General features: G+C 39.5%; 1 protein-coding gene across 1 annotated transcript; it reads right to left on the bottom strand.

Moving 5' to 3' along the window:
• Nucleotides 1-25775: 25775 nt before the first annotated feature.
• On the bottom strand, nucleotides 25776-96063 carry clmpb (CXADR like membrane protein b; the record flags this gene model as incomplete). The annotated part of the gene is given in 9 exon segments (XM_079245776.1): nucleotides 25776-26112; nucleotides 28542-28683; nucleotides 29171-29293; nucleotides 31022-31189; nucleotides 33424-33628; nucleotides 45005-45156; nucleotides 95968-96019; nucleotides 96022-96042; nucleotides 96046-96063. Coding segments are annotated over 9 exon segments (1218 nt in total).
• Nucleotides 96064-144179: the final 48116 nt, after the last annotated feature.

The raw sequence follows: 144179 nt of genomic DNA, 5'->3' as shown, positions 1-144179 counted from the left end.
GGTTCTCCAACTGTGCTGAATTTTATCCATGTCGTTCCATGTAGTGGGCGGGGCTGATTGATTGAAATTTTGTAGGGGGCGCTATGGAGACATGCTCCATTTATTCCATTATGTTTCAATGGGGCTTAGTTCAGGGCCTTACTGTCATCAGTCATGGTAAGTTTGGTGGCAGTCCAAGGTTCCATGGCTTGGTCACAGGTACTTCCTGTTTCATGGCGTTGGACCGCCATTCGCCATGTACCGTTTAGCGTAGCAACTTGAGGCTTTTATTGTGGCATCATGAAAGGGTTTGACATGTTTTGGAGGAGTCTCAAGTGTTTGGGACCATTTCCTTAGAAGCATGACCCTCAAATGTGGAAAAAACCACTTCCTGTTGTAAGTGGGCGGGGCTTAGGTCTAGACCAGCAATGGTCACATTAATCTGTTCAGGACTGATCCCTTATTAATCCCTATAAGTTTTAGGGTGATCAGATCAAAATTGAGAATTTTATAGTGATTTATGATGTCACGCCGCCGCATGGAACTTCGCCATGGCGTCACGGGCACGCCGTGCAGTGTAGAGCAACGTCCTTTATCAGATCTCTTCACCAACATGTTTTGTGATGCCTGAGTGAATTTGGGCCATGTGGTGTCCACCAAGCCAGAGTTATGGGTGTGTGAGCAAAAAACAACACTTTTGACCTCCAGGGGGCGTGGCTATTTCATAATCAAAATATTGACATATAGAACTCTGTAGGAGGGGACTGCCATCATATCTAGCAAATGTGGTGCAGAAATGTTGCTTTATGTGGGAGTTATATCCGTTTAATTTTTCATGGCGAGACATCAAACTTTGAGGCCCCGCCCCTCGTAAACTAAGTCTCCTATTAGAAGAAATAACACAACATTGAATCACACATGCCTCCTGAACATCCTGAGCAATTTGTGGCTCAGTGGGATAAAAGCCCTAGGACGAGTTTGTTAAAATGCGAGGTGCTAAAACGCCAAAATATTGACTTTGACCTAAAATGGCCGCCTTCCTGTCGACATTTCACCATGACATTAAGAGGATTTTTTGTTTGTCCTGTCATGTAGATCATGTGTATGAATTTTCATAAAGATTAACGACATGCAGTGGCGGGGCACCTAAAATAGGTGGCGCTCTCCTTCAGTTTCGCCCAAACATTCTGGAGCACCTCAAAATATCAAATTTTTCGTATTCCCTTGGGGGGGTACGCAAAATTTGGTAAGTTTTCGAGCACGTTCAGGCCTCCAAAAAAGCACGCGAAGTGTCCGAATAAAAATAATAAACACTGCAAATACAATAGGCCTTCGCACCGCCAAGGTGCTCGGGCCTAATGAGTTTTTCTTCTATGTTTTAACTCTCTTTCATGAGATTGAAAAAACCTGTTATAGTAAGCTAGTTGTTAGGTCAGGCTGACCGGTATTTCCTCATGCAGGGTTATAAGTACAAGCTTTCAGTATTTTCTCTCTTTTACACAGACATACTGTTTTTTCAGAAGGGGACCCTGAAATATTTTTCTTCTGGGCCCATTTTAGCTGGAAAACCATGCTACAATACCATGGCAACATAATCATAACACAAATGTCAGTTTGACTCCAGAACCACCGAAATTGAATGCACGTGAAAACGATTGTCTTAAAGCCTAAAAAGACTTTCCTGATGAGGAGCTTTGTAATTGGAGTCTTTTATCAGCCGTTCTACTAGTTTAACAAGTCTTCTTGTCTTTGTTTCTTTTTTAAAAAAGAATATCTTAGAACAAACTGTTTTCTTTCTGCTTCAATTCTGTACAATCTTGATGCTGCACTGTTATCTTTTTGTGTTCTCACCATTATCAGTTGATGTTCATTATCATTCTTTAACAAAACATATCTATTATTTCAGTATCATGCTTCCACATGCACACAAATCATAACATACAAGAAGCACATGGACCTGTTACTATGAGATAAGTTATATGTGTACTTTGTGATTTTGTTTTATTGTTTTACTTTCCTTCAGGTTTTTATTGTCTCAGCTCTATCTAGTTTCTATTCTTACTTTGTAGATATTCCCCATGTGTATATTCTGTTTTTCTTCCTGTTTACTAGCTCATCTGGTTTAGTTAGCTAACTAGCATAGATTGTTTCTCGTTACTGTTCTCAATGCATTTCCACCACTTGTTCCAGTTTCTCTTGACTACATCGTCGCATTTCCTCTGTTCAATCTGTGTCTGTTCTCTGGTTCTCACCATTAGATCCTTATTCCTGCACCACTCTGCCTTTTCCCTCCCAGACCTGCATTTGGCTCCACTTAGACCACAATAGGAAGAAGATAGAATGTAGAGGAAAATGGAGAATTTTAAATTTATGATTAATGTTTTCTCGTATTGAATGTTCAATGTCCCCATTTTCAGTCCAGTAACTAATTTAATAGCTTTTGTTCCCAACCAACTGTCTGAAATAGATTGAAAACATCTCTATATATCATGCATTCAACATGAAATAAGTTTTTGAGTCTTACCACTAAGTGTTTAGCTCTATTTTATTTAAGGTTTCCTTCTTAAACACTAACAGTGTAAATGAAAGTCTGCTAAGTTCTATCAGTATGTCTTTTCTGTTTGCCACATAATTTTGTATTTGAAAATGTTTTCTAATTGTTGTTTGCCAAATCTTTGACAGAAGTCACAGCCAGTCGAAGCTGCTGGCCTCTATTATTGTTGTTTCTACCACATTTCCAATTCTTTTTCTTCAAATTTAATTGGAGTTTGATTTTTGTTTTAATCTGGCTGATTCAGATCAGGACCAGTTTAAGACAGACCTTTCTTTCTATCTTTTGTCATGATTTGTGCCTGGGATAAAAGTGAGTTCTTTTTAAATTTGACATCATGATTTTCAGTCTGAACAGAGTAGGGTGCTTGGTCCAGGCTGGGAGTTGCTCTTAGCCTCAAGCAGAAATTTGGGCCATTGCTGCTCCTTCCTTTTAAAAACTCATTTGAGGTTTGGGAATCTGAAGAGGATGCTTCCTAATAGATACGTCATGTTGCTTATTAATGCATCAGCAAGCTCAACATTCTGATAAAAGATTAGAAAAAACATTAATCAGGATGATTGTACCTATCAAAAGCCACCCTCAGTGCAGATATCCTACTGACAGTTGATTAGAGTATCAGTCAGCTGCTTAAGATAGAAGTATCATGCTAAAAGCAGCATACTTTGGTATCTATGTAAAATGAAAATATTCACAATTTGTAATTGCAAAAGGTGAAAAGTAAAAAAATACAAAAACTGTGAGCTATCTGAGTTGAAATCATTAATTTGAATCATACTCGATTGCATATTACAGACTTTAATATATAAATGTGCCATTATCTGTCTTCATAATTTAGAAGTGAGTGACCTCTCTCCCTGTTTAATCTGTCTGAATGTCAACAGCAGAACTGAAAGGCTCAAGCACTGCAGAGAGTACTCAACATAACCTCTCTTTACAAAGCAATGAAGAGTATAATTACAGAATAGAGTGGAGGGAGATAAAAGTCGTAGTGCAGTGGAGGAAGATACTGTTACAGCTGCACTCTTTCAGCTCTGTCTGCATGAGGATACAAAAACTGTATAATAGGTTTCAGAATAATTAGTGAAGCTGGTGTCATTTCATTGCACATTAAACTGGTACTGGGAATAAATGATATGCTTGATTTGAACACAGTAGCTGAGTGGAAGAGTTGCACCATCTGACGCAACACATACTGATCACAGAGGGACCAGCGGAAGTACCTGGATTACATGTTTGGTTTTAAAGGAGAGAAGACAAAGTCTGAGATACAAAGAACAAATGGAACTTTTTCATTGTTGGATGTAAATAATTTAACTGATAACTGGATTATATAGATGCGGAAATGATGTACAATTATGCATACATACAATTGATTAAATGGGCCATGTCATAACCTGTTTTGGATAATGGCGATGCAGCTGTGTCCTTTAATTCAGTTATTTAAGGTTCAGTCGGTCAGTAATCTGAGAAATGGCACTGCAAGCTGTAAATGGACTTCAGGACTCTAACTTGAAAAGAGCAGTTTGATTGGACTGAGAAATACAAGGCCATATGAAATCAATACTTTTAAAAATAAGACAGCACCTGGTTAGCTTTAGCCTGGAACACAGAGACAAGGGGAAAACAACCAGCCAGACTCAAGACACCACAGCCTCTAACTCACATCTGTTGTCAAGCTAGTGTCACAGTCATCATTTCCTGTATTGGGGTGAACGTGTAATAAGCAAACTTTAATTTCTCACATTGATGCCTTGCATATGCAAATTTCTCTTTTGAGGTATAATAGCCACACATCTGGAAGAACAAGACAGAGTTCATCAATATTTCACATGCTCCTGGGGTGTGTTGTTGTCTTGATTTAGAAGATTGCAAATGCGAGAATGACTTCACACTGTGTGGCTTGTGACATTCTCAATAGCTTGTGCCGAAATTATGGGCTCATTAAATGAGAAGATTATTTAGTGCAATCTGCTGCACACATAGCAGCTGAAAATAGGCGGAAGCTTTGCAAATGTAATGTTTGGAGGGGGCACTAAATAGGATTTGCTTCCTTTAAATAGACATCTTTCAAATCTTGCTGTTTATTTCCATTAATAATATATAACAATGTAGGAGCATGCTCAGAGCGGTTTTTCCTTTATGGCATGTTTGTCCCCCTGTGAGTGCTGTTAAAATGCAACTTTCAAGCTCATTGCACACATTGTAGTTGACCTTGGGAGCTGGTCCATAAAATGTGTGTGTGTGCACGTGTATATGTGTGCATGACATGATCGATGTCAAAGATTTGTCTGGATCTACCCAATGAGGTGAACATTACACCTTCTGGCTGTAACATCAATTTAAGTTAAGACAGGAAAGACCCAGTCCCGATGATAACCCCAGGACATCACAGTGTTAACAAATAACTTAAACCTTTTCATTAAGATTTGAACTTTCCAAGGCTGCTCGCCATAAATATTTCCCAAGCATTTCTTTACTGCCAAGAGCAAAGTTATTGTGCCACCGTGTGGACAGTGATCTACACCACATGATGGACAATATGAAGGAATAAGGCGAGGAAAAAAATGTTTCTGCAACTAATTAACATTTGAATCTCTCAGTCCAGTCATGCGTCCTACATTGGTGATGATAATTGGATCTACAGAAGGTTTGTGTTTTCCTCACAATTAATGAAAGCAGGGAAACTCTCTAGCTCCCCATGACCCTAAAGAGGATGAAGCAGTACAGAAAACAAAAAGATCGATGAAGGAGTTGCTACCCAATTACATCTCAAGGAGATGTGAAACTTGTCATGGAGAATAGTGCATTACCAAATTAGATTCTATGGCACCTTTTAAAATGGGCTTACACTTTATTATCTTTTTAGAAGTGTCCATGAGAATTATCGCTGCTTAAAGAAGATGGTTGGAGTTCACCTGCAGAACATTGGTGCACAATATCTTACAACAGCGCAAGATTGCATCTTTTCAATATGCTCACTAATTAAACCCGATCAGAGTTTTTATTGGTCTGTAATGAGTCTAGTTCTTCATTCACTTGAGAGGAAATGGCTTTTGAGGGCTTTACTGAGCCATGACCCTGGAGACTTTCCTTGTTTTATCTTTGGCCTGCACAGGATGGAGATAGGAAGGTGGAGACTAAATCAATTTTGCTGCATTGTCTCATTAACTGAAGCCCTTGGGTGAGCAAGACTCTATGGTGATGCCCTTGGAGAAACAATGCAGTGTCATTTGCAGCAGGCAGGATGTGTCATGGTGGAAATGTACCCTGTGTCTCAAACATAGTGTTTCAAACTATGCTTAGTTTGGTATGAAATTATAGCAATGGTATTAATACACAAAACCAAGTGGTGACGCAATGTGCACCCTAATTTTCAGCTAGTCTTTCCATACATTTCATAGGAAAGCTGTTTGAAAGATGTTTGAAATGTTTTTAAAATTTTCCCAGCACTGGCATTTGGATTTAAAACTACACTTTAAAAACATTGTTTAAGCCAGGTCACCTGCAGGATTATAATGATTAGGTCTAATTCAAACTCGCAGGGGAAGTTTCTGTTTTAGGTCTGGCTCAGACCCTAGAAGTGTGTCAAGGAAAGGCAGCAGACTGTTTTTAAGTGCTTGGCCCTTCCTGAGAGATTTCTATCCATCTCATAAATTGTTTTAGGAATAGTGATGCCATTTTTCATGGGAAGTGACTGGTTAGTATATAGATGTTTTATAAGTAATAATCAATAATCTGAAAAGACATCCTGCTCCGGAGCAGGTGATTTTCATCACAAATTAACCTCATTAATCTTCCATTTGTCTTTGTAATATCAGCCCCAGGGTCTTGTTTCTAATGGAAAAATCTGAGTCAGCCTTTGCATGAGCACCTTGAAAATTGCCTTGAGAACTCCTAACGGTGGTTATGTCATTCACATTAGATCAATGAACTGCCCTATGTTTGCATTAAATACGGATAACATGGAAACTTTAGATATAACACAATTAGAGTGGATTTCAATTCAAATTTCAGAAGCTATGAAATTTTAGTTGCTTATTCTCATTTGAATAATTTTGATCAGTGATTCATTTGCTGTTCTCTGTTCATCTTTTTGTCCCTATTATGGTATCGGTCTCGCAATTGTTATAATATCTAAAAAGCACCTGTTTTTGAGTGCATGCTGCACCATTCATCTTCAATGAATATGTGGAGGCAATCTTTGGCAGTTGAAAGTCTGAAAAGCCAACAAAAGCAAACTCATTCAGACTGTGTGTCCGGACAATCAAAGAAAAATACTGTCACAAATCCGCTTCAAATTCCCCCCTTTATGCAATGTTCTGAACATATGAGGATGTTCATCCAGATACTAATCGAATAAAAAAGAAATGCTGAGCTGGATTTCACAAGAGGGTATCCATTCCATTGGCTTTCCAGTCATATTAATTTATCTACATTTTAATTTGACAAATTTAATTATGTTCAGCATGTTTTTAGCTGTAATGCTGAGCAGTCATTGTTAAACAGCTTCCCAGTCAAAATGTTTCCAGCAGTATTTTTCCAGTTCTCATTCTAACATATGACTTGACATTATTGCTGGTGAACTGGTGTCTTGTGATCCAATAAACAGCTCAGTTCTCTAATCTCTCAGGCTGCAGTTTGTAAACAGATCTGTCAGTTTGACAAGAGCAGAATGCCATGAATTTTAGCAGGATTACAGCTTTTGTTGTTTGGATTATCTAAATCTAATTACCTTGCAGAGGAACTTAATAGATTCTGTAGCACGGCCTGATTGCTCAGTTCCCACTGAATGCTGCAGGAACTGATAATTAATGCAGAAGAACTTTGTATCACCTGACAGAAACAAACTGAATGAATAATCAAAGTGTTTGTTTTGTTTTTGTATTTTACAAGGTAATGCTGTTGGCTGAGTTAGGGTAATTACTTGAGGTTAAACCTTTGTTTAAATCTACATGTCCTGAAATACCTCTGTGACAAGACAGAGTTTGATGATTCAGGGGGAAGACAAGCTCAGATCTCGTCTTTATAAGCTAAAAAGCCTCCTGGTGGCACCTGTAAGAAAAGGGACTCACCCCAAGAAGAGATTTTGGATGATGTGAATCTGTCTTAGCTAACACCCCTCTTCAGTTATGCACACATGGAGAGTTCTTAAAGAAACCTTGGCTCAGCACCTAAATAAACACCAATTAGTGAACTTTTCTAGCGTGTTTGCTCTAATGTACTTACAGAGACAAAAATAAACTATTGATGAAGAGAAATGCAGTGCGTCCTCATATAATTGTCCAAGTAAATACACTCCGGTGTCCCAGTCTTTCTACTGTTAATAGTCACCAGTTTAATAAGTTTGCTGGCCAAATTGTAAGGAATACAGAGAACTTTTTCTCCCAAACTCAAATCAAAAACTCACTATTTACCTTATATGATCTTAGCTGTGTTTGGATTATCACAGGGAACTGCTGTGTACAATTTTGTAGGGACAAAGAAAAATGATCATTTAATAGACTGAATCTTTAGCTCCTTTGGCAGCCAGTTTGCCCACAGCTTGGTGTCATCCTCATTAAAAGCCGTAGACACTCCAGCATCCATGTAGAGGGTTACAAAAAAAAGTATGAAACTGGAATCAGTTGAGGCTCACATTATTGCACCTCAGTCCAGGAATCACACAGTGGAACTAGAACTGTATGTTCTCACATCTTTCTAAGAGAATTAAGTATTTGACCATAACAAGTCAAAAATTTGGACACAGCTACCGATTAATTTAATTTGTAAGTGTGTCCAAACATTTTACTGGAAATATATATATTTGCATTAGAAAATAGCAGTGGACAAGTGGCATCAATGGATACCTGGAGAAAGGTCAGACATCTCAGTCGAAATGAGCACAATCCTGAAAAAACGCTATGAAACTGTGCAGGGTCCGTATGTGCAACAAAGCTTGTTTCATTCCAGATGCATGATTTCATGTGGACTGTAACAACCCTCTCACCACTGAATTCATTTATTTATTCATTTTTTTTATACCACTTAGTCCAATTCAGGGCTGCGGGTAAGACGGAGCACTTCCGAGCAATTAAGAAGGTACATCCTGAACAGGTCACCAGTCCATCGCTGTAACTACTAACATCCAATATAATGTGTTGCCTCCACTGTGATGCTCTACAGTTTATGACTGATGCAACCTGTGGATCACCTCATTAACTTCATCATCACAAGCCCAGTACATATAACACATATGTGTAGGTAGATGCATCCTGTTCTTAGAGTGGACTGAAGCTGCATTCAGGCAAACTTTGATAACATGACTCTTCTAGGTTGTACTTTATCATATGTTCTGTGAATTTCATCTTTTAGTTAGTGATAAAAAAAAACCTAAGCAGGCCAAAGAAAAATATTATTCACTAATAATTCAAATCTCCAGTCCTAGAAAAAAAACAGCCTTCTTCCACAGTGACATTTTTATCTTGTTATACTTCCACTGAGACAGCTGGAGGGGTTGGCACCACAATTATATGAATCTAAAATGATGGTTTCCTGAGACAGGCTTGGCCACCTGACAGGTGACAAGTGAGCTCCATTCAGTGGTATTCACATTGTCCTTCAGTTAATAATTTCACAGTTATTCATTATTCTCCATCTTCCAACTTAAAGTAAGTCAAACCTCACGATGGTGATGACCTTTTATATTTTTATCTACAATTTTTAAGAGTAAATTCTCTATCCTGCCTTAATATCAAAAGATACAAGTGCATCAATAAATCACAGGTAAAGAAATAAGAAAAGAAAGAGGAAATGTAAAAAGATATTAAACAAAAACTGAACAACATATGGCTATATATGTATACACACACACACACACACACACACACACACACACACATATATATATGTATATATATACATACATATGTATATGTATATGTGAGTGTGTGTGTGTGCACTCCTAATAACTCATATATCATACTGTTGCATCATGTTTACTTATTTAATTTTACTATTCTGTGACCGAGGTCAGGCGCATGAATTCTGCCCGAAGTGGTGGAGTCTAAGTATATTGGAGTGTTTTTTTCAGATTTGTGGGTGGAATGGAATAGGGGAGCTCGCATTACTGCAGATTGGTGCGGCATCTGCAGTAATGTGGGCCCTGCATTAATCTGTCAAGGTGAAAAAGGAGCTGAGCCATATTGTGAAGCTAAGTTCCTAAGTTTCACCATGACTACTCACAGAGAGAATGAAATCATAGCCACAAACGGCTGAAATGAGTTGCCTCCACACACTGTCTGAAGTCGCCCTTAGAGTTTAGAGTGAGAAGATGGAGCTCTTGGGATGGACTTCGAGAAAAGCAACTCCCTCTCTGGATAGTGACGAACCAGATGAGGTGACTCGAACATCTGGTTGGGATGGCACCAGAACACCTTCCTGGTGAAGTTTTCTCGGCATGTCCTACAGGGAAGAGACCCCAGGGTCGACCCAGGACTCTTAGTTTGCTTGGAATTGCCCGCAGATCATCCTGGATGACCTTGAAGAAGTGGCCAGGATGAGGAAAGTCAGGGTTATTTTGTTCATACTGCCTCCCGGACAACCTGCCCTCATATAAATGGCAGAAGATAAATAGATACACCAAGGTTTAGCAAGAGAATAAAAAATGTAAATATAAATTTATAAATATAAAAATAAACAAAAGACTGCTGGGATAGGCTCCAGCTTTCCTGTGACCCTTCATCAGACTAAGTGGTTAGGATAATGAATGAATGAATGAATGAATTTAAAATGTATTCTGAGACATCTTGTAGTGAGGCGAAACCAGTCTTGCATTAGCTCCACAGGCATAAGTGAGGATTTTCAGGTTTGAGACCCTCTCCCCTCTTTAACAAACCTTTTATTATTTTGTTGCGCTCTAGTGATTCCTCGGCCGACAACAACCAATAAAGCAAATCTCATCAGCATCTCTTGGAGCACAAACAATATTGATGAATGAACATTTTAAACCAGAAAATATAAAACTGTCTGACTGCTACAACAAGCAAGTAATACGGACATTTTTTGACACAAAACACAATAACTTTCCTCCCATGTGAACATGGTTACCTTGTGATAAAAGCTGGATTCAAGCAGTACCTCAAGTCAGACATTACCCTTGTGAATTACAGCTCAAGGTGGGAGTATGTCATAAGAATTCTGGTATATTTCTCACTTTTGATTCAATCCTGTCACAGGGAAGAACAAAGTTTTCTTTTCTTGTGTTTCTTGTTACCGCAGAGGCTCTCTTTAGATCATGCAGCATCATTAGACAGATGCCCTTAGTGCTCCAGCTCTCACTGAACTGTATAATTTGGCTCTGACACAATTGGCACACTTCTCTTCAACCCAGAGAAAGACAGATTTTCTTTTTTTTTTTTTTACTTTGGATGGGCTGATTACTGTTCAACAGACATGGATGCCAAATCATTGCACCACTGTGACAGACAAACACCAGGTTACATATTAGAAAAGACAATTAGATCCTAGTTGTCCTGGGTGACAGAAACCTTAGCAACAGGCAAAGATATCCTGCGTTTCACAGCAATCTCTCATAATCATGCATCTTTCTCTTGTAATATGTGAAAATATTCAATTTTAATGACAACTCAGGGTTTACAAAACGTCCGGTTATCTGCACTTAGAACCACTCAAATGAACTTAAAAAGCACTTGTACACTGAAAACATATTAATTAATGGCAAGTTTAACATTTATATTAACAAATCTATTTATTTAATATATATATACTTTATTATGTTGAGGGTTTGTAGTGTTGGCCATCATTTTGAGCCACTTTCGCAACATAATTTGCTCCAATAGCTTTAAAACTTCCCCTTTGCATATAGAGGCAGCTTTATTTATTAGTTTGTTCAGTTTCTCTGCCATCTTTTGGTTTTCTTTGACAAGCAAGAAAACACAAAATGTTTGAAGCTTAATTTCTTCAATCTTAGGGACAATTGGTGCATTTGCAACAAAATACCCCATTATTTTTTGGTGCAGGTAAACTGTCACTGTTCATTTCTTTTAAACAGCACATTGACTATTACCTGAGATTGCCGAATGTGTTGTGCAATAGGAAAAAAAAAATGTACAAAGAATGAAAACAATCAGCACAATAAAATCCCACCATTTTCTTCACCGCTTAGCCCAATTTAGGGTTGCAGGTAGCTGGAGCCTATCCCAGCAATCAGTGGGTGGGACAAGCACTATAAAACTATAACAAAATAGGACATGATAAAAAATAGAAACAAAGCTAAAATTATTGCTGAGCTCAACTGTTTTTAAAAGCCAGTGCGAACAAATAAATCTTGCGGGACTTTAAACTAGAAAGTGTGTTAGCAACTCTATTATTGAGGAGAAATGGTTCCACAATTTAGCAATAAAATATGATTTTTCCATAGCTTTATTCATTCATTCATTATCCTGACCGCTTGATCCAATTAAGGGTCGCGGGGAGGCTGGAGCCTATCCCAGCTGTCTTTGGGTGAAAGGCAGGGTACACCCTGGACAGCTTGCCAGTCCATCGTAGGGCCAACAGACACAAAGACCACTCATGCTCACACTCATTCCTAAGGGCAATTTAGAGTAACCAGTTAACCTAACGTGAATGTTTTTGGACGGTGGCCTTTCTGTGTGGAGTTTGCATGTTCTCCCTGTGTATGCGTGGGTTCTCTCCGAGTACTCCGGCTTCCTCCCACTGTCCAAAGCTTTATTCTCTCACAAAAAACTTTCAATAAATATTCCATGAATATACAGAGTAAATGAGCAAAAACTAATGACCGAAAATTATCTTTTCTTTTACAAGTTATTGGAAACACATTCATGTAGCTATCAAGCTAAAAAAAAGTACCAGCTGCCTTTCTTCTTTCTAAGGTGGTTCATTTCCTTCTCTGCATAATAATATTAAATTTACTGTCTACTTTCTAAAAGAATACAAGAAAGCCTAAATTTACCCTGTGTAAGTATTTTTGCTTGAAACCTGAATCAATTTGACCTCCAACACTGATGGCGTCCATGCTGGAGGGAACATACATAAATATCTCTCAATAGCTTGTCCTTGGCTTGCTCCTACAGTCTCGGTTGCGGAATAAGATGCCTGTAGACATGATCTGCAGGACTTGTGTTGGCTGTGTTAATGCTTTTTGGTTGGTTATTTGAAGAAGGAATACGAAGCAAGGTGAGGTGAAACTTCCTTTTCTAAACAATGCACGCAGAAACCAACATACTTCATAGCTAACTCAGTTTATATGCTGTAATTATTAAATCATGTTTTAGGCCAAAAAAGTGCTGTTTGTAAGATTGTGAAGCCAATCCTCATTTGGAATAGTTTTCCACATTTTTTTTTTTTTTTTTTTTTTTTTTTTTTTAGCTTATCTGTTGAGTCGAAACAATAAATGATCTCCTTAAACATCACAAGCTCACTAACACAAATCTGAAACAACTGGCTACCCTGAAATAACAAGCAGCTTGAAAGATTGGTCAGTAGTTTGTGTTTAGGGGTGTAGTAGTCCCTGAAGAAGTGGGTAAGCTCTCAATTTTTTGTCATTTTTTTAAAAACCAAAAAAATAGTCGCTCAGATAAATGCTGTTTCAGAAAAATCCATTCTTACATATGCTAATTGTCATATAATTTCTGCTCTTTGGTTTCTGGGTGGAAGAGTTATGAAATAACTAAACTAATACTGGCGCACAGTTCAGGCTAAAGTTTATGCAGCTGATGGCTAACTGCACCAGTGTAGCATTGGTAAAGCCAAAGACTTTTTATATTGTTTGCAAAGAAGAGTCATCGACAAATTAACATCAGGTAAAAAAAAAAAAAAAAAAAAAAAAAAGGTAAGCAGCATGATGCAAGACATTTGTTTTTGTCTCAGTGGGAATCTTATCACACCTGCCATATCTGAACTTGTTTGGAACTTGCAAAAAACATATATAATGCAATAAGGAACTTAATAATGTTACACAACTGGGACACTGGACCATTTTTTTTTTTTTTTAAAATTTGTAAGGCCTCTTAACATTATTATCTAAATTATTTAAGACAGATGAAAATTGAATGACTGAATGACTTTAAAAGGGGAAAACTACATAACTAACCATATAAATCAACATTGTATCTTAACTTGGAATAAAAAGAATTTTAAATCTATTTTTAGTCATCTTTTTCAATATTACAGAGAATAATAGTCATTCCTATTTATTTGGGCAGATCAAATGTCAAAGTCAGACTTTGATCAGCTTAAATATAATTTTGCCAGTTTGGTGATATGTTTTCAGTATGGTGTACAGGGTACACCGTTGCAATCATTCATCCCTTGAAAGACGTGAGTATTTTTAAGTTGGTGACATTTGCTTGATCAAACAAATATAAGGATTTAAAAATAATTTGGTACAGTACAAAAAACCTGGGCTTGTGTGAAAAATAAAAAAGTTTGGTGACATATTCACATTTTGTTTTGTGACTTTTTGCCTTATGTTGTCATCTTTATTATTAACACTGAACAATGAAAGGTCTTTTTCCCAAAGACTGCTGGAATATACTACAGTTTCCCCGCAACCCTTCATCGGATTAAGCGGTTAGGATAATGAATAAATGAAGGAATGAAAGTAAATCTGTAAAAGTAATCGCACTATAGGATCACTAAAAGACAAATATTAAAGTAAAATATCTGTAAATTTTATTGCTTAAGTCTCTTCTAAACACTCTCTCGGTCATGAGTGTGAAAAGATTTCAAACAAAGAGGGTTCCATGTGTAAGTATGCAGGGAGCACTACATTTGTTTGCAAGGGACAGTTTCATACTATATGTTAGTGTGAAACCACAAACTAATGAACCTTCACTGCTGTGTTATTGAGAAATCTGCCACTTAGTGGTTCTTCAGTACAATGTCTGTTATGCCTGCAGCTCATTTTACTTGCTTGCTCCTATAAAGTATAATTTATTACTGCTTGCTTTTTGAATTTATTAGACAAATAGCTTTCAGAATTCATATTCTGCATTAGTGAATTAATACACAATATTCTTTCCTCATATTTTAAAGATAAAGAACCTAGTACGTTAATTAAACAATAATGTGCTCTGTGAGTTATGGTTGGACATTTTACTAATAAACAACACATCACAGTCGTATAGCTGAAGCAGGCATTTTTTCCTCCTGCAAAACCAGAGATACATTCATCAGGAAAAGAGACGATAATCAAGGTTGGTCTGTCAGTATTTTCAGTGTTTAATTAAAATGCAGTTTAACGCCCACGAATGGATTATAACTCTAGAGTTCATCTACATGCCAAGACTACTGAGGTTTTTTTTTTTTTGTACGTACAATGTGAGTCACATAAAGCATGCTAATAATGCCTCTAACTGAATTCATGGCAGCACTGTAATTAGTGTCTGTGAGTGAAATAAATTTTCGATATGGAGTACAGTGTAATTTTTATTTCCTGGTGATTATCAGTGGAAAGGCTAACAAAGCCCTGCTGTAAGCCCCTATTGACTGACAACAGTGAAGACTAGTTATTGAAGTACTGATATGCTCAAATGTCATGTTTTTAACCATGTATATTTCACATTTTCAGGCGTTTTTAGATTTTATTCAACTTATTTTGCCTTTATTATATGAATATCACATTAACAGAAGTTTAATATATGTTCAACAGAATAAAGTACCATACTGCAGGTCCAGTACTATTGAAAAACAAACCCCACAAGTCCTCGCTCCAAATCTATATTTATTTCTCACATGTACGCCTGCGCTCCTTTTAATACAAATACCTGCTTCCACCAGAGGGAGCTTTAAGCAAAGCTACACAACACCAGCCACCATTGAGAAACAAAGCCATTCTGCTTTTTCATTGACATATTTTGGACAACTAAACATAGTTATCTACATACACAAATAACTTATTATTCCATTTTTATTTTTTGCTAATGATTCAATAGAGTGACAGGTACATAGTGTGTGTGTAAGATCAAGAGGAAATATACACGCTCCACAATAATAGGTGTGTTTTTTTTTGTTGAAAAAGTGGGATGTCAAACTCAACACATATGTTTTAAAAAAAAATTACATATGTTTCAACTGAGATTTCTGATAACTAAACCTAACTGATGATGCATTTATGATATGTGATTAAGACTTTCGCTCATCTCATTTAGATTTTATCAGCATGACAGATAAAACGAGAGCTATCTCCAATCAACACCAGGGGGTGCAATTATTAAAGTGAATTCAATTATGAAGGTCTTGTATGGAAGTCTAGCTATTTATTAAGCAGATTGCAGAGGGGAGAGCAGAATATGAGTTGGCGTTAATTAGACTTCAAAGCCTGTTTGGAGACAAAAACTTTCTTATCTGCAGTAACACATTGGTAATTTTTATTTTTGGACTAATTAGAGCTGAGTGTCCAAGTTAGTCCACTCTGTGGACACCAAAACATAATTTAGTTATTTTCATAACCCCTGCTGTGAACCTCAGAATCTACCAATCTAGCAGCCTATGTATTTAGATGCAGAGGTGTTGTCAGAGAGAAAAAAGATCTTTACAGAGTTTGACAGTCATTTTGAACTAGTACAAGAAAACTGCTGCTTTGCTTATGCAGCTTTACCTGGTGAGCAGAACTTTGCAGGGTGTTGCTGTTTGTTCTGGGATTAATGTTTCTGGTTGTTGGATGATCGCTTGTTGGCTCTGGTGTGGGCATAAACATTTGTCTCCACTGGCGCTGGAGTGTTATCAGTGTGTAATTGTCCTGATGGCTGCAGAAGTGTTGCCATCTTCAGTAAAAGAAGATAAACGTTATATTTGTTTTTCCTAGTAATCTTTCATTCTGCACACACAAATATCTCCTGTTAGCCACAGCTAATAATACTTTAGATCTACAGTTATGCTTTCCTGTAAGTGAGTAAAGCAAACTCTGTTCCATCATAATTCCTTTGATTATAAGCTTGAATTATTGTGCAACTGGAAATACTGATTTTAGTATCAAATTTAATCTGCTCAGCAGTTATAGGTTGTTGTTTTTCCTCCTTCTAGTCTTTGTTTTATTCTCCTTTGTGAACACACACACACACATACACACACACACACACACACACACATACACATAAATAAATCGATGTTATATGGGATTTTGTTTTTCTCTATCCAAAATTCCAATATATGCCTTATTATTACCATTATTATTACCATATCATTCTTCCATATTGGATACTGATGCACACAGTGCTTGCACAGTGCTGTGCCCCCCCCCCCCCCCCCCCCCCCCCCCACACACACACACACACACACCCACCCCCACTCCTTTTTTTAACTGATTCCTCTTTGTGTAACACAATTTCAAGTGAAATGTTTTGATGCGGCTCTGGACGATGCTGAATGAAACAGGCGAGCCCACGTTGTTAGACTGCAAATCCTGAAAAAGCTTTCATGTCTTCCTCTACCTCATTTCAAAAAATTTTAATGCAATGCTGGAATTAAGTTGTGTATGTACACTTTTTTTTTTTTTTTTTTTACAATAAAGTTGCTCACTGCAAATAATTTCCTCTGTACTTGTGTCTGTAAAGTACAAGTTTAAAAGAATGAATAAATTACAATTCTTTCTTGCATTTAATGAAATAAATAAATTAAAATAGTACATTTATGAAATTGGGTGTGTAAATGAAAATAACATCAATACTGTACAAAACATTTCTTCGCGTGGTTTGCTGTCTAAACTTTTACATTTAGGTAGCTTACATATTAAATGCCGTATGCCACATTTTCTCATCACGTTTCCAGCTGTGTAGCGACTGCATTTATCCAGTCAATGTCTGTGGAGTATAGTTTTATAAGGTGTAACAGAAATGGAGTTTTTGGATTGTCCAGTCTGTGACCAAAATGGCATCAGCGTAGCACGCCCATGTAATCTGAGTGTGTGTGGGTATGGCAGCGAGATGGGTTTATGACAGTGTCATCACACATGGCTAATCATGTGGAACAATGGGAACAGAAGAACGGAACAGGATGTGGAGAAATGTGAGCTGGCCTTGAAAACTTGATCCTGCTTAATATGGATGCTGTGTTTTGAAAAGATGTAAATTTAGCAGGCAGTCAGCAGCCAAGTCCTTACCGAACAGATGTCAGAGAACGCACCGTTAATTGTATTATCTCTCTCGGCTTGATTGTGAGCCTTTACTTAGTGTGTTAGTCACACTTTTCGGACTTTATGTTACCTTTTGTGTTTGTCCTTGAAACAGAGATAAAGTCACCAGTAACCAGAAGTGACAAAGATTCTCCATCTTGGCAATTCAATAGATTGTCAACACAAGAGGGACTTTTCAGAAGAACGAGATGAATGTCAGTCAATAAGTGGCTGACAGGTCAATAGATATCCCTGACCTTGTTGCCACAAGCTTCAGTATCACAGTGAGAGGCTGAGGAACTAGATGGAAGGGAAATACATGAGCCCTCTGTCCCATGCTGCAGTTAGCTGATGTGAAGCTTTGGCTCTCGATAACATTAGTTACTTATACCTGTATTGTTATACCTGTATTACACCTATATGTTTATAAACGACAACAGATATGTAACTATGTCTTAGCAATGTATCTACAGATCTGAAGATGTAATAGTACAGTGACCCAGTCATTGTGGAGTGAGTTAGTGTGCAAAACTTCCTAAAGTCACTGCAGAGTTTTTATGTTCAGATCTTCTCTAAGTGGGCTGGTTGATGTTCAATATAAAAGCACAACAAATCCCTGCTGGCTAGTTTTCAGATCATATTGTGATCTGTCAGAGAAACGTCATGAAACAGCATGGTCGATCAATTTCTACTCAGTCTCACTGGAAAACATGATATACATATGTTGGTCTTTGTATGCAAAACAAATCAGTGACATGGTTATAAATTGTTATGGGCTGCTGATTTAGCATCTTTAGTCTCTAATTAAAATAATTTCTATAATGAGCCTGTGAATCCATGTATACAATTTATTCCAACGTCCACCTGACATGGTTACAGGATTAAGACATTAGTAAAAAATATGTGTACCTCTTTCTATGTGTATATATTCTGATCTATCCCAAGCATTTTATAATGTGTAAACTTAAACACATTTTAATTTAAACTTCAGCCATGTAACTTTTAGATCTCAACTTATCATATACTTGTACTTAGGATGTGACACCATTACTAGGGGCTTTAAAGTCGTTAAGAAAAGATTCCACAAAACAATGAGAAATAAAGTTAGTTTTTATTTGATTGTATGCAGAAAACACAATTCTAAACAAAATTGTTTGTACTTGCAACAATAAGAGTAATGCTGTCCTGGGCTTTGACAGAATGCAGCTTTTAGAATTACATTTGCTAATGTTTCCAATTTTGTCTCATACTTTCAGACATGATGCTCTAATCAATTTTCATATCAAGTTTATGGGTCATCTGTACCCAGAAGCAGATACAGTAAGACTGAGGGTCCTTTCAAACAGTAGGTGGTTGGTCTCATCTTGCTCTGCTTTGGCTCCTATCCAAGAACTGCAGCCATCGTTGAATGGGTTATTTTTCATTTTCATTGTCTTTCAAAGGAACTGATAAGAATCTATGTCATATACTGTGTAAAAGAAACATTTGTGCGCTGCTGCTTCTTTATAATCTGAAGACTGAGATGGCTGTGTGTGTACATAATCAGCAATATTCCCCTTCATCTAAGTGAAATAAAGACATACAATTTTGTAGATATTCTGTTCATATTTGTAGTTACCAGGACTTATGCTTACTTTACATCTCCCTACACAAATTCATAAGCACATCCATATTACTTGTAGACCATTTGGATTTTCCCCTCAACCCAAAAATATGGCTTCTATTTTAGCACAAACATTACAACCTGCACTGGTGCCGGTGTTGCCACATCCTTTAAGAGCGAAATTTTCTCTTATAATAAGAAGAGTTGGCTACTCTGGTGCCTGGGGAAACTTAGTAAGGCAGCAGGATGCTGTAAAAACTGGGATGATCTCAGTTAAGATTTTTGCAATATATCATGCAAATAAACCTGGCACGCTTCACATGTCTTATCTTAATTATTGTTTTTTCTGAATATCATCTTATTCTGTTTACAATCTCTCAAAGACAAGTCTTGACTAAGTTAAGCAGGCTATTTCTTTATAAATACTATGACCTTCACCTGCATGTTGGTAAAGGCAGTTTTGGAGTGAGGAAAATATTTAATATCAAACACCAAAACAAAGGGAGGAGAATCTAAATAAATGAGTTTAACATTTAAAAGCCACTTGCCTCATAATCCAAATCAATATACCAATAGACCAGTTAAGTTGTCATTGAATATTTTATTTGCAAATGAAAGAGTAATAACTCAGAGGTCGTAAAAATATACATTTTTTTTTACTCGTGATATTTACATGGATTGTTTTCATCAAATGAAAGAACCAAAAAATTCTTCATTGTTTGTATAAAACCAAACAGAAGCCACATAAAAAAACAGATGAATAAAGTAAAAAAAAAAAAAAAAACACCAAAGAAAAAAAAAGGTGTGTTACAATTCCCTTTAGTAAAGCCGTGCTGAGCCTGTCCTCTCTTGACATTGAAACAACTCAGTCAGGAGAAACAGCCAACCACATAGATTCCGCACAGGCTGACAATGAGCATAGCAGAAGAAGTGCAAAGTACATGGATGAAAAATTTGAAAACAAAAAGAAGACAAAAATAAAGCTTCATAAAATTTTTGTGTGGATATATTTACAATTTTCGACTTTCCCTTTTTTTTTTTTTTTTGTTTTTTTTGTTTTCATTTTTAGCCGGTTACATTATTTTACATCAAAGCAAAGCATTCCTGTTCATCTGCTCAATCTTCTATGACATGCAAGTACCTTTTCCCCTCTTTCTTTGTCTTCCCTACCTTTCTGAGGTTGAATTAAGCCCCATTCGTTTCTCATCTTAAAGGTAATAGTACATCACATTCTCCTATACTGACAGACAAGGCCAAACCACATATCGCCCTACTTAACAGCTTTAATCAGAAATAAAACCACCTAATAGAACATAAAACACGGCTACATGAGATTCATACTCCTATCTTGTAACGCAGGATAACCATTAATGATTTTACTGCACTGCTGAGTGTTGGTAACAAGACAATATATAGTGCTGATGGTTGCTACTTTAAAGGATGATATTAGATGTGCTGCTGACACTCTGAGGTGTGTTAAGACAATCCTCCATTTGCTGATCAGACAAAAATGCCTTAAAAATCATTCCCTAGAAAAAGAGAAGCAATAGTTTGACGGGCCACAAAGTTGGATGCAATGCAAGGGCTCATAAACAGGGGATTCTACCACCTGAGACTTGCAGATGCTGGAAAGCAAATCAAAAAGCTTGGAGGAGTTTAACAGCTGGAAGACTTGAATCTCATCCTCCACCGCTACTTTCATCTGCAGTGGGAGGGGGTGTTTCAATAGCAAGAGCCTAAAACTGTGGCTCAGTACCAATCCTGTTATACCTCTCCCGATTCTCAGTTCCATCACCATTAAAGAAGTCTTTTAGCACATGCTGTCCAGATTGTTAAGATGCATAGCATTGTCTGTCTGTCTTGGTGCAACTACATTTGCTTGCAGGTGTGTGTGTGTGTGTGTTTTGTTAAAGTAACTGTTCTCAGGAGGATGCAGTGAAGAGTGCCTTTTTCTGTGCTGGATTTGGCATCCTGATTCCATCAGTAAGTTGGTTGTAATACCAGACATTTGATTCATTAAATTGATTCCAAAGGAGAAAAAATAACAAACAAACAAAAAAAAATGCTATTTGGGCGTTTGTTTGTGCAAACGGTGTGAAAGTTTGTGAGGTATGTGTGCATGTGCAACTGTGAGCGTACGTAAAACACACACCTTATGTGTTCCTGTGTGCAAATACACATTATTTGTACACCTGTTGATGTGCATGAATACAACTTGAACCTGTTTGTGTTGCGTGTCTGTATCTGCGTGCATGTGTGTGTGCGTATGTGCATTGAGATGCCATAAGTACACCTGGGGCCAAGAGCATTCTATGCTAAGAGACAGCATGAGAGAAGGAGAGAGCACACAAGCGGCCTTCAGAGCTGATGATAGTTATGAATTATGGACGTTCTTTGTCTCAAGACGCCACCCCCACAACCAAAAACATGTCGGCTGCCTGTACAGCCAAGTTCAATAGGCATATAAAACTCGGTGAACATCTTAAATAAACACTGAAAGTCTGCAGCCATATAAATTTAGACAGAGGTTGCTTTACTTGACTGGATCCTTCCCGGTGAACGGCCAACGTCAGAATGTGTGGGTGTGGCCCAAGGGCTTATATTGAATTTACATGCACACACCCACACATACACATTCACACACATTCACAAGCATGCATGCACGCAAGTACGCACACACAAACAAGCTCCTGTTGTCACACACGCACATACACACAACAGCCTCCGTGATCAAACGGCTGTTGTTTAGTTCAATAAAAAAGGCTTTTTTTTTTAAAAATTTCCCTTACAGTAAAGTCACGTGTGAAATCCCATGTGTAAAATCAAACCACATGTGCTTTTTAGACATATGTTGCAGATTTAAAGGCAAAATATGATGAAAACACAGCAAAGGGGCCTCAAGGGAAGGGTGATTTAGTTTAGTTCAGGCTGTAAAAAAAAGAACAAAAAAAACAAAAAAAAAAAGTTTTCAACAAAATGTACTACTAATTTACCACACTTTGAATTAGCTGTCAAACCACATTTGTAAAATTTGTCCTGAGAGCGAAGATGGTTGTGTTTTACAATTACAACACAACTTTTTGAAATAAATATGGTGACAAATTAAAAGAAAAACCAATACAGTTGTTGGTAAGATGTTGAGCTAACATGATACTGATTCTTACTGGTTAAACCAGCCAGTGAACCCCTCTAATTACTTTATTTGGATTGTCATGGATTTTGATTTATTGCAGGATAAAAAAAAAAAAAATTTACAGCCATTTTTGAAGTTTTGGAGAAATAGTTCCTTCCAAGGCAGGATGGAACATTTTTCATATAATAAGCATATTAAAAAAGTTAAGGAAGATGTATCAAAACCAAAATAAAAATGCTACCCACGTGCTTTATTTACTATTATCTTTTAAACATTCTACTAAAATAAGCCTTATTTTGTTCCTGAAACTTGTATTAAGTCATGTAGCCACTTTTTGTTGACTGTTTGCTAGTTTCTGGCTCCTTTCAAAAAATAGTCAGAAAGAAAATTTCAAGTTGGTCTTTTCTTCATCCTGCATTGTCAACTTTGTAGCATAGTTAGCATGGTTTGCAGTTAGCATGGTAACCCCTGAGTCTCTTGGCATAAAATAATCTTGGTAAAAAATAATTCTTACAGTTTGGGGCAAAATATTCAGCTCAAATGTTCACCGTGAAAAGGTTTTCTTTTTGTCTGTTTTGTTTTTGATAAAAGGTCATCAAGGGCTGGATTCAGATTGTCCATAGCCCTTGCTTTGCCTTAAGTTTTCCTTTAGTCTGTTGAAAAGGGAGATCTAGACCCAAACATTAAAAAAACTCAGGTTTTTCCTTTAATTTGTCACCTGTTAGTATCATGTCCATATGCAAAAAACATTAGTGGTTGGCCAAAAAAAAGAAAAAGAAACAAGAAAAAAGGAAAAAAAAACAACCATATTTATCCCATACAATCCCATACAGATGATATTTTTCTACGTCTGGCATTCAGTTTCACAGACACCAAACCAACTCAGTGGTGTTTAAAGAAAAGAGTCATTATTATAGGAAATCATTCGTACAAGAAAAAATTAAATGCATACATTTTATGTGACTCTGAACAATAGCTGTGATGATATCTGATATTTTTCAATACACCAACAAATACCTTTGCGTAATTTTCTTCCAGTGAAGGTGTTATATGAAAATATCAGATGACATTAGAAAAGGCATGCTCGTTGATACATACATACATATATATATATATATATATATATATATATATATATATATATATATATGTATATATATATATATATATATGTATATATATATATATATATATGTATATATATATATGTATATATATATATATATATATATATATATATATATATATATATATATGTATATATATATATATATATGTATATATATATATGTATATATATATATATATATATATATATATATATATATATATATATATATATATATATATATATATATATATAAATATATGAAACAAAAACATGTGGTTTAAATTCACCTTGGTTTTCTCACTTGCTTTTTTCTGTAAGGGGAGAATCTCCCCTCATATACCTTTAAGATTAAATCCAATGACATCATGTGCATATATCTATCTGTATGTACAATATAAAACAAGACTGATTACAGAATGTACAGTACATTGTCCTGTGGCATGGGATTGCTTTCTCACCATTCACTCTGCTTGTTGCTTCCTAAGCTAAATCTGTTAATAGGAGCAAGTTTGTGAAGTTGTACCTCTCAGCATTTACTGATGTTGACCCTGAAAGCTGGATGTGGACAGAGACTTAACCACTGGTGTGCTGAAGATAAGGACAAAGAAAGAAACCATCAATGGGATAAGGAATTGAAAAGGCACACTAGATAGGCAACTTGCCCTTTTTTCAGCTACTTTCAATCAAACAGCACTGAGTCTGTCTGAGGATACGACAAAAAAAAAAAAAGAAGAAGGTACTGGCTTGATAACATGACTTGACCTTTAACCAAGCAAGTGATTTGGCCAAGACAGCAATCGAACGCCACCTCTGTTATGGATCTGAGTAGGGTATTGACAATGATAGCATACAACTCTTATATGAGTAAAATCTCTAGAAACATACTCACTGTTCCTCTTATGCCGACATAGTACTGAAAAATTGAATGTCACGGTCAATTCTTTGTGCCTTAGCTGGATTCAGCACCTTGAAGGAGGCTGAAAATAACACCAAATCACACATTCATGGCGACAGATTTTGGCTTCAGTTTAGCAATGTAGCAGGTAAACAAAAGTGTTTAAAAAAAGCAACAATAATAACCCATCCTGGGGATTGGTGGCACTTCTTAATATGGATGATTGGAGACATGGCTGTCTGTCACCCTTCACAACATGTTCAGGGAGAAGAAACACAGGAGAACAAAGACAAAACAAAGGAAAGTCCAGGTCTAATAGTTGCTTATCTCTATATTTAAAGTATCGCTATAGGCCTAATAAATACTAGTTATTATTCAGAGAGGATATTTGGTACCAGAAAAGGAGGTCCTTAAATGTGGACAGGATGTGGGAGGGAAGGTAACAGCTCCATTGATTTGACTTCACTGTCAATACGACATCCTTGTCCCTGAAGTTTCCACTACTGATTGGCAAAGCAGATGAGCTGCTTGACAGGTTGCTGAGTCAGTCTCAGGACCGCCGTGGTTTCTAGTGGGTTCCTTATGAGAGCACAAAAGACCGAGAGCACTGAGGCAGATGATGCACATGCTGGGCGCTGTGTCTGTCCACATGGTTGGGCACAGTCGCCCCAGCCCATGGGAGGCAAATCGGTTTGTGGTTTCAGAGCTGGAAGCAGCCAGATGGAGGTGCAGAGCGACAAGGATTAGAGTCACCCCACATCCCTGTCCTCCAATTAAAAATAAAGAAAACCTCTAGCAGTCACACACTCTTGCACTTATTTCCTCCTTGTTTCTGCCATGCTTGCATACATCTTGTACATCTGGTGGTAAACAGAGGTGTGACTCTATGTAGTTTAGATTCACTTTATTATCCAGCCTTAACTGTTTTCATGTCCTCACTCCTTTCTACGGCCTGACTTACCCTTTGATTTGATAAATAAATAAAGGCTCTACTATGGGGCATCTTCCACCTCAATGCACACGGTGCTTCTCTGTGCCTTCTAAACCCAAAAGAAGGAGCTCAGAAAAAAAAAAAGTTCTGCCTTAAGCCATGAGACACAAACAACGTTTCATCTCGTGTCTCTGCTTTCTCCTTTGTTTTGTTGTTTTATGCAATTCAGTAGGGGGCAAGCATTTCTTATTTTCCCTTTTTAAGTATGCATTCATTAAAAGTACTTTTGGACTTATATTATTGATTCTTTTAATTACATCCTTTAACTAGTTGCATTTCTTTATTTATTGGAAGAGTCTCAGTCTTTGGGAGTGGGGGCTGGGAGGCTAAGGAAGGGGTGGGAGTCTCATGGCTGCAGGAAAGGGAATGGCTTTCAGTCCTACACAGTCTGAAAGGCCTTGGTCTGGGCAGGGACCATGAGGGTTGGGGGTGTGGGCCCAGACATGTTCCTGGAGTTGTATTTGGGAGTGGTAGGGGGCTCAGGGGTCTTGGGGGGCACCACTGCAGTGTAGGCTGGAGGCGACTGGGGAAAGCCAGGAGGCTGTCCATTTTCCTTGAGAGCTGCTACAGCAGGTGGACGAGGGCGGTGGCCACGCTGGGCGCTGTTGTGCACCATGGACTGAGTGGAGGAAGCGCCGGAGCGCGAGCTGCCGGAGCGGGAAGAGGACAGAGAGTTTGGCTTCACTAGCTTGGCCTTAGGAGCTTCAGCATCCTCCCTGTGGTTGGAGACAGAGCAAATTAACATGACAACCTTTAATTTCTATCAACTGCAATTCTTAAAATTAAGATGAGAACACCCCAACAAACACACACTTAAAGATATGCAAAATTAACAGCAAAACAGTACAACAAAGTGTCGTTTCTCTGTGCTATTCTGAGGCTTTAGACACAAGGGACTAATACTAACTTTAGGTCTCATGTAATTCATGAGATACCCCCCCAGCTCCTAAGCTTTTGTGAAACACATTTGCATGGAATAATGAAATCTGCTGAAATCACTGGTTCCCCAGACACAAATGTTGAAGGAAAAAAGCACACAAGGAAAACTTTCCTTTGAAAGTGTACTTTTGCCTAATTTTTCTTTAAATGACAAGATGAAACTTTCTCAAAGAACAAAACCTGAACGGCATATTCAACGTATAAGAAAAAAGTTGACCCAAGCTGTGGTCATTTAATTTATGCATGGTTATGCAATTCTTAGGCTACGTTCACACTACAGGCTGAAGTGACTTAAATCCGATGTTTTTGCCGCTATGCGACCTGTAACCGATCTTTTCTTAACACTCTGAACGACACAGATCTGATATTTGTGAATGCGACCCAGGCCGCTTGGATATGTGGTCCTAAATCAGATATGTATCTGATCTTTTGCCATGCGACTTCAGTCTGAACGGTCAGGTCGCATTAATCTGACCGACATTGACACACGACAAACGTCATTATTCTGTGTTTGTTGTTTACGAATTAATCCAACCGATGCGTCATTGACACACGACAAACGTCATTCTGCGTTTGTTGTTTATGAACTCTTTATTGGTAAATGCGCTCACATCACTCTCCCACCAATCCTGACTGCGACTCCGTACCCAAACGTTTCTCTCTACAGTTGTTGCTGCCACAGCTCCACAAAAGGCCTTGACCAAAACTTTTACTTTCCTCTTCCGTAAACGTCTCCTTAAAACGAACCCATTCACAATGCTGTGGCTACGGTTGGACAAAACTTTTAACTTTTTTATAACTTTTACAGTTGGACAAAACTTTTAAAATAGCAAATGCTCTGCCGCCATCCATATTTACCTCTGCAAACACAAAGACGTCACACGCACGCTTACTGCACGTCGCCGTGTCTTCTACGCATGCGGGACGCTTCTGGTGCGCATGAGGTTCATACAGGAGATCACACACAAGTCACATTTGATCGGAAATGTGAACGGACTTTCAAAAAATTCGGATTTCACACAAACATCCGATATGAGCAGCAAGCTCTGCAGTCTGAATGTAGCCTTAGTTAGTCTCGTATTTGAAATCTACTGGATCTTTGGAGAATTTCTGAAATAGAAACATCTCATGTGTACACTGCTGCTACATGGTATCCTCTCAGGCACACGTAATGAGCTTTCATACGTCTTGCTACAAGAAAAGAGACATTTCTAAACATCAGATGCTGATTTGACACTACTGTATACCCAAGAGGTCCAGTGGAGCACATTAGTGGGATGGCTCAGACTCCCCACATTGTATGAAAACACAAAACAATACATCACATCTACATTATTTACTCAAAGCTGTCCTTCAATCATGCTGCATTATTCATTGATGTTGCAATAAATATGCACTGACGCAACTGCAGCTTGAGAAAAAAAAATGGAAATGAATAAAGAATTAAGTAAATAAACATATAAATAACTTCTGCTGCTTTCAAAACCGTCGCAAGATATCTCGGCCTTGCATTTGAGTTTTTGAGTAAAGCAACTGTGATCTCTCAGTACTACAGATACACATATTTCCCATGCACACACATGTAAACAGCCACACACAAACGCATACACAGAGAAAGGACAAGATGTACGCACCAAGTCAATTTAGACATAATGGGGTTGTCGCTGTGTCATTTAGCATTTGACTGGCTTAGTTGAAGTCTACAACTGTTTCAGCTGAACCTGTGATTTGGCCATAACACACAAAGGTTAACGCACAAGCGACATCACGACTTAGGATCAACCTGTCAAAGCAAGCTTGTGTTATGCAGAACTGCAGCAACACCTGTGTAATAGCTGATGTAACAGTTTTTCCTGGGTGTGAATTTCTTTCTGTCTTCTCATTAATAATAACAGAAAATTTCTAAATTTTCTAAATAAGGTCTTTACATTGTTAGAGGGGGGTCCTATTTACAGCAGATGAGCTGATTCAAGCTGAGGCCTTTTACAAAATGCCAACCTTTCAACCACGAGTTACATCAGTCATTCATAAAAATAAAAACCACAAAGCAACAATAACAAAAAAGCAACAGAAAAACAAAGTGAACAGGCTCATAATCCAAACACATCAAACATAAATCTGTGAGTACGGTCCTGCGCTTTGTTTTGTCAGTCTGCCACGTTTAAAATAATGGAAGAAGGGTGAAAAAGGGAAATTGTGACTGAACCTGATTTCATTCGGAGTCTCCTCCTCCTCGTACTTCTTCTTCTCTTTCTTACGGAAGACGAGCCAGATGATTAATATGACGATGAGGACACCGAGGGATATTCCCACAACTGCGCCCGCTACCATCCCCACATCCCTCACATCTGAGGATTAGGAAAGAAGAAGTGATGAGACATAGATTCACTTACCGTCTCAGGTGAAATATAATTCATATCTTTTCCACTTAAATTCATAAAGAGCTATTTTTACATTTCCATTTACTAGTGAAACATTCCCGCCTTATTTTTGCTATTGTATTTATATTGGATTTAGCAGCAGAGCTGGAAAACCGTTTCTGCTGAGCTGCTAGATCTGTCATTTTCCCCACACATGTCGCTGTCCTAAGACTCCTAGGAAATGCATTAGCGTGACATTGAAACATGGCATTTGGACCAGGACTGGTGACCAGCAGCCACCGCTTTAGATATACTACAGTTGAGTGTTGAAGCACTGGCTAGAAAATGAGGAGGTGTGAAGTCAGGTAGATGGGGAGACAGCTGCAGTTGGAAACAATAATCATTAACCAGTGTGGCCATTTGGTGTGAGGTGAGTGCTGCCAGGTTAGTTCCCCCCTTTCCACCCAAAACTCACGCTGCATTGTGACCTCGACGGTGCAGTTTTCCTCTCCCACGTCATTGCTCGCCGTGCACCTATAGACACCAGTGCTGTCCATGGTGAGATTCCTCAGCGTCACAATCTCTGGGTTTTTGAGATCTGATGAATAAAAAAAAAACAAAAAACAAGTCAGGACTTTTAAAACAGTCACTGTTTGGGCCATGACATGAGAGACAACTAAGAAAAAAAAAGATGCGAAGATAGAAAAGGGAGGAGACAGAGAGAAGAAACAGCACAGAGCGGCAGAGACAGTGATGGAGTGATTATTTCAGAGTGACGTCCATCACAGTGAAGAGGATTTGAGGAGTGAAGCAGGAGCGTGTCTGACGGAGCAATGGAGCTGCACAGCCCCATGGGATATTTTGTCATCCCCACCGCCGACAACCATGTGATAATACCTTTCACAAGACCCATAAATAATGGTTGCTGGGGCCGTGTGTTATCATCCAATGCAAACTAATTAGACTGAACAGGTGTTGTTTGGTAGATGCCATTAAAACGAAGGTTTTTGTCTGGATGCGTGCCATCATGGATGCCAATCAAATACTTAGACCTGGGGGGTTAGCACTTAGGGGTAGTTTCTGCCAGTTTGGGGAAAATATGGTGGGGAGAACTGCTCTACTGTTAGCTTTTCGGCTATAAACTGCCTCAGTTACTATTTATGCTTGGCTATGATCCAAGTGCATTGTTGGAATCCACACAGTGTGAGGGAGTGATGCCTCCAGGCTACTAAAGAGGTTTTTTTGTCTTTTGGTATAGAATAAAGCCGCAAACACATTCCAAAGTGTTACATATAATTTCTTGCACTTCACAGTCAACACCCCCCTCACCCAAAAAATACTGATTGTCTCTGTGTGTTACTCACTGTTACTCACTGGAAGTAAGTCAACATCTAAAATTCATTAGATTTCATTAACATAGTATGTATATATATATATATATATATATATATATATATAGATATAGATATATATATATATATATATATATATATATATATATATATATATATATATATATGTATATATATATATATATATATATATATAGATATAGATATAGATATATATATATATATACATACATACACATTTTTTTTAAAACTAAGAATCCTCCTAATTGTGTAAAAAAAAGAATATATATATATATATATATATATATATATATATATATATATATATATATATATATACATACACATATATATATTTATATATATATATAAATATATATATATACATACACATATATATATATTTATATATATATATAAATATATATATATATATATATATATATATATATACACACATCTTTTTTTAAAACTAAGAATCCTCCTAATTGTGTAAAACTGGAAGCAACATGGCTCTGTTTTGTTTCCTATGTTTTTTTTTGTTGTCCTCTGTTTTGATTTCCTAGACGTATTTAATCGTCCTGGGCTTATTACTCATATGTGGAGAGAATTGCAGCAGTCTTAACATATCTGAGGCGTGCAGAATCAGAGGATTAGATGTGAAAAACTGAGCCCATCTTAGTGCCCTTGAGCCAAGTGTTGTAAATTTTAATTACCCCGGCGAAGCAGCTCATGGATCAGCAGCTGGAGAATGTGGTTTGGCTTGGCAGATTTAGGTGTCAGTGTTTGCAAATGGTATGAATGTGAAAATGGAAGGAGGAGAAGAAAAAGGTGGCATGCTCAGCAGAACCTTTCCCCGGACAAATGCAGCTCAAAAATGCCTAACACAAAAATGAATCTTCCTAGTATTTCTTTGCCAGAGGGGTTTTAATGTGGAATCAGCATGTCGGAGACTTGTCAGTCATTTTTCGTACCTATCAGTGCCAGGTTTGGCAGCTTGCCCAGACTCTTGCCTTTGTCCAGCACTCGCTCCCACTTGTAGCTAATGGGGTCTGAACCGTCGCTGGATTTACAGCTCAACTTGACATCGCTGCCCTCCAGGAGTTTGCCATCCATCCAGCATCTCGGCTTGGAGGGCTTAACTGTGACAACATGCAAGAAACAGGTGAGTCCAAATATGTAGTAAACAAGTAAATTTTCATAATGGAATTTATTTCCATATGTAAATTAAAGTTGAGCAATAAATTCTGCACATTTCACTCTCATCATTTAAGAGTTCAGTCATAATGATAGCAAAACAAAGCAAAAGATGAAATACAGAATGTAGGAATTTCATTATCACAGGTCTTACTGATGTATTATAAACTTGTTCATCTGAATCTGAATGAATAATTGATTTAAGCAAAATTGGTTTTATTTTAAAATGTTTAATAAGACTAGACAACCATCTATCTATCTATCTATCTATCTATCTATCTATCTATCTATCTATCTATCTATCTATCTATCTATCTATCTATCTATCTATCCATCCATCCATCCATCCATCCATCCATCCATCCATCCATCCATCCATTCATTCATCCACAGAAACTGCTGCTTTCCATGACAGTGGGATCAGTGTGTTCCCAGAGCAGACTATGGCTGCTTGTTTGTCACATGTTCTCCACAGGTCAGAGGTTTTGGTCATATTTGCTCACAGCTTGAGGCGCAGTACTGTATAGCTGGAGGTCTGTGCAGCTGCTCTGTGTAGATGCTCGCTGAGAGGCACAGCTACACTATAAAAAGAAAATAGAACACAGATTTCTTCCTCTCAAGTGACATATTTTTAGATGAGCGGTGAACTAAATTGGCGTATTGGTTTTATATTTTTGGACCTGCTGTCATATTAGTGGCGTTGACTTTTCTGAGTTTGTTTTGGATTCTTTAGAGCAGATATTGCAGCATATTGTGAGCATATTGAGCTCTTCCTCTTTGTTAGAAAAGCCACATTGAGGCTTCAGCTCTCATGTCTATCAGGGTTAGTAAGGCTTGATTGCAGCAGGACCAATTCAGATTCAAAACACCAGTATAGCAAACAGTTAAAAAATATAATTGTTTTTACACATAAATATACCTAAAGTCAGAAATCTACTCATACAGACTCACACACAAGACAACAGTAGACATCCAGGGATGAATGTGCAGGCTTACACACAATGTAACATCCACATCCACAGGCACCAACACAAACACATTGCCACTTCCCTTCACCGTTTCATGCCAAGTCAACTACCCGCTCAGCTGCCAAGCTATTATCTTAGCATGGGGAGCGAGTGAAAAATGCAAATGCTCAAACATCCGTCCCTCTCAAATTCGAAAGTGTCATCGCAAAGCTGAAGGCAATTTGTAAAAACTGAGACTCTAACTCACTGGAATGTCGTTATGGAAGTCAAAAGAGAGTGAGAGCAAGAGGATTAACAGACTGTTCCATTAGAAAACCAATAACTACTGGTTGAACTAATCTCCCATGATGTTTTAATAAATCGCCCGCTTTCCTGACATTGAGAACGATCTTGCTCCTCTCGCTGGACTTTTGTGTCTGGCTCTCATGGTGTAGCTGTTTCCCTTTCTCTGATTGTCCTTCAGAGCTGTAAAGCTATTTTTGATATGCAGGCAGCGACACGCACTGTGTTAGCGCAGAGCCATTTATAGCCATCTGCTTTATTGGGCAAATGAAAAAGAAGAAAAAAAAAACCACAACAAAACAGAACATAAAAATGAAACAGACCAGGATGAAATACACAATGACTTTGTTGTTCCGTATGAGGGCAAAAATAAAAGAAGGCTGCTCTAAATTTAACTAATGCAAATGATATTTCTGAGCAGGTTATTTTCAGATAGATTGATTACAGCTGTCTTTTTTCTCCAATGTCATCTTCAAGCCATCAACATGTTTACACAATGTAAATCAAGCCAAAATGAAGTCTCCAGTGGGAAGCTTTGCATTCGACTGTAACTAGATATTTGTTCATTCTACTCAATTTTTAACTTCATCAATCAGTTCTGTGATCCTTCAAACCCACTTGCATGTTTCTGGTCTCACCTCATCAACAAAGCAATCCAAATGAACCCAAACAGCAGAAGCAAATTCAAATCACACCGTCTGAATCAAATTGAATCATTAGATCAGTCAGCATGACGAAGGAAATGTGCCAGGCTAATGATCTCATGATTAGGTGTGTGTGTGCGCGTATGTGTGAGACATTTGTGCGCGTAGGTGTGTTTTCCTTGTTCTGATGTATATCTCCGTAACCTGATGGCATGTGTCTAGGTGCTGCTTGTCTATGGGCACCTAAGTGTATGTATTTTTTGCCGTGTATTGGACAATACTCACCCAGCACGATCAGGTTGACCTGGCTCCAGTGGTACTTTCCCCCAGTCTTAACTTTACAGTAGTATTCCCCAGAGTCGGTCAGCAGCAGGTCACTGATCAGTAGGGAGGCGTCACCTCCCAGATACTCCCCAGCAAAGGACAGACGGCTAGCGTCGCTGCCCGTGGCCTCGTTGGTGTACACCTGGCCGCCGAAGAAGGTAATAATCTACATGGGGAGAAGAAGATTTATTGTGAAATCTGTCTGTTTCATGTGTGCTGAAGGCCCAGACATCAAACTGTCATGTGAGACTAATTTTTAAATGCCTAACACGACGGTGAGATCAAATCCCAGCAGCTCAACTGTTTCTTTATAAAGCTGTTTCCCTACTTCTAAAACATGTTTTAATTCCTTCTTGGAGTCTGTATTTACAGCTAAATTGTTCAGGATTTCTGAAGTCATCTTTTTCATGCAACATATTCCCCACATAAGAGTTTCACAACACTTCACAGCAGGTTTGTTTAACTTTGTTTTTGCCTTTTAACAGTATTTCCCTCGGTATGTTTAATTGGTAGACTGCCAATAATGTTTCAAATGACACAACGCTAACGATGCACAACTGAGACATATCCACATCAGCTGCAGATAGGAGAATCCCACGCCTCATAGTATGAGTAACAATGCTAACAATTACTTTATAATTAACACTTGGCAACAAATATTTAGCTAATGAATGCATTTGCTGGAATGCGTCTACCCAGTTTTCATTTAAGCTGATTATCTGTGACCATTGTTGTCTCCTCATAGTCTTTGTACAAACAGAGCTGTCAAGCTGACCCAAGAAAAGAAGGATGAAACAAAAAGGGGAAGCAAACAAACAAACAAAAAACGTTGCTGCTGCTGATTTAAGATTAAGGCATCTACAGTGGTATTGATGTGATGTTAGCACAAAATAACATTGAAATTTTACAAAAGGCATTTTGTTGCTCTGTATTTTCTGATAACGTAGCATGTCACTTGCTCCAGATTTTCCCATGCAATCCAGTACCACAAAAATAAAACAATTTGCCCACATGTCCAAAACATAGTGGTGACTCAGATAATGAGAGAGTAATGTTCCCCATTGCGTGTTATTTTGTAAAGACAGGCCTTCAGATGACATATTGCAAAACTAAAACCATTACACATCAGCATTTAAACTTGACATGGATTTTTCTTTATTCAAAATCTAAACAGTAACATCTAAACCTAACAAAGGATTAAGGCTGACTGATAACATCTGACAAAAGCTGAAAAGTGAAAAGTCATTTAGTTGGAATTGAACTCCCAGTAATGTTTTTCCAACATGTTATTATAGTAATGCATTATGGCAGGGGTTATAGTTGATATCATCCAAGTGGTACAGATATTACTACATGCAAAGGATGACTTGGGAATGTATTTAGAGTTGCGCCGATACAATACCATCATCATTGATGTGGTACTATGTGAATAACATATATATTTAGAGAATAACATATTTGATGTATCCTACAGCTGACCAGCCTGTTGTTGCATCTGCTATTCTGGTCTACAGTCACCGTCATCAGTAATGGTATGTATTAGTACTCATATCTGTACTCAGCAAAAGCAAGTACCTAAATTTAAGTACATTTACTCGGTTTGGAAAAAAATGTGACATTTGTAGACCCCAAAATGTAATGTTTTTAAAGATGCATTGTGTAACTTTGCAACATATAAACTGCACATTCCAGACTCATTTTATTGTACAGTGAGATTAATTATGTGCATTTCTGGAATTGTTGCTGCACGTCAGTGTTCCAAAGCTGAGAAACCGCACTATGCAACTGTTCCATTTGGGACACCACATGACATTATAGCTGAGATTTGCTTTGTGCACCACAGCACACTAATGCAAGCAGATATAAACACGCATGCAGTCTTGAACATACAACACAGACAACGAAGATTTTAAGTTGTACAAGTGTTTGCTTCAGCTATTACACATTCTGATCCGAGACTGTGCTGTACCTGAAAAGTACTGCATTTTATAAACTCTTATATACTTTTTTTTTGGTTGAAGTTTGCTCCATTTTCCTTCCAAACTTACATGGCACATTGCATCTCAAAGACTATTTTAAATCCCACAGTCAATGAGACTTGTTTCCCAAATGCATTGGACTACTTTAGATCTTCCTTTGCAAACTTCTGAGGCTGAATTTTACAGTGGAAAAGACTTTTTTCTGATTCTTCTTCCATGAAGGCCACATATATGCAGTCGCAGCTGCATCATCAAAATCTTCCTCAATGTCATTTGTAGTCAAGGTTGGTTTTGATTAGCTTCTCTGCAATGCTAAAATCAGTCTACAGCAACTTTTCCAGGTCTTGCAGACCCAGTCTTGACCTCCATTTTTCCTGTTAACTGCAATGTCACCTCAGTTTCACACAAAAAACACCTCATTTTCAGAGTGCTAGCCACAGAAGCTACATTGGTGGGATGATGTCAGAAGAGTCGAAAGTGTTAGAAAGCTTTGAAATTCGCATGAGCTGGCATCTGCTTACAAAACACCCTTGAGGGCCGAAGTCTCTTGAGGTTCCAGAACTCTTTTTTTTTTTTTTTTTTTTTTTTTTTTTTACAATTTTCGTTATTACTCTAATCTTGCGTACTTTTAGGAACATTTGAATTTTTTGTCTTCTGATTGCATTTTGATGGTCAGATCCTCCTCTGCTCACTTGCAGATGCAGGACAGATCAACAGGGAGTATTCACTGACATCTATTTATTCTGTTAATGTAAAATATGTAATCAATAAATACATAAGAACGTCTCGATTTCTGAGCAAAAAAAGAAAAAAAAACCTTTGAAATGTTGTTGCAGCAATGAAACATCTGGAAGTCTTTAATTTTCTGCTTGTTTATGTTTTGGCATAGTTTTGTGTTATACTAGTACATCTGTGTCTCTCTCTTTCTCACTTGCTCTATCCTTGTACACAAGCACAAACAAACCCAGCTGTCACACTGGCCTATTACTCAGGGCAAGTGAGAGCCTGCAGATGGGGACTGCTAAATGCCGGTGCCACAGCACATCAGCACCTAAGAAACAGGGGCACCTGCTGGGATCACAGGTGATGGCCACTTGCATATACCCAGACCTTCACATACACACACACACACACAAAAAAAACTAGCTTCTAAGTGAACACACAGTGAATGTAAACAGACCTACATTACTGTGCCAGAGCTACAGGCACAAAGTGACATGGCCCTGGCATGTAAACAAAGTAGGCATATTTTTAAAGTATCTGCCTGCAGGCACAGTTCTGCTGCTTTTATGAACTCTGGACATTTATTACTCACTGAGTGTATGCAAAAGTCGACTACACCACATGACTATGTATTTATGCCTCCAGATATGTCTGGATGCATTCGGTACACACACACTTTTAGTCACCGATAATGATTTACTGGAAGTGTCAATGAGTGCAACAACTTTAAGGACAATTTAGCAAAATGACCAAAGGCTGTTGGCTGAGTTTGCAGTTAAAATAAGGTGTTTTGCTTATTCAGTAAAGACTTAAACTACCCTATGAAGACATTCAGGCATAAATGTCTTACTTTGTTTACATGAAAAAAAGAAAACAAATAAAGAATCTAAACTCGGTACAACTGTATATCCCCACATATCTTTGTTTAACAAAAAGAATATGATACAGGAAGTATTGCTAAGGCTATTGGGAAGACTAAAGATGATAGTTTACCCTAAGAACATTGTAAACATTACAAACATTTAAAGATATTTAAGTTTTATTTGGGGATGAACCTGGAGGGTTTTAAAATGTATATAAATCTCTATAACTAAACAGCCAAAATATCACCACAGCTCAGCTAGCCAAGGCTGGAGTCAAACTGTTTTGTTTTATGTGACCTCACTTTATGTACAAGACCAGAGGGGCTCTCAAAGCACACACAAAAAAAGAAAACCCACCTTTGATACCAACAGATAGAACTACATCCAAAAGCCTGTATGCATTACACTACGGTTGATACTAGTGTATTGCATTAAATGCACAAAGACAAACCATATGTCCATAGTACTAGTGTATCTAGAGAAGAAAAAGAAAAAAACACAGGTGAAATAGCAATCGAAATGTGAGGTGTGTTAGTTGTGAACAGGATGCCAAGGTCAGGGAACAGGTGCAAGTTAAGAACAACCTGTATATGATCAACGTGCTAGAGATGAGGACTGCAAATGAACTGAACAGTATTACTCCTGGTAGAGGTGGTCAAGATCATTGTAGGCAGATGCCTGTGTGCTTATGTGAGCAATGGACTGAAGTGAAAATGACACACTGAAGCTGTTTACAAGATAAACCAGAGAAGCCTTTACTTTTTGATGAAGTGCAGAACCAGCAATACTTGCTGCAAGCTTTAGCAAATTGTAAGTTTCAGTATAATTTTATTTCAGCCGTCTGTTGGAGAAGCAGCAGCACAGCTAGTGACTTAAAAAAAAAAAAACAATAAAGAAGGATGGCTCTGTACTGGGGATTGTTAATGGGCCTCATGGCTGACTGTGGAAGATAAATCTTGAACATTTTGGTGAAGATGATGGACAACAATACATGCTCTTTACACAGTATATGAATCAAACTATTTCTCTGGTTGAAGGCTCCTTCATTTATTTATGGAGGCTTTTTTACTTCCACAACTCAGTACAGAGGCTTACGTTAGGTTAGACTGTGACAATGTTAACACAAAGCCAGCTGGTGATTATTTGGACCATGCTGAAAACTTACAGCTGTACAATGATACCCTGGAAATTATCATATCAGTCATGTCTGCCTCCAAGTGTTACTCATAAACAAGGATCTTGAAACAGTACCTATCCTCAAGTTCACAAAAGATTTCAAGGAGACAAGCCGTATGTTGTTCATACTGGAGGTCAATAAATATTAGACTAGACTCTCTCAAAACAGTAACAAAAAAACCTTGGGAAACTGACACTGGGAAGGAGTGCAGTAAAACACATCGCTGTCAGCTCTTTCAAATCTTCTAACTTCTGAAAATAGCAACTCCATGTAAGAACTTTGAGGGGTAAATGTAGACTAAATCAATGAAACCAGTGGACAGCACAAGGACATTTTACAGCAAGACAGACAAGAGATTACTCAGCAGTTTTGAAAATTCTGAGGTTGTCAGAGTCAATTACATCCATAAGTAAAGCATGAAAACATTTATCAGTGCTGTGACAGCCTTGAATGTGGTGGATGCAAACTCTTCAAAAGCAGTTGGTTAAAGAGTCTCGAGAAGCTAGCTTTGGGAAAACCTACATAGAATATAAATGAATGGAAAAGATTTTGCTTTTGTCAAGAAGTTGTTTGTGTAGAATTGTTTATGACTTGTGCTTGCTTACGTCAGTTGAAATGTCTAAGTAAAACTCTGCAGGTCCAGAACTTAATCTCAGCTTTTCTCATTTGCAGAGGTAAAATGGACTGCAGTCTCTCACTGATCTGTTACATGGAAAATATAGACATGCAGTGGTGATCATGCACACACTGGTCTGCTCTCTATGAAAAGATACATTTGAAGCCTGTGTGGAAGTTTTTCTTTACATGAAAATATGTCAGTCATGATGTAAAAAGGCCAAATTTCTGTCATATGATGACAGCAAACATTCTGCATATCTTTAAGAGGAGGCACTAAGACATGAAGGGTTTGATCATCCCAGTGCTCAGGGAGTTGTGGATATGCTCATACAAATAGCAGTGAGAAGGTCTAAAAAGAAATTTTTGCCAGCAATTCCTTTTGGCTAAATTCTGGGGTTTTTTTATACTATGAATGCAAAAAAATTCTTTGAGTTTGTATGTTGATGTCTTCTTTTGTGAATGTCCTGCTCTGGTTTGATACAACATACAGAATTATAAAGTAATAAAATGGTACCTACTGTACCCTGATGATTTGTCTACACTATCTGGTCGTTCCTAACACAGAAAGATCTCCTCTACTTTTCCAGTCCAGGAGCACTGTCCTCTAGGCCCATACATTATCTTAGAACTGTGTCAGCTATAACAGTCTGACAATCGTTGTTTGAGAAAATCCAGGTGAAACTCGACAAGTTTAGAATTTCTACTCTTACGGACCACCTCCACGACTCCTACTTCAGAAACGCCCACAACGCTCTCTTGCATGGGAAGCAAGACCTCCATCTTCAGGAGTTCCCCAGAGTACTCTCTCCCACATACATTCATATCACCAAGGTCAAAGTGTTACCTTCCCTGCTCACAAGAACAGAATTTCTAATGTTTCTTCTCAAATTAATAAAAGGGCTTTCTAAGCCTTTTCATTCTCATTAGCTCAATTACTCTTTTGAAATCAAACACTGATTGTCTCCTCCTGTGTTTATGTGTGTGACACCTCTTCTAATACAACTGTATCAACAAATTAATAGCAAAAGGATGATGAATAAACAGAAAAACTGAAAAACCATACCTTTCATGACAGTTATATGGAATCCTGATACCTTGAACATTTGTATATATATATATATATATATATATATATATATATATATATATATATATATATATATATATATATATATATATATATGTATAAATGTTTTCAAAAGCTAAATTTCATTGATTATGTTTCATTACATTTTTACAAATTACAATATGTAGCACAGGCCTTTATGCAAACCTTAACTGGTGGAGTTAAAAACCTTTATTCAATCATTCTCCTAATTCATTCATTTATTTGTTATCCTAATTGCTTAATCCAATGAAGGGTCACGCGGAAGCTGGAGCCTATGCCAGCAGTCTTTTGGGCGAAAGGCAGGGTACACCCTGGACAGCTCTAAAAGGCAATTTAACATGCAGTGAGCTTTGGGCAGCCCAAAGCTCAACCATGTACCGAGTGAGGCGGGGGACAATGAGTCCGACTGGGCTGTGTTCAGTGCCTCTATTGTTGAGGCGGCCAGCATGGAGCTGTGGCCATAAGGCTGTTGGTGCCTATCGTGGTGGTAATCCCAGAACTCGTTGGTGGACACCAGCAGTGAGGGATGCCATCAAGCTGAAGAAGTAGTTCTAACAGGCCTTCTTGGCTTGTGGGACTCTGGAGGCAGCTGATAGGTACCGACAGGCTAAGCGGGATGCGGCTTCGGCTGTCACCAAGGCAAAAACTCGGGCATGGAAGGAATTTGGTGAGGCCATGGAGAACAAGTTCTGAATGGTTTCAATGCGATTCTGGTCGACCATCGGCTCAGAAGGAGGAAGTACTCAAAAGTGCTCCGTCAATACTGTGCACAGTGGAGATGGGGAGCTGCTGACCTCAACTTGGGACGTTGTGGATTAGTGGAAGGAATACTTCAAAGACTTTCTCAATCCTACCAACATGTCTTCCAACGAGTAAGCAGAACTGGGGGACTCAACCAAATGTGGTTAAAAAGCTCCTTGGTGGCAAGGCCCCGGGGGTGGATGAGATCTGCCTGGAGTTTCTTAAGGCTCTGGATGCTGCGGGGCAGTCCTGGCTGACACTCCTCTGCAGCATCGGGTGGACATCGTGGACAGTGCCTCTGGACTGGCAGACTGGGGTGGTGGTCTCTCTTTTTAAGAAGGGGGACTGGAGCGTGTGTTCAAATTACAAGGGAAACACACTTCTCAGCCTCCCCGGTTAGGTCTATCTAGGGGTGCTGGAGAGGAGGGTCCTTTGGATAGTTAAATCTCGGATTGAGGAGGAGCAGTGTAGTTTTCGTCCTGGTTGTGAAACAATGGACAGCTCTATATCCTCTTTGTGGACCTGAAGAAGGCATTTGAACGTGTAACCAGGGGATTCCTGTGGGGGTACTTCGCGAGTATGGGGTACCGGACCCCCTTGTACAAGCTGTCTGGTTCCTGTACGACAGGTTTCAGAGCTTAGTCCGCATGGCTGGCAGTAAGTTTCCAGTGAGGGTTAGACTCCGCCAAGGCTGCCCTTTATCACTTCTGTTCACATCTTGTATGGACAGAATTTCTAGGCACAGTCAAGGTGTTGAGGGAATCCGGTTTGGTGGCCTCAGGATTGGGTCTCTGTTTTTTACTGACGTGGTCTTGTTGGCTTCATCTAGCCATGATCTCCACCTTTCGCTTGAGCGATTCGCAGCCAAGTGTGATGCAGCTGGGATGAGAATCAACACCTCCAAATCTGAGACCAAGGTCCTCACCCAGAATAGGGTGGATTGCCCTCTCTGGGTCGGGAGTGAGGTCCTGCCTCAAGTAAAGGAGTTTAAATATCTTGGGGTCTTGCTGACGAGTGAGGGAAGGATGGAGCGTGAGATCGACAGATGGATAGGTGCGGCGTCTGCAGTAATGCGTACTCTGCACCAGTCTGTCGTGGTGAAGAAGGAGCTGAGCCAGAAGGCGAAGCTCTCGATTTACCAGTCGATTTATGTTCCTATCCTCACCTATGGTCATGAGCTGTGGGTCGTGACCTAAAGAACGAGATCTTGTATACAGGCGGCTGCAATGAGTTTCCTATAAGGGCTCTCCCTTAGAAATAGGGTGAAGAGCTCAGTCATCCAGGAGGGGCTCAGAGTAGAGCCACTGCTCCTCCGCATTGAGAGGAGCCAGTTGAGGTGGCTCGGGCATCTGGTCAGGATGGCTCCTGGATGCCTCCCTGGTGAGGTCTTCCAGACAGGTCCCTAAGGGTGGAGACCATGGGGGAGATCCAGGACACGCTGAGGAGGCTGGGGAGAGGGAAGTCTGGGCTTCCCTGCTTAGGCTGCTGCCCCCACAACCTGACCCCAGATAAGCGGTGGAAGATGGACATGATCCCTCAGTTAGAAAACACAAATCCCATAAATACATTTTTTATGCAGGGGGCTCTTTAAACATGCTATGTCGTTATTAGAATCTGTGGACACAACATAAATGTCCATAAGCTCATGATCATGTGTACAACATTTGTTATACCTGCTGTATACACTCTACTATGAAATCTTTTGCAACAATCAAACGGTTAAATTCTGCGATTTCCAACAATCTCAAAGGTACTCACTTATATGTCACACTTGTTTAAAAGAGATGACTGTATGAAAAAAAAAAGACAGCCTGGAAGCAGCTTTTTATTTTTCGGTTACCTATCTATTTTTCAGGGTTAATGTTTAATAGTTTAAGTTCATGAAAAGGGAAATTAAGATGGAACACAAACTTATTTCTTTCCTCTCCCGAAAAATGATCTTTAGCTCAGGGAATGACAGAAATCCCTTCTGGTAATAAATGCCTGTAAAATATGTTAAAAATGATGTCCCGGAAAGGCAGCAATTATGCAGAGAAACTGAGCAGCAAACAGTAAGCCTGAACAAATGTGGCCCTGCTGCTTTTTAATTTGTTTAAATTTAGAACATTGGTTTTAAGGATTGCAGAAAGTCTCTGTTACAGCCACTGCTCTGGTAAAACTTGAAAACTTGTGTTTAAAGAGAGGGATGGAAGATGTTTTTACTTTTATTTAGCTAAATTGCAAACTAACTTTGGTGAAATTCATGTCTGCTCTTTCAATGCCCTGTCCATGCCCCCTGTGTCCTTAGCACATGTTGCCTGTACTCGGTCTTATAGAGGCTAAATGTTGACAAGATCCTTGCTCTTTCTGAACAAGCTCTTCCAACAGAACAAAAGAATGATTTATTCATTCAGCTACAGGCAAAGTCTCTTTCCTAATCAAAATTTCAGACATTTGATTTTAATTAATGGCGCCTTCAATGTTATCTTCCCTTTAAATATTCATTGCCATGTGGCAGCCCTCTTGAAATCATCAAAGCAGAAGACACTTGTTTTCCCATTTTTTCCTTTTTGCCCCTTTGTTTCAACTCCACAGTCTACTTGTTTTTCTTTTTTCACATTTTTCTCATATTTTTCTGCCAGTAAACATAATGGTGCAATAACAAACAGAAAGAGGAGATTTGCTGTTGTGCCTCAGAAACATGTGATATTTTATCCAGCTATTAAAGTTATAAAATTACAGGTTTTGAGTTTGAAAATATGATGTAGTGTGCCTGACAGGTTTTCTTTCTTTAAAATAAACAAACAAAAAAAATTATCTTCCCTTCAAATACTAGTAAATATTCATCCTTTTTTCTTATGCAGTAAGATCTTACGCAGCGATTTATGTTTAAATTTGCATATGTTTGAACTTAATACAAAAACAAGGAAATGTGTTTAGTCAAACTGCGTGAGCTAATACACATCCTGAAAGAATAAACCGTTAATTAAACAATATTCTGAAATAATTTCCCAGGCTTCATCCATGACATGCCTCATTCTTCAAAATTAATTATTTCCAGGACCACTTAGCTGCAGATAATCTGCTCACTTGCATTAAAATTGCTCACCATCTAAGAGGAAAAAAACATTTTTATGAAGTATTTGGCTTTGCTTGTCCACAAACATTATTGATCTTATGGCTTTCTGTACATGACTCAGAGTTTACACGGTTATCCTACTGCAAAACTCAAAATTTATATTTTTATGTGCTGCAGAATTTTTTACAGATATGGCCTCTCCATGTATAAATTGCATAAATAGTCAAATTTAATCTTGTTTGCAGTCTGTAGTGTACTGCCAACAGTTTGACAAGTTATATAAAATGACAAAATGACAGTATGCAATTTCTTCTACTAAAGCAAAAGGTAGACAAAATGGTCTTTCAGCTATGTTTATAAAGTGGTTCTAGCTGTGTGAGCTAGTGGAACATTGTAAAAAAAAAAAAAAAAAAAAAAAAAATATATATATATATATATATATATATATATATATATATATATATATATATATATATATATGTATAAAAAATAAATAAAATCACATCAGTGTGCATCATATGATGGCAGTAGATGTTTTCATAATGTGGTTTAGCCATGGTAAAACTGACGTAATGCCCAGCACTGTTCTGCTGGTTCTAGGTGAATCCACAGAGAACTGAAGCTGTTGCTACACTGCTTAAACTATGTTTTTGTATGAACACATGGTGTCTTCTACTGCAGCAGCTGGGCCTCAGTAAACTATTTAACAGTTAAATATATAAAAAAACTCGAGTCTTTTCTAAGGAAGTTTTAATTAGACATGCTGCTGTAATGCTGTCCCATCTGCTAGCTAACAGTCGCTTCTGTTAGCTATTTCTAGCAGTTTACAGCCCCAAATGCAGCGGTGCTAATCGTATTAATATCTGATTGTTTCAGTGTTTATGCAGATCTTTTTGCTATTTTTTTTAAGTTAAAAGTGTCCAATGTAGTAAATATCAAGGGGCTTGAAAAACATTGTGTTAAGGGTTGTTCTTTTCTAAACGACACTAAAACCTGAAGTGCTAGAGTCATTTGGCCATTGAGTTAATGTGCAGCTATTATGGTTCTTGTAGGAAATCAATCAACACGACCCAAAGAAAAGAAGGAAGCAGACAAAAAATCGAAAAAGCACAGAAAAAAAAAAAACTCTGGACAGAAAATATAACTGTAAATAGTGACTTAGAACAAAATTGTTGCAAAGATAAAAAAAAAAAAAAAAAAAAAAAAAAAAAAAAAAAAAAATCAATTTATTATGATTGTAACATAGTCAATAAGTTGGTAGACAAAAGATCTTACCACTTTCTGTTTAGAATTTGGTTTCTGCAGGAGCCACTCAATGTCAAGAGAGCTGGATGATGGGAACTGGTGGTGGCATGGCAAGGTGGCATTATCCCCAACTACCTTCTTCATCTCCGTCTGGGCACCCACTGACAGCAGGCAGAGTAGAACTGAGGAAGAGGAGAGACAAGGAGATGAACAGATAGCGACAGGTTAGACAGGGGCACTAGCTTGACCCCGGCATCAGACAAGAGACAGATTCTGGGGAGAGGAAGCAAAATCACGCAGATAGAGGAAATTGCAACGGAAGGAATGATATGACCCAGAATCCCAATCTGACAGATGCTGAGACAATGAAGAGAAACAGAATGGGGATTCTGCTTACAGGGAATAAAGTTTTCCATTGAAAGTACAAGATGACCTTTTTGTATACACAATCTTATTAACAGCATCAGTTCTTATGGGTTTGTGGTCTGGTACACCATGAGCACGTGGCCACTTTCCCATTAACAGTCTTAAGAGGGTAAAATCAGTTCTGGGATTTAACCACACATCCAACCACAACTATTGCAGCTATTCAAAATGTTACATTTCAAGCATCGCACCCCGTCCTCCTCCACCGCCAAAAAAAAAAAAAGAGAAAAAAAGAAAACCACAATCTCCCCACTTTAAACCTTGTATCACAGTGAAATAAAATAAAAATGGGGTGACTAATGGGTACTTACAGGATACATGTATTAATGGGAGAGCAGCAAGGCAAATTTATTGGAGGATGCTGGACAGCCCTGTAGGCTTCAGTAGAATTAGCCAAAGGTATCACAAGAGTTTGCTGGAAGCTTTGAATTGTATATGTGTGTCTGTGAAATTGTTTGAGTTGCGAATGGGAAGTGCACTGGTGAGATATTCGAATCCCTCCACCTGGCAGAAAGACAATACAATGCTGCAGAGCTCTACTGAGCTTAAACACTCAAATATGACATATATTTTTGGCTCAACAACATTTAGCTTAAGTACTTGCCTTTAATTTAATTGCTGAATGAGCCAATAGCTCAAGGGAACTCTGAGCGCTTAAAATAAAAGTTGTGCAGCTTGGCAGATGCTCATTGGAACTGAAATGTGCAGGCTGTGTAAATATTGTTTCTCCTCTTTATTAGCATGCTTCTCCTCAGGTTCTTGGGAACTAAATCTGTCCTCCTGTTTGCAATGGATAGATAACATCACATGTGGGATACATATCCCAGAAAAAACCATGCAGACTGACAGGTCTGTGTACGTGATGGAGCCACTAAGCCTGAAGATACTGACTGACAGGATGCCTTTGTGTGCAGCAGACGCTGTCAAATGTTCCACAGAAAGGCAACACTCACTGGGTGTCTGTCCACATGCTCACTGCTTCACCCTCAAAGGAGTCAACACCCTACCCCACAAGTGATCTTCAGGCCAATAAAAAGTGTAAACTCTGCACTATAAAACCAATGACTCAGTGCTGATGCAGGACACAGAGGAAAAAAGACATCTCAGAAAAAAAACCCAACCTTCTTTCCCATACAATTACTTCGTCCAAACAGATTTCAGCACTTCTTCAAGTTTTTGTTTAAGTTCTGTCGCTACTTTGAAAGTTGTCATCTTCAAATCCAAGCTGCAGGCTACTCAGTGTCAATCAAATTTAAAGTTTCCAGCTGGCACACAAGTTGGACAGAGAAAGTGCTTTGTTGTTGGCTGACTGCTACTGTGTGTCTGCTTTGCAGCCTGAGAATGACGGCATGAATTGCTGAAGTCCTTCCTCTCCTCTGGCCCACTTGTTCTCACCAGTTCAAACAACCAGTCAGCAGAAAAATAAGGGCCACTTCTTCTCAATGAGGAGTTCCTGCACCCTGAAGGTATTCCCGTTTATGACTTTTTAATGTGGCATTTGCAGGGTCATTCGTCTTGTGGGCTCCCTCCTGATATAGGTTTGGTCCTCAGCAAAGGGAGAGAGGGCTTTGGTATAAAAAGAGTACTTTAGAGGGATGATACTGAGGCCATGTGTGCATGTGCAGCTGGCTGAACCTAATGGTGTGAGGTAGTTCAGAGGTCTGGTGGGAGACATGCGCCCACTGCCTCTCTTCAGCTTTTTAGGCAGGGCTCTGTAATCAGTTCCTCCATGCTCATTAGCAACCCATAGCTGAACCCGCCACTGTAGCTGGTCAGATAAGAGTTCCCCTGCCTCCTTTCCCACCCCTCGCTTCAGTCTTAACTGCACACTGCTTACTCTTGACTCTGTGTATGGAATAGTTTACATGAACGGTAGATAAGGTCAGGGTGACCTAAGAAACAGGGAATTTTCACCCAATCGACTTTCCACTGACTTTTAAGTCGACGTGAGACTTCGAGTACTGCAAATTCCATGTATTTTTTTTTCGCAGAAATAAATTGATGTCCAAGAAGTTGTATCTCTGGCAGCAAAAAACCAAGATGACAGACAAATCAGAGGGAGCTAAATGCCTGGTATGAGCTTACTGCTTTCACGTTTCTACTTATTTATGGTCTTGCAGAGGGGCTTTTGTGCTGGGGAACAGATGACATAGTGCTCCCAAAATAAGCTTGCTTTGATGCGAGTTTGAGCTCACATTTGGATTGGCCTCATTCACCGTGTGCACAGCTGGGCTGATTGGACGGCACGACCCCATCATTTGTGTAAATATCAAATATGTGAAACAACAGGATTCATCTGGCAACTTTGCACAGACTCAAATAAAAATGTTCCCAGGCTTTATGACCTTAGCTTTCAATCTGCAGCAAGGTGACCTATACACAATAAAAAACTGAACCACATTAGCATCAGCCTTCGTGACATTCCTGCTCACAGTTGCGTGTATGCGCTCATGTGTGTTTATGAGATTCCACACAGACTTGAGAAAGGCCATCTAAATGAATTTTGCCATCTTGAAGGGACGATAAATGTGGAAAGCGCTTGTAATATGGCACTAGTGTTATATTCCATGCCACATCCTCCATCCTTCGTTCTCTTCTATTGTGTCATCTTTTCCCAGCTCCCCTTGGCTGAGCTTTATGCTTTGTGGCTAGTTTCAATCTTTTACCCACATAAAGAAGGAAAGAAGCATATCACAATTAACAAAAGTGGGAACAAGAGTGTGTGAGGGAGAAAGATAGACACATTTGACAAAGAGAGAGAGTGAGCATGGCTTGGGTGAAATATGGAGGAACCAATTTCTATGAAAAGGCCCTAGGGGGAGTTGTGCTCCAGTAAATCCGCCTTACAGAGCCCTGCAATCTCATTATAGTGTAGCCAGTGAGACGGACAGACAGACAAACAAGACAGGCTTGGATCTTTCGCACTGCCCCAAAGTCAAGCCCCATATCCCCTCAGTCAGCACATCAGCCTGGCTGGGGCTTTTGCCATGTCCAAAGCTTATGACCTCTGGTACTCAAACACAGCAGATCAGAAAGGGACAGAGAAAAATGGGCTGAGGGAGGGGTGGCGGAATGGTGCATTGCCTTATTTTGAGCTCTTACAGCAGGCTAAGTCACCGGTGTGGAGGAAGGATTACATCACAACAAAGGTGGTTTTAGACACAGGTTAACAAATGCACAAAAGGAAATAAGATTGGATGCACCTATCTGACAGTTTCCTGTTTGTGCATTCATGCTGCCTTCTCGGCTTGGAATACTAGCGCACGCTCCAACATTTTATGGGAATGCATTACGGCCGCTGTGCACGATGTATGCTTTAGGTGAACACATGCTCTATCACAGAGATACATCCACTGCTGTCTGGCCACATAACAGTGACACCAGGATGTATCTGCTGACAGTACATCAGGGCTTATGCACACATACCTACTAAATATAGCAGTTTCAGACAAACACTGCCAAGTCTCATTTAAGTGACGCTTAAAGCTGCAACAAACAAAAGAAAAATCTACAACCTTTCTAATTTTATTTTCTCTTAATTACAGGCTTATTACGGAGGGGATTTTAAGACAGAAACAGGATAAAATTTCAACTTGGAGAATGATGCATGCTACAAGCAACATTTCACATGGCAGATAAAAATACAGTTCATCCTTTCTTACTGCTGACACACAGCTAGTTTTTTTTTATTTTTTAGCTGACTCGGGGACGTGCTGAGAGGAGCAGGGCATGAGGCAACAGAGAAATAACTCACAGCTCAGCGTGTTGTTTTACCCTATCCATTGCATTTTTTCCAAACCTCAACCGTCTATTTAATGGCACAACATATTTAATATACAAGCACCTAATGTTGAACATGTTTAGTTAGAATTGACATCTTTCCCTCTGTTATTCCTCTTTCTTTTGGGCTCAAAGTACATAAAAAAAAGCTCTAGAAAGCTCTTTCAAAATAGAAAAAAGAAACAGTCAGCCAATATGTATTTTCTGTGAAAGTTCATTATTCACACAGCCAGTTCCCTTCAGGGGCATATCTCTTTAAATGTGCCTGGTAATCATGACCCTTTAAAACACTTATCCATATGGCACACTATGCTAGTCTCTTTGTAAATTCCAGGTCCAGCTTCTGAATGTGTTGCTCCTGTCAAAATCAAACGCACATTTTTTCCCCCTTTGACTTAGATTGTTCTTTGAAGGGATAAAATCCCATAATCCACCTTGCCTTACACCCAGCGACCAATGTTACTGCCTGCTGACATGAAGCTTTTGTTAGTAACATTTCACAATGAGGTACATGAAGTCATTAACAAGGCATGCGTACAGAGGCCTGTACGCACATTAGTCAACGAGTGTTCCCTAAATATGTCTTCTGGTTCCTTAACCACCTTAAACCCAACCCAAATCCCACTGGGTAAAAAATCCATTTTTTAAAAAAAATCTGAAGTCTTTTGTTTGGACCTTTAAGAAAATCTAAAAAACAACAAAAACAACAACAACAACAAAAAATGTATCTTTTGGTATATATTTAATATTTATTACCATGTGATAAATCAAAATTGTTGTAGTGTAATGTTCTGCTTTATGGTGTCCTCCAGGGGGCAGGAGACCAGTGCAACAGGGTTTCTACCATACAGTGATGCAAAATGTCTCAGAAACTGTATGTATCAAATATGATATGTTTGGCTTTATAGTGTTAATACTTCCCTATTAGTTATTACCTCTAATAAAATTCCTTACATCAGTTTTCACAAAGACATTGGGACTACACATTAGTAGCAGCTATACTTGACAATAGTTATGCATTGTTTGTACAATCATGTTACATTCATTAAAGCAGCCTTAAATGGTGTTCATCAAGTTAAGCACTTTGCGCTGATTTTGTATGAAAAGCACTTTATAAACCAAGTTTGATTTGATTTGATTTAAAGAGGTTTAAATAATTTGCATCCTCTTGTGGTTAAGAGAGAAACTGCATGTAAAGTGTCAATTTGGGGTCCATTAACTGGTTGATGCCTCATTAGAAAGGATGTATTCTTGCCTTTAGCATGAAAATTTAATAACTAACTGAATAGTTTAGTTGAATTGCCAGAACTCAAATGAGAGGTCAGAAATAGGACATTGTTTTGTGTTGACGTATAAACATAACATCCACTAAAATAGCATCTAATAATGTGTTGAAAAATGTATGACCAACTTTGATAAAGGCTTTCTAAGAAATAGAGTAAGAACTGGGTTGGTGGAAAGAAATAAAGGAGGGTCATTTTCACAATAATCCCAGGAACCTAGAGGGGGGAGAAAATGGGAAAAGGGTCCAATGGGAAAAGAAAAAGGAGATGAAATACCACAGAGGTCTGAATAATGTAAGGCCCTGTGGTAAATGTTCACCTTGTGCAGCTCTTATTGCCTTCATTAGCATCCCTTTCATGCCCTTGTCAGTGCTGTCATGTTGAGTGATAGCAACAATATCCCACTGACATATCCCCAAAATAGATCCAAAATTAGTTTCGCAACAAGCATTTTTAATTCCCCTAAAGTATTCTGCATTTTCCCTCTGCAAAATAAGGAAGCAGGCAAGACATGGAAAAAAAAAACTAATTACCCTTTCCCCAAGGGACTGAGGCAGTGAAACCTGCTTACATGGCTACACGCATCTTATCAATGCTGCATCTGGTGGCATCACCCATACTCATGGGTGCAGCCCTCCAAGATTCTCTGGCAGCTTAATAAATCTTCTGGATTTAGCTTGAAACTGTCCAAACAATACAAGCCTCTCATCAAGGATAACACTTTACCCAAAAGCTGAAGTCTCAAATACAACTTTTGCTCTGTCCTGCATTGTGGGACTGCTTTTTCCTCCCCTCATGTAGTTTTGAAACGGCATTTTTATGAATTCTCAGTCAGAAAGAGAATATTGTATACATTCAAAGTAGAAAAGAACCCTAAAACACTGCACATTTTTGCGCACAGGCTTACAGTTAACTCTTGTCACCTTCAGGTTTTTCTTGTAAAAGTGAAAAACAAGCACATAAGCAAAAGAAAAGTGTGACACCATGCAAAACCATTCAGAAACTTCCGTCTTTTGGACAAAGACAGCATTAGATGTCATTGGCTTAAAGTTTTTTGCTTTCTTTTAAATTTAAAACCAATTAATCATTTTGAAAGAACGGTCCCCGTTTAAAATGTTAATTACAGCAATGCATCTTACAGACTTGAGCAGACCTGCTGAATAATCTCCTGAAGCTTGTGTGCTGTTAAACCATTTACAGAGTTACATGAAGCTTCAAAAAGCACCATTCAAGACATTTTTCCTCCCTTTAATGTGCTCAGAGTGAACAAAGTCCAAATGTCAAATGGTCTGTTTTGCACCAGATAACACGCTTCAGTTAAATGGGGCTTGGACGGTGACCTCTCTATGCAACAACAGATCCTCCCAACATCTGGCAAAGTCTAAACAAACCGACGAGGCAGGATAGTCATTTTGTTCTGCATGGGTGTTGCTGTCTCTGAAAACATTTAAAAGCAGGAAGCAAAGAAGAGAGGGAGTTAACGTCGTCTTGCTGAAACTTATCACCAAGGTGACTGAGGCTATATGTGTGTGTAAAGGGCGAATCTACCCTGTAGCACATGCACACAGCTTTGAATAAACCTGCTGTGTCCCGCTAGGAACACGCTTTAAAGGAGGACAGGGGAGTTTGTTCTTTTATATTCTGAGACACTCACAAAAACCTTTCTCTCTGAGATGAAACACTTTTGTTATTGTTGCTGCCACAGACTTTTCGCTGAAACTCATTTTATATAGCATATGTCTAAAACTGAGGAGAAAGCAATTGCTTAGCTTCAAAGTCAGCAAATCAGAGTTATCAAAAGAAAACAAATCCAAATCCACTTCTGGAAATTATATTTGTTTTGACAGAATTAGATTTGGTTCACAGACAAAACTCTCTTTCCATTTCTACACAGAACGTTTTCCTTTATGTCTCAGTATTCCTCAAACCTCTGCCCCATGGCTGAACAAAGGTTTTGATCTAAGTGACATTAAGGTAAATTTTGTTTTCTTTGGTAAGAGTGTTGGAATAACAGAGAAAAGTGTTCACCACAGAAACTTTTGTAGGCAACTCTGAGGAACGCTGTTCAAGTTCAGCTTGAACCTGCATACCTGACAGATGGTGTAGTGAAAAACACGATGAACTGTATTCATTAAAATCAGCAGAAGGCAGATTTTCCTGCTGCTGATCAACTTATAGCTTTCCATTTGGGCATTGGTACTGTATATTATGCCATCTCAGCTCTGCTGGAGACTGGACAGATGGGCTAGCTTTGATATAAACAGCTATAAAGCCCACAGTGCACCTATAAACAACCTTTCCCTCCTACAGCTTTGCCCTGGCACATCAGGCAACCGTGAGCATGCTTCTCTGTTCACAAAATGTTCCTCAATTTACCCAGTTATTTATGTGGCCTAATCTCAATTTGTGGCTGGCAAGCACGTGAATGAACCCCTCTCACATTGTTGGAGTGACTGGACATTGGCACTGACCTCAGTGAATCAATACTTAATAAGCTTTTGTGCTGCCAAGTCCATTTTGTTGCAATCTGCAATTTTTTATGTCCATTAGATTGAATATAGAGCTGAGTAGGTGTATGGCCACAGGAAGTGGAATGTATCGTGGTCATCGCAATGATGGATGCATTGTAGTACCGTTAAACCGATGAAAACTTCAAATACTATCTGCTTCATGCACTAAGAAGTACTACACTCTTGGCTTTTATTAAATGCAATTCAATACCCCAGTGGTGTTTCAAAGAAGCATTTAACAACTTGTGGGAAGACAATAAAAGCCACAGCAGGCTATATGGCTAAGTTTGCAGACACGTGACAAACAAGAGCAATGGGAAGAAAACAAGCCTACAGCTAGAGCTATATTTGGAGCAGCATTAAAGTTTAGCTTCAGAGGCAATGGAAGATAGTTCCAGCCTGGACATGTAAGCATTTCATTTTGTGAGCTCATATTCGGGAGTGTGTGGGGATTCTATACGCTTCCCTTACTCTTCTCCTCTGCTTTCTCGCCTCTCTGCACACAGATTTACTTCCATAATTTAGGTCACTGCGATTATTTGTCACTGTCTAAAGTCCAAGTTCACCTGGGGTTTGATGGCAAAGCCTCTCTCAGCAAAGACGCTAATTTACTTCGCTGGAACCAAGAGACACTAGCAACTGAATGCAGCAGAGCAGCTCCCATGTTGTACATATCACTGTCTAATTGAAAACAGACGGAACGCTAACTCCCTCTCTCCATCCGCGCAGCACTGGAGCTCTACGTCACTGATATATTAGCGCTTCTGTCAGTCCTATGGTATACATCTGACACATCATCTTACTTGATCATTTAAGCGGAAAATAGCAAAGCAGGGAATGCCTCATACACAAATGACAGGATAATATTGTTACAGCCTCTGATGCTGTGGCTGCAGCGAAGGACAAAGAAGTAAACCTATCCGTCCAAGCCCTTGACTAGAAAGGACACATTGATGGCTGCCATTTCCCCAGAGGTGAGCAGATGTCACGTCTGTTTTGGCAGCTGTACACTGAAAGGTGTTGACTGGTGGGGTAGCTGACAGAGCCAGAGTGGAGGCTGCATGATGTTTGAGGGGGTCAACAGTAGATGTAAGACTTCCAGGAAAAAGGCCTCACTTAGACGCATTTAGGAGAGGTAATGGACCAGCCTACCATCTGTCCTTATGATTAGCAAAGTCCATTCATGCAGGACACAAACCTTCTTAGCCAGACACACATGCATCCACAACTACATAAAACATATCCACAATTAATTCCTGCAAGCACTTGAACAAGCATATGAAGCAAATACACTGAGTTGAGTCCTTTTGAGGTGTAAAAAATAGAAAATAAAGGATATAGCATGCTTGTAGTTTTAAAAAATGCAAGACACAACAGGATACTTTAAATCTTTAAAAGTTGGTAAAGAAATAACTTAAGTATAGTCTAAATGTTTCTAATTATCCATTTCCAAAGGGCCATAAAAAGCAATAATACTCTGCAGTTTCTTTCAAGTAATCCAAGTATGAGTAAGCCTCCATCTGCATGTTGCAAGTTCTTAGGTAACATGAACAATCAAACACAAGCACACACAGACATGCGTACTCCTCCAACCAAATATGCCTGCCCTTTGAGCTGCTCAGCACCACTTCTTCCCACCCCCATGTCTTAAAAAGGAATGCCCACGCGGCCACATCCGAGGGCGGAGAGAAGATTGAAACCAGATGAATGGAGCTTGGGTACAGCATTCTCGCCAGGACCATATTTCACTCCCCAAAGCCTGATTAAAACGAGGTGCGTGCTAGCCGAAGCAAGGCAGCTTACTCTGACTGGGAGAAGGGCATTTGCTTGCAAAAAGTCTCTAGGCAGGAAGGAAACGAGGTGAAGGTCAAAAGCAAAGTCTCTGGAATTGGCTCAAGTTAGAGTGAAGGTTTTCTTAGCAAACCGGTCGGTTTTTCAGATTTTCATTTCGGTAGAATTTCTAATCAATGACTGACAGGATTTGTTTCTGCCTTTAAACATTGGGGTATTGTGTGTTTTTTTTTAAAGGGTACAGTGGTTGTTAAAGAGGATACTTAAAGTAGGCCACTGGGATGTGTTAACTAATGCGCCAATTGAAATGAGGGCAAACTGTAAGAATTGCAGAATAAGAACTATCAGCATCTCACAGAAGTAATGAAAAGAACAAGAAGTGTTTTATTTAGGGTATAGATGTACAGATCTGCCTGTTTACAAAACATTTGAACTCATTTTGCAGCAGAAAAAGCTTTTAGATGCTTCACTATTCATGTTCCTCTTAAAATGTGATGTTGATCCAAAGCTAAAGATTTACCCTTATGACCGATGGATTCAAATTTTAAGAGTGTAGTATGAATAACAATAAATCCTGTATTCTTCCAGGTTATGACTGAATCTTTGAGGCATGATGCTGCTCAAATATCACAGCTAGTCTTGAGGAATGTGGCAAACGTAGGACAAGAATTCATTTGGACAGAAAAAAAAAAGGAAAAGGAAAAACAGCTAAATGTGCTGCGTTTTGTTCCCCCTGCCTTTACTAGTTAGCTTGGACGAGCCTTCACACTCACAAAGGTCATTTTATTGTATGCATGCTTTTGTTGAGTAAAAAAGGTGTAATTCTGCATTTTATCTGAGCAAATGTGTCAAGCAGGACAGCAACAAAAGGGGACAAAGAGGGTGTCTGGATGCTGTAGGTGTCTGGTTGTTTCAGTGTGTAGAACTTAACACGTGTGAGAGTGACTGACTGATTAGCGGCCTGTTTTCATCGACTGCCTGCAGTCGCCTCTCCAGAGATAGTCGGGCAGAGCGGGAGAATTTCGTACTATTTTCCAGTGCTGGCTGCTCTTTCTTCCCTTCCATTGCAGCTGGTCGGCCACACTCACGACTCAATGCCAAACACACTCCCTTCTATCCCCTTGACATTTTAGCTATGTTTCCACTGAGAGAGTTGTGGCTCGCCTGCTTGCTGCCTGCCTGTGCACATAAGTAAATAAAACGCAGCACATTTCATTTGGCCATAATGTTTAATCTACATTTGCTTGGTCAACGAGAGGTTAATCTCATTACCTTGTGCTAAATAGCATGCCCGGGCATCCTCTGACAAGATGAAGGCTAGACACAAGTTAATTAAAAGAGCAATTAAAAGAAGACATCAAGTCCTACTAACAGTGGTAATATGTTAGTTCCCCTGACACCAATGCAGTGATGTTGAATAACACCATTCTACTGTAGTCTGTCACAACTAGCAAGCCACTTTTCATCACTAACAAAGGAAACCATTTAGAGTAGAACACTGGATGAATTTAGCTTGAGATTAGCTTGTTTTGTGGTTAAACATGTGCTTCAAACTAACCTTTAGAAGTGATTGCGGTTTACTCACCATGAGTCCACTTATTAAAAGTAAGCCTCATGACTACACACGAACACACACACACGTGTGCCTATTAAAAATGTTAATTAACTCCAACAGGTTGTAAAAAACCTGACATGCAATTAGTGTAGACTAGATTGGAGAAGGCTTAAATGCCTGCCATCAGCGGGGGTTACATTACTGCACTGCCTTGTATTTTAATCATCTTTAGATGATATAGACAAGCAAAACTTCAAAAGGTACATAAAGAGAATAAAGAAAAACCAACATAAAGAAAGACAGACTCACAAAATCATGAAACAATATATTTTTATGAAGCATGATGTGAAAGCAAATCATATCGGATTATTTCATGTTTGTAAAATCTTACAAAGCAATTTAAATCTAATATGACTTATGTGATATGAATGATACCCCTACATGCCTGAACTTGATGTTGTTTACAACTACTTTGGCATGCTAGAAGAAGCCACTGTTAGAGCAAAAACTAGCTTTAGCAATTTTAATTTACATTTCTTGCTTTATGGAGCTAAATGCCAAACATAAATTTATTGGAATAACTTTCATGTCAAGATTATTTACGTGTCTCAATTAAATTGCAGAAGAGATCCTACAAATATATTTTTGGTTGATGTAGTTGATGCAAAATTTCATTTTCAACAATATATCTAATGCAGGGGTGGTCAACTCCGGTCCTCGAGACCCACAATCCAGCAAGTGTTGGGAGTTTCCCTGCTCCAACACACCTGATACACATCAGACTTAAAAACCAGTCTTGTGCAAAGCTTGACATCAAATTCTGCAAATAACCCATTCATTTCAGTCTAGTGTGTTACAGCAGGGAAACTCTTAAAACTTGCAGGACAGTGGCTCTTGAGGACTGGATTTGGCCACCTCTGATCCAATGCATACGTCTGCTGCTTCACCGCTGATAATGAAGGGGGGGTGCCCAAACACAAGCCTTTGTCTCAACCATTCATCAATGCTTTACCCACAACAAAGTGAATATGCCTGCATATACAGGATTTCCATCATACAGATTTGTGACACCTGGAACTGTATATTCTGTTCTTGCAAGAGTTATCCGTCCACGTCATCTCACTGAAGTCCATTAGGTACTTTTCAGCAGACAGAGAAGTGAGGGAGCCGGGGAAATAGCCTGCTAGCTGCCTGCCCTGTGGGTACAACAAGCGACTACAGCCTTCCTCCAGATGAATCATAAACAATTCCCTTGGCCTCTGTGACTTAATCCCCTGTGACATCGCCACAGGGAGATGAAGAAAGAGGGAGTGGAGGGAAAGGAAAACATGCCCTGTGCTCAACTTTCAAGTGAATTAAACATAAGAATGAATGTGTATGAGGTGTATGCTAGTTTATGTGATTGGGCCGATGCAGTAATTTAACAGATGATAGAATCTGGACGTTAAGATGGATGCTTTGGGGACTGGCTGGTGGGAGCAAAGGCAATAGATTTACTTATGCTTAGCTGACGTAACATTTTTTTTAAGGCTCCACCCCTCCCTCCCCATAATTGCATTATGCAAATTCATTTCCTACAATCCTTTAATTTAAATGTGGCTGTACTGTTTAAGCTTGGGTAGTCTACAGAGTGTGTCAGCTAAAGTTCTAATCAACATCATGTTCCTTTTAGGCATGAGAAAGCAAGCCCAGGAGGGAGCAATAAATGGATTTATTTTAGGAACCAGAATGGAGATTCTTAGTTAGGGCCCGACATGCTAAGTGCTTTGTCCCTTATGCATCAGCCCCTGGGCAGTATTTCCTCCCTAATTAAAGAATGAAGGTGCTGCAGAAAAACGTTGCAGGCTACAATGGAGTTTAGAGCAGTCGAGCTGGAAGGTTGTATTTTTCTCTAAAAGTTTTGGGATATGATTCTCACTTTGCCAGGACTCTGCTAGTTGTGCTGATGTAAGGAGCTTTTGTCTTGAGATTAATGAAAGACGCTTGGCTCGCTGGCATTTTGGATCCTACACAAAGGTTATAAACAGCCTCTGACCAGTGAAAGGTTTATGTGGCTCGTCCCTGTGAGCGTTCTCTTCACTCAGGGAGGTAATTCTTTCATCCTACATTTTCTTCTCCATTTTCACCGACACTGCAAATAAATACGACAGTGAAGCTCAGCTGCATGCAGCTTTAAAGCTACGTATGGCACTGTCCTTATGGCGCTGACAAAGTGCATGTCAGTCTGTAAAAATGTTAACATGTACGCTTCGCTTTGTAAGGTGTGTCCAACATGCTGAAAACAAGCTGGTGAATATGCAGGCTGCAACGGCACCTGGATCTTGTATGGGTACACTGGCAAAGCTATTATTATCTTGATTCAGACAGCCAGATGGAAATTACCGGTCACATCTGTCTGGTACACGTTAACAGACTTATAAACATTCTGATTTATTCCTAACTTACAGACATTTTGTATTCCACCAACTCAAAGCAACAGGTTTAGACTTCTAGTCAGGCCTAAAGTGTCCAGATGGTTACATTCTTAAAAGCTTCAACACATATCCTTATCTATCGTGGTGGAACAGCTCAAACGTTATCCAGTGATGCCCTTGACATAAATGGTGAGAATTTTTCTCAGGGTGCAGCAGGTGTGGACATCAAATTGTACCTGACTGTATTTAAGATATATAAAAAAAAACCTTCATACAGGATTAAGTTAAAGGAAAAGAGCAAATTCCACTGGCTAACCTGGAAGTCTTTAAGGCAGTATTGAAAAATGACAAAGATGCATTTGATTCCCTGCTGTAGAGGAAACGTGTGACAGGTCATACAGCATATCTTCCTCCATGCTGAGAGTTACACTGCACAGATGACTAAAAAAAATCCCAATTTCTTTGCATCTGCTTCCACATGGGGAACGGAATGGCCTGCAGCCTAAAAAGAGGGGGTTATCAGCACCAAAAAACTCCACTGCTCCAACCACACATCCTCACCTATCTTCCTACTCTCTCATCTCTCAGCCTTGCTGTGCACACTCGACCCCATAAAGAACACACACAAACAGTAATTGTTGTTAAAAGCACTCTTTTTTCTTCCCCGTGCTCAACCGAGGATGTATAATTCTGTGTGCCATGCATGGCTGGAGCAATGCCAGAACAATGACAATGTTCTCTCCTGAGTCCACAAGAAGAAACAATTCAGACATCTCAGGTTTTACGCCTACGTGCCACATGCTGGCACGCAGCATTCCCCACAAAACTCTGTCAGAAAAGGTAACAGGGTTGACTAGAGTTTTCACCAAAGCGATGATGCTCCCTTGTTTAAAACAAGGCCATAAATGACAATAACACTAGATTTAAAAAAATCTTCAAGAAGAAAAAGAAGTAAATCAGTAACGCGGACATAAAGCTTTTAACCAACTTCTTCTGAAAGATAGAGCTGCTTTAAATCGCATTTGATCTTGTACACGATGAGGAAATTTAATTAGCTTCTTGACCCAATACATTTGTTTCAAGAGACAAGCTTTCAAATGCTGGGAGACTGATCCATCTGATTGTATTATAATCTCGATATATATTGAAAAAAAACCCTGAACTGCACTGGATAATGGTCCAGAATTCAATTATCTTAAAGAAAGTACAATTTTACAACTAAACTTGAGACAAAATGACTTGATAAAAATTGCCTCCTGCAGTGTAGATCCACTTACAGCGGACATGTATTTATTTATCCCAATCTAGCCAATCAGGGACATTTTATCTCCTCTATTCTTGGTGGATTAGGCACTAATCTGTTCACTGGGGGGAAAAAAGAAGGAGAGAGAGAGTGAAAAAAGCTTTTCTCTATCATCTCCTCCCTATTAATGTTTCTATTAGTGGTGCCTCCCTATGATGCGATGTGACACTTGTGGCTCTGCATGAGAAGTCAGGCTAATGGGGGGGAGAGAAGAAGGTCAGTCAGAGAGACAAAAGATTCTGCTCCTGTGTGAAAACACATGTGCACAGATGGTACATGGCAAAAAGCTTTGAACACCTTATCTTTCCAAACGAATGTGTTACGTGTGATGATGTGTATCGAGGCACATTTGAATGAGATCTGCTGGAGTGTTAATGCAGATGTTCATTCGGTCTGAGCGCAGTACTGCATTATGTGCTGATTAAGTCTCAGTGTGCCCATCGGATGGGGAGGAAACTGCCCCTCAAAGGTTTAATGAGCAGCAGAGTTTAGCCTGGGGTGAAGTGTTAGGAGCATACATGCTTTTTTTCCCCCTTATGTAACTCTAAATAGAAAAGGCATACTTAATTACCCCATTGAGTCACCTACACACTATTCAGATTGTGCCTTTCTGGGTGTTTGGAAACATGCAAGTCCACGCACTCATGAGTTGAAGAATAATGCTGCCCTTAGCAATGTGCAACAGACTCCATGGTTCAACCTTGGAGACGCTGTGTCCTCCCTTAATACAGCCTTGCTCCTATATCCCTCACACATGCAAGAGAGGACGGGTGCACATAGCATTTATATGAGAATTAAACTATGACAGGACAATGGGTGGAGTGGAAGAAGGGAGGCTTCCTTTTTTCTCACCACATCCATTCAGAATAACCAATGCATTCTCGTTGCTACAGTAAAAAAGGGCATTTCGCTTCACTCACCCTCAGCTTCAAGTAACATAACCATGCATAGAGTTACAAGCCATATGCATAAAATGTTAAACACATGCATCACAAATGCCTAATGTCTTCAGCGATAAAGGTGATTTGGATTCTGATCACGCCTGGAAGGAGGCCGTGTCCCTCCCCATCAACCCCCGAGCTATGCTGTACTGTATGCGTAGGTCATCTCGACTGCTAAAAGCATGGAGAAAAATGTCTAATGACATTTGAAAGGTGGCTCATAGAGTTCCCGCTGGCAGTTTTCCTACAAAGCACGACATTCTTTGTGAAGAATGCAGTAGATTAAAGGAGAACAGTCTCAAGTTTTCTGACTGTTGCTGTAATGTCACTGGGTTTTAGCGGGAATTAGCTTTAATGTCAGTCTGTCTCGCACACCCGAATGTCACTGGCTTTTAATTGGCCTGCTTGTAAAACTGCAGTGTTATTTGTGACTGGAAGCTATGGAAGGACATAAAGTTTCTGGGGTTCCATTGTATTCTAGCTAATTCCAGTTCCAGGAGTGAGCTATGGAATAGTGCAGCAGGAACTGTGCCAAATAGTTAGTCAAAGTGTCTGAACATGCACCACTACAAATGGAACAATCCCTGTTGTAAATGACCTGCTCTGCTGCGGCATTGTTTCATTACCACCAGGAACTCTCCGTGATGAAATGTAAAAGAAAGTGCACAGGAGGGAGGTAAATCAGTGCCAAAAAATTAACTCTATTGCCACACATTAAGGAATCCTGCAAAGCCACTGCAGAGTTTTGCAATAGTTGTAAAACAGCTTCATAGCATTTAGCATTTAACTTAGTGCAGTTAAAACAATTCAAAATAAGACACAACATATAATATTGCACACTAAGAACTTAACCGGTCATGCTGCCAAATGAAGAAATGAGCAAATAATAACAAATATTAGTAAGCTGAAGCAAATGAATGTAAAATATCTAGATGTCAGGGGTCAAACCAGTCACAGCTGCTCTAAAGTCCACAGCCGTTGGTCTCTGTGGATACATGGATACTAATCAGACACATTTACTCTTGATGTCACCCTAACACACACAAACACACACAGGCATCAGTGACATTATGAGTATCTCTGCCATGTACCAGCCTTACCCAAGCGGCAACCTCCGGCGGTTAAAAGTGAAGCCTATGCGCATAAAACAGCAGTTCCCCCTTCATCCACTAGGGGCTGGCTGCAAAACAGAGCAAATGCCCATAGACTCCCATGTTAAAAAGGCCAACTTCATGGCAGAAAGAAACATGTTTACAGCCTGGCTCAAAAATCCATTTTTGGTTTATAGGTCAGGTTTACCTTAATGACAACTGTGGGGGGAGTGAATTTTTTTCTAACTCGCCCATTTAAAAGTAATTTAATCTCGAAGTTCGGCATATTTAGGGGCGTGTCCTTTTGATTGACAGGTACCAATCTCCAGCTTCAAGTCAGAAGAACGGAGAACAACCGCGGTTTTTAGCAACATGACTTAGCTTTAGCCTTACCTCTGTTAGCTGGTTAGCTCCCGTTATCTCTGGGTTATCTCGGTTAGCTTTTAGCTCCAGAAAGCTCGGAGTTCACTCGATGTCAGTCATCCACCATGATGCTCACAGTCCCCCTCTCAGCTCCACCTCTTTGCCCATATTTGTATTTTCCGGGCGAGACGACGCACATGACTCTGCCAAGATGGCGGTGGTAGGAACCGCCCACCGAGCTTAAATTCAGCTCTTCAGAAACCTATGGGTGATGTCACGGAGGCTACGTCCATCTCTTTCTATACAGTCTATAGCCTTACCACACTAAGGTACAATAAAGCTAAGTTAGTTCCTACAGCAGCATTAGCATTAGCAAGGAGAGATTAACTCCATGCATTTTGAGGGAATGAATCATTGTTCTTCTACCAAACTAGCTCAAAACAGACAATGAGTCCTATATTAATTTATTTTAGTGATTCATGTGCTCGATTCCAGACAAAGTTGAATTGTGCTTTTTACAGTTTCTGCCATATTTCGGGGAATTCTAATGCATGTGCACATGATGTGCAAAGTTTTGTCGATGACAAGCAGTTAATGATCCCTGTGGCTCAGGCACGCAGTCAAGTTTCCAAACCTTGTCAGTATTTCAGCAGCCACCCCAAAGAAAATGCAGCTCCAATGTCAGCGGTTAGAGTTTTGCAAGGCAATAGGAATCTGAGGAAAGAGCTTAATGGGAACAAGTTGCGCAAACTTGACTGGAACCATTGGAAAAAAGAAAAAACTTACAAGAGATGTTTTGTAAACAGAAGCAATGAATGCACATAGATTAGATAAACATGGCAGGATAAACATTAACATGCCTTTGACTTTTTTCTTTTGTTGTTGTATCATATGTGTGTTTTAGCACGTTTTATTCTTGAAACTTCTTGTAAATCTTTTTGCCAGCATGAGGTCAGTCATCTTTTCTCTGTGCTTACGTGGCAGGGAAGTAAATATGAGGATATGAAAAAAACTACTTTGCCAAATTTCTGCAACTTAAGACAATACACGGTACAGTTTTGAGCTTCGTGCAAGTGAAATGCATCCACACACTCACGCATGAAAAAAATATTAGGGAAAAAAAGGAGGCTGGTATTTGTTTCTCTTTCACAGACACACAAACACTCACTCATTCTGGTGGACCCTTTACGCCTGTGACCAGCAGTGCAGACATTCCTCATTCTGGCGCTGTCTGAGCTTTGTTTGGATTAGCTGAGAGGGAGCAAAACCTTTTGGGTCCCTGTGGCTGCACGGCACACGTCAGCCTGCTGCTGGGTTGCACTCACATACACACACACACTGAAATACACCCACACATGCTGACATGACATGTGCTCATGTCTGTATGCACTCACCCACACATATTGTCAAATCCAAAAAACTCATGCATAGACAGCAGTGAGTACTTAAACTCACAGATATATACACCGACACACATGCACAAACTCACATTAAAACGCCACTGGCCAGTCATCTGGCCTTATACAGGCATGGTGGTGACCCATTGCCTTTCATGGGAGCTGGCTTCCTGACATCCCATCTTCAGGCTCTTTGTTTTGGTTCTTTGCAGGCTGATTACAGCAGTTCTCAGCAGGAGAAGAGGGAGGATCGAGGGACGGGTAGGAAAGGAAGGAGTATTGAATTATGCAGCTAAATGCAAATGTAAACCTAAACTGAAAATAAAAAGGACAGAAGAAAATGAATGAAAGAGTGGTGAAGTCCAAGGAAAGGATTAAGGCAGGAGTCTGACAGAGGCAGCAATTATAGACCAGGACGACTGAAAAAACAAACTCTCAGTGAGATGTGCATCGATGTTTACTTGCAGAATTACAATTAAGGGGATGAAACACCTAAAGCAGTAGATGTTTAGAATGCTAAATATTCTTTTTCAGTGGCTAATGTCAGGTTTAAAACCTCTTTGACATAAATGAAGAGACAGACGAGGAGTTCTATGTTTTTAGCGCTTTGCAAAGGAGAAGTAGCTCAGATACACTGAGACGCCAAGCTTTTTTCTAAATGAGTACTTCCGCTTTCAGCTGATACAGCTTCGGGTGTGATCATACCTCATTGGATAAACAATACATGCTTCATAGATTTCTCAGTTACCAGACAGATTAACTTTCTTATGCTTCTAAGTTTTGGAACATCAGATAAGTTTCAGTTTCAAGGAATGAGTCAGTGCAGTTTGCAGAAGTAGGGACAAAAATGAAGTAGAAAGAATGATTTGTCTCGTGGTGAGTCTAACTCACTCAGCTTGCGGTTTCCTGTGTTTAGAGACAAGATGCTTCCTGTCACATGTTCTGCTAAGAATGTGCTAAAGTTCATAAACGCATTTACAAATGATAACAAATATGTACAATTCCTAACAACTAATTTCCCAATTTGTTTTGTTTTTTTCTAAACTGGATACAGAATTATTTCTGAATGATTTCTCTGGTTTCATGAGATGAATGTATATTCAGTGCTTCACATTAGCATCCTCCAGACATTTCCAGACATAGGTTGCATTGTAGTGTGCACAGCTTTCATAAATTCATTTTATTCTCATTGTACAAGAAATCCACTTCTTATATAATCAACTAAATAAAACCTTGAAGGACAATAAAACCACAAAGTGATTACAGTGATAAACTATTGTTACATAGTACATAATAGTCATTGTATTTCTTTTAATTTAACTATAACTTAACTCTCTAAACTACCTGGAAGCTTTCATTTTAACACTTGACATGAAACATTTTTGGCTTAGTGACTGTTATCATCATTATCTATGACATAATGGCAGTTGAAAAAAGTTATTTGTGATTTAAAACTTTTATGTTGAGTTGCTGTAAAAAAACTTTACACGACCTCCTATCTTTTATTTGCTTTTACTCCTGAAGTTCTGACCAAAGACGCAGCCATCATTAGCTCTGCTTCCTGTTACTAGAAAGACCACCCAATTCTATGCCAATGGCAGGATGTATATGATGCAAAAAAGAGACTTTCAATCAGGCCATTACTTAGTTAAAATATGAAAGCTTGACGATGTAGCATCACCTCTACAACTGAATGAACTGAGTTTTAGCTTATTTCAATTTAGGGCATAAAAAGCCCCAAAAGCAACCACTGGTTAAACAATGAAAATAAACATTTTGATAACTCACAAATAACATACATTATAGTGATTATCTTGCATCGCATCAGTGTTTTATATGACAAAGTCTGTGGTGTAAGCCTGGTCAGGAGTGTAATTGCCGACGAACAGTTGAATTGGGTTCTGGGGAAAGTCCAAGAGCAAAGGATCTACTGCTAAGATGTTGCTGGCAGATATGACATGCTCTGATGGCATGCAAGGGACTGACAGCATATTAGGTCTGAGTGGACATAATGGTTTGGCTCATCTGTGCCTGAACTTGGCAACTAAATCCTCCTTACAAAGCAGTCCTTCAAATTACTCAGCAGCAGATCGTATGTTTGCAGTCCAAAATCAAAATGATCCCTACAGGGAATCCCAGAATTAAAAGAATGATTTCATTTTTATGATAAAAACTCCACTAAAGTCCTCCAGGAATTGACATTGACACGACATTTGCGAGAATTTTAGATACATTTAAGTTTTCTCATTTTGCAAACGAACGAAAGATCTGGGAACTTGCTTCAGTTATTCTCCTTATATGTCACCCTTAAGGCTTAATCACTTCATGTCTAAAATACTCAGCTGTGTTCCTTTACGAATAATGTCTTAAAAGCTGTCCCCAGCAGCGTGCAGGCAATTAGAAAGAAATCTTCCAAGAAAAGAAGAAGAAATATTTGTTGCGCATGATTGCAAACTAACTTGACACCGGTTCATAGCTAACATTTCTGCTAATTTACTGATATTCATATTATTTAAGCACTTGCATCCTGACATACAATGTTTTCAGTCATCACATGTACAATTGGGGAAGTAGGTCTTTTACTTTTTGTGTGCAGCTGACTGAACTTCTCCATGGTGCCCAGTAGACGGATAAGAATAGCTTCAGGACTTGAAAACACCGGCAAATAACCAAGTGTAAAAATCTTGTGACATGGAACTAAAAAGTGCTCATTGAGGTGGCTGAAGAAGCCCAGTAGAAAAAAGTAGAGACTGTAAATGGTCGGGCAAATCATAAACTGTGTGCAGGTTTAATTTATAATGCAGAATCAATCGCCTGTCATTAGGCGTATCCAATTTGTCGTACCGGTAAGAGAACACTTGTCTGGATGCACTCATTTTGTCATTTATCGACGTACAGTAAAACTCTGCCATGTGGTGGTTAAGATACAGCTGGAGGTACCTTATGATTCTTTCTCCCTACACTGCTTTCTAATATAATCTGAACAACGGTTCAAGAATTACTTATGAGTTTACCCAAGGTAAGGAGAATACCTTGAGGACAAGATTTAATGGTCTTGTGTGAACCTAATATTCTATTTAGGAGTTTAAAGATATTTGCATACTTTGAACAACAAGACCCAAAAGTGTAAGGTAGAAATGTATAACATGACCTTATAAGTTTTGAATAATATGACTTTTACGATGTATGTGTGTTTGCGTGTGTGTGTGTGTGTGTGTGTCCACAAAATGGTAGCATGTGTGAGCATGCAAGCTGCTATAGGTTGCTGAGATGGTTTAAATTATTCATTCAAATAAAAACTTGAAAAAAACACCACAGCTGGAGTTTTGCCTTTCAACTTTTCTTATTGCCACCAGCGGCTGTGAGCTAAATGCAAGCAGCATTTTCATCTCACTTCTTTGCCTTTGTGTCATATAAACTGTATGGTGGCACATCGCTGTTACTCCTTCTCCAACAGGAGGTTCTGGTTGACTGAACAGGGAGACTTCAGTCTCCAGCGTGACTCGAGGGAGTCATAACCAAGTCATTATAAATGAATGAGCTAAGTTGAAACTACAGTACACATGCACAGCACGAAAAGCACATTGTAATGGAAGCGACATTTACAAACTCCTTTTTTTTCTGACCAAGTCACAGGAACTGCACTGTCCAGAATATTGATTTTATGTTAAAACTTGATGACGTGACTTAGAGACACTGTAGGAGCAGCTGGGCGGATGTTTATGGCCATTTTGTAATTGACTCCTCCTTTGGTGTTCACCCTGGAGAAGGGAAAATAAAGCAGGCAGAATCCAACAAGCGTAAGCTAAAGTAATGCATATTTATGATGAACGACAGTCAGACAAGCGGTTGTGGGATGACGTCCCACGGTGGCGATGACTCAGTGGATCGTGCCTCAGACTAACAGCCTTTTGGGGACAGGTTAACCAGCTGCCAAGTCTGCTGTGCAGGAGAGCAGGTTTTGTTCAGCAAACTATCAAGGGGGAAATGTCTCAGTGAAATCTAAACATCCACTAGTATATTTTTCTGTTGATGCCATGTCCTAATGTACACTAATAGTCAAAACAAGTTCGGGTTCAGTGTAACAAAGTGACCATTAAAAAAAAGTGGCCTTTCCTCCATGCTGTGGGCCCTTTTAGTGTGTGCTGGAGCTATACTACATTCTGGCCCTCCAGGAAAATAATGCATGTTCCCATCAGTCATGCTACACTGCAGTGCACCACAACCCCCTCTGCTTCCATGCACCCTCGACCCAATCCATCATTCTAGAGCACGGCGGACTGAAGGCATCGTCTGGGAACACTCTCCAAAGGAATGGGGGAAAAACAAAAGAGGACAGGTCAGAAAAGGGAGCAAAACAGAAAGACAAGAAGACAGAAAGGACGGGATGGAGACAGGGCTGGTTGCTTTTAAGGGTGTGGTGCATGGCAGACTGCAGGAGGCCACTCCCATGCTGCTTCTCTCTGCTGCTGTGCAAGGCTGCATATTGCAGCTTTCTGGAGATGGAGCTAAAGACGACTGTTGTGTTTCATTTTTTTCAAGCCCTTCATTGCTTTTGTCCCTCCTTGTCTCTGCTGCCTGCTGTTTTCTTATGAGCTCAAATCTCCACTCCTGACACCCCTTTCCTCTTTTAGTGTAGTAATGCATTCTTGTTGCATGTTTTTCCCTTTTATGTGCTCTCTATTCCTCACACGTTTTGCTCACTATTTTCCTTCCCTCTTTACCTGCTTTTTACCTCTCTGCTCTCTTAATAACACCATCTTCTGTCTTTTTCTCTCTGTCACCTTTTTTATCTATCCTCTTTTTTTTCCCCCCTCACTCCCCTCCGCTGTCTCATTAGCTGACAGCTCCAGAAGTACTCCTTGAGAGAGGGCCAGAGTACTGTGACCTTCGTTTCACGTTGGGGCCACTATCAGTGACAAGCCATCAGCTGCAGTGTCTTTGTAGGTGCATGCTCACAAGTGTGCATAAAAGCATGTGCAGGGACCCACAGCATACACTAACATGGCACACAAACCGTCATGAACACCCAGCCGCGCACACGTTCACACAAACGCAGTACATTCAGGCATATCATGGTCTGAGTGTATGTCAGCAAGGCTTCAACCTTCAGCTAGCAATTCATGAAGGCTAAAGAGGTGACACATCCAGCTGAAGGAAATGACAGCCTACTACACCTCCTTCTTTCTCATCCCCTCACATGATACATTGCAAGTACAGAGGAAGGGGGAGGTGATGGAGCCAGGAGCCTGCTGGGGCCAGAGTCCTTGAGAGACATGCACACATCAATAGAACAAACCACACACGCTCACAAGAGCCATGCTGTAAATAACACCCATCAGCCTGTGTTTTAATCAGCTTCAGGGACGCATGGATGCCTCCTGCAATGGTAACAGCCCATCTTTCAATGATGTGGCGGGCAGTGGGAGGCACTGACCTGGAGGGTCAGCGATCAAGTCCCGTGGTTGACCCCTTTAGACGTGATAGTGGTAAGATAGCAAAACACTGCACCATTAACCCTGGATCAAACACCTACAGGGCAGGAAGACGAACAACCTTGAAAGCAGACATGTTTGTCAGATGAATGCGAAAGAAGTCCGACTGATTGTGCACTTTGAGACGGAAGGAACAATCAGCATTATGAAGGAACCTCAGCTGAGATGATTGCAAAGGTTTACCGGATGCCAAATTAGCAAGAAGCAGGAAAAAGCTGCAGTCAAGACACTGACAGCTTATTGCCTTGATTAGGTGCCCTCTTAACAATCACTGCATCAAAATAAGAGTCTTGTTTTTATGGGTGCGTTAGAACCATTTATATTTATGCAACCGAATAATCTGCAGTCTAAGGGATGAGTTGTTGGTTTGTTTTAGAGAGAAAACAGATGCAACAGCTTTCTCTAACACATTGCATAAATTAGGAAAACAGGGAAGAACGCACACATTTAGAAGACATGGAAAGGTAAATAAACAGCCCTGTTAAGCATTGGGATATCATGTAAAGTCATAACTTTGGATTAAGGCTTGGTATAGTTTAGGACTGTATGAAGGTCTAGAATGAGATTTGGTATCAGATGAGTACAGTAAACCAAAGAAAGCAAAGAAAGAACCAGAATAGACTTTGATGATATTATACATTTTGAGACATGCTGCAATGACCAGTGTCACCATATTCCTTTCAGACAAACATCTGGGCACACACCACACTGCTTCACATCCCTATCTTCTCATTACTGATCACACCTATCTTTACCTATCTTCTCTGGGTTATTTACTGATGGGCTTCTCTCACTTCATTCCAGGTTAACATACCAACAGAATGACGTCCTCAACTTCATGCCCCAGCTCAGCATGAAGGCCTTTCTAATTAAATTAACTGCCTGAGGAATCAAGACTTGTTTTATGGCCTAAATTGGCAACTTTAACTTAACTATAATGAACTGAGTTGGGTTTACAACTGATCTCAGCATGCTACTCCAATGCATAACTTAACAGCTAATCTTTCCTAGCAGAGTAAAGTGAAGCAAAAGGGAGCGATTAACACTTCTGGTGAATCGCTCTGGGAGAAGAAAAAAATACAAACAAGAACACATTGATAGCTTGCCGGATAATTTAGCCGCTATCATCAGGAGACTCCACCCCCCCCCCCGCTATTTGATTGTTAGCATCTTCAGTGTGATTAGCAAATCAGTAAGTATGCAGATGAAGTGTCGTCAGTTGCTATCAGGGAAGTAACGGTGCAAGTAGCAGTGCATGAGCTAAACTTAATCTATACTAATGTATTCATTTTTAGGTACATGAAGTAATACTGTTTTTTGAAGTGTTTAATGGCAACTGTGCAATGTTTGACAGAGTAACCACTTTTTCTACTGTACAGATAACCAGGTGGACAAAGACAGAAAACAAGCAAGTGGTTTATGGTTTTGGAACTCGGTTTCTCTCTGCAATAGTATCTTGAGTTGTAAGGAATAACATTCCTCCTCCCTCATACTCAGATGCAGGCATAACATAAACCACACTATATCACACTGTGGTTGTTTTAATTGGCTCTGTGGGTAAGTCAAAACTGCATTTATAACACATTATAATCCTCTAATCAATAATACATGATGTTTAGCGTCCTGTTTTCATTGCCTGCTTGTATGCTGCGAGTTTCCAATGCATTTTAGTGTTTAAGTAGGCTCTGTAAACCTGAGCTTCGGTCGTTTCTTGACTGACAAAGAATCAGCTAATCAAATCGGCCAGATATATGCATTTAGAGATGATGAATCCATCCGTTCTTCCACATTAACAAGTTTTAGTCTGCACTGTCTTTCACCAGAATGGTGGCACGAGGGATGCCAAGCTGTGTTTGAGAGTAATGGGGGAGGTGTCTCTCTTGCTCAAATGGATCATTGCGCTTCAGCTCCCAGGGTGAGGCAGGAGATAATTTGTAGGGACAGGCAGTCTCAAAGTAGACAATGATTTAACAGGATAGCTACCGACCTGGACAGATGCACTTTAACTTGGGTTATGGGAAAGAGTTAATAAAATCCATCATAACCCCACAAAAGAAAACAGGTTGGAAGGGACTACTGTATCAGCTAATAGTCATCTTCTAAAAACCCGATCACTTGGAATCATCACAAAGTAAATTTATCAGTCGTAGGCGGCAGGATTTAAGGAATCGCTTCTCACTAAGACAGGTCAGCCATGCTGTTAAATGAGTTAATTTACATGGACTCTAACAGTTCATAAGTACTTGTGGAGAAACAGCATTTGGCCCTCAAAACCATAAAGCCTCTCTACCGTGATTGTGCTGTCCTTTACTCCAGCTTAAAAACTGCCACCAGACGCCATGTGAACTCGAGTGATAAGGATCGACTCCCACACTGGCGACCACAAATGTTGCTTCATCATCAGAAACAGTCATCCAGAAAGCAATAAAGGGGGAAAAGCAGGCAGAGATTAAGCTGCTCCCAGCATGTTTTTTTCCCCCCCTTTTTAATGAAATGCTTGTGATGATTAATTAAAGTCTTAATCATGGTGGATGCAATCATGGAATCAACTTTTTGAGAAACTATTTAGGTAGTTGCCTCATTCCTGTTTCATAGTCAGCTTCCTCCAAAACCAGAGGGGATCAAATATTTAAAATGGTGCAATTTCTCCATCTGAGGATTGATTACTCCCTCTCCACTCTTGTTTGGAGCTTAAGTCAAGCAAAGTTCAAAAAGTTTGTTTAGCAGACTTGCTTTGCCAAATGAAGCAGAGAAACCCTGGGTGGCAGGCGAGAGCAGGCAAAAATTCCCTTTAAGAAGTAAATGTGGGCTACTTGAGAGCTAACTCCAGAGGCCAGCTACAGTACATTAACAAGCAGAAAGTGTTTTGCAAACACAAACATGGTTCTGCATATGAGCCGCAAAGCTACAGAAAAGATAAAAGCATATCTTACATGTGAGCTTTGCAGCTTCGACACAAAGCTTCCCCACAATGAGCCCAAACACTTCACACAGTCTACTGAATTATGCTCACACTCCAAAGCCAAGAGAGTTTTCGATAAATGAGGACAATTGAAGTATGTCGGTTCCTCCCTTCTCTTTGAGAAAATTCAACTCATTAAAGGCTGGCTCCCAAAACCTTTGAACTCTTTTAAAGCTTCGTTTTGCAAACATAAAAATGGATTACATTGTCCACAGATTACGCTGGTCCTCATCTATGACGGATGCATGAAGACGTTTAACACTTCAGCCAAGTTAAAAAAAATCCAAACTAGAAAAAGCAACTCATCAGAGGTGACCCTAGTTGGCACCACTTACTCTTCAAGGAAGTCTGTCACCTTTGCATCTCATTGCCTAAAGCCCATTAAGCATTTCTGGTTATGTAACCATAAATTGTTCAGTGTGGGAGTGAGACATTCATGTGATGGGACGAGGATGATTTGACTGAAATCTTTTGAGCAGGAAGTATGTGGGTGTTTCTGAGGGGGAGAATCAGACCAGCCGTTCGGTGCATTTCGACCAAAAGCAACTTAAACGCACCAGGGGTTCTTTGAAGAGGCCAAAGGGTTATTTAATCTTTGGATTTAATGAATTTTAACTGAGGTGTAAGACACCAGAGAGATCAGGGAAATTAAAGTATGTTTAAATGTGAACCAGAGCAGAAAAAAAAAGGTTATTGGAAAAACTGCAGTCAGAAATGTTCAGCACTACATGCCCCACCCCTAAGGATCAGCTAATCTCAAAAGTATTACCTCTTAGGCCAAAGGGTGCTTTTAGGGATGAAATAACTCCCTCCAAAACTTTACTTCACCCCTATTTCCTCTGGTGGAAATGCAGGGGTTGAAGAAAGACCCTTCTTTTTGTATGAAATAAAAAGCTTTCTGCAGTCAAAATGCAGCTTTCACCAACAAAAATACCGAGGTAATTTAGACTGCAGCCCACCAGTCACCAAATATAATAGGGTCTGTGTTTGAAAAGCCTAATATGGTGTTTGTTCTGGCTGTGGATGGGGCTCATTCTGGTGAGGTTGCAGCTTAATTTGCAAAGCAATGGGGGTGAGAAAATAAAGGGCAAGGTAGAACCCCCACACACACGATCAGAACAATGATTGTAAGCTTGACATAATGTCTGACAGAGGAGCTCCAGGTGTTTTTAATCGTGCATGAGGTCTGCTTATTATGACTTATTTAGAGCTTCACAGCAGGATCTGCTTAGCACTCTGAAACATCTGCATTTTTTTGCTTCAGCTTATTTCTTTTTTTTCCTTTTAACTGATTGTCTGCTTATTATTCTGCCCCACATTCAGTTATCCTTTTGTACTGCCTTTGTTTTTCTGTCTTTTTTCTTCATCTCCCACTCCGCCTTCTCATTGTCGGTCCTTTTCATGCCGCTCCTGCTTTACGCCTGTGATACACACTGTGATAGAAATCTGCAACCCAGCTCAAGCTCCCACCAGGCTTGTCAATTTCAAAGAGCTTTAGTCCAAGTTTAGTACTCTTCAGATTTGTTTCAGATGTAAAGCTTTACAATACCATATTCAAATTACATAGCACGATATTGCATCTGTCCATAATAGTGTTAAGTTAACCACAGGTTCACATCAGAATGATTTAAATCAGTCCTTCTGTTTTCTGTGTTTCTGCAGGAGTTTCATTGTTCTGATTGAGTTCTGGTTGACACGTAAGCATCTGATTTCTGGGGTTTTGATTTCAGCTGGGGCTGCACGGTGGCATGGTGGTTAGCACTGTGGCATCACAGCAAGAAGATTGCTGGTTCAATCCTCAGCTGGGGCAGGGTTTGGATAATGGCCTTTCTGTGTTTGCATGTTGCATGTGGGTTCTCTCCAGGTACTCTGGTTTCATCCCACCATCCAAAGACATGCATGTTAGGTTAAATGGATACTCCTTTGGAGTGAGTGTGAATGGTTGTTTGTCTCTGTGAGTCCCTGCAATGGACTGGCAACCTGTCCAGGATGTGCCTTGCCTTCTGCAAAAAGACTGCTGGGATATGCTCCAGCTTCCCTTTGACCCTTAATTGGATTAAGCAGTTAAGACAATGAATGAATGATTTCAGCTGACAAATTTTTAATTTGGGGTTCTTTCAATGGAAAATTGTTACAGTAGGTTTTAATGATAAATAAGGCAGGTTGAAATAGTTAAATGCCAACATTAATATCCAGCATTTGGAATTTGCATAATTTTAACAGGTGACTCTTAAAGTGAACCCAGGAATGCATAACCCTGAGTATAGAAACTGCTTCCTGCAGTTGCCTTCATGTTACACTGCTGCAATGCAAGCTGATCTGTGAATTAGCTTTGCACTTTCTGTGCAATTGTCCAAAAAATGACAAAACACTTAAACTTTAGTATAGTTTTTGGCCTCTCTGACAACAGCTCTGACAACTTTGCTGTAGCCAGTATAGACAGATGTTCTGGAGATGCAGTTTATGAGAAATTTCTGCAGCATTTGCTCTGAACTTATTGTGGAAATTTTACTCCCAGCTTTCTCTGAGAGGTTCTGCAAATAAAATCATTCACAGCATTTACTGTAAGTGTTTGTTTTTCTGCTTGTTTTGCACCCATCCCTGCTGCTGCAAATCTTGCTTTCAACTTGCTTGAAAATTTTCAGGACATGTTCAAATAGATATGATATTGGCAGATACCTTAAACCGGTCATTACTGAAATAGACTTATACTAATGGAAAGGAATCACATGGATTTCCACACCTTATTGTTTGTTTCATGTCTCTCTTCTGTAGCAAACCCAACTTACACATCCTCTTTGGATTCCACACTGACATTACATCACACAATAACTCAACGTGAAATACAAATTAAGTGAATGGCAATGATCTGGTAATTTAACAGTTTTGGTTAACATATCGTTCTTTGGTTAAAAAACAGAGGAACTGAGTGGTGACCATACTACATCAATGTGTACGAAGAAACTAAAAGGGTTACTGAAGCATCACTCTCTGATTTTCTTCCTTCCGTGGACGGCTGAACATACTCGGTGATGAGGTATGACGAGATCACTTCCCTGAAGTTTGTGAAGGAAAACAACAGACAGCAGTAAATTTACAGATGTCTTGCACACACCACATCTTCATCCACGCTGACTGATTGTTACAAAAATTATGTAGGCGGCAGTTGAAAATGTCTCAGAGCCAATTTGTGCGAGAACGTAACCTAATGTGTGTATGGTCGCATGTTGTTTCCCCTTAGGCAGAAGAGAATGATCCGATTGGACAAGGGGAAAAGCAAATGGTTACACTAATGTACTTAACGGCACGCATGCTGATAAATTCATAAAGAGATTTGGAAATGCAGGCTTGCGTGATCTACGGATGAGCACACGCAGATACGACGCATTAGCAGGGATGTGCGGAGGTGCATGCGTAGACGTGAACTTACACACAGTCACACTCACGTGCGCAAAAGCCACGGGCTCCACATTTTTGCACGCTGATGCAGATATGCAATTCTATTACTTTATGCATCCATTGAATTCAAATATACTTCAGGATTTACTTTAGGTTCCGCCTGATTTGCTGACTGTACGGAATACAAACAGCTTTGTCCCCAAAACACACACACTTTCATTTACTTACGCACACCTATTTGTACTTGCACAGATCTCTGTACTATAATATCTGTGTAGCATCTGTTTCTGCACGGTGCAGTAGTAAATAACCCATTCCCTCAAAGGGAGGGACCTGCTAATGAAGTCAACTGTATGCCACTGCACTGCGTAACTCACTGAGGTTCGCTGGCCGCAGCATGGACTCCTACTCACCAGGGCACTGTGCTTTGCTTTTCTACTGGCTTATACTGCAGTGTCATATTGATTCAAGAATAAGAGAGATCACGCTTCTCCTAACTTGTGCGCGCTCCTCTCACTTTCACTCTGGCACAACATATGGCAAAGATAGCTTTGAATGCAGTCATTAGAAATCTGCTGATAGAACTGGAAAGCAGAATGGGATGCAGATAATGTAGACAGATAATAGAAGCCTCTCCAGTGTAGGGGCCCTCCTCCTTATTGCATGCCACACTATCATCTTGATGTCTTTGTGCCTGAACATTGTTCCCTAGTTTGGAAAATGAGGTAAATCGGATTCAGAAAACAAGTGGATTAACTTAATCACCCCTCGGCTTTGACAATGACCTTCGCTTCTGAGGCATAATAAGGATTAGTTAGGAGTGGAAGGACATATGCCACGCAGAAGAAAAAGATTATAGTTCTCCCATGACAGAATGATTGAAATGTGCTATTCCTTCATGGTGAGAGGCTGTGATAAGAGACCATGGAGAAAAGCATCACAACGCTGGGATGTGCATTTCAAAAGGAAACACGGAGCGATATTTTGCAACCTTACACAGAAAATATGTGCTCGGGGAATTTTCCCAGACAGAAATCTGCCTTTATTGTATAGAAATGCACATAAACACACTGAAGCAGCAAGCGAAAGGCTTACATTTACATTACAGTTATTGATTCCAGCCGAACTAACATAGATCCACTGCAATTCCTGCCGTTATTGCAAGGGAAATGGCATAATATTTCTTAAAGACCATGCCACACTATTGATCTGTGTACAGGAAGGAAGTTATTCTCAGCACTGCATGAAAGACAATACAGGAATGTCATCGAGCAGCAGCTCAGCAGGACACCACAGTCAACAAGGTCATGCAAATTAATAGCAGCTGTTGACCTTCGGCCTAACTTAGCAGAGAGGTGAGGTCAGGTGGGAATGTAAAGTTCCTGGGCGCAAAGCTGGAGGCAAACAGAAGATGATTCAGATCTGAAGTGACAGAACAGGATGATCAAGCATTCATGTGGCCCAGACCTTCCCCAACCGGATGGCTCCAATTAATAAAGGTCTTCTTAAAACAGTAGAGACAGCTTTAGAAACAAGTTCAGAAAAGGACATCCCTGTTTACTGCTGTTGTTGGGATCAGGGTTTGTTCTATTGTTGCTATTGTCAGCTGGTGAGGGGTTATCTATGAAAGGAGGCTTATTGAAGAAAAGCTGTGTTTGAGTGTTTGTGTGGATCTCTACCAATGTATCAGTAGATCTGTGTGCATTGCCAGATTGACTGTTGTTTTCCGTGTGTGCATGTGAGTGTGTGTGTGCAGTGACAGGATCAAGGAGGATGGTGGCGATTCAAAAGTTAATGTTTTTCCTCCTCATGCTTCAGTCTTCCTCAGACTGCCCCCCTGTTCTTCCCCTTTGGGCCAACAGAACTTCTTTTTTAATATCTGCTTAATTATTTTTTAATCCCACTATGCCTCTCTCCACATCCCCTTCTTTAACAGCACAGTGTTACTTTTAAAGTTATGACATTAAAATATGTTGAATCCTTTTATATGACAGAAACATATATTATAGATGATCTATGTCTGTATGCATTTATATCCAAGTCATTGTGTGTCATAAAGGTGGCATTTTCCCTTGTTTACCTGTAGAAATATGATTTGATCTATTTTCTTTTTCAATTAATGACTTCCAAAATGATCAAGCGAGATTCGAAAGATTTCTCACATTTTCTGAGTTGTTTGTTTCTATTTGATGTAAATAATTTATCAGGATTTTCTTTGCTATATAAAGTCAACGGGTCATTATTTTAAAACCTCATAAACAATTTACTTTAAAATAATTATATAGCTATAAATTAAATAACCTGATAACGGAAAAGATTATTGCAGTTAATACGTAATTACTTATAATAGGGTTTTATGTTTTATCAGAAAAAGACTGTGTCTTTTTGGTGTTATTAATTGTAAAATCTATTTTTCAGTTCTCTGTGCATTATAGTTTTAAGGTAAACAATATTTAGTTTTGAATGGATACCCTCTCACTAATTACATGGATTTTGCTATCCACTGGTGATCTGAAACTCTGTAGGCTAATAACAGGAATGAATAATTCCCCTTTATAAATAATGACATTTAAAATTAAACTAATAAGGGGATAAATGCAAAGGTTGAATAGTTTTGGAGGTTTGTTAATGATTTGATAAAAAGACAGCGATATCTGCTTCCTTGTATAATCAGAAAAATATTTAATAATGTCCTCTGAAGGGGCAGAAAAGTTCCCAGTTGAACGCCAGCGGTTGTTTAGGACCTGCAGCACAGACACAATCACCAGCGTTAAGGTGATGTGCTTCTTTTTGACAAATGGTATTTTTTATTACCTATCATTTCTCCATGATTTTTCTTTTCCTTTCCATCTAAGATATTTATGATGTAAACAACATCATGTGTATTGTTTTGTAAGTAAAGTGAACTGCACAAGGTTGTTGGTAAAGGATAGGAACAAAGAACCAGTTTCACTAAATTTACAGAGCAACAGAGGTGTATGTCTATGAGTTTGTTAATTCCTCAGCTGATATAGGCACCTGAAGGCAACCTGCATGCATCAGGCATGTGAATCTTGCTTTGTTGTAACTCAGGCTTCATGTTGAAGAGGAAAAAGTGGTTTGAAATATCGGAAACTTTTCCAAAGAAGGATGATAAAAGTGTTAGCTGTAATGTTTGTAACATGATAATTACTTGTAGAAACATATCATCATGCTAAAACATCTTTCTACTCAACATGGAATGAAATTACAACAATACTGTGTTTTTGACATTCTGCATATGTGCAGTGTGAATGTTGCTGCTATTGCACATGTGCAACCAACACAAAATATCATTCATGTACTTACTTCACCAGAGAAACCAATGTTATAAAATAAAAATCATATCAAATGGCAGAAATAATAATGGCATAAATATTAATAGAACTGTATCAATTTCCATCCCGACAGCTGACGTTTCTCCCTTCCTTTTAATTATTTTTTCTCTTTGTAAAACATGAACACCATCATTGCTTAGATACGCTCAAACCTTGTTCCAACAATAAGCAGCCATGGCCTACTCTCAGCAGCACTTAACATTGAAAATGAAAATAACCAGGCTTTAAGAGACCAAAGTGTTTTCAGGTAGCTGTTTTGTTCGTGTCTAACGGGTCTGGATTGCCATGGAAACTTATATAAGGATTTACTTGATGGTTTAAAGGCTGATGAAATCTCTCATTTAAGACCTTGAAGAAGAATTTCATTATCAGGCATGGTGGTGGTCTGATTTACGTTGGAGCCAAACCTGCACAAATATAACCTTCATGGCATGAGCATTTTAAAAAATCATCTACCGTCACCATGTAATTAGACGTGAAGTATTAAAATGAACATATGTGCATGACACATTTGAGAAACGATTCTTGTGGAGTTATGGAGTAAAATTAAAGCTGTTTTGGAAATCAAAACATATGTCTGGAGATCAAAATGTACCCGATTTTGATAGAAAGACAAACTTTTAAGAACTGTGGGGATGAATCATGTTTAAAGGCAATGTCAAAAGGACCATTTTTACTGGTAGAGAGAAATATGGGCGATTTCATTCTAACAAATTCTGGAGGCAAACATTGCACTGTGTGTAAAAAGCAAGGCTTCAGGATATTTATGCATCAACATATGCCAGTGTGTAATAGTCACACTGCAGGATGTTTGATGTCAAACATGGCAAAATAATTTAACTTGTCATATTTGTTGCTGCCTGATACAAATAGAAAAGTTGTAATTTTTAAAATGAATTCATAAAATGTCTGTCCAATCTAACTTTGTAATATTAATTAGTTGGGTAAGTCCATACAGTGTTTTATATAATGGGGGCTGCCAACTCTCTCCCGTCCAATATGGTCAAGTTAATTTTATCCATTCACACGCACCACATCTGCCACCCCATTGCCAAAAAACATTGAAAAAATTTTGCAACATATTGTTGTGACATCACAATATACACAAATATTCTGCAGAAAAATATGTTAAAAAGTATCAAAGAAAAGCGGTTAGAAGAAATGCATGAAATAATGATCGTTAACACATCTCAAAATCACCAACAGACTAGCAAGCAGAAAACAAGCTGAATGTTTTGCCATGTTCACTCCACACAAACATAATCCAAAATCTCTGCGTAGACAAAAAAAAAGAGCAGAACATCCAAGATTCTGCAAGAATCTGAAGAAAACTACAAACCTTTGATGAGAAGAACTGGTGAAACTTAAAAAATACAGTAAGCTGAGCATGTAAAGTTCTATTTGCAAAATCCAAGTAATTTGCTTTCTCCGGGGTGTCCAAACTTAAACATTTTGCTCTTTATCATTTTGCTATTTTGAAACAGTCAGATGGGTTCATGAAAAAGTTATCAGGCATGTTCAAGAAATGTGTGACATCATTGTATTTATTCTGGAAACTGGCCCTCCTTTTCCTCATTTAAAAATTCCAGCAACAGAAATCCACACTTGGGGTGTCCAGACTTTTGCAAGCCACTCAACGCCTACATGACCTTACTCTGTCTGACTCCAGATGAGAGTGAAAGCGGCACTGCATGTTGCATAAAGCTTGCTGCAGCAACACACTTGTTTTTTGAAATGAGAAGTGTTCCCCACACAGTCACCTCTCTAAACAGCATGCACCCCCCCCCCCCCCCCTTTCATTCAGTCTCTCATCTTTTGCTAGCAATGCCACGGCACCTATCACTCTCAGCAGATGGACAGCTTGTCTTTTCGAGTGCTGTTGTGCTTGAGGAAATCTGCGAAGAGAGGTGGGAGACACACGGACACCTGCAGTAGTGGCCTGGCAGTGTGGCAGTGGCATTGTCTCTTCAGAGGGAAGCGTAAACAGATTGATTGGGCTGGTATACTGCAGTTGCTCATGCTGACTCACCCTTTACGTTTCCAGCTCGGAAGGAACACAGGCTAGATGGTGGGTGCTCATAAAATAGTCTCATCTTTCCCTTTCTTGCCCCCCGTTTCTTTTTCCTTCACCCTGCCCTAGGTTATTTATCAAAGGGAAGGGTAGCAGTGGGTGTGAGGCATGTCAGAGAAATTGAAAACCCACCTGAAGGTGCTTTATGAAACAGCTGTGGACATATGAAGGCCCTTCATTGAAACGCTTGCTGTGATTATTATTCTTTCCCCGCGGATTTCATGTGTGAACCTGACAGCAAGCAAAGTCTAAGACTTTTAGAGGGATTGTTACTGCATCATCTTGGCTGGCGGGCTGGCTGGAGGAGAGGGTGGGGGCTGGGTGGGGTGGCAACGTGCAGCAACAACGCTGGCGGTGGATGCACCATTTTTTTTTTATTCCAAAATGGGCCCAATGTCACCGTGACAGAGCAGCAGTCCTCCGAGGGCATCGTGAGCCAGGGGGGGAAATGATGGATGAGTCGCCAAGCAGCTTCTCTTGCTTCATCACTGTGTACATGCACACAGATACAACACGCAAACGCAAACAGGCACTCAAAGTCGGGGAAAATATGGAGACGCGGCGTACTCACAATATGACAGTGCACAGCCTGCAATATGCTCACATAGTCACATCTGACGCACACATAGTGCATGCTTTTATGTGCGAACACCTGCACAAATAGACAAACAGCTAATAAGCCCGCGCAGGCCATCTGGGGATATACACACACACACACACACACTCGCACAAACACATGCTTTGAGTTATTTATTTGTGTCCACATGAGTTATAATTAATCACCAGGATATAAACACTCCAGATGCAGATATTTACAGGAGTTATCAGTAACACAAACACATGCAGACTCACACCTAGAGCACACAGCACCGGCTTCATTATGACTGCAGCCCAGGCTAATGCCACAGGATCAATGACAGATCCTCACTCTGCCTCTCTTCTCTCCCCTCCCCTCATGTGTCTCACCCAACAGCAGCAGCAGTGTGCTGCCATGCAGAGCATCTTGCAGTGTTTATTCTACCTCTGATCAAGAAGAAGCAGACAATATGGCACTTTAGTAAAGCTGTTGCTAAAACCTTACGTAAACACAGCCATACATCCACCCACTTCTACAGATTCCACCACCCATACCAGGCCTTCGTTCAGAGCAACCCCACATATGAGGGGTTAGGGGGATTACATTTGAAAGCAATTACTGAAAGTGCTGATTACCTGCAGAAAATTATAACCATTGATGCTGCTGGAATTGTTAATTTATACCCCCCTCTCATATAAGAGCATTTAATTAAATGGGGTTCATTTCTAGCTATGATTCCGCAATGCATGAAAAAAAATTCCACAATTTAGATGTCACAGTTGGGACATGCAAACTGAGCAGCGCAATAACTCTGGAGCATCGTACGCATCAGGGATCTGATTACTGCATATTTACAGTAACTTCAACAGATTACAGATGTCATTTTTTGGAATCAGATTACTTTAATTCCATTACATCTAATCAAATACTCTTCCTCAGCCCTGCTGAGTTCACAGAAAGCAGCATCGCTGGCTGTCCTCGTGCAGATGCGGGCCTACACGGGCAGTGAAGGAGAAATATGGCCAGCCTCTGGTGAGCAAGGCTCGTGTAGCTGAGTGCCCATCCATCACGACCCTGCGGCGGGAAGCAATACAGGCGCAGTCTGCACAACCCCCCCCCCATCCCTGGTCACATAGGAGGGAGTGGGGTGAGGGACAGTGAAGAAACAGGACAGTAAGAGAAAAGGGCTCATAAAAATGTTCCCTTAGGATTAGAAACGGTGACATGCAGAATCCCCCCCAAAAAAAGCTCTGGAAAAATGAAATTCCTGCTTTTAGATTGATGGAGTAAGCTTCTGTGCTCGTAGTGTTTTTCCTGCAGTCCAGCACGAAGAGGTGTACGGCTATGATTACTTGTAGTCAAGCCGGGGCTGGGAGTGGATGGCGGCTACAGTTTGATATTAGGATTAATGACCAGGCTGGCCAGTCGAGTGAAACACCATTCATACCTCTATTGTGTTTCAATGCCATGCGGGCAAACAGCGGTGATGCAGAGAACAACACTCCAGTCAAATTCAATAGAACACAGTTTGACAGAAATGATAAATAAACAATAAGTAGGATTACTTGAACCCAACTGCAGGTGATGTTAAACCAAAATCAATACATGTAATAATGAGGGCTTTTAAAACTTAAGATTCTGCTGGCCATGCTAATGCATTCGGATGATTTTATGTGCAACAATACATCAAAATGTCCACCCCACTAGACCATGAAGGTTAAACACAAAATTATGGACTATTTATGCAGAGAAATGAACTGGTGAGCATGAAGCAAATGCCAGACTGGGCGATGCTCTGACTAGGTCGTAAGGAGAGATTCAAGCAGTTCAGTGCAGTAAAGTTTACTACAAATCAAAAATAAGCTGATGCAGCAGTGTTATGATTTACCCCAAAAACCCCTGAGCAGCATAGTTAACACTTGTCAATGAAAAGGTCTCCCAATCTCCAAGTCTCTACCTCACAAGAGCTTCCCAATGGCTAGCGACAGCACTGTTGAAAAATTGTACCCAGGTCTACTTGTCTTCACCTTTATTTTAGGATTAAAGATCCCACTGTGAAGCCTATCATTTGCCTTGACCTTGTTGGGACAGTTTAACCAAAATTTCAATGACACATTGCTCCAAACGCTGAACAAAACAAGATAACAAAAGTGTATTGCACTGCATTGCACTGCTGCTCCATGTGAGACGACAACTTCATGGCCCTAAAAGCTACGTCCCAAATAAATGTGAGGAAAGGATTAAGTACAAGTGAAAAGAAAGAAGGCTACATATGCAGCGATGATGGCGAATGTGTCATCCAATATAATGTGCAGAAAATGCTTCTAGCATGTCGTGTTCAATGTCAGTAATTTTAGCCAGCAGCAAACACATGCAGTCAGTTGCCAGTGCAGATCGCTGCTAACTGTGCAGTTTATCCGGCGCCCTTGCCGCTATGCATCTTTAGTGTCCGGTAACTGAAAACCATCACCACTGTCATTCTTAAGTCCCGCTGCTTTAGACCCATCCATGTCTCACACCAAGAATGGATAACCACCCTGTATTGATGTGGTCACATGACAAAGGCAGTAAGGCTGAAATCTGATGCTAAAACAAGCACTATTGCTTATTTTTCTTGGTTTTTTGTAACTCTAAAACTACATGTGCAGGACTATTCTGTGTTAAGCAGACTTAAGCAAGCCTGTATAAGTTCCTCTGAATCTTATCTGATAAGTTCTGGCAGCCACATACTGTAGTGGAGGCGTCAGAAGACAAGTATTGATTTCAAACAAATCTGCCTAGACATCTCCTGTTTCTGGTTCGGTAAACCTTTCCACAGCTAATGAGCAGCCATCTTTATTTCCTACAGAGTAAGATGTTTTATTTAACGTTTGGTGTCAGGATTCACCACTGATTCAATGCCAAGGAGCAGAGATACAAGGAAGAAGAAGAAAAAAATAGCGTATGATGGTTAAGCCTGAGCTTTAAGACAGACAGCTACGTACCATAATCCCCTCTGAGCAGCCTTAAGCCTTCGGTTATCACTCGTTAGAATTGTGCATCCCTTAAACACATTAACTTAGGCCCTAATGCTGGCCCTTTTTGTATGTCACAGCAGCTGCTCTTTGCAGACAGCTGTTAAGGAGGAAACATGCTAATTGCTGGCAAGCTAATTTAAACAGGTAAGAGAGATGTGTATTTTGAATGAATCAGCACATTTTACAGCCAACAGTGTTAACCTTAAAAGCTCTTGAGGCAATTGCGTTTTCAACCTATCCCTCAAACATGTGTCAGAGAAGAAACACACTGATTACATCAGGTATGTGTACACACAGCCAGCCAATTAAAAATACATCGGCATTGTTTTGTATGCTTTGTCTTTCACTCTCTCACACATGGCCATGCATTGCTCTCCTGGCTATTAGGTGTAGAGAGGTCTGATCCTTGTTTATCTAATTGGTCTTGTATAGCAAGATCAAGGCTACATCCTCTTGCCACTTTACTGTTTTCTACAGTAGACCTCCAGTGTGTTCACCACACCTGACACTGGCAATCCGTCTGTCAAGCAGCAAGAGTTTTTTTAGCTGCATGTATGAATAACTCATAACCTAAAGAAACAAGGTTACTCAAGCCAGCAGGACACACAGAGGCTCAGAGATGAAGCAGGTACAATGTGCTGGAAATACAGAAATATAATATTGATCTTTGCTCCAGTCCTTTAAAGATTTTTTTTGTTTGTTTTTTTGTTTTTGTGACGCATCGACAAATGAACATTGCGCAGCGTCTTCTAAACTTGTTTGCATCTTGCAAGATCTCATGAAATATAACCTCTTATTTAATTGCTAAAGCCTAATGAGTAGTTTGTTTCTTCCAAAGTAATGAATTGTGGCCACAGTTTCTAAACACTTCATGAGAAGAGTGCAAACATCATTTTATACTGGTGTTTTTCTTTCATTTTCATTTGCTGCGATTCAGTGCACTTGGATAAACATGGCCTGGTGCTGCCTGTGATCTCCAGCTGTGCCATGGGGTCACTCTGATGAGGGAAAACCACGACGACTAGGCGACCACTATGACAATGGAGGGGCTTGTTATGTATTCTGACTGCAGCACAGCTAAGATGCTTGGTGTTTGCTGAGACAGCAGATGACTTGCCTTGCTCTCTCGGCCCCTTTCTCAACCAAGGCAGTATAGACTTAATTGTCTCATTAGCAAAAGGGCCAACGAGGAGCCAGCCTCTTCCACATTGTTCAATGTCAAGAGTGCAGCTGAGAGGAAAGGTTAATAGAGTAAACAGTGTTTCCATCTTCTAAATGTAAAAATGTTTATTTTCTACTATGACGGGTCAGTGGCCAAAAGCTTCTTTTCCTTGCAAATGGGCAAAATTATTCATTTAGTCTTATCTGCCTATTCCATATTCTAACCACTATTATTCCTAGTTTTAGAGTGTAACATATCCCGCAGTGGCTGTGTTGAAACTCCCAAAGGTTCCTTTTTTCACTTCTTTTAATACTATTTTAAGCTTGGACCAGTCTAGAGAGTAGAGCCATCATGCCAACTTTAATTATTTTAAGAGCCTAAATTTGCAAAGTCTGCTATTTCCTCTGCAGTTTCTTTGGATCCCAGACAGCAAATCAAGCCAAGTGCTAACACTCTTTGATTTCCCTGTTGAAGAGAAACATTGGAAAAGAAAAACACAACTTCTGCTAAAAGAAAATTTGAGATCTAAGATAGATAGATAGATAGATAGATAGATAGATAGATAGATAGATAGATAGACTTGTATATGTATATCAAGCTGCATTTTTACTTGTAACTTCACACATTGGATGTCCTCAAATACATCCCTATCCACATCCAGAGACGAGAGTTAGAACTTTCATGATGAACATGACAGTTTGGACAACAATGCCAAACCATGACAGGCAGCTTGAATGTTGTCCTAAGCCTCTGTCTGTTTCTTGACAAGAGATGTGGTGCTCTGTAAGTTGGGTCTGACACACTGCATGACAGGCCAGGCTAAACGGGCTGAAGATGAGTCAAACAAATGGCAAAAACAGTGTGTTATATCTTTGATGAATGAGCTATGTTTTATGATTGCGGGCAAATTATTGGCATAACCTCTGAGATATACTTCACTACTATAGAAAATGTGCAAATTTGATCAAAGCAACACATACCAAATCTGTGCCAAACACATTACTTTTCATCCATGTAAACCTAGATCTTGGTCACATAGAAAAACAAATATTATTAGTAGTCATATGCAGCAAAGAAAATGTAGAGCCTTGTCAGATAAAAATGTAGCATTCTTGCTGTAGGTAATACAGGCTGTGAATTCTATTCTATTGTTTCTGCAGGGCAGTTTTCGACGGAGGGCAAAATAAAAAATGTACAGCCACACATCTGCATGGGCAATACAGCGTAAAGGCTCCATTTCATCAACAAGTCAAGTCTAACGAGTCGGAAAAAAAAAGGTGGTGGTGCCATCTGTTCTGAACCACTTTGCTTGGAAAGGGGAAACGAAGTGGGAGAACAAGAGGGAAAAAAGCTTTCTCAGCACTGACACTGTACTGTGCACCGGCTACAGCCTGAGTACAGGAATATGTTACCTTATCTCCAGTGGAACCTTTAAACGTCCAACCTTCCAGACCTAATAAAAGGCCATGCGCTGGAAAGAGTGCTGTTGTGCAACCAGTGATAGTGCATACTTGTTTGTGGACAACTACACAATTGATCAATGATATTCAGTGCATAATGTTTTTTTTTTTCTGCTGCATAAAGAAAAAACAAATGGCCAGCATTGTGTTTTTATATGAAACCATCCATCACACAACATCCACTGCAGGAGGACAGGGTTAGCAGCCCTAGCCTGGACCAAAATTATTGCATTTTACAGTTTCATCTGAATGGCAATTACACAAGGTAAATTTTGATGACAAAGGATTTTTGTCCCTATAAAGAATTAATCGGCAGAACTGTGTATCCTGCAGAACTGTAAAGGTTATCTCTGGAGGTTTGTTACAGTCCATAAACAGATTAAGCCCTTAATTTAAACTTGCTGCATAGACAACTTTACACTCTTCAAACTAATATAAAACTCCTTTTAGATCTAAACTAGACAGGTGGTAAAGTCCTGGGGCCGCATTCATCAACCTTCTTAGAAATACTCCAAAGAACACTGCCAAGAGTTTAAAATTCCTTTGCTACAAGCTGCACATAAAAGTTACTCATCAAGTGTCCCACTCACACTTTTAGTGAAGTGCAGGATTGAATCTTAAGCGTTAGTCTCAGAGTGGGGTTGCGATATTAATACGCGCCATTCATAGAAATTTAGATAACTTCAGTTCCAAGTCCACTGAATTGACCAATTAGAGAAACGTATCGGTGAAACGTTACATGGAAGATAGGAGGAGATTATTCAAAATTTATACATTTACAATTAATCAGAAATAAATGTTCAAAACAATTAATTGTATAACTTTTGTGTGTGGTTACTGGTGTACAGAAGCATAGAGATGCTACCATGATTAAAAAAAAAAAAAAAGAAAAAAAGCTGGGACTTTATCACTTGATAGTTTTTCCAAAACACATGAAGCTTTTTGCATTATAACCAGATGCATTTTGTAGTGAAAACATAGAATATAAACTGTATATGTCTTCGAATGAGGAAACAGTAGTTTACCAAATGGGATTAAGTTGCACTTCAGAGGACACATTGTGACGAGATGCTTGGAGGACGTTGTGATAAACCAGACAAGACAACGCCTTCGTGGTCGGCAACTTCTCCAAGTCTCACCAATGGATTAAGCCTTTATAACTTCAATTTTAGTTGTGAACCAAACCATGTTAACCAAAAGCTACACACACACCAAGAAACACATGCGTACCATCTCACTGCATGCAGGCAAATGGTGTGTTGCTCATATCTGCCCCTCATTCCTGTGTGTACAACAATAAATCCTTGACAACTGAAACAACTGAAATGTTTCTGCCTTATGAGAATAATTCCCATAAAATGTATTTTGCTCCAGTATTTCTATTGTAACATCTACAGACACAACTTTGTGTTTCATGTCCTGACAAAAAGGTCTCTTATATATCTAGAGGAGTAGGATGGATCCGTATTTGGGCTAAATTCCCAACACGCAGGACTAAAATGTCACTCTGAGATGTTGATGACGCCTCTGCGTAGGGGTAAGAGTGGGAACCTCCAGATGGAGCTCAGGTCTTCAGGTAACCACTCTGTCAACCAGCACTGTAATCAACAGCAACCGAATTTGCTCTCTTCCAAACACCATCCATTTTGAGGCTTTTCTGGCTGCTCTGTGTCAACCAAACACAGCTGAAGATGAATGTCTAAAGAGCAGAGGGGCCTCTGCTGATTAAAGCCGCAAATGCTTTAGGGAAGACTGGTGAGCAAAGGAGGAAATGGAGTGAGACAGTGGAGCGCAAGGGTTCAAAACACCTAATGGAGTGTCCTGCTTGCAGAGCTAATAGGCTGCTTCAAATTGAAAAGAACAGCAGGCGTCTAAATAGAGCGACGTGCAACATTTCCTCCAGTCAGCACACGATTTGAAAAGCATAAAAGGAGGAAAAATAAAATTTTTCCCTGTCGTGCCATTGTTTGCAGATTAATAAAAACACTTGAAATGCAACAGTCAGTTCTCAGGACTGAATGACCGAATCCCAAGAAGGGTGCAACGATAGTCGGTTGTTTTCACCACACAGTGGAGAACATTAGAACCCCTTCTGTTTTCATAAGGACTCTTTGCTTTGTGCTGATTTATGGGAATACTCCCCATAGCCACGGTCCAGCTGTGAGCTATATTCTCTTGCTGATTCTCATCTCGGAGGCAGGATACAGTTTCAATATCCAAGCTAAAATCTGGACACAATAAATCAATAGTTGCAGTGTGAGATGAGGTGTCGCGCAGGTTGGGGTCTGACAGGTGCACCCCATGACCAATTAAAGAGCTAAGCAACTGCTAAGAAATGAGCAATACTTTGCAGGCATTTTGAAATGTTTTGACACTTACTGAAAAATGATTGGTCCGGCTGTGAAAGCATTGCAGCTAATCCAGATTAAAACTTCTGCCTAATTGGTCATATGAAATGAGCTTAATCAGGTTTAGTCCACTTTCGTCAAGTCACCAGGCTTCCAGGTGACAATGGAAGGCTTGACCTCGACCTTAGCACAACCAATGCCCCCCCCGTGCTGCTAATGGGCTGTAAATGCTTAATCAATAAGTGTAGTTTTTCCTACTTGAAGTCATTGATGTAGGAACCTGCAACTTAACAGGGATTTAGCTTTTTTTTTAACCGTGCATTTTCCTGTGCAGCTGATCTGAAAAGCTTTAAAAAAAAACAACTGATATCTCTGGTTTCACAGATAGAAAACATGGATCAAAAACATGTTCTGCTTAGAGAAGACAAGTGTGCCAGCTTTATTCTGCACTGCCAGTTTTCACTAAGGCAGAAAGGACTTGAAAGCACCACAGCTGGACCTGGGTCAGGGATGATAGCCTCTAAGCCCCTCCTCTAACAAACAAATCATTTTCAATGGTATTTTTGTAAGATGCATGATTTTTGATCACCTCTTGCTGCTGAATCCTATTTCAAGTAATGCCAATATCTGCAAAGTTTTAATAAGATGGATCTTAAACGGGAAGGGGGATCGATACAATACTATTCTTCACTCTGCCATGCTGACAGCGTCAGCATTTATCTCGGTTTTACTCCCTCTCTGATCTGCTCGCTGATTACATAAAACAATCATAGACGTCAATTAAAGCACAGTACTAATGCTCACAAGCAGCAAATCACTTCACATTTTCCACCAAAACAAAAAGGCTGTAATTGTTTTTGCTTCATTTGCTTTCACAGTTACTTACAACTGACAAAAAAAATGGGAATCCCTTCCAAATGGCGATGGCGGAATAGTAACAGGACTGTAGAGCAACGTGGTGCTCCCAAAGTTTCAGTGTCACATATTAACCTGCAGCTTTTTAGTTGTGTTATAGTCAATTTTCAATCATGTTTACGCATATCTAATTAATAATTTAAAGGAATATAAATCCAGTAAAGACACACATGACGTGTGATATACAAGGACGGATTTGACTGGCACAAAGAGAATTTGTGAAAGCATGTGGAGATATGAAAATAAGTTACATTTAGGCTTGTAAAGCATCTCCGGGAATAAAGTAATATGAACATTTCCACTATTTCAAGTGTCCAAACTCACTGATTTGACCTGTTTTTATTTTGTTTGTTTTATTTAGCATCACTTAAACAATGATCTAACAAAGGTTGTGGAATCTTCATCTTGGAAAAGCTGGATGTATGAGCACTGTGAGGTGGGGGGACATTTTTGTTGAAAATTAACAGTCCACAGGCTGAGTCAGTATTTACTTTCTCCATTGTAACACGGTCTCCATTTCAGACACGTTATTATTGTCATTTAACTTTGCATAGAAAGCTCTGTTGGACCAACACATACCTCTGTTTGTGCAATTAATAGACATAAAATGCAGACAAAAATAACATCCAAGTAGTTATTATTCCTTATATATATATATATATATATATATATATATATATATATATATATATATATATATATATATATATATATATATATACATATATATATATATATATATATATATATATATATATATATATATATATATATATATATATATATATATATATATATATATGTATATATATATAGTACACGAGGCCTTTTGTACTTTATGGTTACAAACTTTTCTCAAAACCATTTTTACACATTCAGATACTTGGTTGATACCTTTTGCAGTACAATAATTTTGACATATCATAGAAACATAGAAATAGTAAGTCATTGAAATACAGATATTATTATTTATTTATTTATTTATTTAATGTATTAATCTATTTAATTTTACTTATTTATTGTATTACATTTTCTTACAGAGCAAGAATAAAGACATTGGATTCTAAAAATATTTGGGGTCGAGCTTTAAAGGGTTAAATATCCATCATCCTAGTGTCAACTTCCTACTTAAAGCACTCGGAGGTTTGATCAGAAAACAATCTGTCAGTTAATCAGCAGAAAATGCTGCATATAGTATTGTTTCCTAACACTGGTGTACAGTAGAGCATACTGGTTTTGGTGAAATGACATGCACAGGCACGCACATGTGGCTCCAGTTAATGTGAATGTGAGCCGCCCTCCAACATCTGTCAAAGATTAGCAGTAAAGTGAAATAGGCAGTTCCTGTTCATACATTCCAAAATAATCTGGCAGTAATTTTCCTCATGAGGCATGGAAGGACGTGGAGGGAGGGGGTGGCTCCACAGGTCAGGAACATTACACAAACCCGACTGTGTCAAACCATGTGTCTTAAGTTTTATGAGATCCGAATGACAAAAGGCCTATACAGAGAAACGTCTGGATAGCCTGGAAATTATGGGTGTGGCAGAAACCCGCCAGAGAGAACGCTAAAGAAAGTGCCAAAAGAAAATTCCAGAAACAGACCTTGCATTCAGGCAAGACGGTTAATCCACAACCTTGTTTTCACCACAGATGAAAATACAACCTACCTCACTCCTTTGCTACCAGAATAAGAGCTTTTACAGTACAAAGGTACACTTTCACCTACAAACATTCCCATTCAGAGCATGGCATTCAGCGCGCTGCGACAGAATAGCAAGACCTTCTGACTAAAAGCACCATAATCAATGAAACATGAAGAATCCCTCAGGTACAAAAAGAGGATGGCTTGTTATTCAGGGAAGCGTGCTGTCGTTCAAAGGCCATATACATCAGGAGGAAAGTGCTTGGGAGGCAAATCAGTGTTTGTTAATGATATGGGTCATTTGTCTTGAGGACGGCTGGACCTCTGTACTCATCTGTAGGCCTCCTCTGTCACCCTTGGTGGTGGTTTTGTATTCCACAGTGCTTTGCCCTTGCAGAGCCATTTGGATTGGCCATTTTTGCCTTGAGTAATACAATCTTCTCTCCATGGAAATCTGTTTACACTTTGTACTGCATGTGAACTAAGTGACATTGCGGGTGTAGAAAAGTCATCAATGTGGAGGAATTCATTGGTCTGCGTTTGATTAGCTTTTCTTAAAATAAAACAAATGATGGTTTATGATTACTGGATTTTTTATGCTTCTATGTGCTGCATTGTCTGTTTGCTTATATATGAGAAAATGCTGTTATGACTGCATCATATTTATCAGCAAGACTAAACTAATGTTTGGAGATGAGATTAAATTCTTCCTAAACCTTCACGCTTTTGCAATGTGATGTAAAGGTTAACTGGCTTCTCTAAGCTCCATACCTAACTGACAAATGTTTCAAATGTCACCCAAAATCCCACAAAGCAGAGCTGCCAAATTCCTCACATGCTCCCCAAATATAAATATTCTTACAAGTTGAGCACATACATAAGGGATGGCAAAGGAAAACGTCAGAGAATAACAATGTAAGCCGCAATAAGATCAAGAGCACGCATGAATGTATGGTAACTACATGTCAAATATTGAAATGTCTCTGTGTTGGGATGTCAGAAGTCTTTGGCTGGCTGTGTGTGGGAGTGTGATTCAGGCACAAGCACATCAAGATGTCACTTCATAACCTCTGGCTCAGGAGGCTCCTGTCATCTTCACATTTCAGAAATCCTCTGCCTGCCCCAGCAGATATGCTAAATATAGAATGGGGACAGAATTTCTGTTTGGAGCTACTGCTCTCTTTATCTACATCTAACACGAGCATGCATCGCAGGCACGGCCATCTTCTCACTGTTCTACACATGTATGTGCTTTTTGCATGCACACACACACACACACACACCAGTACTAATGCTAAGAGCCTACTGAACTGCCATTAACGCTTGTGCTCAAACTGAGGTTTGCAGAGGTTTTCGATCTGTTACTTTCCAATTACATTTCTGTCAAGCATCTTACACTGTATCATCACGTCACGGACATTCATTTTCAGATTCTCTCACTCAGAATTATTTAATCCTGGCACAGCGACAAGCGCAGAGCAATCAATCACCGCTTTCCTTTACCTAACTGAATCTCCAAATGCATCATTCTGAGTCACTTTATTTGACCTTGTTCTGTTTCTTACTTCGTCTGGGCCGAGATACCAAAGGGAGTCACAGAACTCTCTGTGGCAATTAATTGTGCTACTTATCTGTAATGTGAACAGTGGATATTACATCTCCAACAGATATTAATTTAGGGATGTCTCAGGACTTGCAAGGCCAAAGCCAAATAAAAAGAAAATGAGCCGCTGTTAATGACTATTGATCCTTTTATAAGATAGCCACTTCTTTTTACTTTAGTCTCGATGCCGATCCTGAAACTACACGGTGTGTAACTTTGAGCCCACTTGAAAAGATAAAATATACATATGTCTGCTCTGTCGGTGTGGCGGAGGTAAACCCTCACGCAATATACAATACAGCTGGATGTCATCTGTGTAGCCAACCAAGCTGGATTAAGGACAATTTTATCGTTTTCTGCTGAATAAATTGTATTATATCCAATTATAAATATGACAGGGAGTGAAAAAAAAAAAGCCTCACCATGGCAACAACAAGTCTTAATACTCTAGGCACAGGCATGTGGTTATTTAAAGAAAGTGTACTGCTATTATTAGAAACGAATACATTTCTGTTGTATAATTTATATCTTGAATGTTTAAATTGCCTTGAAAGAACAAGATCGACGGAGGGGATCTGCTATGAAAAGAAACTTGCATTTAGATAAAGATGAATCATTATTGATGACAAAAGTGATAAAGATCTAAAATAAAACATTGTCGTATGAAGTGAAGTCTATTGCAGAGTTCACTGCCTCAGTTAAACTGACTATTACCACGTTTATACATCGGCTACTGTAGACCCTCCTTTTTTGCGCATTTATTGAGAATCCTTCATTTTTCTGAATCAGGGTCGTGCATTCAGGGCCTTTCCCTGAATGCACCCAGTTCTCTACACACACAAATGCACACACACTTTACCTCAATTGTGAACTGAATAACGGTAGCTGAAGATAACAAACATTAGGCATTTATAGGCTTCAAAAACCACATCAAGCATGAGCAAACAACATTTTCATCACTAATTGGATGAAAAATTAAAGTCAAATGTTCAAATTTGATTTCCCTCCACACTGCAACACCATAAAACAGCAAGGACCACATAGGCGAGACGATACTTTTGGAAACAATCCAGAGCACACAAGCTGCAGGCTCTCTTATGCAGATTATCATCGTTTTTACCTACAACCACTATATGTGAAGCTCCAAACTTTTTTATATATCTGTGAGTGTTACTCAAAGGCTGCTACACCCAAGTAAGGGAAATCTAAGTATTTACCTCAGTTTCACTGCAGGTGTTAAGACAGCAGTGTGAAGTGTTGTAAAAAGCCAGTGACTGGAAGTCATTGTACACACACAACAGTAACTTCCACTCCCTGAAAGCCTCTGCCAGCCCAAAAACATACATATGATGTATGTTTAAAATCAAATTTAAAACAGACTATTAGATTATTTATCATGAGAAGCTTTCAGATACCCCCCCCCCTCCCCCCAACCCCCCCAAAGCTCCATCCAAACTGTAAACAAATCTGTTTATTCTCAAAATGTACATTAAACTGAGCCAAAAGGTAAGCAAATATTTTCTCTCCAGGAGGGATTGGACACACTCCCCACTGTTTGCCTCTGTTTAAAATTGGGGTAAAAAAAAATAAAAAAAAAAAGAAAGAAAGGGGGGGGAGACTTGGTGCACGTGCTTCAGGCCTGTCCCGAAAGAACATGTCAATACAAACACATGCAGAGTCAATAAAACTGGACATCAGGGAGGGGTCGGCTGAACTTTTATTCTCTTTAATTTGTCCGTTTTTAAGAACCTCCCCAAGGACCAAAGCCAGGCTGACAAATGAACATTTTCCTCTGCAAAATTTAACGGCCAGCATGAATCCAACACCTTATGAACCTCTTCACATGCCAGCGTGCCAGAGGTTCCCAAAGAAATAAAAAATAAACCAGAGAATACATTCTGACATCATTCTGAATCGACGCAGCCTGATGCCTTTTTTTTTTTTTTTTTAAAGGACGTGCCAAACAATGAAAGGTATCATTTCTATTATTTTGTCTTTTTTTTTTTTTTTTTTGGTAAACATAATGACAATAAACTCAACGTGATCAGTGTCAGATTGTCAGGAGAAGACACTCCGATCCTTTTTGGGATTTGACTGCTTTTCTCTCCAAGAAGCAGAAAGTGACTTACCCAGAAACAAAGAGCGAAATATTGCAGACATCACGGCTGGAAATCCCAGAAGCAACGGAGCTGGAAACAATGCGCTCAGACTGCCTTCAGATTCATTGGGCTGACCTGAGCGCAGGCAGCATCAGAGACACGGAGAAGCAAAATCACAGACAAATAAATCTTCATGGAGCGCGTGAGTCCAAGGGCATCATATGTTGCACACGCCCGTCGCATCTAAGCCTCCCACGAGGAGGAAGGAAAAGAAGAATTTACGTGGCTCCTTCTCGTCATTGTCATTTTCATCGCAGGCGTTTTGGCGTCAAATCAAAGTTCCGCGGCTGTCTCGCTCAGGCGTGGGACGCGTTGTCTCAGGGTCCCCTCTTTCTCCTCCTCGGCAGTCTCTCCTCATCTCCTCCTCCGCTGCACAAAATACCGACGAGAAGGAGGAGGAGGAGGAGGAGGAGGAGGGCGAATAGGTGGATGATGAGGGGATGCTGAAGGATAGAGACCTCTAGAGTCTGAAGTTCTCGTGCGCAGCCCGCGTTGTGTTGCACAGAGCTGATTCCTCTGAAAGGGAGGTGTTTATAGATGGCCTGAAAATGAAAATGATTAAACAGCTCTAGTGATATGATAAGCTATAATGATTTTGTTAACTGGCTGGTCATTTTAAGCCTTTTATGCTCGTGGATGCATCATAGCATGAATAGCAGAAGATACAGATAAATAAAACATAACACGTCCACATAACAATGTAACTTTGTTTTTTTTTGTTTTTTTTGTCACTTAAGTGCAAATGAAGGCTGGTTGCGTTTTGTGCTTTATGGGTTCTGCTGAGATAGAGTTGTGATTATTTTAAAGGAAAGGGGAAAATATTCTATCTGAAGAAGTCAACACCTTTGGGATACAGAGAAGCTGTAGAACCCATCTCTGGAGAACCTTAAAGGGGTTTTATGTTATAGCATATCTTGTTATTAAGACACAGTCAACATGTTTAATAATATAAACAGCAAAATTTCATAAAAATATTAATAAAAATAATGTTGTATGATCCACGAGAATGTAGTGTGACTGAAAGACATGCAAAGGTGCACACTTGAAAAAAGCGCCATTTGTTTCCTAATGAAACACAGACTGTTGTGAAGTGAAGCTGTGAAAGGGTTATGATTGGGTTAAAAGTTCAGACAGGGTGGCATTCTGTGGTGTGAAATGATGTGCAAATAGTGGGAAAAAAAACCTGTGCACAACCTGACCAAATATGTTAATTATGAAGTTAACCTGGCCTTGTCTGAGGGCAGTTCATAAACCACTGGTGACATGAAAAATAAAAAAAAAAATAAAAAAAAGAAAGAGAAGAAAAGAAGTTACTTGAGAGCCAAAATCTTTAAAATTACAGCTGTAATTCCACAACAAAAATGACAAATCCGAACCTGAACCTTTCAGCAGAACCATTAATGATCAGGACAACAATTAAACTGCAAGTTCAACTTCATAACACATTCATTATTCATTCATACATCTACAAGAAAGGTCAGAGCAGACTCTACTTCTTAAGGAAGTTAAGACCGTTTAACGTCTGCACCAAGATGTTGCAGTGGAGTCTGTTGTGGAGAGGGCAGTCAGCTTTGCAGCCATCTGCTGGGGTAGTAGCATCAGAACCAGAGACTTGAAGAGAATCAACAAACTGATCAAGAAAGCTGCTTCTGTGCTTGGAGTAACTCTGGAGCCGCTGGAGCTGATTGTCCAAAGAAGAATGCTGCACAAGCTGATGAAGATGATGGAGGATTCTTCACACCCTCTCCACAACACAGTGATGAAACAACAAAGTGTGTTCAGTGAGAGGCTTCTTCAGGTCCGATGCAAGACTAAAAGATACAGAAGATCATTCCTGCCAGCAGCCATCAGCCTCCGGAACAAGACCTCCTAAAATTAATTATCATTATATACTACAATATTGAATTTCCCTTTGGGGATTAATAAAGTATTTTTCATTTCATCTCATTTCATAAATATCCTGATAAGGGATCGCAGCATCATAATGTGGATCTCACATGCTAAGTGTATGAGAACCACCAACCTGAGCGGCAGCTGCCTCTGTGCTTTTTAGCTTAACAGAAAGTTATCTCATCGTCATGGAGGCAGAACAGCATGCATCCGCACATGGAAAGCTTAAAATGTGTACACGTGACATGAAAAACATTGAAAGTATTGTGTCATAAGTGATGAGCATGATACAGACAACTCTGTCTGCCAAAAAGCCAAAGAATTAATATTAGTGTTTCTCATGTAAATTGGGGGAAAAATGGCGGTGTCCATGTACAAAGCCTAAAGGATTATAACCTCAGGCTGTTCTATAAACTGCAGTGAAAGAGGGCCCAGAATGGTTTAAGCTGTGAGTCAATTTTGTAACCTCTCAGAAATGCTTGCAAGTATCACAAGGCTCAAATTATATTGAAACTCAGCTTTTTTAGAGTTTCTAACCTAAATGCGTAGAACTAGAGGACCCATCCAGGTTCCCTGTGTCCCTGTGAGACCACCCTGTGATGTGATAAGTAAAACAACACAGTGAATTTCATTTTTTCCACCATAAACTAAGAGATATGGGCTGCAATGTAATGTCAATCCAGTCACTGTTTCCTCTTGACATTTCCAGAAACCACAGGCAGACAGCAGATACCTTATCATCCTAAAATGCATGTTTATTAACGATCACACTGTCACTAAACCTTTGTCAGAGACACCCAAAATTCAGATTCCTTTTTCCCTCACTTCCATTCATTCTCACTAAGTATGTGGTTGCATTCAGGCTCCAAAATAATTTGAGGTTGGGAAAGATTATGGTTTTGCATACAAAACAATCTTTCAAAACCCTCGCTCATTGCAAAGCATCCACTGAAACCAGGTGGGAGTGAATACTGGGCTCTTTTGGCTGAGAAATGTTGGGATGAAACATACTTGTGGTGTTTCACGAGCTAAAATGGCAATGTTTAAATCTGGGAACTCGACTGACAAGACAAGAACTGTGTCCACTTTTCCTTTGTTTCTTTTTTTTTTTCTGCCACTGTACCTGCACTGATAGGAGTATTTTATTGGTAAAATCAAAACAAAATGATGAAATTTGCCAAAGGTTGGCAGTATTAGACAGTATAGCAGATGCATCACCACTTGACAAGTGTGTTTTCATGAATAATATGTTGTTTTTTCAGGCTGCAGTGACTTCACAAGTTTTACAGCATGTTTTAAATTCAAAATATGATGTATTTTTTGAGCAATTTATATATTTTTTCCAGCTATGATGATTCATAGCTGTGATCAAAGGCACTTTAAACATCTGTTTAGAACCAGAAGGCACATTTGTATTCGCTTACCATTTGTCAAATTTTCCCAGCAGCCTTTCAGTCTTTGGATTATTCTATCAATCTCCTCAAAACTGCCACGCCACATTTATTCCTTTGGTGGCTTTGGGTGAGACATTTTTACGAGAGCAGAATGGTCTAAGTTAGGTTAAAAAAAAACAAAAAACGGGAGTACAGCTGCGCGCTGATGGCTGCTTTCAGACCCTGGGACAAATGAATTCTCCTTTCCTCTGTGTCCCAACAATCAGCAGAAATAAGAAAAGGATTTTCACTCGCCTGTGGCCTCTTTGCTCCTTTGCTCTCCGTTTCCCCCTCAAGTGGCTTGCTCTTCAGCACCAGCCTTCCTCTTTCGCTTTCCGTTCCAATAACTAGATAGCTTGAAACGATGTCACACATAAGCAGAGATACAAATGCACACACACTCTCTTCTTCCTCTCTCTTTTGACATGCTCCCAGACACAAAGTGGGTAAAACTCACAGGGCACAACAAATAAACAACACCAGTTATGAGTGTTTCAGAAGCAGGTAACGTGCAGTAAAATGGTTTTCTTAGTTTTGTGTGGTTGTGTAGTTTGTTTGGAGGTACGCTTTAATCTTTAATCTTTGCCTGCTTCGTCTTTCTTTGTATTTTCAGTGGAAAGTAAAAGGTCACCGTCATTGCAACTCATCTCCACAGTGGTCAGCGTTTGCAGAAGTGGAGTTACAAACCCAAAAATCCACTCAAAAGTACTCCAGTGTTAGCTGTGGATCTGTTCTGGATTGCCGGGTTTAGCAGGTGTGTCTGTAAATGGCTGAAAATGCTCCTGATGACTGGCAAATAAGGCATAAATGTTCAACTTATCCCCTCGAGCAGTGAAAAATCTGCCGTTAGGGTGAGGAATCTAGTTGTATAGTGCAATGAACAGCGCTGAGCTTATTATGATTGCACTACTAAAAGATGGCCTCACTTATGCAGAAGCAGATGACAAGACTACAAGAGGTATGAGGGCAGATGCATTGACGATAGCAGTCATTGTGCGTGGGGTTACTTGTCTTGTGCGCAGTGTAGATAGTGAGGCAACCTGTCTGCAGTTGGTGGCTTGGCCTTGGTGCATGATATACCACCCCAATGCAGATGGCTTCACAGATGGTTGATATTTATACCACGGGGCCTTGAAAAGTCACCAGTGTGGAAACTGCTCTTTCTCCCTGATTAGTTTCACATCACCGAAAGCAGAGCAAGTCTCCCACATCTCATTCTTCATCGAACTGCAAACCATTTACTAGTTGCAAAATTCATTCATAAGACAAACAGAACATATGATATTGTTCAAGAATATACTTTGGCGTGCGGGACATGACAACGGTGATGATGTGTTGCTCCTTTTTTTCTCTTTTGTGCATGAAAATGTAATCGTCCTAAGTGCAGGGTGCATGATTTTTTAAAAATCTTCCAGACTCAACATGTCTTGCATTTTAGCTGGAAGCACTCTTGACTTAGGTACTTTAAGTGGATTCGCAATAGAAACTGGAGCAACAAGACACATCTTGGACTTCGTGGCAGCTATAGACCGCTTCATCTGACAGAACAACTGTAACTCCCACATCATGACATCACAGGGAGGTGTCAGTGTTTTGCTGATGCATGCACGACACCCTGCACGCGAGTGCGCTGCATTGTCTTAACCTCAGGGAATGAAAGAAGTGGATGGTTAAAAGGATTTTTGAGTAACAATGTAGATGAAAAAAAAAACCCCAACTTTTGTTTAGGCGTCTCTAATTTTAGCAACAAATGTGGCGCTGTGCCGCAAGTACTTCACGGCTCACGGATCCTTTATAATTTAATGAGGGAGATGACGGCCCACTGAGATTTATGACCAACATCTCAAGGCAGCACTGGCCACTCAGATTATTGATCCCAATTAGATGCTTGTAGATGGGTCAGTAAAGCTCTCTCCCAACTCTACCCTCCAAATCCACCACAAGAACAAATTATCAAATTATCTCTTTTTAAGACAAGGTTATATGTATATACATATATATATATATATATATATATATATATATATATATATATATATATATATATATATATATATATATATATATATATATATATATATATATATATATACATACATATATATATATATACATATATATATATATATATATATATATATATATATATATATATATATATATATATATATATATGTATATATATGAGCCGTCACCTTATCGTGGTGGAGGGGTTTGTGCGTCCCGAAGATCCTAGCAGCTATGTTGTCGGGGGCTTTATGCCCCTGGTAGGGTCACCCATGGCAAACAGGTGTCTAGGGGAGGGACCAGACCAAGCACGGCTCATCGGCCGCTACGATGACGACCAACCTGGGCATGAATGTTCCCTTGCCCGGACGCGGGTTACCGGGACCCCCCTCTGGAGCCAGGCCTGGAGGTGGGGTACGAGAGCGAGCATCTGGTGGCCGGGCCTTCGCCCATGGGGCCCGGTCGGGCTCAGCCCGAAAGGGTTACATGGGCCCCACCTCCCGTGGGCTCACCATCAAGCTGGCTCTAGGGATGTGGAACGTCACCTCTCTGGTGGGGAAGGAGCCTGAGCTTGTGCGCGAGGTTGAGCGGTTCCGGCTAGATATAGTTGGACTCACCTCGACGCATGGCTTGGGCTCTGGAACCAGTACCCTCGAAAGGGGCTGGACTTTCTTCTACTCTGGAGTTGCTCATGGTGGGAGGCGCCGAGCAGGTGTGGGCATTCTCATCAGCCCCCAGCTTGGTGCCTGCACGTTGGGGTTTACCCCGGTGGATGAAAGGGTAGTTTCCTTCCGCCTCCAGGTGGGGGGACGGGTCCTAACTGTTGTCTGTGCTTATGCACCGAACAGCAGTTCAGAGTACCCACCCTTTCTGGAGTCCTTGGAGGGAGTGCTGGAGGGTGCTCCTTCTGGGGACTCCATTGTTCTGCTGGGGGACTTCAATGCTCACGTGGGCAATGACAGTGAGACCTGGAGGGGAGTGATTTGGAGGCATGGTCCCCCCCCTCTGAACCCAAATGGTGTTTTGTTATTGGACTTCTGTGCTCGTCATGGATTGTCCATAACGAACACCATGTTCCAACATAAGAGTGTCCATATGTACACCTGGCATCAGGATTCCCTGGGCCGCAGTTCGATGATCGATCTTGTAGTCGTATCGTCGGACCTGCGGCCACATGCCTTGGACACTCGGGTGAAGAGGGGGGCGGAGCTGTCAACTGATCACCACCTGGTGGTGAGTTGGCTCAGGTGGTGGGGGAGGAGGCCGGTCAGATATGGCAGACCCAAACGTGTTGTGAGGGTCTGCTGGGAACTTGTGGCTGAGTCCCCCGTCAGAGCGAGCTTCAACTCCCACCTTCAGCAGAGCTTCAACCATGTCCCGGGTGAGGTGGGGGACATTGAGTCCGAATGGGCTGTGTTCCGTGCCTCTATTGCTGAGGCGGCCGGCCGGAGCTGTGGCTGTAAGGTCGTTGGTGCCTGTTGTGGCGGTAATCCCAGGACTCGTTGGTGGACACCAACAGTGAGGGATGCCGTCAAGCTGAAGAAGGAGTCCTATCGGGCCTTCTTGGCCTGTGGGACTCTGGAGGCAGCTGATGGGTACCGGCGGGCTAAGCGGCATGCGGCTTCGACTGTTGCCGAGGCAAAAACTCGGGCATGGGAGGAGTTCGGCGAGGCCATGGAGAAAGATTTCCGGACGGCTTCGAGGAGATTCTGGTCCACCATCCGGCGGCTCAGGAGGGGGAAGCAGTGCTCCATCAATACTGTGTACAGTGGAGGTGGGGAGCTGCTGACCTCAACTCGGGACGTAGTGGGTCGGTGGAAGGAATACTTCGAAGACCTCCTCAATCCTACCAACACGTCTTCCGATGAGGAAGCAGAGCTGGCGGACTCAGGAGTGGACTCTCCTATCTCTGGGGCTGAAGTCGCTGAGGTGGTCAAAAAGCTCCTTGGCGGCAAGGCCCCGGGGGTGGATGAGATCCGCCCGGAGTTCCTTAAGGCTCTGGATGCTGTGGGGCTGTCCTGGCTGACATGCCTCTGCAGCATCGCGTGGACATCAGGGGCAGTACCGCTGGATTGGCAGACTGGGGTGGTGGTCCCCCTTTTTAAGAAGGGGGACCGGAGGGTGTGTTCCAATTACAGGGGAATCACACTCCTCAGCCTCCCTGGTAAGGTCTATTCAGGGGTCCTGGAGAGGAGGGTCCGCCGGATAGTTGAATCCCGGATTGAGGAGGAGCAGTGTGGTTTTCGTCCTGGTCGCGGAACAGTGGACCAGCTCTATACCCTCTTTGGGGTCCTGGAGGGGGCATGGGAGTTTGCCCAACCAGTCTACATGTGTTTTGTGGACCTGGAGAAGGCATTCGACCGTGTCCCCCGGGGGCTCCTGTGGGGGGTACTCCGGGAGTATGGGGTACCGGACCCCCTTGTAAGGGCTGTCCGGTTCCTGTACGACAGGTGTCAGAGCTTGGTCCGCATTGCCGGTAGTACGTCGGATTCGTTTCCGGTGAGGGTTGGACTCCGCCAAGGCTGCCCTTTATCACCGATTCTGTTCATAACTTATATGGACAGAATTTCTAGGCGCAGCCGAGGTGTTGAGGGGATCCGACTTGGTGGCCTCAGGATTGGGTCCCTGCTTTTTGCGGATGACATGGTCCTGTTGGCTTCATCTGGTCGTGATCTCCAGCTCTCGCTTGAGCGATTCGCGGCTGAGTGTGAAGCGGCTGGGATGAGAATCAGCACCTCCAAATCTGAGACCATGGTCCTAAGCCGGAATAGGGTGGATTGCCCTCTCCGGGTCGGGAGTGAGGTCCTGCCTCAAGTGGAGGAGTTTAAATATCTCTGGGTCTTGTTCACGAGTGAGGGAAGGATGGAGTGCGAGATCGACAGACGGATTGGTGCGGCGTCTGCAGTAATGCGGGCTCTGCGCCGGTCTGTCGTGGTTAAGAAGGAGCTGAGCCAGAAGGCGAAGCTCTCGATTTACCAGTCGATCTACGTTCCTACCCTCACCTATGGTCATGAGCTGTGGGTCGTGACCGAAAGAACGAGATCTCGTATACAGGCGGCTGAAATGGGTTTCCTCCCCAGGGTGGCCGGGCTCACCCTTAGAGATAGGGTGAGGAGCTCGGTCATCCGGGAGGGGTTCAGAGTAGAGCTGCTGCTCCTCCGCATCGAGAGGAACCAGTTGAGGTGGCTCGGGCATCTGGTCAGGATGCCTCCTGGACGCCTCCCTGGTGAGGTGTTCCAGGCACGTCCCTCTGGGAGGAGACCCCGGGGAAGACCCAGGACACGCTGGAGGGATTATATCTCTCGGCTGGCCTGGGAACGCCTCGGGATACCCCCCGCAGAGTTGGCAAATGTGGCTGGGGAGAGGGAAGTCTGGGCTTCCCTGCTTAGGCTGCTGCCCCCGCGACCCGACTCCGGATAAGCGGCAGAAGATGGATAGATGGATGGATATATATATATACATATATATATATATATATATATATATATATATATATATATATATATATATGTATATATATATACATGTCATCAAATCAAATCAAATCAAACTTTATTTGTATAGCACTTTTCGTGCTTAAAAACAATACAAAGTGCTTTACATTATAAAACAATTTACATCAAAATAGATAAAACACTAACACACATACACATCCCCTTTCACCCACCCACAACCACCCTCACCCATGCCCTATTTGCCCTGTAACAGTTAAAAGAAGATGAATGAATGGCCAGGTGCATTTGCACCAGATGTGCACCAGATAAGGAAACGGTATTCTCAGGGAGCCTCTACACAAAGGGCTACCCCCAACCAAGACCACCCAGGCCATCACCATGGGGGCCACCCGGGTCCGGGCAGACATCTGTGTCATCTAAGTGTGTGTTCCTGTTACACATACATTCAGGATCTGTCAGCATTATGGCAGCTTTCACATAAAATCAAAGTTTCAACCTCCTGCAAGGTTGTGGATCAGTTTATTTCTACTTTAGAAAACTAATAAAAGTATACGTATATGGCGATATATATGGCACTTGTCAAGGCATTGAAAGTTCTTTACATTGTATCCATTATTCATTCACTCTTTATATTTGTTGATGGTGGACACATGTGTAGCCACAGCTAGGCTGGGGCAGATACATATCACCGCTCTGACTACCGCTAAACATTCATACATGCCGACACTAAAGGCAAGAAAGGTGAAGTGTCTTGCCCTGGGACACAAAAACAGATTGACTGGGAGAATGGGAATCGAACTGTCACTCTTCTGGCCATGAACAAATTGGTACACTACAGCAAAATTAAATAAATAAATAATAATAACCAGGTTTGATTTTTTTCTGATTTCAGATGAAGTGATCAACAGACATCATCATGTTTTGAATTTTTTTTTTGAGGTAGAATGGAAACCACTGGCACCCTCTAAATAACACCGACTGAGCTGGGGAAGTTGGAAATAGTCTATTTTCTTAGGAGGTTTATAACTGAGTGAAATAACCTGGAAGTATCTTCGAGGCAGCCATGATAACAGCTTTTCAAATTCTCTAAAATACTAAAACACTAAGCACAGAAGCTCCAGTGTCTCCTTTCTTATCTTTTTGAGCATAAAAACAGCAAACAATTCTTTATGAAAGGAAACAGTTCTGTCCCGTGATTCCTTTCAGCCAAAACTTTCAAAGCAAATCTTGATTATATTTATCCAACTTTATTAGCTGCAGCGGATAAGAGAAGTTGTCTACCAGCTGCCTCGAGAGGTGGATCCTCTCAAGGCATCTCCTGAATACACGTACATGTCAAAGTGTCCTAGGGAAAGACAATGAATCCCACATAGCCTCCATGTTTCTGTCTTTCTTATTCTTATTGCAGTGAGGTAATCTTTTCCAAATGTCTCCTTCCTTTGGTTAACCCTGTGATATTTTTCAATAAGATTAATGTAAAGTTCTTAGGAATAGATGGTATGACGTCATTTTGTTTTTTATTCTTGTCACTGCAGTGATACCCCTGCTTTTGCTGACAGTAGTCAATGACACTGCTGAAACTGTGTTAAGCTACAGTGAGGCTTTATACATCCCTTTAAGGTCCCACTCTATTTTATTTTAGTTTAAAAAAAAAACATTTTCTCCTTTTATTCTTGTCCAAAACAAAAGTTAAAATGCATAGAAACATTGATCTATAGCTTTTTCCTTAGAATGAACTTTAAGGCTTTGTTAAACATGATATCATCATAACTTCCTGATCACGTATAATGTTGCATTTTGGCATCAGAGAAACAAGTAGTGTTGTTTTAATGTGGTTTAAGCATCAACCCTGAATTGTAGCAAATCTGAATAAGCAGTTTTTTGCCTGATGACCAAGCTAAAAAAGAAAAGAGAATATAATAATGAGAACTTTTTTTAATTATTCAGAGGTAATGCATGATTTTGTTTAAGAAGCAAAGATAAAACAAAAAAGGGTAAAAAAGAAACAAAGAAACAAAAATCTCTTACAAATATTTAATTAACTTAAGTCGCACCTTTGCAGGAATTTAAGTAAAGAAAACAGTCTTTTGTTTTGATTTTTTTCCCCCTATTTTAGAGCCGTTTAGAAGCAGCAGGTTTTTTTTAGCATGAGATCGTCCAAATCACGCAGAAATTTGAGGATCTTTACTGTCAATCATGCGCCACAACTTCAGAAGTCACATGCACAGATTTTACAGCACAATGCAAAATAAAAAAAATAACACTAAATATTTTTTTCTAAACAAACAAACAGAAAAAAAATTCACAAACAAACAATTCTAGTGTCAGTTGTGCTGAAATAACAAGTCCTGCAGTGGGTCATTCTCGCTGACATGGAAGTGATTACCTCCATCATTAAATTAAAAAATTGAATGAATAAAAATAAATGAAACAAAGAAACATAGTTTTGAATTGTACTAATGTCAGTCTTGGTTATTAGCAAAACCTAAATCCATAGCCGTCACAGAGACTGTAAAGCTGTTTTTACTACAGTTTCCACAGCAACAAACCAAATGCTGACCATTCAAAAATACACCACAAATTAGCGGTAGGGTCAAATAGTCTTCGGTCAGTTGTTTCCGCGGTGTAGACACATACATTTAAAATAGTTGCCTCCATGTTGACTTAATCCTTCTGTGAAATCAGACGGAAATTGACATGACTTTCATATTAATAGGTAAGATACAGCACATGATACTTAGACCAAGAGTCACATTACCTTTTATTTCAAATAGCATCAATTTGCACATGCTTAGTTTCTATACACATCTAAATGAAAATCAATATCTTCTAGATAAAAGCAGCTAATTCCCATTTTAGACCACTTCCCGTCATCTGCTCTACATTCCTGTGAGCACCATGCTCGCCTCCTTGTACTGTAAAACCCAGTGAGTTCAAAAGTGGATGTTCTGCCTCAATTTATTCATGAGCTTTTCATAGGGAACATGAGACAGAGAAAGATGGAGTTTAAAAACATGTCATGGTGTGCTAATTAAAGGCGAGGCAGACAACTGAATACCATTAAGGAGCCCAGCGTTACTTCACGTCTGTAAGTCTGCAGTGGAAATGTAAATAAATAAACTGAAAGGAGGAAAGACTGCATGAAATAGCAGATGAATGAATTCATCAAGCGAAACAAGAGCAAAAAATGACTGATTAACCCAAACACACATGATGGCATGATTTGGAGGTATAGAAGAAGACAGATGGTTGTTTATTTCAAATTGCATGACTCTGACTTTGAGAAAGGTAGGGAAATGTTGCCTGCCCCTGTCCAGGATAAACAGATCAATCATGTTTGAAAATAATTTCCACAACGTTGCATCCTGCATTAGAATTTGTCTCCCTCAACGCTGACATTTTTCACACCAGCAGATACAGGAAAATGCTGCATCCTGCTTGTCCCCCAGGGGGAAAAAAAAATCAAACCCATTTTTGATCAGAAACGAGAGTGTGAGTTCTTCCAACACAGTAAAGCACCTTAATCAGTTGCATGTAGTCGATGTGGGGATAAAATATTTATTAGCGAGTGTCAACACCACATTAGCAAAACAAGCAACTAAACTATATTCAAGTATTATGACTGATAGTTAGACATATGACAAAAATACAGCTAGAGCGAACATTATGTTTTTGTTTCTGACTTGTTCTTGAAACCCTGATGCAATAACTCTGACACAGGTAAATGACTCATGTAAAATAATAATGAAATAGGATAAAAAAAAAAAAAAGGGCAGCTGAGGAGCCTTTTCCAGAAGCTTAGCATTCCACTTTCTAAGTAAGCTAATTAGCTGATTAGGCTAAGATTTAAACTGAACGCCTCTTTTGTCATTGATCGTTTTGCCTCTTCAGGTTTATTGACAGGAGATTGAGCTCAAAAGCCCCTTTTCCTTTAGCAAACAAACAAGGCTTGATTGAGGCATAAGCAGGCAGGGGAAGGGAGACAGGTGAGCAGGTTTGTTTGAATTTCCTGAGTTACAAGTTCTTTGGTCCCTTGTCCAATCTCAGCCACAGCTATAACTACTGCTACCCACTCCTTGATGAAATGGTCTTCACCCTGGTCACTGGGAAGTGAGTAATGAGAGGCATATGGTGGTGAAGCTTCAGCGTAAATCAGCAGATGCTTTGCATCATACTGTATGTCAGGTGCTGGTGTTGCTGGGAGCCATCCATCTTCAGCATGGCTCGATTCATCACTTGAGGGAATGACCAAGTCTTTGATAAACACTTTCAGAGCAACAACACAGCGAACATTCACAAATCACCTTGGATCTTACATAACATACCCACACCACTATGTCTGTCTGTCTGTCTGTCTATCATGGACAAATGGACCGTGCCACCTGGCCGTGGTCCACACTTACCCTTGACTTACCGCCTCCTGGACTGTGTGTTGTCTATCGTCTGAGTTTGTGCTTATGTATACCTGTGGTGTACTCATGTACACGCCCCCACGAGGCACAGTCTGGTGTCCACCCATGTTTTTTGCCCTCTATCCTACCCTCAATCCTAATGTGCATCTCTTTTTATCTGTTGTGAGGCGGCGCCAGATAAAGCTGGCTGCGAGGGCTCAGTATGACCCGTCCTGTGATGTGTTTCACTGTTCTGTGTTTGTTTGTAAAAACCTTGGACAGGTTGTATTGGAACCTTGAATTTCCCCTCTATCTGTCTATCTATCTATCTGTCTATCTATCTATCTATCTATCTATCTATCTATCTATCTATCTATCTATCTATCTATCTATCTATCTATCTATCTATCTATCTATCTATCTATCTATCTATCTATCTATCTATCTATCTATCTATCTATCTGTAGTGAAGCAAAGTCATAATCTCTGCAGTGACTAATTTGAATAAAAACCTTAGTTTTGAGCCAAATCTAACATAAAAACACTATATTTTTATAACATTTTTAGACCAAAGAGCAGCACCAAGTATTTCACAACAACAATGCAATATCAAATTAAAATAATTTCAACAGGAATGTAAAAATTCAAAATAAACCTTCACATACAAATGCATATAACCTCACCAAATGAAAAACGCACACCTAATCATTAAATGTATCTCGTGCTCGCATACAGATAAAGGACGCAAAAGGCCCCACACCTCCACCCACCAATTTTATCCCATGAGGGGGAGACAATTTGGGACTTCGTCTATATGGAAACCAACCCTATACATGATGAAAGAGGCCATCACCACAGGAACAACCCCAAATATGGTCAGACATGTCCTGTTTCACAACCATAAGGCTGCAGTGCAGGAACCCACCATGCACCCAGACAAGTGTGATCGCTGCAGCAGCAACTCCTGTAGACTGAGTAGGTATAACCCCCAGTATGGAGGATCCCAATGTAACTTTAAACAGTGCTGTGCACTGTGCTGATTTCACAGTTGGCTACTGAAATGTAAAGCCATAATTACAGTTTTTCTCAGTCACTTTGGTGCATTTCTCATAACACAATTAACATTTGCATGACAATGCATTTCTCAAAACAATTAGCACGAGCTGCAAAAGCTAGTGCATAACTTTCAGAGCTCACAGAGCTTTTCATTCACTTCCATTACTAAACATATATATCATGTAGCCACGATGAAAGCTTTGCTTATTTGAGTTTTATATTGAGTAGTACTAATCTGCATTAGAATTAATTAGAAGTGTTAGTCTGTTTTATCAGTGCAATGTGACACTGGTCAGTTATCAGTGTGACTGACCCACTGTGGATTTTCAATGTGGCAGCTACATTAATACACATGGATTTATTGTTCCTTACAGATACACACTTCAACATTCATAGATAAGAGAGCTCTTGCTCCAAAGTAACACTTACATAAACAGTAACAGAGCTGAACAAAACAAGTTGTGTCATGTTTCCTTTATTTAACCGTACATAGAAAATGATGTAGGATTATGTTGCGCGTGCTCTGGGTCCTGATAACCCCAGAATTGGAAAAGAAGAAAGAAAACATAAATCATTCCCAGGCGGAAAAAGAAAGAACAGGACACAGACTTTGCCAAGCTTAGAGCTGAGGACTATCCTAAAGCTAAGGCAATTTTCCAGAGCAGGTATCGGCCAAGGTGTGACTGATGCAGTGGCCAGTGAAGCTAGATTATTTCTTTTCCTACTACTGAGAAAGAAAGAGCAGAAATTAAAAGATCAGCACAAAGCGATGATACTTTCATTCGCCGCTCTGGTTATGTTTGCCGTATTGTCTATTTAGCATTCAGAGTCTGAAGCTGCTGATCATGGTGAGAAGATTTTATGACCAGCTGCAGGGAAGGATTTACACGAAGATCAATCATTTGATCAATCCATTCGTTCGCCTCACAAACTGCTGTTTGCTTCCTTATGATTTCACAGGCAAACAAGAAACAGTTGAATTCCTCTTTAGCCCCCATGGGTTAACAAAAATGATATGATTATGTATGATTGTATACATAAAAAAACTTTTTAAAATATAAGCTAAACACTAAACTTCTTTTTGTTTTTGGATGCTGGATTTTCAGCATAACATCATTAGTTTGTGTGTTGGAGCAATGAAATATCTAATTCTAACATACAATGACAATCAATTAAAAATACATAAATAACTCTTTCTTCACTCTGATGAAAGCACAACTCTGGAGCTTCAGAAGCCTGATTTGTCTCCAGCACAACCATTTTGGGTAAATTAAATAACTTCAGCTTAATTCCCTCAAGGCACTTTCCCGATGTCCATCTTAATCCTTTGCCTTCTCCTTCACAGACAAGTGTATTCATAGACTTCCTAATTTGGTCTGATGGCTACTCCCCATGTGCACACCTAGTCACAGCTTGGATTGGATGAGTCATGATGAGAGTAGTTAGATATAAGCCTGACATAAGCTAGAGAAAGGAGGCAGGAGTTAGTCTGCTGGGAAGGTTTGCTTGGATATGAGGGGGGAAGTTCAGTGTTGCATGTGTGGTTTCCAATAACACAGGTAATGAATATGATAATAGAGGTTTGGCTGGCCTCATAAGTCAGTCATATTTGAATCAGGTAAAGTAGCAGGTGCAGTGGAAACTATCACACTTGAGTAGATGGAAATGCTCTGGAGACCTGGACACAAGAAACACAATCAACCACAGCATCGAGTCCAAGGATCCTCTGGGAGGCCTTGCAGCTGCTGCTAAATCGAAACTGTTTCAACCTTTTGGAACAAAATATTCTGACAGTGCATTTTTTCATCTATTCCAATGTGCATAACATGGAGCAATACCAGAACTTCTTGAACTTCAGGTTATTGAATAATATTGTCAGGGAAATTCATTCGCTTCACAATTTCATTCATTTAGCAAATTATTTATGATTATGAATTGAAAAAACATGAACACAATATAAAACTCTCCCATCCTGAACAGTAGCATCTATGTCTCAGGCAAAATAGAATTAAATTGTGATTACAGCATCTGTCAGTTTTTGACAAAGCTGCATTTTGGTGTTTACTTGTTTGTTTCTGACTATCTAAACCAAGCCTGAGACAGACAAAAAGTGAAATAACTGAACAGGGGAATAACGTGCAGTAAATGCCAGGCTTGCCAGGAATGGAAACATCAACTCATCTGGATTTATGTGACAGAAATCCAGTCATCATCCAGTATTTCTTTTTCTTTTTGTTTTTTATCCCTCCAACAAAATGTAAATGTGAAAAGTAAGATTGTAAAAAGCAGCCTGTTTTCTCTTTCATTTCTTTTTTCTGTTTTCCTGGTTCCTGGTTGGCAGCACTGCAATCTAAACATGGGAAAAAGTGTGTCAGATGCATAAAATTGCACTCTGATGCAAAACAGCTTAGCAGAGATATGATGGTATCTTGCATCAGCCCCTGAGATTGAAGGTTTTCTTTGCTTGAAACTGCTGTTTACTTACTAGTGAAATACAGCTTGTGACACATTCTCACACATAATGAGCTTGGACACTGAACTGGGGTTTTATAAGAAACAAATTACAACCTAGCATGCAGCTGTCACTTTGCTTTAGTCAGAATAGCCACCCACTAAATATCACCTAGCTCATTACTGTACTCCATTTGTGTCATGGCTACTGAACACAACAAAAAAATCTATTATTTTAGGTATGTCTAACAAAGACACACTGTGAGATTAAAAAAAAAAGAAGAGATATGCTGTTTTGTATTCAACCTCCATTGCTGGATGTTTGTATTCTAATATGTGTGTTTTGTGAAGCTTGCACGCTATTAGCTTACAAGGTAGTTAGCACCACAAGTGTCAAGGCTAATGCTAGTATCTTCTTATGAAATTGTAGAAGTCAGTTTTACTGAATGTGTTCTCGCAAGATAAGGTTAAACTAGGTATTTTCTGAACACAACAAGCCCTGTGGGGATAGTTGCCATTTATGCATGACTGCACCGGTCTTCACCATGCAGGGTCAGCTGTTGCACTGTAGGTGGATAACAGGGCTGTGTTTAATGCTGCTAAAACAAGTGTTCATTAAATAAGCTCAAGAAGGAGCATGAGTAAATTTGCCTTTGCATGAGCAAATGCTTTTCAGGCCTGCTTCAGTAGGTGTGTTCACTTACACTTCAAGCTTCTTTGATTGCTCTCCAACACTGTGGGCACTGGCACTGCAAACACAAGTCGTGGATACTGACTCACATAACACTGACTGATTTGTGGCCCCACAAAATGAATGCACTGGGGTTGATGCCAGCTCTATGTCTTCTCATTCTGTCAGTACCTCTCTCATTTTCTATCTACAGTCTTTCATAACCTCCAATCGCTTTCTGCTCTGCCTCTGTGGGTGAGTTCATTCACTGCTGCTTTAAAAACCAGTTCTGTTTTGTTGTTTCCATGTGACTGTCTTTAGAAAAAAGTATACCGTCTTTCACTTCTAAGATTTTATTTAATGGTACATTTAGATACGTCCAACCTCAGATGAACAGTTGTTGCTATAATTTAACACCTTGTAATATTAATCTAATAAAACTGAGACAAAATGTAGAAGAAATTTGTGAAACAATGCATTTAATTTCATAGTAAGTTCACTTCCTGATCACACAAGTCATACTTGTTCTGTCTCTTTCTAATTGTACTATCATCAATGTAATCTTTTAACGTGATAACTGAAGCTTGAATTTGGAGATTTTTCTTCTTCAATTTTGCTGTTTGCAACACACAGGCCGATTTTGGGGTAATCTCTTTGGGATGTCCTATTCACAGAAAATTAAAATTTGACATTTATGGATGGATAGCCCCCTGACATGCAATATCTCATTTTCAATCTCACAAAGAGATCTGCAGATAGAGGTGTCTGATATCATCGGCATACTGATATCATTGGGCAGTATTGGCAGAGTAACATTGAAAATTATCTGTGTAATTTTTTAGTTTTTTAAATGAGAACTTTTACACAACAGGTACATCAAACTCTTCAGCTACATACTGTATCCTCTAACTCAAAATAACAATCTATTGGAGATGTCATGTATGGTTTTCTAGATAAGCCTTTACAGTATATTTTCAAAATATGTCGGTATCAGTTCATATCAGCATCAAAAAATTAAGAGTAGAACAAAATCCGTATTTCAGACAGTAGTAAAAAGACAATATTGAACATTCCCATTTGAAACCAACCTCAAGCTTTTCAGATTGCATGTTTGTAGAGTGATGTTTGGGGATATCCTTGAGCAATCTCACAGTAATTGGCAGCACCTTTTGCTCCTTTTAGATTAGAGATGTCCAATTTTATTGACTGATATCGGCATTTAAATGCAATATTGAAAATTATCGGGTATCGGGTTTCACTTTTATAATGATAAACTGTACATAATATGCAAATTGGAGATTAAATATTATATAACAATCTCTTCAGGTCTTTCTCCTCTAACTCAAAATGACAAAATATAAGAAATGTCATGTATACTTTTCCAGATATTTTCATTTGTTTGGCACAACTTGCTCCAAAATGATCAGTATTTGTTAATATTAGTATAGGATATTAAAAGTTGGTCAAAATCTGTATATTGGATATTGATAAAAACGTCAATAATAATATAGATAATTGCTGATGTCCTTCATCCTTGCCATTGGGGAATTCTCCAAACCAGCAAACCACTAAAACTTCTACTTTTATAAGGAGCTCACATTGATGATGAGGAGTTTATCAAGTGTATTTGATTGGCAGCACATGTCTGCCCTTCATCCTCTTAATTCTGATGAAATAAACAAAGGAGTAGTTTGTTTTTTCACACACTGCTTCTGAATTATGAAGCCCGATAAAGGCAAGATGATTCTTGTCCAGGGGTGCCCAAGTCCGGTCCGCATGATCTACTATCCTGCAACTTTTAGATGCAACCCTTGTCCAACACACCTGAACCAAATAGCTGAATTCCCTCTTATTCATTCCATCCAGCTCTGTAGAGGACTGGTGACGAGACGTTCATTTAATTCATGTGTGTTGGGGAAGGGTTGTGTCTAAAAGTTTCAGGATAGTAGATCTCGAGGACCAGACTTGGGCACCCCTGTTCTAGTCTCTGTGCTGAGCTTTAAAACTGAATCAAATCAAGTCAAACTTTATTTATAAAGCATGATGTATGCATAAAGGCAGCACAAAGTGCTTTATATAATAAAAACAACAGTTTTTGAATCTAAAAAAAACACAATTAATCTCACATCCAAGTTTATCACAGAACAAATCAAAACACACACACACACAAACTGATATAGAGCTCCACCACCCATCCCTCTACCCTACTAACAATATACTATAATATTAATATAAAATAAATTGTCTCTAACTAAAAATAATAGTAGCTTGGACAAACCTGGTTTCTTCTCCTGGTGTTGGCACCAGGTGAAGAAATGACAAGCGGTCCATCCACACCAAATGCCACCCCACTCATCACCACAGAGGTCTTCACCATGGGAACCACCCAGATTAGGGCAAACAGAGTCCATACCACAACTGCGATATTGCAGCACAGGATTACCCAGACAAAGAAAATCACCATGCCATCGACCATGCAGTTCGAGCAGGCATAGCTCCTGTGTAGAATGCCTCATGAAACATGAGTAAAAAAAAAAAAAAAAAAAAAAAAAAAGTATCTCTCTTTGTTATTCTCCCTCTCTGACAAAGTGTAATAACAAATACAAAAATGAAAAAAATAATGCAAATAAACAAATTTAAATTTTGTTATGCCAAGTTAAAATAAAGGTAGCCTGCTGACTCTTTTTAAAAACTGGAAGGAGGGTATTTGGGATTCTTTCACTGAAAAGAGGCAAACGTTACAGCTTGTTTTAAGCTGATGTAGCTTTCTTAATCATAAAATTTATATATGTGCGGCTGTACATGAAGCCCAGGATGTAGTTAAAATGGAAAAAGATCATTTTATGTTTTGCACTAAATCTCTGCATATGATAGTCCTGACAGCAGTGTTACCTTCAGCACTAAGCTTGGTGATGGAATGACCTCAGGAAGACCATGAAAATACTGATAAAAAAAAAAAAAAAAAAAAAAAAAGCTCTGAAATGCCCTCTGTAACAATACCTGCCACATTAAGCATCAAAAATAACTCTTGGGTTAAATCACATTTTTTTCAATGATAAAAGAACAGAATGCTTCTCCCTTGCTCTACAATGACAGCTCACAAATTTGATATTTTTTGAAGATGATATCATAATACCACTCATGTCTTTGCCTCTTTTCAGAAAGTGCTCCAGAAACTGTATGATCAAGGCAACTGAGAGATCATTGTCTCTGGTGGTGTTTAATATGGCTGATAAAGCTGCTCTCTGATCTTCCAAGGATTACAGCTGAAGGACAGAAATAAGAAGAGTTTCATTTATTTATTTATTTTTTAAACTCAAGCAACTTCTTTCTTTACTTTTTGGCAGGATGGAAGGGTGCGTGTAGAGGTCAAAGATGAAAAAAGCCCCAAATTTTTTTTTTTTCAAGTTTTAGAGGAGAGAGGAGGAAATTCAAACAAAGTAGAGAAGACAAATGTTTGAGTGTCGAGCGAGAGAGGACATATGTGAGAGGAGAGCTGCTTTCAGGGCTGCTCGCAGCTTGTGGGGCTTTCAGAAAGGAAGAGGAGGAGTTCTCCTGCCTGCATTCACGCTGCAATGTCACTGAGGACTAATGTGTATCAATGACTGTAGAAATGGATTTTTGCACAGCTCTTGCAAGAATCTATTTGAACACCCATCGTAGCACTTGATTAATTTGTTACAGACCGAGTCAAATTAAAAGATAAGTTGACTAAAAATAGCACCTATACAGAGCTATGATGCCCTCACTTTACACCTCACTGTGGTCAAATTGTGTGTATTTTGTCATGTGAAGTGGAGGAGCGGGACACCCTGTGATTTATCAGCACAATGCTTGTGGAAGTGGGCGGGACATGGAGGTGAAAGAGGGGTTAATGCATGGATGCTAAGCCAACACATAGAGGGATTCGCAGTGATGCAAAAGAGCATGCAGTATGCCCAGATATATATTAATATAGAAAAAAAGGAAAAGGTAGAGAAAGAAGGATCAAGGCCAGCTGTTAAAAATAGCTGCCCTCCCTGACATATTTCTATACCTTGCAGCAGTTCTCCTCCTAATAATATCAAATATACACACATAGGGTGGCTCAGGGCCACTGCAAACAGAGTGAGGAGGGGCTGCACAGCAAGCCCAGAGGATAGATGCACGAGGTTACGGTAATGCTTTTGGAAGACAAGCTTCCTCCTCAGGACATACTGCTCACTTAGTCCCCCAGCCCTGTTTAATGAGCTCAAACAGACAGAAATGAAGTACACAGAGAGGAATCTGAAGGCAAAGATGTCAAGGTGATATATCGCTTGCTTGTCCAGAACAAACAAGAATCATTTTCAGCTGTGCCATAAAACACGTGCGGCGCAAACTCACCTTCAGCTTTCTCGAACATCAAGGCCTGAGCCAGTTCTGGAGAACACTTAGCTGAAACCTCTTAGAGAGAAGCATCACATCTACGGGTCATTTAATTGTGTTAACGTCCAATACAATGATTTGGATTACGTTCTTTTCAAGGTACAGCAGCAAAGTCATGATCACGTAGATAAGGCTGCGAGGGAATAACGTAATAAATGATTGATGCTCCTCTCCAAACTGGCCTAATACAGTACTAAATAGATTTTCAAAATTCACTTAATACATCTCTTCCTTGGATAAGCCCATGCAGGCCAGAACCAATTTGCAGATCAGTGCTTTGGCACTGAGCACTCTAAAATTCATTCCTGGAGATTTTTTAACATATTTGGCCACTGGATATCCTTTGTCACTTGCTGTTTTTGATCCTTGAAAACATAATATATGTGCTCGCAAACAGGGATACTGTCAGAAAATTGACATTAGACTTTGACTCAAAGGAATTTTCTATTTTTATTTTATTTATTTATTGTTATATTCTAATGGTGGAACCTGCAAGACGCTTACTGAAGTTGGAGAGACTGTTGTGCGATTCAACCAACAAATCCATTACAAAAGTGACAGAAAATAAAAGAAATGACACTTCCATTGCACATAAATTGGATATGTTCTTTCACCACTTAGCAAGTGGCCTGATTCAACTCCAGGAGATGAAATTCAGAAGGCAATCAAAAACAAAAACAGACGGTCTAATTTGCTATTTGCACCGGCAGTGCAAAAACAATACCATCTCCAGATGAAAGATCCAAGAGTGTAAACTAGATGCAGTGTGACAGGAATGCAGATGTTAACAACACGTGGGTCACAGTTTTCCCTACCAGCACCTCAGTGAATATATCTGAAGGCATTTGTAGCAAGATGGCACATTTACATAACAGAATGATATTAACATGTCATTGTCAGCAGGCGTGAACCAAACAGCGCAGTTAAGAGTACTACATGATGATTTTTGTTATGGCGTAGCGAGATCACTCTGAGGGTACGCTATTATTACAGGGACATGATGAGGGTGAGTTTGCTGAGAAAATCCTGAGCAGAAACCAACTAGTCACCCAATCAAAATGACCACAAAGGTTGTTTATTCATACCCTTAGAGTAAATACGGCCCATAGCACAATCCTGTAAAGTTCTGCCCTTACAAGTGGTGGGAGGGAAATATGACTCATATGCCTATTTCTTCACCACAACCGACGTCATTCTCAACCATGTCCTTTAAAAACTACATCAACAACAAAAAAAAATCCTCTTACAAAAGCAGGGGGTAGTGGATGACTGAACATACTGCATAAATATTTTTTCGCTTCAGGAATCTTTTACTAACCAGAATAACACTTTTGCCACTTTCTGTTTATCTAAATATATCTATATATCTATCGATCGATCTATCTATCTATCTATCTATCTATCTATCTATCTATCTATCTATATATATCTATATATATATATATATATCTATATATATATATATATATATATATATAGTCTGTTTTTGCTCACACGGACCGTTGAAACATGACAATTCCCACATTGCCCACATTGTTGTTGACTGTTTTGCAGTGAGGTGATGTTTACATTCATTTACATGTGTAGATGCAACATTGGGATATGTCCATGTCTTTATTTTATGTCTGTTTATGGTAGTTTGTTCACAAGAAATTATGTTCAGTAGATGATGGAAGATTTATTGTTCAGTTTCTCTGAAAAAGATTCTGTCATTAATAAACTATTTGTAGAAACAGTGTTGTTGCCAGTTGTCCAAACTTGACCTTTCTTTATGTCTGAGACGCTCTCTCTTCCTATGGTGAACATTTTATGGCGCTGACTTGTTGCCTGGTTGCAAACTGCTTCTTTAGCAGTTCCTTTTAGTATCATTTCCGACTTCTAGCCCTTGTCCCAACAATTTTTCAGTCTTGTTGCTGCCAATAAATTCCACATAAGTCAGTATTTTTATGTTTTGTTTTCGAGATTGGACATTTTTCTATGTTGTGTTATCAGTAACATATTGGTTAATTGATTAATTGCTTTCTGTTTTGTTAACATTTTACACATCATCCCAGCTGTTTGGAATTGGTGTTGTTCACAGTACATGTTTGGGTTTAGAAAAGCGTCTTGCCTGGGTGCCACAAAACACAAGCCGACACACACACACACACATACATACACACGCACACACACACAAAAGAGCTGACATCTCACATGGTGTGGTATCTTGTTTTTTCACTTTTTGTTCTGTCAGTTACGGTATGAACATCATCAGATATTGTACCACAGCTCTAAACTTTACCTTGTTTTCTCTGAACTATAACTAATTAGAACTGCTCACACATTCTTCTAACTCAATGTAAAAGCTGATTCAAATGCATGTCTACATGACTTGTGACGGGGGGGCAAATATGCTGGCTCTTTAATAATTGTTCATTTTCACATGCAAACAAGGCAGCAATTAAAAATTTCTCCCTCTTAAATATCTACGATAAATCCTCAACAGACTGAACAGAGGCTTCTGAAATCCCAAACGGTCATGTCATAATCCAGCAAACTCAGGAGCCTAATTGGAGTTTTGAAAGGCCCAGAATAGTAGCAGAATATTAAATACTAGCTCTGTCAAATTCTATAATGGAAAAGGGGTCAAGTGGAAAAGCCATCAGTGACACCCATACTCCTGCTGCCTCATAGTAATTTAGCCCCGTACCAAAGTGTGGTCAGTCACTAGAGCCACATAATAATGATGAAGTTCAACTGCGGAACAAATATAATAAGTCAGCCTTTCAAAATCCAACTATAGACACTCAAAATTGTAACATGGAACCTAGAAACTCATTTAAGCCTGTCTGTGTGAATCTGTGTGTCACGTTCAGTCATGTACATGTCAAAATTCAAGCTGCAATACACACACTGCATCTTCAAACACTGTCTGATTTAATATCACAATACATGCGACCAAAGGCGGACATAACATCACATTTCTGTTTTGTGAAATAACCGTCATCTGTGGGCAAACTAAAAGGGAAAAGACAGGAATAGTGGCAAAAAAGGTACTCAAGTTCTCCACTTTTAAAAATGCAAATGAAGCTGGGTTGAATTTATTGTTGTTCAGACTCTGGCTAAAGGGGCTGATGCTTAAAAATAACACCTTGTGAGTCGTGACCCACATTTGCCTCAGAAATAACTCCCTGGAAGACCAGAATCCGACGGTGGGACACGGGAGCCAGAAACCAAATCTCATTTGCATTTCAATCACACTCTGGATGCCGCCGCCATAATTTATTGATAACATTTTGAAGCAAGAAAAATACACATATACAAGTTAGGAAGAAATGGGGAAGACCAGATGCTTGTTAATTAGCTCTTTGTGCACAATAATTCAAAAGGCTATTTTTAAAGCAATCTGCATCAGCAACAAAAAGCTTTCTTATATATCTGAAGTACACTTAAAGACCATTTTACACTCCTACTCAGGGGACTTTTGCAACACATGCACATACAGTAAAAACATTAGCCAGGTTTCTAGCTTGACTCTTCCTCTCTGTAGGGTTCAACATCATGCTGTTTTCATGACATCCAAGATAAGTGCATGTTTTACTTTATTAGAGCCTGAAACTAATTGAGCCTTTGCCTGCTTATGCATTTATTTTGGACACAACTGGCAATAGCTCTTGGACAACAGTAATTTCCTCCCCTTTTGTCTTATAATTGCATTTTGTGCCATTAAAGTGCTGCAATGGACTGGCGACCTGTTCAGGGTGTACCCTGCCTTTCGCCCAAAGACTGCTGGGATAGGGTCCAGTTTCCCCACGACCCTTTATCGGACTAAGCGGTTGGGATGATGAATGAATGAATGGATGCCATTAAACTGCATGGAATATTCATTTGTCCCTTTATACATATTTCCTTGTGAGAAAGTCCTAACAGGTGAAGATATGGGAGCCTAAACCGTAATCATACCTCAGAGTATGCTCTGTTGACTGGAGAACCTGGTCGATTTCTCAGCTCGCTCCCCTGTAATGTAGAAAAGGAAAGGCCTTTCCCTGCTACACTTCTTTGGAAGCCAAGTTTAACACATGCGTTCCACTCCTGCGTGTGGATTTGCTATTAAATCATTCACTAATCTCTATCTTCAAAACATGCTCCCCAAGCAGGCTACGATATACTTCAGTCTGATATGTTATTTGCATTTAAAGAGCTGGCAGTCAGAAGGTGAGTGGGTGGAGGTGAGTCTCAGAGGTTTATGCAGCACACAGGTGCATCTCAGCTGAAATGTAGGGTAAGATGTTGCTTGTCTACTGTGATCACTTTCTATTGAGAGTGTGCACACTGTGCTGTGTGTCTTAAATGGCTGGCGTGGAGCGCAAAATTTGACACTGAAAACTTTCCATTCCAGCTTTGAAAAAAAACCTCAAAGAAGTCGAAACCGGGGTGCATTTCATCCCCTTCGTTAGAAGCGCAGTGTTATGATATCTTGGTTGACAAATGAAAGCTGTGTTAACAGTTTCCTGAGAGTACATACTGTATTTTCCACTGAGCTGAATACTAACAAAGTGGCTGGCTGTTCAAATCTTTTCACGCACTAAAGCAGCAATTCTTACAACAACAAAACAAAGCTATCCTTCGCCGCCAAGCCCTGCAGGCGCTGTATCTGCAATCCACTGGGTTCTGGCACCTGAACGAATTGCTGAAAAGCAGCAGTCACTGAGATGAGCAGTATCTCCAATGTGCAGTACCACCAATCACGTACCGCGCCAAGTTTGAGATTTTAGTTTCTAGGTCATGTGTCTTTTCTTTGAGCTGACAATAGAGTATACCTGAGTGTGTGCAAAAGCTACGAGAGATAAATGGGTTAAAGGTAAATACTAATCAAAGAAAGCGTACTTTAATTAATTATTCCATTTGCATGTCTACAGGATTGATTTTTTTTAAATCCAAGAATTCCCTCTGCAGGACCAGCTTCTAGTCAGTGTGGACGAGACGGGTCAGTTTGGCTCAGTCATCCTCGTGTTTTTATTACTGCTGTTTTATTTATCACTATTTTGCCTAAGTGGAAACAAGATACTGGTTACTGAAATGTAACTGTTTTATTATTGGTCGGAGTTTCCTTGTTAGCATGAAGGACTGCATGTTCTTGGACAAGTTATGTAATCTTTAGTAATCTTTATTAAATGTAATCTAACTTGGACAAGTTAGATTACATTTACTAAAAAAAAAGTATAAAAGCTGCAGTGCAGTCAAGAGTCATTCATTCATTCATTCATTTTCCGAACCACTTATTCAGGGTCGCGGGGAAGCTGGAGCCTATCCCAGCTGGCTTTGGGCGACAGGCAGGGTACACCCTGGACAGCTCGCCAGTCCATCGCAGGGCCACACAGAGAGATGAACAACCACACTCACTCCTAGGGGCAATTTAGAGTAATCAATTAACCTATCATGCATGTCTTTGGACGGTGGGAGGAAGCCGGAGTACCCGGAGAGAACCCACACATACACGGGGAGAACATGCAAACTCCACACAGAAAGGCCACTGACCAAACCAGCCAAGGATTGAACCAGTGACCTTCTTGCTGTGAGGCCACAGTGCTAACCACTGCGCCACCGTGCAGCCCCAGTCAAGAGTCTATTTGACTAATATGACTAATTGGTTTCAACATGCTGTGATAAACTGGTCACACTTCTTTCACATTAATATCAGAAGTTTTTTTAGGACACGTGTTCATGCTTTTTTTTTGTTTTCTTTTACTGTAACAGCTTCACATATTTTGGTAGATGTTCATATTTTTAACTTTTAATGATTTTCAATCAGAACATTTACATGCTTGAGTCAAATTGCATTTGGACCTTGCTTCTGAGCCGGACCACCGTCCTTGCCTCAGTACACAAGCTCAGGATGGTAATCGAGTTAACGATAGAGGTAACTCTCACACTGTGACACTGTGGATTATGTCAAAAAAGATATTCAAGATATTTTTCCTCCTCTAACTTTCTTTCTATGAGATGAACGTGCATTAAGCATGGAGTTGTCCCAATCGTAACTGTGTTAACTCTGTCAGTCTGGTGATGAAAGCTTTGATTTTATTTAATTTCTTTGATTGGCATGTTTACATAAATTTTCAAAATCCAGTTTTGCTCACATTTGTGAATTACAGAAGCTGGATATATCGAACAAGTCCCTCTTTTAATGCTGGATGATTTTTGAAATCCTTCAAGTCCCTTTGGTTGTTAATCATCGCAATTTTCTGAGCTGGACTCTTGAGACTCGTGAGAGTCCTGTTACTGCTCCACTGTCTATTTTCTTTACTTTACTTTTCAAGCCCCCCCCCCCACCCCACAGAGTTCAGCACATCAAACTGCACCAACCTCTCCATGCTCGGTTTACACTCCACTGAGCCGATGTCATCATTCCTACATATCTTGGCAGGTAGAATTGGCCTCCTTTTCTACTTCCTGTTGTTCAACTGCTAAAAATAAAACTCCCTTTTGCTGAGCTGCCACGATGCTCCAGTCTGCTCCTCCACAGGGCTTCAAACTTCCCTTCCTGATTAACGGACTCCACTTTCAAAAGTCCGTTAAGCCTGTGAAAAAGGGTTCAACCATAAAAGAAACGTTTGAGTCCAGACAAACATCTTAAACTGGATGATAATGACGAAATTTAATTGATCCCTCTGAGATGCTTTTGTTTGTTTTGTAGTGGTACATGCTAACTTGAGCATGCATCATACATACATACACTGACAGTCCGCTTCCCATGTTAATCTGATTTATCAGATTTTAATCTGATTCATCAGATTAACAGACCTAAATTTCTCCCCAATATTCAAATGTCTTAGTAAATGTAAATCTGTATGTCTAATTTATTCCGTTTTTTTATTTTTTTTATTTTTACATCTAGGTTTGTGCAAAAAAAACTGCGTCACTTTCACGCTCCCAATGTTTTTTGTTAAAAAGGTGCTCTGTTACAGCATGAGCAGAACTCGAAGGAAAAACATGCAGCAGTGGTAGGTAGGAGTATTATATAAAAAAGCTTTCACATTATCTATTTAACATCAATTATTTCCCACTTTAGCAGCTAATGCTAAGACCATGTGTGGTGCCATGCTCAACAAAACAAACAAAACAAAACAAAAAATTTACATCACTATGAGCACATTTTGAAGGAAATCTAATCATGACCCAGAAATGTGCACAAGGGTTTTCTGAATATTGCATTTTTAGACGTGCATGCAGACGTGTCAGATCTAATTCTGAAATTTATCTGATAACTCCCTATTTGTTTTAGTTTTGGTCACCATACTCCAAGAATAAATTCTACATTGTGTTGGCATTATACATTTTTAAAAAAAATGGGGATGTGGTTACTTAGCAACAAAAATCACCAGGAAAGCATCAGATTTACATTGCTGACAGCAGCCAGTTTGGGATTAGATACAAACCTAACTTTTCATTTTCATCACTTCAAGTCTAAGGGTGCAGCAGATTGGTTCAGTTGGGACCAAGTCCGCTGCAACATTGCTCCGGCTGACATTGTGTTCACACTGCTCTTCTTAATGAAACAGACCTTTTAAATAGCATGTTCCACTCTCCCCCAGAGGCACTGCTTCACCAAGTACTGAAAGAGTACGAGACACACAACTAAGAAGAAAATTTGTTCATCTACTGGTTAATGCAGGAAAACTATGTTTTCTAGTTCCCAACAGCTAAACATGGAGCTGCGTTACAGATCCGAGCGGTCTCAGGTTGATCTTATTTCTATCAGAGCTTTAATCAAATTCTTTGATGTATGACTATGAGATATTTTCCCCGTCAAAAAGCACCTATCACAACACATGCACATATGTTTTGGCTGTGTTCACCTGCGATGCTGTGCGTTGACCCCAATGCACTTTGTTTTTTTTTTAGGTTGCTTCCTGATTAGGTCGGCTTGAAACGGACCACAACTAAACTTGAGTTTGTTGGCGAACTGAGTCCATTTCTTCAATTCAGATTAGAATTATTTTGCGCATTTAAAATATACCTTAACAATTCAAACTTCCCAAGCAAACAGATTAAGACTGGAATCAAATTGGCTGGTGTGAATGTGGCCAAAGTTTAAGCAAATAACATCTGGTCACCGCAGTGTCCAGCCGGATGAAAATCTTACACCGATTTGTCTTGTTATGTTCAACCAAGACAAAAAAAAAACCCTGTAAAATTACTGCATTTCCAATTTTCCAAACATGATCCAGACCAATGATTTTTAATTGCCTGAAATTGTTACAAATGGTTTTCCTTGTCTCTGCTAAAGCAGCGATGGTAGCACTGGCAAAGGAGCGTTTTGCTCACAAGCAATGGCTATCTTATTATCTAATTTGCATCCCTTCTTTTCCCTGAGCTCATTCTAACGAGTAAAAGCCAGTTAGACATTGACTTCTGTCTTATCTCTTGATCTGTCACTTCCTCTGATGCCCTTCTGATTTGTTTTTGTTTTTGCTGAATCTATGGTGTGGGTCCATGTGTGACACAGAGACATAAAACAAATGTAACTGTTACTTTGTGTTCAGTACGGTTTCTGAATCTTGACCATGCTCCAGGGCTAAAACAGTCCCAGGGATGTGCATAATGAATGTCAGTGTGCCATCATAATGAGTCGGAAGCTTGCAGGTTAATGGTCAGAAACACAGGCAGTTTTTTTAACATCCACAGAGACACATGTAAGAATTTAGCCAGCAGCGTAAGTGCGACTTCTATCCAAATCCATTTTTTTTTACTTTTTTATACTTCTGTCCCTTACTTTTTTAGGTTTATAAATTAGAAATATAGAACTCATATTAGATATTTCCTATAAACTTGTGAAAATTGGGGCGGAAAAAATTAAATCAAGCTAAATCTTAACTACAAGCTACACATAAAACATTCCCATCTTACAGTTTTTAGGCTTTATTATAACACAACTTTATTTACTGGGAACAAATCTAGCTGTAACATATTACTGTGACTACTCTGCTTTATTCTCTGGTTGCCCACCTGCAAAGCTCAATGTGTCTCCTGTCACAAATAGACCACGTATGTATTTTTAGCCACGGTCAGTAGATTCCAGGTGCTTATTCAGCATATAACAGAAAATTAAACATATTTGTGAATACACAGATGCAACGGAGATGAAAAAGAAAACCAGTGCAATACATATCTGTTACGTCCTGGCTTTTTATGTTCACTAAGATCCTGCGGTTGTTCCTGGGGTTTTTGTTCAGGATTGGTATTTGGGTCCACAACTACTATGGACTCTGGATGTTTGATATTGGCTTTTTTGCCGATATCCAATGTACACATTTTTTTGTCCAACTTTTACCTCTTTGGCTGCCAGGCATTGTTGTAGTGAAGAGCCTGTATGTTTCGGAGCATTTTGCCTCATCTGTCGGGAAAGCAGAATGTGGAAGGCCAATTTAGCCGGGTGTGTGTGTCTTCGGGATGCACACTCGGTGAGCATTCACAACGTGTTGGATGTGTGTTGCATGTATTCTCTTGGGGTGCGTTGTCAATGCGTTTTGATAGTCACCTGGTCGAATCAGCTTTCAGAAACCACAAAATTAAAAAAATAAAAGACGTCAGCCAGTGAGTCAATTTCCAATACCGATATCAACCGCTACTAATATTTCTGGACCAAGTTGTGCTAAACAAACGTAAATATCTGGAAAACAATACATGCCACCTCTGATGTTTTGTCATTTTTAGTTAGTGGAGACTTAGCCGAAGGGTTTGATGTATAATATGTGCATGTTGTGTAAACATGTATTTAAAAAAGTAAAAACCGATACTAATAGTTTTAGATATTGCATTTTAATGTCGATATTGGTCGATAATATCCCAACAACATCCCAACTATGAACCTTACAGGTCCAGTAAGCAGGTCAGAGGTTAGCTCCGATCCATGAGAAATAATTATTCTAAAAATATGAATAGAAATATGTAAAAATCAACAATGTATTTAAAAATCCCTTTGCCATTATGCAATTTCCTCCAGTTTTGACTACAGGTCCCATCTATTAGAAGTTTCCTATTGACATCTAAACATAATGTTAGACTATTACTTAAAATGAGGTTTGTCTTTGTATGTTAAGCAATTTTGCTAAATACTAATTACATTCTGCACACACTGACCTGCTGCTTGTTTGTGGGATTTTAAACCTGCCGCAAAATCCTGTTTTTAGAATAATTGTTGTTGGAGTTGTTTATGTGTCACTTAATTGGTGTTTTTGGTAAAGTTCCAAGAGATTTTGGAGGAGAAGATATAGCAATTATAAAAATGCACATTGGAATGGATACAATGTCATCTATTGTTCCCAAACAGCAGACCTTGTACATAGTTCTCAAAACAATTGGAAGTAGAGTCTTCCTTCCTTTCTCTCTGGATTACAAGGTCTACACACGGTCATAATGGATAAAATTCCATTTCTAAGATAGTTTTTAGCTCCTACCTCAACCTAAGTACTTTTCCAGCCTGAGGGGAACTTTCTGTGATGTAACTGTCTCAGTCCAGACAATTCAAGTGTACGGCGATTAGTCTGAGACATGAAAGCCGTAGCAATACCCACCATTACACAGAAAAACGTGAAAACATCAGCAAAAATTTCTGCCGTGCAAACAGTTCTTAATCTTAGCCTTTAAAGAAATAGAACAAAACACAGAGGAATACACGTACAGGGAATCAAAACCGCACCCAGGCTTCTCGCCTGTGGAGATTTTTCTGAGACAGGAGAACAAATGCTAAAACATTTCCTGAAATATAGCTAAGATTGTATAAGTCAGACCCTTTGATCCAGAGATGAATGAAATCAGGCTTTAACTATATCCTCTCACTTCTACACATCTACAAAACACTTTTAATACAATGTAGGACAATATCTTTCAAGTCGTTCTCCCTGCAGCTCGGCATCTCTCTTAGAGAGAAGTTCACAAGATGTACAAAATCGTTGCTGTGAGCCTAAAACTCTCCAAGCCACATTTTATTCACCCACTGAATCCACAGGACATGCACTTAAATGAATTCCCTTGTTTTTCAACGACAGTGACTTTGTTGCACTTCTTTGACTAAAAGGCACAAAAAGGATGCCGAGTGGCAACAAAAGAATACAGACCCATCCACACCTCAAAGTCTGAAAGCTAAAAACTGAACAGAGAACAAACAGGGGATGTTTTTTTCTTCTCTTTCTCTGTTTCTCTTTTGCTCAAGTCATAAAGTAATTCAAAAGGAAATAAATGTATTTCTAGCTTTGATCTTAAAATCAAAGGCATTTTTTTGCCAATAAAAATATTTAAGCTGACAAAGATGTCCTAAACAGTTCCAGTCCGAGAGCTTTTTCTGTTTGCGATCGAACGTGGATGATCAAGAGCGGAGCGAATTGCTCTGACTGTTTATTATTTAGTGGGAAAGAAGAATTCTCAAGGGGAGGTGAATCTACGTTTTCCTGGTATGTATTGATGCACTGAGTTGAAGGTCAGGTAGTTTCTTCCTGCACAGTTTTGTCTTCTTCCAGCTGCATCTGCTGAATGGAAGAAAAGCTGAAAGACACAGCAGCATGGCTGGATTAGTCAGATCATTTAAGAAAAAAAAAGGTCATAATGCTTAGTCAGTGAAACTATGGCTTTTGGTGGAATATTTGATGAACTGCCCTAAATGTTGGCACATTGCTGACCTTAGAGGAGGGAGCAAAATAAAAACACTTGATCGCATTTTGTCTTTCCAGCAGATTTCTATTGTGTGTATTCTGCATCATTATAAGATTAACTGCAGGTTTAATTTCACTTATTTCTTTGCACTTTGAAACTGCATTGGATTATTAATCCTTTCATTTAAGATTTGTTTGACACCTTTGTTTCAAAGCCCGTAGTATCAGTCTCATGCTGGAGTGACTGTCAAACAGTATGTGCAGATGGTTGCTAACCTTGATCACTGAACAAGTTCACCTGTGAGCCAGCACAGTGCAAATCCTTCTTTCTACACAGATGGGACTGGACAGATGGAGATTTTAACAGGGTAGCTGATGCCCTTGAGCACTGGTGAAGAAAAGTTGGTCGCTGCCCAGCATTAGGTGAGCAACCAGCATTGGTTTCAACACACAACTAGGACAGTGTAACGCATTGTCTGACTGGTTTAAAGGGGTCCTATTAGGGTATTTCAAGTTTTCTGAGCTTTCTACAGTGTTACAGTGTTGAATCCTCATCAGACATGTGAAAGGCACTGTTTTTCATCATCTAAACGCATGTTTGAGTTTGACATCCAGCACTCTCTCCGTTTGGTTTCCATAGCGACGAAAAACGCATCGTTTTAGAGAGTTTTTTCTACTTGGAAATCCTTGTGACATCCCGGGGGATAAGGTTCGGTGATTGGTTACCTTGGTTAACAAGGGCATGTACAAATACATCAGGCGGGTGGAAAACGTCAGATAAAGTTATTTTGAACGATGGCTGGTGAGTTTACCAAAGAGAGACATCCTGCTGCATTCGTTGCTGTGGGTTGCTGTTTTCCACTTCGTTTTCAGGGTCTGATTCAGATTCCAACATGTAGGGTTGTATGCTATGTGTTGACATTGTAGTTTGTTTTTTTATTGAGTTCATATTAGCCTAATCCTTCTGTTTATGAGATGTTACAATGACGTGATCGAAAGCAGCTGCGGTGCGCGCTCCCGATGTAGTGTAGTGGCAGCTGACCAATCAGTGGCAACTTATATCAGGCGGGAGGCGGGGCTTAATGCGGAAGCGTCTCAATCCACTCGTTTTGCCCACAGGCTGATCTGACAGCCTACGGAGAGGGTCGGTCTGAAGTAAATAAAGCGATTTGTGGCAATAACTCGAACAATCCCAGTCCTTCTGGTCTCAGAAATAAAAATAAACTAGCCTGAAATGCACATAATAGTTCCACTTTAAAGTTGCAAAATTCCTTTCATAAAGTGTTTGCGAAAAAAGATGAAAAGTGACTGTATTAGGTAAGAACCGCTTTTGTTTTGAATCAGCCATGACTGATTCACATCCGTATTTTGGGGGAGCCATCATAATTGCAGACTTCAGCTGCTTGATCTTAAAAAGGCCACAGGTCAAGTGTGCTAAACTGTAAGAGCAGAATTCTTTGCTTCTCTACTTATTACCTTCCCTCACTTGAGAAGTGATAACTGTCATGATTTCCATTTTCTGCATAAGGAACCTTTCCTCTGCACCTCTTAGCAAGAGGTCGTCTTTCCACTTCTGGCTTTGTAGATAAAATTAGGACCTCTGACTTACCGTAGGACAGCTAAATCACATTGCTTTGCTCTTACTGAAGCAGTAAAATGAAACAAGATTGAAAGAAACTGCCTAAATTGCTTTGCTTTTATAGTCCAACATCTTTCTTTATTCCAAAGCTGCAGTTGATATGAGTAAAGATGTGTATTTATTTTTGTAAACCAATAAAGCAAAAGAGTAAACTTTCAAAAAGGGATTCTGCTGCAAATAAATGAATTTCAAATGTAGTTACATTGTTATTATGACTGAAAATGTATTGATTTCTTCCAGTATCTCTTTCTGTCACAATGCCACCTAAAAGCCACAATAAGGAAGGATTGATTTTTTTCTGTCTTTTTTTTATCTCTTTAATTTTAAAAGGACAAATAAGGGGAAGCCTGTTTCCCAAATAATTGTGTTAAATAGAAATAGAGAGATTTCTTGTCTCCTGGCAGGTGTCACTCCCAGATGCTTTAGTGCTCATGTTTCCAGGGAAACACTATGATGGTTTTGTGAAAAGTCAAACTTTGCCATAATTAGTTTGCGATAGGAGGTGTGCTAATGAGCTCAGGGACACGTTTTGTTTATGCACTCCTCTGGCTAATTTCTCAGCTGGAGAATTGTTTACTTAGCGCATACAGCAACTGAAAACATCTCTGTGCCCATTGGCCAGTTTCATTAGGGATGCACATTAGATAACATTCAAGGTTTTTAACTGTGTCGATTGATGATAACGGTTCATTGCGAATGTCATCTTGCAATGAAATGTTCAATTCATTGCAATCATCGGGGATTTCTGTTGAGAACTGGCAAAGACAAGATAAAGAAATTTGTTGTGGAGGGTTAATAATGTCAACAGTTTCAAAGCAAAACAAACGATTGTGTATTAACCTGCTGGCAGTGGAAGAAAACATCCGATGATGTCACATGATCACAGTGAACCAAACAATGAATCATGGCAGTTAATCGCCGCTCTCTATTACCCAATGTGTCAGACCAAAAAATGGTTCCCACAGGTGTAGTTATTGTAATTAGATTGCTCAAAGCAATTTGAAGGCAAGGCGGCACTCATGCCAGCGGTGGTGGAGAGAGGTTAAGACAGAGTGAGAGGAGAGAGAAGCAGCCGTGGATAAGCAGAGCAGACAAAGAAAAAGTGCCATTATTTATGGAAGTCCTCCCTCAACAACAAGCCAAGGACCACCACATCAGTGAAACTTACCCAGAGGTGTTAGGCTTCATTGAATTTACTCTCATCCACCTGTCAGCACAGTACCACCTGTACCTGAAGAATGATTCCTGGAAGCTGAGGCTTCTCTGCCTGTCTGCATATCAGAGGAAGCAGACTTGTCTTACAGTCCCAGTGGATGAGCGCTTTAATTACATGTAAGGAGAGTAAATATATGTCTTTATGACTGTGTCAAGGGGCGAGTTTGGCTGGAAAGCCCTGACTGCACATTAACATTGGAGCTATTTTAATCACAACATTTATTTACAACAACAGGCGTACAGCTAAATACATTTCTCTTCTTTCTTACAAAAAAGGTGTTTCACAATCACATTTCTGTCATTCATTCATTTTTAATTATATACACACATCAGTGCAAAGATAAAAGTATAAAATTTAAGAATTTCTCAAGAGTCTGTCTGAAATAATAATAATAATAAAAAAAAAACAATATAAGACTTCCAAATGTCCACAACTGAGTGGATCTGGCCCATCATTATTATCAGCACATTGAGTAAATGAACATAAAGATTTCAATTTCAGCCAGTCACATACCCTATTTAAATTCAGTTTTAAAATCAGTGTATCTACCTAGCATTACATGCTATGAAAATGCAGAACAAATGAAACCTGTATCTCAACAAAAAAAGCATAAAATACCAAATAATATCCCAGCTACAACATATTTACAACTAAACAAGGTCATTTTATATTAAAGAAACAGAAACAGTCTGCAATTATGTATTTACAGGAGCTTTACTGGTGGATCAGGTGTACAACTCAACATTTTCTCTGCATGATGCAGTGGAGAAGCACTTGCAGTGAGCCAGCACATCTCAGCTAACTACGCTCAGTAGAAAATCAGCTCATCAGGCCCTCTTCAAGTCAATTAGCATATCATTAGTGATTAAATCTGGAAAACAAAGTGGAAACAACTTACTGCAATTTCAGATTGTGACTGTGTGTTACACTATTTTCTAGTCAACAACAGCAACACTGTAGGCTGTCGCTTTATCTTTACTCTATATGCATGATGACAGTATTACTTCTCTAATCTTACTTACATATAAATAACACATAAGTAAAACATTTTTCAAAATGCCAGTTTAACAGGAAACACAACTAAAGGCGGAATCATTTCCTGGTATTCCAATGTATTACAGCAGGGGCGCCCAAACTTTTAGCCTCCGTGGGCCAAACTGAAAATGATCCAAACACTGCAGCTTTAAGGATGAAACACAAGTAAATTTATAAAGTTATTGTAATTAATGTTCAATTGCTAATACAGTGTATTTTTTTCCTATCAGGGCAAATAAAATGTGCAATAGAACATGCCAACATTCAATATACCAATGAAACAGTAAAGTCATAGTTAGAGGGGCAAGAAACAATAATTACAGCCACTAAACTGCAACCAAGTGCAACATGTCAACTAGAAATAACAGTGTATGTAGAACAAGGCAAGTTGCTGATTAGTCGGACACATGAAGTTGATCTTGGACATTACCAGTCTCTCCATGTTGGGTTGCACCTGGCTCACTGACAAGATGAGGATGTCATTGGGTTCCTCTGAGTCTGGACTTATTGAGGTTCATGACACAGAGCTTGATGAGTCTTTTCATCAAGCTCTGTAGGGTACAAAGTGCTGGCGGGGCGATTTTGGCCGGCGAGCCCACTTTGGGCACCCCTGTATTACAAAGAAAACTTCTATATTCCCTCAACACAGCATAAAAAGCAACAACATATTGAATCTTGAAGCACAGAAACAAACAAAAAGCAGGCGGTTTTTTCCATTTGGGTGCTGAGTTGGGTGGCCATGTGCTCATGCCAGTATGAAACAACATTTATTGCTTCTGCCTCTGGACCCCATTGTATTTCGTGACATGCACACACCTTCCTGATAGATTGCAGAAGGTCACCTCGGCTTGGGTGCTGTCACCTCTGTGCTGGCCTGCTTGTCTGCTTGTGATTACGCAGGAGTAAGCGTATATCACACATTACTTCAGTCCAGTGGAGAATTTATGTGTGGGATTGCTTTTCAAGAACTATTTACAACTTCATTTGAATGGAATAAGTTTAATAGATGTGTGGGAGGCAGGAAACATCAGGAGAAGAAACATGATTAAAATAGATTCTCACGCAAGACAAGGTTAACTGAAGTTCCTTTTACAACTTTATGTGCGGCTCTCCTACACTAACTTACATCAACGTGTCAGATGCCAGATGGGGAGGAGGCATTGAGGGAAAGGGACAACTGACAGGCAGGAGCTTTCAAGACAGTTAGAGGAAGACAGGGTCAGGAAACAAAAGCAAAATACAATGAAATTCTACTACATCAATAATTAAAGACACGGTGACCTACACACACACACAAACACACACACAAAACTAACAGAGCCCTTTATTTGTAACTCGAGGAACACCTGCCTCTTCATGGCAGAAAATGAGTTAGGCATTAGGATCAAAAAAGCTGGTGTTTCTTCCATGTACCTCGGTTTCTTTAGATTCTCTCAGAGGCAAATGAGAAAAATAAATACATTTTTATAGTGATGTATTTCAGCGGGATATCTTGTTTGTCGATCCACATGTGGTGTGTTTAGCTATGGAGGGAGACTTAGGATATAATAATCAAAGAACACAATATTTTAATTAAAAAATTGCAATATCTGGGTTTAACTAAACCACAATATTTTCTTTCCTTTAACCCAATAGTTTTCAAACTTTATTCATTCATTATCCGTACTGCTTACTCTGACTAAGGGCTGCAGGGAAGCGGGAGCCTATCCCAGCAGTCATTGGGCTGGAGGTGGGGTACACTCTGGACAAGTCACCAGTCCATCGCAGAGCTAGGTTTCAAACTTAAATAGTGTAAATAGTGTTCAAACCTAATATAACAAATTCATATTTTCATGTTGTGTTTGTTTTTTTTTTTATATATATTTCCCTGGGCTTGCACTCTTAGTATTGGCTAGCTGTTCCTACAAAACAATGTAGTAAGGGTTAAAACTATCCTGTGACCGATATAAATTAAATGAGCTCTATTCTATGAGTTTTAAGGGTGCCTGGGGTATTAGAACCCAGATTTTTTTTTTGCAAAAAATCCTTCAAAGTCTTTAAATTTTTAAGTTGAATCTACCTGGGATCAGACTGGTTTAAACACTTCCCAACCTGTATTACTGGTTTATGTTTTGAACCACTTAGAGTCAGTATTGTCGTCCATTACTGACTCAAAACTTCCTGTTTCAGAAATTCCCCAACCCATTCTTCTGGGTTCATTTATATTCCCCATTTTTACACCTTTCCATTTCCGCAGCTTTCAGCATGTTTCTATTGACTACTTAAACAAATAAGATGTCATTGTTTGAAGAAAATGACAATAATCACATGTTTTAATTGTGTACTATGAAACAATTGGACGCCAGAATGTTAATGTCACAAGTGGTGCTGCTAGTCATTAAATATAGAAGTTGTAGTTTTTAACTGCACAAAATGTCAAGCCTGACATTTCCATTATACATATAAATATACAGTATGTTTATATATATGTAAAGATATATAAATATATATATATATAAAACTTTATACACCGTATATAAACAGACAGTATATATATATGTATAGTGGAAATGTTGGGCTTGACATTTTGTACAGTTATGTATATAAAGTGGAAATCAACAGATGGAGAAAAGAGCATCTTTTTCAGAAATTACTAGGGTCTCTGGGACAATCTGCCATATAAGATCTGAAGGGTTGTCAGTCAGTTGTAAGGTTAAGGTTGTTAAACAGTTCAGACTGCAAAAAGCTGGTGAGTCATGTCATTTCCATGTTTAGAAGGTCACACGTGCTTTGAAAAGTTGTTTCACAAAAGTGTCCTAAGTCTTCTTTGGAAAAGATTGTTACTTTCTTGCATCCTTGTAAGAGTGTAATTAGGGGTACTAAGGTGTATTAATAAATGTTTCGTGAATAAAAATAAAATAAATAATATATGTATTAATTCATACCACATATCACAATACCACAATATAGCATGCCACAATATATATATGTAAATGTATATATATATATATATATATATATATGTATGTATATATATATATATATATATATATATATATATATATATATATATATATATATATATATATATATATATATATATATATATATATATATATATATATATATGTATGTATATATATATATATATATATATATATATATATATATATATATATATATATATATATATATATATATATATATATATATATATATATATATATATAGATAGATAGATAGATAGATAGATAGATAGATAGATATATACAAGTAGTAAATTAGAGGACAGTTTCTCATTTGTGTTATCTTTTTCAAGGTAAACAAATAATCAAATATATACTAATGATTTGGGGAAATTTTTATGGAAATAGTGTCACTTTTCTAAAAATAATTTTATGCAAAACACCATACATTGCAACAACGTTTGCATTGTGCCAAGAAAGTCTGACCTCTAGCACTGCACACTGCAATGAATGAGGAAATACCGTTCACGATTATATTGTGTAAGGAAACATACTAAAAAAAAGACAAAATAAAGAACACAGGGAGATGAAACAGTGCCATATTCAGGTCTGCTGGTGGGGAAGCATCCCCTGCCGCCTCTATGGAAGCTCTCCAGTGAATTGATGCATATTCTGCACAGCCCACTCATTCAACATTTCAGTGCAGTCCTGTCTAAAAATACTTGACATTTGCAAGTGAGTAGAGCAAACTCACAAATAGAAACAAAGCTTGTGTCTCTCCTGTGGGAAGGGGTAATCCCTGGACATCTGTTAGTGGAGCATCCTGAGAGATGGGCCTGAGGAGAAGAAAGCCAGGCTGTTTATTTTGGTCATTGCATTGCTTGTGATGATGATGATCGACCATGTCCTCTGCAGAACAAGAGGAGCTGGTTGAGCCAGTAACAGTACAAGCAGTTGAAAAAAAAGAATATATCATGTTGGCCCTGTGGGCATGGACAACATCACATTACTGCTATATAAGACATGTCTTTAAGATAAAAATCTGTAAATTAGGTTATCTGTTTTTACAGGCAATTGTGGGAGATTTAGTCAGATATTTTTTCCATGGTTTCTACACATAATATAAACAGACACAGAGCAAGAGAGTGAGAAAAGGCAGAGACCAGGTACCTTTTGTACATGGTGGTGTTCTTTTACACATCAGAATGCTGGACTTTGTTTATGTCAGATATCGTGACAGAAACCAAAATTTAAACTATTGGCCTGGAGGGAAGGAAATCCTCTGTTACATTTCACTTTTTGTTCCAGTTAATATAAATGTTTAGCTTTCATTGTGCTGTTTGTTCCTTTGTAACATAAATGGTGTCTGGATAGTCCTGCAGCAAAGTGTTTTGGGACTCTTTCATTTAAATAAAGACTTTTTTTTATTTTATTTTAAAGAAAGCATGATGAAATCCATTTAAACATGGTTAGGATGCAGCTGAGTAAGATAACTTTTCCACCATTAATAATACTGCATATTATATAAATCCAGTCTTATCCAACCAGATTTCTTTTTTCTCCTCCCTTCGAGTTCATTCAGTCCAGCATGAACCCTTTCCCTTCATACGAGATCAATGTCAATGGTGCACACACAGCACACACAGCACCTAATATGCTACAATTTACAGTTTTCACAAGCTGAAGCCTTTTGGATGAGAGCTGAATTGTCTTTGGGAAGCACAAGCTTTTATTTAAGCTCTAAGGATTACGGCCATGTGCTGTGGCTACTGACCAAAAGATTGAAAGTGAGAATACAAACGGCCAAGAAGCTTCCTGCAAAGGTCACCTGTAGGAATAGGCTGGGCTCAAAGAGTAGCCACTCCACTGAGCAAGGAACTAGTAGTGTTGGCTTGGACATCTGGCTAGGATTCACCCCAGACACCTCCTGGGGTGGTGTTTCTGACATGTCACACTGGGAGCAGGCCGAAGGGCAGGCTAAGGACTTGCCAGAGAGATTACATTTCTTGGCCGGCTGGGAAAACACCCCAGTTCACGCTGCCATAAACAGAAGAGCTGGATAACATGGCTGGGAGAAATAGAGGTCTGGGGATATTTTCTTTAGGGTTGTCTTTTATGACCCAGGTATGGGTCAGAAAAAGTGAAATTTCATACATTATTAAATAAATCAAATAAGGAGAGAGAGAAAATGACCAAACCCAAACGCAGTTTAAAGAAATATAGATATTTGTTTCTGTTTTAAATTAATAATAATTAAATACAGTTTTGGTCAAATGATTGGTCTGCACAAATAATATATATGTATATATATGTATATATATATATATATATATATATATATATATATATATATATATATATATATATATATATATATATATATATATACATATATATATATATAAATATAAAAATATATTGACAGACGGATCGGTGCGGCGTCTGCAGTAATGCGGACTCTGCGCCGGTCTGTCGTGGTGAAGAAGGAGCTGAGCCAGAAGGCGAAGCTCTCGATTTACCAGTCGATCAATGTTCCTACCCTCACCTATGGTCATGAGCTGTGGGTCATGACCGAAAGAACAAGATCTCGTATACAGGCAGCTGAAATGAGTTTCCTCCGCAGGGTGGCCAGGTTCTCCCTTAGAGATAGGGTGAGGAGCTCAGTCATCCGGGAGGGGCTCAGAGTAGAGCTGCTGCTCCTCCGCATCAAGAGGAAACAGTTGAGGTTGCTCGGGCATCTTATCAGGATGCCTCCTGGACGCCTCCGTGGTGAGGTGTTCCGGGCACGTCCCTCTGGGAGGAGACCCTGGGGAAGACCCAGGACGCGCTGGAAGGATTACATCTCGGCTGGCCTGGGAACGCCTCAGGATCCCCCCCGCAGAGTTGGCAAATGTGGCAGGGGAGAGGGAAGTCTGGGCTTCCCTGCTTAGGCTGCTGCCCCCGGGACATACACACACACACACACACACACACATATACATATATATATATATATATATATATATATATATATATATATATATATATATATATATATATGTATATATATATATATATATGTATATATATATATATATCATCATATATATGTATATATATATATACATACATATGTATGTATATATATATATATATATGTATTATATATACATATATACATATATATGTATTTTATATATATATATATATATATATATATATATATATATATATATATATATATATATATATATATATATATATATATATATATATATATATATATATATATGTATGTATGTATATATGTATTATAAATATGTATCACATCTGTAAAATTCATAACTACATCCCCTATTTTACACAAGTTATAATTTAGGAGATTTGATGGTAAGTTTATAAATACTAAGGTTGCAGGTTCAAAACCATGCTTTTTTTCCTTGTGTCAATTTCCCTCAGGGAATGAATGTTGTTCTATATACTCAATAGGAAATGCACTATATGTTGAAGTGAATTCTATGGTCAGATTCTTTTTAAATCAAATGGCCCGTACTGTCACAAAATGCAGTATGTCACAGATTGTGTAAAAGCTTCATGTGCACACAAAGCTCCTTCTACCTTTGATTCTTTGACACAAAAACCAACAACATGTTATTAGTGTTAGCTCACACTAAGCCAGTTACCTCATGGCACAAAACATGCAAAAAAAAAAACCTGGCTGGACAACACTTTGTGTAGCAAGTCATAATTACAGTGGAAGATCATAAGCTGTTTGGCACGCAGATTTTAGTACTGCACATCCCTCTGAATTCTATACAGTACCATATAGTATGGTATATGGTACTGTATAGTACCATATACCATACTATAGCTCAGGGAAGAGCTCTTACAATAAAAAAAAAATAGAATCCGACGACTATCCTCCCATATGCACAACTCACTCCGAGGAAATGCATATTCATACTTTTTACTTCTCATACAAGTAAATACATGAGAACTTTGCTCACAGATTATAAATCCTTGATTTCAAATTGTCATTGGAAATTCTTCCATTCAAATGATCAGCATGTGTTTCTATTGTTCAAGAAAAATGACCACAAAAGTATTATGGGTTTGGCATGTTTCTCACACCACTGACCCTCAGCTGAAGACCTGAAAACAGCCAAATAAAACCTTATCTTGCTTTATTATTATGACCTCCCTAATATTTGTCTGATTACATCCCACAGCGCATCCTTTTATTAACTTTCTGCTGGTCTCATGTGTATCAAAACGCAACATCAGGAAGTTGCTAAGAGCCCTTTGCACGCATATGCTTCTTTTATTGGATCCCCACCTCTCTATATGAGCGCCACAGCCATCCTTTGAGGGATGACTGAGGACACAGTGTCTTCAAAATCTTGTCAGGACTGGGGCTTGGGAGACACAGAATCTACACTTGTCAACAGAGGTGCCAGCCATCATCCGATTGCTGGAAATACAATATGATAGGCACATGGCCTCATACTGGGTGGTTCTCCCAGAGTGGGAGCTGTTTGGGGAAATGTTTCTGCCCTCTTTCTTTTATTAGTTTTGCTGATTGTAACTGAAAGTTGAGGGATATGAGAAGAGAAAAAAAAGAAAACAAAAACAAACAACACACTGGAGAAGAGGAGCTCAGTTATTCCGAGATACTTGTCCTTTTCTGATCGTCTGATCATTAATTCTTGATGATAATATCTGTTCTTATAGTTGAAACTTGATTCAAAATTCATTGACTTTAAAGGTCCAGCATTTACTTTACACTTCAATCTGCAGTAAGATATGCAAATGCGTAATGTGAGCGTGTGAATTTGTGTGTATGGCTGAATAGATGGGCACTTGCAAGACCAATGATTTCCATTAGACCTGCAGATTAGCTCCTCGCTGTTGGTTTGCTGGGTTTCACTAGCATGGATTTGTCACTTATCGTCAAAGTTCACCTACTAAAGTGCTGGCTCCAGAACACTGGCTTGCCATTTCTCTCTACTAGAGTACAATAAGGAGAAAACACAGGGGAAAAGAGCGGGGGACAATGCGCTCTCATGAACTGGGCTGCAGATGTGAGCAAATCCCTCCAAACACAATGACTAATGTGCCTGATGTTTAGCTGTAGCTGTAAGAGCAAATGTAGGATACAACAGGGGGCTCTGTGGAGAGCTAAATGTCAACGATGAGTGGATGTGACAGACCTATGATAAAAGAGATAGAACAACGCATAGCATCAGGCAGATATCTGATTTAATCAAGAGTGATATGGAAGAAATCCCTTTCTTAGGTCACAGAAACAGAAATGCAGACGGCAAGAACACCCCAGCTAAATCATCTGTCCTGGTCATTGTCCCCAGACCTTGTCCTAGGGTGCAAGCTCAGGCCATGATAGAGAAGAATAATGCTCTGATGCAGCATTCAGGCCTCATGTAAAAGGGCTAATGGCACATTACAATAGTATATCACCTCTTAGTCAGTTGATAAGGCAACAAAATAATGACTTTACAAGGGGTTTATTGTGAGGCGGATTAGTTTTATAGTGCAATTCCCTCCTTAGGCACCATTGCATCACCAAAGGGTAGACTCTGTCATCTTTGATTTCCAGGCTACATTGCTGTTCTAATGAAAGTCATTTTTATTTTACCTCAAGAGCCTCCAAATAACCCAAAATAACATTTTTATCACTGAGAAAATGCACATTACATAATAGATACTAATTTGTATCACAAATGAGGTCACTAAGTAAGTCCAATGAGCCTGTTCATACATCCATATGCAATGAAATATGAGAAACAACCCCACGACTGATGATCGCACAAAATACACAAATGCCTCCTCTTCAGATGTTGATTTTGTTTGCTGAGCAAATAAGCAGCATCTCATTGTTTTTCTTCTTCTACATATCACCACAGTGACATGCCAATACTGCCTGTTATGATCATTAAAATGGTCATTTTGGTGGAATTTTTGTATAAGTCTATGATGATTGAAAGCAAATGATGCCAGCATCCAGGCCTGTATATACTCCCTGTACAGTGGCACTGGACAGATCATGGTCCTTCTATTGGAATTTGTTGGTACATTTCTAAACAAATAAATAAATATAATGTGGGATAATTTCTTTCATAAACAGATATAGTCAGTCAGTTATTTTCTGAACCGCTCAGTCCAATTAAGGGTTGCTGGGAAGATGGAGCTTATCCCAGTCATCACTGGGCGAGAGGCTCTATATACATCAGTGAAATTCAGAATTTCATAATTGCTCAATTGTACTCTCTTCAGATGTGACATTTTAAAGTTTTTAACTGGCTAATGTCTTGTACAAATAGGCATTTTGGCAATGTGATGCATGTACATGCAGCCTTGCAACATGTACATTTACTAAATGATAATTATATAAATAATAATATAAGTGCTTCATAGGTAAACATAATTGTTGTGCAATATGGCATTTATGACAGCCTAATGTTATACAAAATGGAAGCATGTCACTATTTGCAAAGAAACAGAAAGGTGTGTTCAGTAACCTATTAGGAACTTTGAAAATGAGGGGCAATTCAGATTTTAAAAAGCAGACATAAGCATGCACATCGACATGTTTTGAACTATGGAGCACATGGCAGGCAACTGCTCTGTCTATTTTGACCTTTCTGTCTTTTTGCTTACTGAGATTTCATTCATGAACAGATGTCTTGAATTGTGTTACTATCTACTGCAATATAATTCACAATCCTCTTTTTTAAATGATGATGACCCATTCTATGTACATATATGTACACATACATGTGTATGTGTGTATGTCTCTTTAGCCAAATGCTAATGTTTGACGATAGTTTTCTGTCTGTAACTGCAGAAAATCAAAAAGTGTAGAAATAATGGTAGCTGTAAATGATTCCAATTACTGTTTTTTTTCGTATTTTGAAAGGGCCAATCAAGACCTTGGTTAAAAAATGAAGAATGAACTAGTTAAATAAAATTACATATAGTTTTACGAGGCTAACATTTGTCTGGTGTTTCTTTTGCATTCATTCAATAATCAAAATTATCAGCCTGAAAAAAGGATTGATTTGAGTGCACTGTCCTCTCTCTCTGCAGTATCACCATTTTCCCTGCTTGAATCAATCATGCTTATGTCCCATAATGCAATCAAAGGCCTAATGGCAAACACAGCCCAGCAGCACAATGCTGATGCAGGACATTTTTCTTGCTGGCATAAGTAGACACGTAAATAAGTGAGTTAGGGTAATCAGAGAGTAAAGCTGCCTGTGGCTCGGTGAGTGTGTGCTCTTGTCTGCACATCTGTCTACAACGTCAGCCTAATATTGATCACATTCGCAGTTGTGAGACCGTGTTGGGCAACCTCCTTGCTCGTTTGACAGGTGTCCTTGGTGGCCTAATTTCTCTTGCCCCTCTTTGTTTCTCCTCCTTCCCTTTCCATCAGCAGGATGCAGTACCTGGGAGGGCTGTTCGTGTGACAGGTGCCCCAGTGGATATGGAAAGCACAAAAAACAAAGGTGAAATAAATGACACCTACTTCTGTGGCTCTCTGTGTAATATATTGCTGGTGAGCTGTAAGTCAAATAACATTCACACTTACAGAAGAAATATACTGGTCAACAAACGCACACATTGGCAAACAAACATCCCAGTGTCCTCATGTGACTGAACTGGGGTCAGGTGTGAATCCTTAGAGCAGTGAGGCAGGCAGCTGTGTGGCACACTGAGGGAGGAAAGGTAATCACTATTCTGAACGCAAAAGCTCTTTATTATAGGGATACACTGCAATGATGCAAGGCAGCCTTGCGTGAAATTGAAGAACTGACATACTGTGTTGTCATCTCCTTTTTTTATTTGTCAGCTTGGCACAGTTCAATAACAAGTTGAGACCGTCACTCACTGAAGTTGAATGGCAATGTGTTATTGTATTCTCATTCTGTTTTTTTCCCTCCCAAGCTGAACTTTTTCCTTG

Source organism: Telmatherina bonti (genome assembly GCF_933228915.1).
Source record: "Telmatherina bonti genome assembly, chromosome: 9".
NCBI classification, from domain to species: Eukaryota; Metazoa; Chordata; class Actinopteri; order Atheriniformes; family Telmatherinidae; genus Telmatherina; species Telmatherina bonti.
This window is presented reverse-complemented; position numbering and strand designations above follow the sequence as displayed.